Below are 131081 nucleotides of genomic sequence, written 5' to 3' on the forward strand. Positions count from 1 at the left end.
ATGGAATCTTGGTACTGCAACTGCAACTGGAACTGCAGATCGCTAAATTTCGTTCGGTGGCGACAGAGTGCTACTCGATCAGTTAGAACCCCGAAATTTTAGCATCGTGGCACTGCAGGACTGTCGCAAAGGCGAAAAGGTATGCAGGGTCCGTGGCGGCAACGTGCAATTTTACCAGAGCGTCGGAGCGACCAACGAGCTGGGAACGGGCTTCGTAGTGATGGGCAAAATGGAGGATCATAAACATGTATTGTCCACACGAAGGTAGACCCGACGACGAGAAGGAAGCGCTCTATGCGCACCTCTAGGCAACGTACGAGAGCTGCTCACCACGGGACATCAAGATCGTCATCGGGGATATGAACGCCAAGGTCGGCAAGGAAGCAATGTTTAGACACAGAGAATAGACATTCAAGCAAAAGATCCCCACTAGGATAAAACTTATGTCAAATTAGTTGAGAAACTATAGAGATTTTGTCGCTAAAGGCGCATAAAATTCTACAATAAACTCACAACAACTAGCTTCTGGCGCTATTGTCACGCTTATATATACTAGCGCCTGAGGAGCCAAAGGTTATCAGTGTGCAAATCAAAAGAGTCATTTAGTTGGGAAACTATAGTCTCTGTGCTATAGTGGTGGTGACGCTAGCACACGCTATGTCCGAAGGTACTTATTATTTAATTTACATACACTTCAGATTTCTCTTCACAGGATTCACAATCCCCCTTGCAGTGACATGCAGTGAAAAATGAGTATTTTCGAAAATCTGAGAAAAATGGAGAAGCGTCACCTTCATTGAATTAATTGTTTTGACTAATACTAACATCCTGTGAAGAGAAATCTGTGGTGCATGCCGGTTAAATAATAAGTACCTTCGGACATAGCGTGTAGCATATTAGGTGTTTTAATTTGAAATTTTGTCCGAGAATTCCCGAAAAATTTGAAAGAGCCTAAAATTACTCGAGTTCGATTAGTTGTTGAGTTACGCAAAAATTTCTGTTTTATTTGTATGAGAGTCCTTATCTCCCTACCACAGGGGTAAGGGGTCTCAAACTATCATAAAAAAATCCTGCCTCCAAAACCCCCCAAATGCCAAATTTGGTTCCATTTGCTTGATTAGTTCTTGAGTTATGCAGAAATTTGTGTTTCATTTGTCTGGGAGCAGATACCCCTCTTAATGGGGGGAGGGATCTCTAACCATCATAAGAATCTTCCCCGGCCCCAAAAACCCCTATATGCAAATTTTCACGTCGATCAATTCAGTAGTTTTCGATTCTATAAGGAACATACGGCCAGACAGACAGAAATCCATTTTTATAGGTATAGATTTGTATGGGAGCCCCCCCCCCCTCTTAGTGGGGTAAGAGATCTCTAACCATCATAAGAACCTTCCCTGGCACCAAAAACCTTTACATGCAAATTTTCACTCTGATCGGTTCAGTAGTTTCCGATTCTATAAGGAACATACGGGCAGACAGAAACCCATTTTTATAGGTATAGATTACCAACAAATGCATATTTAATTTTTATCGTAGAAGCCACTCAAAAATCAAAGCGCAGCCTTCAGGGTTTAATTGGCTTTGTAAGCGAATATCGTTTGCCAGACAACCAAATAAGTAAAACTGTTTTTAGTAATCAATATAAAATAGATACGATAATAAGAAAACCGCTTAAATAAACAAGAGATAATTTGACAAAACAGATCTTAAAACATTTAAATCAATCAAAAACTGAATTGCTTTCCATCTGGTTCCTCTCTGACGTTACTGTTCTGGGGCAAATTAAGCAGTGTCGTTTGGCCGACTGGCATATAGGCAACACCTCGCGATATCCTCTGCAGCCTCAATTCTTCGCATTTCTACGAAACCGTCATCGCCAATTTAGCCAAAAAAATTCGCTGCTTCAGCATTCCCCTCCGCCGATACGACAGCGGCTTTCTTCTTCTGTTCGGCCTTCTCGATTATGAAACGATCTTGTCAGCTTCCCGTTAGGCAACTTGTTACATTTATATCGCTTGGGTAAATTCATTGCCGAAAGTCAAATGAATAACGGAAATGTGAATTGGCCAGGCTGAAGCCGACTTGCGTGTGTCGAGACGCACAATTAATTGGCTACGAGTAGCGCAGGATTAAGTACAATGGAGAGGAATTCTTGATGCGGCAAGAGCCACCGCGGCTCTCGGCTGGTAAAGAAAGAAGAAAGTTCTGGAAGCCTCCGATAAATTAAATATTTTCAAAATAATAACAAAAATAAGCATGAGATGGAAAAAATGATAAAATTGACCATTGGCGGTCGCGATGCGAGTAAATATAATTGATATAAATAGATAGTTGCATTATTTCCAAAAAATCCTATACTTATTTAACTAAAGTTTATTTAGTGGAAGCTAATTGGAAGCGTTAACCCATTTAAAACCTAGTGAACACACTATTCGTTAGCTAATTCGCGGTTAGCTGATTAGCGGTGCACACCTCTGCAAAATTAAATTAGTAAAACATAAAAAGTCAAATTTAAAACTATACAATTTACGATTCTGCGTTTAGCGCGCAGAACATCGTAGTTATGTGAAATAATTAAGTTCAAGACAATCTCACCGGCACTTACAATATGTTCTCTTGTCCGTTTCATCAGCAGCAGCACATCTATGAATTTGCTGCAGTCCAAAGCAGGTCAAGGTCATCTCCAACAGTAATTAAACAGTCAGCTCTAACCGCTCCAACTCGCGATTTGCACCGAACATCCACCAGCAGTATTTAAAAAGTTTGATGACTCGTGCATCTTGCGTTCGCTTTTGTTCACAAAAATAAACCAGTAACTACTTTAAAAAACTTAAAAAAAACAAACGAGAGCGAACAAGCGTTAAATCAACAACAAATTTTCGCGAAAAAATCTGATTGCGGCAACACTCAATTTTGAGTAGTTTTTGCACAGTGACAATATGCAGTTCTACTCATTTTTTGACAGCCCCATACAACGATTAAAAAATGAGTAGTTTCAACTCAGTCACTGAGTAGCCCTGGCTAAGCGTGTATAAACAAATTCGACATGAAGTAATTTGCGGTTTCGTCACTAACGAGAATGACATTAGCTGCGGCTCGTTTATGTAGGAGTGAGAGGGGAGCGAAGAGTGGAGGAGAGGATCCGGGAGTTTGATATTTGATGTTTTTGATATTATTCCTACTGCAAACAGCCTCAGTGAGGGCCCCAGCTAATGTCAAAAAATCTTTATATGTGTGCGTTGTGGAATACTTCATAAGGCTCTCTACACTCAAAATATTCTGCACATAACTAATGGTAAATTTCCATATGAAATGCTAGATGGTTATCATGTGCCGCATATACACACAATCCGCCTACTGTGTTACCTGACTCTCTGCGCATAGCGTTGTATTCGCGGTATCGTGTTGGTTCGAAAGGTTTCGAAAAATATCGCCCTTGTATCGAAAATATCGTTGATTTTGATCACTAAAAATAACGTACTTAAACGTTATATTGCAAGTGCTAGTAGTACGCAATAATTGTATTGTGAAACTGAATTGTTATTTATGCAACTTTTTACAAGTTAAATGCAATAACAAAAGCACAACTTATAAAAAATCGGTTGTTATCGATATTAGCTGCATATGCGTTATAAACGAATAAAACGCATAGTGACGTTTTATTTCAATAACACGCATATTCGCACACTGAGAAAACTTTTCGTATAGTTTCTATGTGTCCCACACATAGATTTTTGCAATGTGCCTAGTCAATGAACTTTATATGCCACACAGTTATAATTTATGGGTACGCGAAACTTTTGCACATACTATTCATATGCGTATATTTTTTATGTGTATAATTGCACATACTATTCATATCCGTATAATTTCTATGTGTATTTTTAGGCGGATTGTGTTTATATGCGGCACATGATAATCATCTAGAATTTCATATGGAAATTTACCATTAGTTATGTGCAGAATATTTTGAGTGCAGTGAGTCAGGTAAAACAGTAGAAATACACATAGAAATTATACGGATATGAATAGTATGTGCAATTATACACATAAAAAATATACGCATATGAATAGTATGTGCAAAAGTTTCGCGTACCCATAAATTATAACTGTGTAGCATATAAAGTTCATTGACTAGGCACATTGCAAAAATCTATGTGTGGGACACATAGAAACTATACGAAACGTTTTCTCAGTGTAGGCACGTCCTGTCCTAGCATTTGACATCAGGGATACCAGATTTGCAGATTTGTCTGCAAATTGCAGATTTTTGGAACGGTCTTGCAGATCATTATAAATTTGCAGATATTTGCAGTTTTTCTGACTTTTATTGTTTTGGTGCAGATTTTTGTTCGAAGCTCTTTAAACTTTCACAGACTTCCTAAAAAAGTGTGCAGATTTTCGCAGATTATTTTTAAACCAGAAAATTCGAGTAGCCGGAAAACTGCTCGATTGTTTCGGTTTTCGAGCAGTTGCAGACATTTTTTTAAGAAAATATGGCATCTCTGTTTGACATCCACTCGTGGTTTGTTTACTACTTGTTAGGCGAACGCGATATGCATAAATTGGAGTTTAACTTTTTAAAAGCGTATTATCCAGCAGTGTCGCCCTCCAAACTACTCGGAAATCGGAATGGCAGTTTTTGTGCTTTTCTGACTTGCCGTTAAGGGCTTCAGCAATATTCAGTTTCAACATGTTAATCCATGATTCAAGTCCATGTAAACAAACCACTGATAGACGTCAAAGAAGTGAGGTTATGCTCGCCCGTGCAAAACCTTATTCTCCAAATTCTCAAACCCACACGGTTTGTTTATATTTTAAGATTCACTGTACTCGATTGTTCATGTTGGTCTGAATAAGATATTTAATAATTCGAATGGAAAATGATTCAAAAAGCTACTTGCTACTTCAGATAATCTGTTGAATTAGTGTATTGTGTTATTATCGTGTGCATAACAATTGATATTCATACTTATTTGTGGTTGGTTTCAACTTATGTTTTGTTTTTGAGAGAATATTTATTTTGTTATAATTTGAATCCCAGGCCTCGAAGTATGGTATAATAATTTCGAGTCCTGACTGGTAGCAACTGTTAGAGTATCTATCTAGCAATTGTCCTTATACTCTAACGTTTTTCGAATAAAATAAAGTCCATTCTGAATTTAAAATGTTGCACTTAAGCTTTGCATTTTATGTTTGATATACGTACTTGGAGTAAACTTTTGTCATGTTATTATGTGTTCAGAAAATAAATTTTGATGATTTTTCAGAAATATACATTTTGTGGATAGATTCTCGACATGGAACAGTTCTCGCATGATTTAACATTAGCTCTTGAGGAAACTTCCCGATTTGGGGAAAATAGAAATCGGTGGGGATTGCGAAGACGGACACGATCTACTGGAAATCTCCGTAAGTAAAAAATAAAAAAAGATATTTTTTTGAAAAACTTAATATAGAATTAAGTGGTAGTGTGGTATAATCTTAAATATTTTCCTTTAGCAAAAAAAAAAATAGATTCTGCAACTTGTTAATAACTCTGAACGTTGTGCTAGCAGGTTTTCATGTACCTGTAGGTAATTACAATTATAGTTACTATATATAGTAACTATAGTTACAAACTATAACTATAGTCACAATGACATATAGCTATAATGTTTGTCGGTTTTAGACGGAATAAGTTTTCGAATAGGGAAATTCGAGGCATAATAAGCACACGGGGCCAAACGCTGCTATACGTACTACAGTATCTATTTATCAAAAAATGAGTGATCTCTCTTCTTTAAACACGAAGTTATATTAAAAAACCTGATTTAATCCACCTAGTGGTGAAAGGAACCTTTGTTATACGGTCTTACTTGCAGATTGAAATCGAAACGTCTTCGGAAAATATTTCATCTATTAGTTAACGTTGCGTAGTGCGTTGGTTTACATAAAATTTTCGGAAATTGAATAAGTTTACAAAATTTGAATAAAATAGCAGCACTTATAAATTTTGATAGTTCCTTTTCTCATGAAATTGCTGAGTAAGTTGTTACTAATGTGGGTAAGTGCAAGTAAAAGTAAGTTGTAAGAATAAATATTATTCTTTAATATATACATTGTGTAGTAAAGGTCTAGTTGATAGGTTTTTGAAATATGCATAATTTTCAGTAATGCCATTCTATTTGATTCACATCGATATAGTTTTCTTGAATAAATTTTATCAATTTTTATTACCCTCGGTTACTCACGCTGTTGTGTTTTGTACAACACGTGTAGGTTTTTGAATGCCATATTGTTATAAAGTTACAAATCGTTGTAACTTATACTAACTATATTTATACTAACGTATATTCTTCAATAAACTTGTTATGAGCAAAATGTCAGAATTATTCAATGCATTAATACTTTAAATTGTTAGAAAAATAGATCAGCACAAACCGACATCACAGAAACGAAGCAAGCAGCACGTGAGGTGTACCGCAATTGGCCCCAACTGGAATTTTCTCTCGTTTCTTCATATAGAAAAATGGTGTCTGTGTGCAGCAAAACCACAGAGAACAGACATCCATTCAGGAACAAATTTTTCGGGAATTCTTGGATAAAATTTCAAATTAAAATCACCTAATATGCTAGCGACACGACCACTATAGTTTCCCAACTAAATGATTCATTTGATTTGCACACTGACAACCTTTGGCTCCTCTGGCGCTTGTATATATGGACTATATGCGTTATGCCAGCGCCAGAAGCTACCTGTTGTGAGTTTAGTGTAGAATTTCATTCGTCTTTAGCGACACCATCACTATAGTTTCCCAACTAATTTGACATAAGTTTTATCCAAGTGGGGACCTTTCGCTTGGATGTCTGTTCTCTGTGGCAAAACTATCAACAAATGTAAATGTTTAAAATGTATCCGTGTGTTGGTAGTCGAGTAATTCGGGGTCAAAATTAGGGTATTTTTTATAATCCCTGGGCATGGCATAACCTTGAGGATTGCTTTACTGCAACCAGGTCCCAGGGCTGGTCTGTATCTTACACAAATGAAAGATGCACACTAGTAATGCCAAATGTGGTGAAGCCTACCAAAAGTATTTTTGAATCAATTTGATAGAACGTTCAAAATATTAGCAAGACGTTTGAAGATTCGATTTACGAATCTTAATTTATATACATACTTTCTATTGATTCAGGGCTTTTGGGAACGTTAATCACAAAGATATTACCTTTGACTTGGCTTGCCCGAACCGCGAATTTCAATCTATCCAGGGTAGTTGCCCAAGAGGTTTTCGTCTTTTTTTTCCTTCCAGTTTGTTTTCGCTGGAAGACCGAATAAATGTCGACAATCTAAAACGACCTGTATTAAATGTGATTATGCGTAGCTTAACTTTTTTTATTCTATATTAGAGACATTTTTTAATAATCTTACTTTTACTCGCTAGTGACGTTTAAAAGGGTCATTGGTTACAAATAACATTAAATCCAAAGCACGTTCATCGCAAATGTGACGTGCCATTCGAATGTCCTTCTTTTTTGACAACTTTTTTGATGAATGACAACGGGCACGTAAGTTAGCGGCGTCGATTCACTGTCCTTTGTTCCGAGAAGGTTTTCCTAGTGTACTTTCACAGCTAATCACCATTGCTATCCGTTCTATCATTAAATCACCGCTTGCTACATAACAGAAAATATGGCACATACGCTAAAATTTCTGTTTTATTTGTATGAGAGTCCTTATCCTCATACCACAGCACAGTGGTTTAAAATGCGTAAAACGCGAACCTCAGCATTTTCGAAGGGAAAACGTGATAAAAAGCTACACTCTTATTAGCAAAGTTGTTGTATATCATTAAAGCCAACTTTTGACAGGAATAAATTTTTGATTAATCCACCCTAAAGGGAGATAAAAAATTTATTTTTTTAATTATTCGAAAAAACAAAATATGTTCTTCAGCAAACTTGTAGAAAATAAAATTTAGAGAAATTTTGTCGAAGATACTTTGGCTCTATCTCTTTAAACAAACGGTCTACAGCATGTTTTGTATGATCAACACCTCAAAACTAAAAAAATACACTTTACTCGTTTTGATGATATTTTGAAGGCCCACTATGTTCTAGAAAGTTGCTTATATTTTAAAAACACACCATTTTGCTGAAAGTGTCATAATAATATCTTGAAGTTTTATGCAGGTTTTATGACTTTTTTGATGAAAAATAGTGCTTTTTCATTCCACAATATCTCGGAAAGTGGTCAATAGTGGTAGAAAAGATGATAAACAAATGAAAGGGTAACATTTTGCCTTTCACATCCTGGTAAATTCATTAGTATCCCTTAGTTTCTTCGGGGCAAAATCGTCTCTCGAAAATTGTCATTTTCAACATCTTATCGATATTTGTTTATCATGGCATTGCAAGACTGCTCGCTGTATTCACATACTAGTTGCGATAGCTCTTTTTTGAATGAACTCTAGTGAGAGTAGATGAAAAAGAGAGCTAACAATAGTTCTAGGTCTCTTTTTCATCATGAATATTCAAATATATTACAAAAGTGTGTGCACACAAGAGTAAATTGGTTGCATATTACTCTTTCTTGCACAGGAGCAGTAAAATAGACATTTTTCTGTATTGCTTGCTTACTTTTTTACAGTACGTCTTGTTTTTATTCCAGTACATATACCACATAGAACATTATTAACATAGAAATGCCGGAATGCTACTAACTCTTTTCTTATTTCACAGTAGATAATTAAACTGGAGTTATACTAGAAGGAGAGCTATAAAAGATCTGGCGCGAACAAGCAATAAAACCGGCATATTTTCTATTTTATTGCTCCTGTGCAAGAAAGAGAAATATGCAACAAATTTACTCTTGTGTGCACACACTTTTGTAATATATTTGAATATTCATGATGAAAAAGAGACCTAGAACTGTTGTTAGCTCTCTTTTTCATCTACTCTCACTAGAGTTCATTCAAAAAAGAGCTATCGCAACTAGTATGTGAATACAGCGAGCAGTCTTGCAATGCCATGATAAAAAAATATCGATAAGATGTTGAAAATGACAATTTTCGAGAGACGATTTTGCCCCGAAGAAACTAAGGGATACTAATGAATTTACCAGGATGTGAAAGGCAAAATGTTACCCTTTCATATGTTTATCATCTTTTCTACCACTATTGACCACTTTCCGAGATATTGTGGAATGAAAAAGCACTATTTTTCATCAAAAAAGTCATAAAACCTGCATAAAACTTCAAGATATTATTATGACACTTTCAGCAAAATGGTGTGTTTTTAAAATATAAGCAACTTTCTAGAACATAGTGGGCCTTCAAAATATCATCAAAAAGAGTAAAGTGTATTTTTTTAGTTTTAAGGTGTTGATCATACAAAACATGCTGTAGACCGTTTGTTTAAAGAGATAGAGCCAAAGTATCTTCGACAAAATTTCTCTAAATTTTATTTTCTACAAGTTTGCTGAAGAACATATTTTGTTTTTTCGAATAATTAAAAAAATAAATTTTTTATCTCCCTTTAGGGTGGATTAATCAAAAATTTATTCCTGTCAAAAGTTGGCTTTAATGATATACAACAACTTTGCTAATAAGAGTGTAGCTTTTTATCACGTTTTCCCTTCGAAAATGCTGAGGTTCGCGTTTTACGCATTTTAAACCACTGTGCACAGGGGTGAGGGGCTCAAACCATCATAAAACCTCCGCATGCAAAATATGGTTCTATTTGCTTGATTAGTTCTAGAGTTATGAAGAAATTCGTATTTCATTTGTATGGGATCCCCCCCTCTTAGCAGGGGAAGGGATCTCAGTACACCATAAAAAATATTCTTACCTCCAAAAACCCCCACATGTCAAATTTGGTTCCATTTGCTTGATTAATTGTCGAGTTTTGAGGAAATTTGTGTTTCATTTGTATAGGAGCCCCTCCTCTAACGCTCTCCCTAAAATTGCTCTCTTACACCCATAAAATTGCCGTAATTTTATCTATCCAATGACCTATAAATTATTCAGCTTCGTTCAGTAATTTAGTAGTTATTAGCATTTGAAATCTTTCATTCAAACGTTACACTTCTATTTTAGTTTTCACAAAGTGCTACCCAGTCCCAGTATAGTAAACAAAGACGTAGTCCTACGTCAAAACACGAAACTGATCCGAAGCGCGCGCGCGCGCGTGTGTGTGTATGTGTGTGTGTGTGTGTGTGTGTGTGTGTGTGTGTGTGTGTGTGTGTGTGTGTGTGTGTGTGTGTGTGTGTGTGTATGTGTGTGTGTGTATGTGTGTGTGTGTATGTGTGTGTGTGTGTATGTGTGTGTGTGTGTGTGTGTGTGTGTGTGTGTGTGTGTGTGTGTGTGTGTGTGTGTGTGTGTGTTTGTAATGATTTTTTCTATCGCCTGTTTCTCAGAGATGGCTGAACCGAATCGTTCGGTATTACTTTTGTTTGAAAGGTATTATTGTCTAGTAGATTACTATTGAGTTGTTTCGTGATACGACGTTTCGTTTAAAAGTTATAAGCAAAAATGTGAAAAATACGTGACGCGGGTTTCTCCAGAACTGCATGACCGATTTCAACGATCTTAGTATCAAATGAAAGCCCTTATTAAAGCTAAATTGTTCGTAAATTTTTAATTGAAAACAAACAAGTAGTTTAAAATTATGCTTAAAAAACCTGTTTTGACAAGGTAATAATTATCGCCTGTTTCCTAGAGATGGCCAAACCGATTTACGCGCTGTTAGTGATTTTTTTATTGGACGTTTAATTTGAAAGTTATGAGCAACCGTATACACCACACCAAAATTAACAATAATTTATAATGATTTTAACCAAGATAATTTCAATTATTTTAATATCAAACGAGAGGTTTTGACACTATGAATATGCAGTCAAACTCCGTTAATTGGGCTAAGCTTATCACCGATTTTCACAAAAACTTTCATTAATTGAGCTGTGCTGTGATAGGTAACAGATCAATTGGTGTTCATGTCATCTATTGACTTTATTAGATCAGCCCGATTAAGGAAAGTTTTTTTCAAAATCGGCGATAACCTTAGCCCAATTAACGAAATTTGACTATGCAAAATTTCATAAAAATTGGTTTTACCGGTCAAAAGATATTAACCCTCGAACACTCGCGCCAACTTTTGTAACACAGTTACTTGCGCGCAAAATAGCCCTAAACTAAAGAAAACGTGTGCACCAAAGCTTTGACTGGGAAAACTTGGGTTTAGGTTTATCGAACCTTTGGAAGAGTTTCTTGAAATTGAAAGCTCTATCGTCTGGTGGAATTTAAATTTTGATTAATCCCCCTAAAAGTGAAATAATAAAATATTTTTCTTCAGTGTCAATATAACACATTGATGTGTTCTGCAAAGTTATAGAGCATATTATTATAAGAAATTTTGCTACAGACAGTAACCTTCTATCTCTGCAGCGAAGATAGAAAAATCTTATTTATTGTATATGAATTTGTAAAATCAGTTTTTCTATTTTTGCTCTTTTTGTAATTGTTGTATAACTTTTTCATGTACTTCAAAATTGCACAAATAGTAAAAATACACCACTTTGCTGAAAATAGAATACCTGTATGTTTGCTTGTTTAGGAACTGTAGAACTTTGATTACAAAGAATACCCTAATTTTGACTCAGAATTACTCGACCAGCAGACGGATACATTTTAAACATTTTACATTTGCTGATAGTTTTGCTGCATATATTTTCCCAACAATTTAAATTGAATAATTGTGACATTTAGTTCACAAAAAGTTTGTTGAAGAATATACGTTAGTTAAATAACGATTTGTAACTTTATAACAATGTGGCGTTGAAAAACCTACACGTGTTGTATAAAATATAACAGCGTGAGTAACCGAAGGTTAATAAAAATTGATGAAATTTATTCAAGAAAACTTTATTGATGTGAATCAAATAGAATGGCATTACAGGAAATTATGCATAGTTCAAAAACCTATAAACTAGACCTACGCAATGTATATGTTAAAGAATAATATTTCATCTTACAACTCACTTTTACTTGCATTTACCCTCATTAGTAACAACCTGCTCAGCAATTTCATAAGAAAAGGAACTACCAAAATTTATAAGTGCTTCTATTTGGTTCAAATTTTGTAAACTTATTCAATTTCCAAAAATTTCATGTAAACCAAACGTGTCGATATCTATCTCAAATAGCAAGTAAGACCGTATAACGAAGGTTCCTTTCACCACTAGGTGGATTAAATCAGGTTTTTCATTGAAGGTCAATCTAGGGTGGTTCTTTAAAGACAAGTTGTATAAAAATCGATCAAAAAATAGTAAAGATAGGGACAAAAGTGTAACGGCAAGTACACTAATTTTTGAAGTCCCGGCAGGAACGTAAAGGTTAAAGGAAATATACAATATACAATACCTACACAATTGTGTACTTAGGGAAGCACTGACGAGGGAAGGCAAAAATATGAAAATAATTCAAATTTTCAAAATCAATTCAAAGACAAAAATTTTTCAAATTCAATTTCAAAAACAAAATCAATAGTTTTCTTTTTTTTTTCAATATTTTCGATCGATTTCCCGATCAATTAGTGTAAATATCTTGGAAATCTATTGAAAATTGACTGAATTATAAGCCGAAGCGTGAAAACGCGTTTCTACTTTGATGACGTCATTTCCAACAACCAATCACGAAGCGAGAATTCTGGTAAAACATTCGTTCATTATTTTCAATTTTCAATAGTTCAACATCAAGAATCCACACTTTTCTTTATTTGGGTCAATTCTTAGAAGATTTTTCAATCGATTGGTGTAAGAATATTGAAAATCGATTGGAAAACCGCTGAGCTATTAGCGCTCAAAACCTTTCATTTTTCGTGCGCTCGCATTTTTTCAATTTTTTGGAATGACATCCTATCTCAAAACTTGCCGTAAGACGTAATCCTACGTCAAAACTTGCCTAGATGCGGGTGTTAGATTTGTCGACAGTGACTCGAAAATTCATTAATACATTTGTCAATCAATTGAGTTTTCTTAAAGTTTTCAGAAGTATTAAGCGAACAAAGTTTTCTTATCAGATTCACGTCAATGCACTGCATATACTGCCATTATGCACATATCAAGTATGTACACTTTTGATGGAGATATACGCAGATGGAGATATTGTAGTGGGTGACATTAAATATTCGCCATCATTACAAACCATTTCGCCGAATACCATTTTGCGGAACACCAATTCTCGGTTGATCATAACGCGGAATATAGAGTTTCGCGAAAAACCTTACCATTTCACGAAAAATCCTTCCGTAGAAAGTACCATTTCGCAGGGGTGACCCAATTGGAGGAAGGTAATAGAGGTCAGTAAATCTAGGAGAACAAATAAACCTAGATAGAGGTGATCTCTACGAGGAGCTGCCCCGTAGAGGCCGACGGCGGGTCGCCGACAACGACCGCGGCCTGTGGCCGTCTCGCGCTGAATTATCTAATGTTACTATTGATAGTTTTTGGTGATCTTGTTATTGCTCAATGTTTTATGAAAGAGTCTGAAATCGAGTTCGTTCGAGTCGAGTTCGATTAGTTTTTGAGTTACGCAAAAATTTCCGTTTTATTTGTATGAGAGTCCTTATCCCCGTACCACAGGGGTGAGGGGTCTCAAACCATCATTAAAAAAATTCCTGCCTCCAAAACCCCCCACATGCCGAATTTGGTTCCATTTGCTTGATTACTTCTCGAGTTATGAGGAAATTTGTGTTTCATTTGTATGTGTGCCCCCCCCTCCTAAAGTGGTAAGGGGTTCTAATTCATCATAATTCATCATAGAAAAAAAATCATGCTTCCAAAAACAGCCTCATGCCAAATATGGATCCATTTGATTAATTAGTTTTCGAGTTATGATGAAATTTGTATTTCATTTGTATAGGGGCCCCCCCTCCCAAAGTGGGGAGGGGTCTCAATTCACCATACTAAAAAATCTTGTCTCCAAAAACACCCACATGTCAAATTTTGTTCCATTTGCTTGATTGGTTCTCGAGTTATGAGGAAATTTGGAATGCATGGAAGCCCCCCCTCTCAAAAGATAGAGGGGTCATAATTCCCTCCTAAAGAGGAAGGGGTCTCAATTCACCATTGAAAAAAAATTTGCCTGCAAAAACACCCACATGCTAAATTTGGTTCCATTTGCTTGATTTTTTCTGGAGTTAGGAGGAAATTTGTATATCATTTGTATAGGAAGTCCTCCTCCTAAAAAGGTAAGAGGCCCTAATTCATCGTAGAAAAAATTCATGCCTCCAAAAACACCCACATGCCAAATATGGTTCCATTTGATTAATTAGTTCTCGAGTTATAAATAAATTTGTATTCCATTTGTATAGGAGCCCCCCTCCTAAAGTGGGGAGAGGTTTCAATTCACCATAGAAAAAATTCTTGTCTCCAAAAACACCCACATGTCAAATTTTGTTCCATTTGCTTAATTAGCTCTCGAGCTATGAGGAAATTTGTATTTCATTTGTATGGAAGCCCCATCTCTTGAAAGGAAGAGGAGTCAGTATTCCCCTCTTAAAGAGGAGAGGGGTCTCAATTCACCATAGAAAAAAAAATTTCCTGCAAAAACACCCACATGCTAAATTTGTTTCCATTTGCTTGATTAGTTCTCGAGTTATGAGGAAATTTGTATTTCATTGGTATGGGAGCCCCCCATCCTAAAAAGGTAAGGGGTCTCAATTCATCATAGAAAAAATTCATGCCTCCAAAAACACCCACATGCTAAATTTGGTTCCATATGATTAATTAGTTTTCGAGTTATGAGGAAATTTGTATTTTATTTGTATAGGAGCCCCCCCCCCCCTCCTAAAGTGGGGAGGGGTCTCAATTCACCATAAAATAATTCTTGTCTCCAAAAACACCCACATGTAAAATTTTGTTCCATTTGTTTGATTAGTTCTCGAGTTATGCCGAAATTTGTGTTTCATTTGTATGGGAGTCCCCCCTGTTAGTGGGGGGAGGGGTTTCTAACCATCATAAGAACCTTCCCTGGTCCCAAAAACCCCTATATTTAATTTTTCATTCCGATCGGTTCAGTAATTTTCGATTCAATAAGGAACATACGGGCAGACAGACAGAAATCCATTTTTAGGTATAGATTTGTGTGGGAGCCCCCCTCTTAGTGGGAGGAGGGATCTCTAACCATCATAAAAACCTTCCCTGGCACCAAAAACCCCTACATGCAAATTTTCACTCCGATCGGTTCAGTAGTTTTCCATTCTATAAGGAACATAGGGCAGACAGAAATCCATTGTTATAGGCATAGATTTGTATGGGAGCCCCCCCTCTTAGTGGGGGGAGGGGTCTTTTGCCATCGAGAGAACCTTCCCGGGCCCCAAAAACCCTTACACGCAAATTTTTCCGCCGATCAGTTCAGTAGTTTTCGATTCTATAAGGAACATAGGGACAGACAGACAGAAATCCATTTTTATAGGTATAGATTTATATCAGAGGCTTATGCCTGTAACGAAAACCAGGTCTCTGACAGGACGTCATCAGAGGCTTATCGGTAACTAACGCTTTCGTAGCAATGGGTTGTATTCTCAGTCACCTCATCGGTCGACTGCTGGACTGCTCGATTGCTCAGCTGATTGATTAGACTGCTCGACTGGACTGGTTGGTTAGACTGCTCGATTTGATTGCGACTGGACTGCTTAGTTGTATTGCTCGACTGAACTGTTCGATTCGACTGCTCGACTCAACTGCTTGATTGAACAGATCGACTTGACTGCTTGACTGAACAGCTCGATTTAACTGCTCGATTCGACTGATTGACACATTTGCTTGACTTACTACTCGACCCGACTGCTCGACTTAACTGCACGATTGAACTGCTCGACTGAACTGTTCGATTGGACTGCTCGACTGGTGACATGATTCATCTGCTTGACTAGACTGTTCGACTCAACTCTTCGTTTCGACGCTCGACTCTACTGCTCGATTCAACTGCTTGACTCCACTGCCCGACTGGACTGGTCGAATGAACTGCTTGACTCAACTACTCGATTGGACTATTCGAATCGGCTGCTCGACTCAACTGCTCAACCCAATTGCTCGATTCAACTGCTCGACTATACTACTCGATTTGATTGCTCGACTCGAGTGACAGCTTGATTCAACAGCTCGTCTAGACTACTCGACTTAACTGCTCGACTTAGCCACTCAACCCGACTGCTCGACTCAACTGCTCGACTCAACTGCATGACTCAACTGTTCGATTCGATAGCTCGATTAAACTGCTCGACTGGATTGCTCGAATAAACTGCTCGACTCAACTGCTCGATTCATCTGCTCGACTGGACTACTCGACTCAATTGTTCGACTTTACTACTCGACTGAACCGCTTGACCTGACTGCTTGACTAAGCCACAGACAAACAGACATAACACTCGTTTTCCATTATTCGTGCCGATTAAACCGTCATTTCAAATTTGGCCTTAGTTGGGAATGTCTCCGTTTTGGTCAAAGTGGCGCTTTTTGACGAAACAAGGGGAATTCCCCATAAAAAATACTTGCTACTTCGAGGGATACTCATGTTGTTATTTGACATTTGGGAATGTCGATCATAGATGGTGCTAGTGTTCAGGCTAAATGTGAGGAACGATAATTTTTGTGGATGTTTCTTCCAAGAGTTATGTCTGCTTGTCTGTGACTAAGCTATTCGATTCGAGTGCTCGACTCAACTGCTCGACTAGACTACTCGATTCAACTGCTCGACTGGGCTACTCTACTTAACTGCTCGATTAAACTGCTCGACTGAACTGCCCGGTTCAACTGCCCAACTCGGCTGCTCGACTTAAGTGCTCGGGTGAACTGTTTGACTGAACAGCCTGATGTAACTGCTCTACTAGACTGCTCGACTCAACTGCTTGACTTCTGTTTGATACGACAGCTCGACTTAACTGCTCGATTCATTTGCTCGCTTCAACTTCTCGACTTAACTGCTTGACTGGACTACTCGACTCGACTGCTCGACTCGACCGCTCGACTCGACTGCTCGACTCAGCTGCTCAACTGGACTGCTCGACTCAGCTGCTCAATTGGACTACTCGACTCAACTGCTCGAATAAACTATTAGATTGAACTACTCGACTCAACTGCTCGACTTAACTGCTCGACTCGACTGCTCTACTCAACTGCCCAACTCAACTGTTCGACTTAACCGCTTGATCCGACTGTTCGACCGATTCGACTGCTCGACTAGACTACTCGACCGGACTGCTCGACTCGACCACTCGATTAAACTGCTTGACTCGACTGCTCGACTCAACTACTCTGAACTGCTTGCTGAACACCTTGATTTATCTGCTCGACTAGACTGCTCGATTTGACTGCTCGACTTGATTGTTCGACTCGACTGCTCGACCCAGCTGCTTGATTCCAATGCTTGATTCAACTGCTCGACTCGAGTTGCTTGTCGCGATATCATATGGTCGGTGTCAGTCTTGGCATATCACTGAGGCGCAACACCAATATGTAAGTGTATTTCTTACACTGCGGAGATCGATACAGTCGCACCGGCGCGCAAAAAACGAACACTTGCTTAAAGGGATTCGATGCAGCAGAGCATTCACATTCTGTCTCTGCAGAAAAAAACTCAGGTTGTCTGTATGGTGTGCGGTCAATTTGACCGCAAAATTCAAATTGCCATATCTCAGTCAAAACTTAGAAAGGTATTTTAATAGACTGTTTGCGTATTTTTTGTGCCCAGGTGCCACGACCGCGATAACGATTTCTTTATAAACAATTAATTAAGGACGATAAAAAACTTGCAACCCGTTAATATTTTGTTAGATTTTTTTTCTAATTCAGGGTGTCAATCAAATTGTATCGCCGATAGAAGCATGACCTTATGCTGATTTTTGTAAGTTTAAAGTTTTCTCGCGCGCCTATTATTTTTATTATTATTATTTATTTAAAAAATTCATCTAACCTATTTGTGGTCTTAATGATTAAATTATTTATAAAGCTGTATGCTGTAAACTATCTACGCCATAATCGCTCTTTAAAGGCAGCACTCGTCAAATTGAAACCGAATAGATCCGCAACAGAGTTGAAGCTAGATGACATGAAGCAAATCGGGTCGTGTTGTCCATAGGTGGTATAGCGTTGCAGTATGTGCAAAAAAAGTCGTGGTCTGAGTGATCTGACAGGAGCGTATATATTCAAACACTGCAGTATTTCCGGGGAGTCAATTTCGCTGATTAATACTTTTTCGATGAACACAGCTTGGGCAACGAATCTTCTTTGTTCTAGTGTTTGCATACCCAGAAGTTGACAGCGATCACTGTAAGTTGGTAGCTGCAAGGGATCACGCCAAGGTAGGAATCTCAGAGCAAAACGGACGAATTTTCGTTGCACCGATTCTATTCTAGCAATCCAGGTACTCTGGTACGAACACCAAACAACAGAACTGGTTTCGAGTATCGGTCGCACTAAAGAGTAGTATAACGAATTGAGGCACAACGGATCCCGGAACTCATTGGCTATTTTAAAAATAAAACCAAGCTGTCGGTTAGCTTTCGTAATGATTTCACTATAGTGTACTCTAAACGAAAGCGCATCATCTAGAGAAACTCCTAGGTACGTGACTCTACATAGCGGCTGATTGCACATGGTGTAACTGTACATAATGGGCTTTTTATCCAATGAAAGGAGATGACGCAACACTTTTGGATACTGACGGTCAGAAAATTTTGCGAACACCAGTTATGAAAAACGTTAATGAGCTGCTGAAGCTCATCGCAATCCAGGCTATTTCGTACGACTTTGAATATTTTTACGTCATCTGCATAGAGCTTTGGGCAACCATCCGGAAGTAGCAACGATATATCATTGATGAACAACGTAAAAAGCAGTGGTCCTAAGTTGCTACCTTGCGGTACTCCTGAGGTATTTGTAAACTGTGCTGAAAGTTGCAATCCAATTTTCACACAAAGAGTGCGGTTCGTCAGGTAAGATTGGAACCATTCCACAAGAGCAGGCGAGATGCCAAGTTTCTTGAGTTTTGCTAGAAGAATTCCATGATCAACTCGGTCGAAAGCCGCTTTCAGATCGGTGTATACTGCATCTATTTGAGCACCAGCACTCATGTTCAGCAAGCAGGTTGAGCAAAAGTTCACTAAGTTAGTGGCTGTCGAACATTTAGGATAGAACCCGTGTTGCTCCGTCGAGATGTAATGTCTGCATTTGATGAATAGCTCGTCATTCATAATGATTTCAAAAATCTTCGAGCACGCACAAAGTCATGTAATGCCCCTGTAATTCTGCACATCACGTTTATCACCTTTTTTGAATACTGGAAACATAACGGAAAGCTTCCAACTAGTAGGTACGCATTGCCGGAGTGATAGATTAAATAGTAGGCATAACGGACGTATGAATACAGCAGCACATCTTTTCAGCACACATGATGGAATCCCATCGGGACCAGCAGACCAGGAGGATTTTAACTTATCGATTGCAGTTTCAACGTGACGGTCGTGATTTCAGCTAAATTAAAATTAATAACATTACTAAGTAAGTTACGTAGAGCACCGTCGACTTCAGCATTTGAGGCAGTAGTGTTATGGAATGTACGTTGAAAGTTTTCAGCTAAGAGAGTGCATTTTTCTGCTAACGAACTGCCATGACTACCACCAAGAAACATGTCAACCGGTAGCCCCGCTTCTTTACGTTTGGTATTTACGAACGACCAAAACAACCTAGGGCTGCGGCGTCTAAGATTGTTCTGCATTCGAAAGGTGTACTGCTTGTAGAGGTATCGGTTATATTTTCGGTAGATGCTGCTAACACGGTTGAAGTGCCGTTTAGAAATTGGACATCGTCGTTTGCAATATTCTCGCAGAGCTGAGGAGCGCTGTCTTTTTAACAGCCGGATATGCTGATTGGCCCAAGGAGGTTTTCGAGCTGGTCTTCGATAAGGAACAAAACGAGCGATTGCTGACATAACAGCCGAGTTGAAGTATTCCAGAGCTTCGTCAACAGGCGGGGAGGACTCCAGAAAATGCCAATCAATTTGAGAAACGGCAACGTTCAATGACTCAAAATCAGCTCTGCGGAAATCCAAACTCAGAATGTCTGGGATATCCACGAATTGTACCGGCTCTGGTAGACTGACAGAAACGTCAAGCGGTAGCAGTGTTTCACTTGCTTCAAACACTTCACATAAATCAGCGTCATTAACGAGTGCCCAATCGAGCAGGCGACCGTTGCCATTAGTTACATGGTTTATTTGCGTTAGGTTGTGCAGACTTAACCCATCCAATAGCGTGGAACATGCTGCAGATATGTTGGACTGTTGAAAATCAACAGCAGGGGTACCATCATCCATACGTTTCCACACTATGCCGGGCTGATTATAGTCTCCGAGAATAATCGCAAGATCAGTACCGTCTAAGCGTGTAAGAATGGAGCCAATCGAACTAATATGGTTTTCTATAGTGACAAAATCAGATCGACGGTCGGGTGGTAGGTAGATAGCGCCAAAGCTAATGCAGCGAGGTGGGACTGAAATTTTAACCCACAGTTGCTCTAGTGTATCACAAATTGGCGTCGGATCAGCATAGCTGATTAAATCTCTAGAAACAGCAATCAGGACTCCACCGCCACGTGTCTTGCTGCTATTGCGAAGATCACGATCGCAACGGTAAACGGTAAAACGGTTGGGCAGTACTAGAAGCACAGTGCGAGTCAGTGGGTGAAAAGGAGTTAGCAAATATGTACTTGCCATGGAGAATGTTTTGGAAGCCCCGTTCCGCACGCCCACACGTAGGACCGGGACGACTGATAAACGCTGGCAGCGGTGGCACGACTACGGTGGGGGGGTCGGGGGCATCCATGATAGCAACAACAGTGCGTCCCAGTGTCACGTCATTTGATGAGATAAGCGGTCGTCTGAAGAAAGCGGTAGCGTTGGGGGAACACCAGTCGGCAGGCAGGATCAATTAGCCTCCCTGTAACGTCGATGTTCCGCCAATTATGGTCCGCCTACTGCAAGAGTCTGCGCTAGACCCGAAGCCGATAGGTGTCCTAAAGGGACTGGAGAAGTAACCACCATTGGAGTGACCGATGATGAACCGGAGCCGAGGTTAGCACGGGGTTCAACCGATGGAGTACTAGCAGGAGCTGGGTCAATGGGGGGCAGCCATACCACTGAATTCGCCCGAGCATCGTCAAATTCCCTGAATATAATCCCTTGTGGCCAAGCATCAGGGTTCAAGGCCGCAGTTTTGTACGCCATAGAAAAGCCAACTTTAAGCGAAACGAAGTTGAGCGATTGAAGGTCGGTCCCCTTTTTGACCAACGGAACAACACGAATCGCATCCGTAATTTGTAGACCGTCTCGTACAAGTCTTTCTACGACGTCAGAAGTCACGGTGGGGTGGAACCGCGAGAGATACACCCAAAATAACTTAGGCGGGGAGCTAGCCACAAGCTTTTCTTGGTTCTCGACAGGTCTAGTACCGGTAACCGGTTTATTGGGAGTCACCGTGTCACCGCGGCAACGTTTTGAAGGACGTGAAATTTTCGATTTTGGCGCGGACCGATTTTGGCAACAAAAGTATTTGTTTTTGACAACACGACGTATTTCGCTTCCAAAGATATGCTTAAACATCTATCAATTTCCGCATGAATGTTCAAAAAGATCCAAAATGATGATTTCAGTAAGTGCATGAAAAAAAATTGTAGTTGTGGAATGTTATGAAAGGTAATATTCTTATGAACGTAGGACTACGTCTTACCACAGGGTGTCAAAAACTTGCTTGTGTCGGCTTGATGAATGGTTGCAATCGTAAAAAATCATTTATTAACTATTTTTGACCCACTTTTATTAAATTGTTCAATATTAAAAAAGGACTTGCACTTCCAAAAAGATGCTGAAATATTAGTTTTCGCATACATGCTCGAAATGACGAAAAAATGATGCCCCCAGTATATTCTTAAAACAGTTTGTGGTTATAGAGTGTTCAAATAATATTTTTATTGCCGTAGGACTACGTCTTACTCGAATAGCTCTCTGCGGACTATTTAAACATAAAATGGTTACAATCGCAGAAAAATCATTGATTATTGATATTTAGTCAATTTCTAACGCATTTATATTCAATTTTTTCATATCAAAAATGGATGTCGACTTTGGCATAGGCATAGGCGACACGCATTTGTTGTCAAATTGGAAATCGCACTGTATTGTCGTACAAAGTTATTGAATATGTACGGAGCGCACCAAAAAACGGTGGTGAGCACCAGATAGAGAGTTAAAGAAACACGAAGGCTCTGATTTAATCCAAAGAATGTAAGAATCTTTATTATGCCACACATTTCATAAATAAAAATGTAGGGTAAAATAGTCAACAGTGAGACAGCAAGAACAGTGAATCAATGGGAATAGTCTATCCATCCAAGATCCAATCAAGATCTAAAATATTTTCCTGGAACGTTCAATTTCTTAATCTTCATCGCATAATGTATTTTGAGAAAAAATGGTTAATTTTTTAATATATATTTCATCTAAAATCATTTTTGGGAGGCCAAAGTAAAATTTTTTGCAATCATTTCTTGATGATTTTCAATAACAAATCGCCAATTTAATTTTAATTAAAATTTACTACATGGCATCACGTAGTAATGAGAGATAATAATACAAAACAGGCATGGTTCGATCACTTTAACTAAATTTTGATTCATTTGATAGTGCCGTTTCAGCCGAGCAAAATTTGACAAAGTTGTATATGGGACATTTGTAAAACTAGTTATTATCTACAATTTTGCTGAATAAAGTTTTGCTGTATCTTTGGTGCTTACGATGCAGCTATGCTAGTATCTCATTAATGACTAAATGAACGTTGACTTAGTTATAAATAATTTAGCTAATAATCAAAACTACTGACACTTTTTTTTCAACAAGGACAGGTTATATCTTTCAAATGGATTGGAGAGCTCGTTAGTAGCTATCATCAAACAATTTTTAATTTTTTTTGGGAAAAAAGTGTCTTACTGTATATGATAGCTATACCTTTATACCTGTATTATAATTGTTTACAGCTTGTAGGCCCGAAGTGTAAATTGTTAATAATTGTTGTATTTCAAACTGATTTTCAGAAAGAAATTCTTAGAAAATATGCGTAATACCTGCCAACCACTGACTTTTCTGATACCATTAGTGAAGACCCTGAATCGGAAATCAAATTTATGTGACTACTAAAATTGATTGGTATTGCGTTCACATAGAAAAATTCTACTGAACTATTGTTTTATTTTTTATCAAAATCAATATATACAAATAATTGCAATTGCTAATGTTCTCCTATTTTATTGAGTTACCAAAAAATTTCTTAGAAAGTGAAATCTTTGAAAATTTTAATTTAAATCTTATAATTAAATAAGAACAACTCACAAATCGTTCAATCTACTACGCATACTTGGTATGATGATATATAGGTCCAAGAATGACAACAAGCCAGTCGTCGTATATTCGAACCATAGCTAGAGGGAACTGTTAGAAAGTAATTTTTGGAGCATTGAGATCTCGTAGTCTCAACACTAAGCCCAATGATGCCATTGCGGAATGGTAGCTCGATCAATTGAATTATTGTTTGTAGGGTGCTCAAATGATTCAAGTTTGTATAAAAATTTCTAACTACTAACTTCTGAACGAAACTTGTCGTCCGAAAGGCATGTAATAACCTATAATAACCAGAAAGCTAAGCCATCTGTAAAAAAAGATTTGGTTTTAATTAAAAAAAACTATACTTAGATAACTATTAATAATAAAAACTTGAGTCATTAATATGCATTTGATTTAATTTTACAGTACTTTCAATTGCAGTTGGCAGTACTTTCTTTCCAATATGTCATAAAAGTATTTTTAACACTTAAGGAATAACTTGCACCGATATTTTTAACAGTTATAACAGTGTATAATGAAATAAATTACAAATTGCATGCCAAAATTGCAATTCACATAGGTAATACAGGTCGGACTCGGTTATTCGGGTGAAAAAAAATTTAAATGGGTTTTTTGAAATGTGTTTACATTCAGAACGTAATTAACAATATAAAAAAAATTTCATCCGAATCATCGAGTCCGACCTGTAATAATCAAATTAAAGTAATGAAATAAATGGTGCAACAATTATTTTTAGTTTTGAGAACTATAAATGAGACATTCGTTTGTATATTTTTCTCAGCTGAAACATTGGAATGATTTGCTTGTACAACCTTTATACATGCATTGTTAAATTTGATGTGTAGGCTATTCATTTTATGGATCCATAGTTTGTTTCAAATTTGGCTTTCTGCGTATTTAAAATTGTCAAATGTTGCTAGAAAACACGACTGATTTAATAAATGCATCAATAAGGTATACCATTCAACAACGCTTAGAGGACTATCAAATTGCAATTTTTGCTTGCCTGCTTACTTCGCACACTGGTGATTTAAAGCAAAGGTGTGTGTTGAAAGTAGCCAATCCAAACTTCAGTGCACATGCGGGGCGTTAGACAGTGGTATATATGCCATCGCACGCTCTGCTGTCGCTAGGAATGAAAGTGTGTGGTGATTTTTGCGCGCGCCTCTTGCATACACTGAGGGGAATGCCAAGACTGATCGGTGTTAAATCAGACCGAACCAAGTCGCAAAATTTTAAAAAAATGAGTTGATGATAGCAAACGATCAAGAATTTTCTAAGCGACATTATACTCTAATCAGACTACATAAATGTTGCAAACAGCCACAGTTAGATGATGATGCATGCAAACTTTGAATGCGTTTTCTCGAAGTCAGAATTTTGCCACTCGGCTCTGTCTGACTTAACACCGACCGAGGGGGCGCTGTAGCCGCAAGGTTACCGAGTCTGTTTTGACAAGCGAATGATCGTGGGTTCGAATCTTAGTAGAATCAGGCCATTCGATGTCAAAGTGACTTTAGCATGGGTTTATTCTCAGGCCCCTTATCACCCTTCCTTCATGCTGAGTTCTACATTATCCCGAAGACGCCTCTTATGGTTAGTATACTGGTATGAGGACCTATTGAGGTAATGGTTTTGAACCTCATGAGGACTCACCAGTTCTGACTATAACGAGGCGAAACAGGTTTGGTATAGTAGGACATGCATCGAAGCAAGGGTAAAACCCTCATACACATAAGCACGCATAAAAAAAAGCTTATCGTTCACTCAATAACCATAAAGCACAGAAATGCAATGCAGAATACAGCATACACCCGGGCAACATTACAATAGATCAATAATGTTGTGGTCAAAGTGATAAGCCCATACAAAAAAAACACCGACCATATGAATCAGTTTGCGCCAGACAATAGACAATTCAGAGCTCCTCACACAAAAGCTTAGCTTGGCTAAGGTGGTACGGCCAAATAAATAAAAATAACCAATACCAAAATGATCCACATACTTTAGAGTCAACTAACAGCTTGTACTATCAATATCATTGAAGCATGTGCCCCGCAACCCACGGAGGACAGTTCAAGCAGTCCAGCCGATCAGCATGAATTCAATACAAGTCAGAACTCACCCCAGCTGAGCGGAACCAATAATTTATTCCAGAGCGATTCAGATGATAAACATTCACTGGCATTTGCGTTTCGCTCCAGACAAACTCCTTTGACGGGAAATTTTGAATCAGATTCGTTTAATGAAAATTTTAGTCCAGCCAGGTAAATAATTTCAATTTCATTATGTTCCACACTAGTTTATTGTCCATTTTCAGGCCGAATTTGAGACGAAAACGTAAATTCAAACGAATGGCGGTGGGATATGAAGCTTCACTTTCATCGTCGTCGGTTGCTAACAGTTCCATTTTCCCAGCCATTTTAAAAAAAAGAGCATTTAATCATGAAAATTTGAGGTAAGTACCATATCCCTTATTGGTCTGGTTTAAAAATTAGTGGGAAGATTTTAAAACACATATTTTATCACAGTGCATAATACAATTCTCGCGAAACTTTTCAAAACGACCTAAATAACATTGAGAGACTCTCTTTGGTGTCCCTCTCTTCTGATTATTGCAGCGACATAAATGCATTTTAACTAAAGTTTTCTTAACAAACAAGCTAGCTAGCTTGTGACGCCAGCAACCGATTCTTGCAAAGCTGACGTATTAAAGTGCCTTTGCATGGCCGTTATAAGCAAAAGAGGAGAGACCCGAAGAGAATCTCTCATTGTTACTAAGGTCCTTTTGAAAAGTTTCGCGAGAATTGTTTGTAGCAAGTAGCCGAAATTTGTTAAATTTTTTACTCAAAATCTAAGTTTATACACCGTAAGGACCCATGTCATGTGCTTCGGTGGCCTCACATGTGCCGGCCATGTGAGTAAGGCTTGGTGTTTTTATCTGTATGAGTGTGTTTTTATCTGTATGAGTGTGTTATTTTTGTTGATAGGTGTGATAGTATCATTGTAGTACATCCTTGCTGCAATGGCGGCAAGCTGTACAGATCTTGTCAAAACGTAATTGGACTATAATGGGTCTTACTGAAAGGTAGAATTTGTTTGTAGAGGCACTCCCTTTGGTTTATTTTCAACTTCATGATATTACACGTCACAAAAATTTAGGTTTTCTTGCCACAGGAAATGATCCCTAGCCAAAGCATACATTTTTTCACGAAGTTATCCGCTTAAACAAACTTGCATCCGCTAGGAACCATCCCGAGAGTAGGAGCTTTGAAGATAAACTCCCGATAATTGGTTGTAATCGACTTTCGCCATAATCATCATAATTTTCGAAAAATCAATTTTTTGTTTATTTCATGATCGTAGTGTACATATATTTAAGTGTGCATACAGAAAATTTTATGCCAATCTGGCATATTTGTAACGCATATACGTTATACGCATATTTGTAACGATGTGCCAGAGCGATTGAAGAAGGAACGCGAAACTTTGAACGCGCGTCTCTCAAAACCGTGTTTTCAAAGTCGATGAGCAAGATTTCTTGAAAACGGCTGAACCGAATTTATTAATTTATTAAGGATTTATTCTAGAGATTTATCGAAGGTTTTTCCTCACCAATTAACCCTCTAGTGCCCAAATTTTTGATTTGCTTGAAAAAATTTTAAAATGCTCATTTCGTGGCCAGAATAATGGAAAAAATATTCTCTAATTACTAAGTTCAGGAATAGTTTGATTATTTATAGAATTTCGTAATCCGCCAATTGGCGGGGTTTAGCACCTGGACGCAAAAAGGTTGCAAAATCAAATTTTTCAATTTAATTCAGGACCTCGATTTCAGAACATCTATAACAGTGCTAGTATTTATGAAACTAGTTATAATGAGCTTCAACTGAAATTTTTGACCATATGGCCGATTCCAGGTCCCGGACAAGTTCCTTCGAAATCCGTTCCGTACTTGAATCAGAAAAGAAACCCTCCCCGGGCCCGGAACCGGTCATACGGCCTCTGTGAGACATGAGATGATCGCCAATCGCTATTTTGACGAGTGCTGATGTTTTTTGATATGCGACACGACATAATTTACTGATGCTGAAATGTCCCTTTATGGGAAACGGATCCAGGTTTATAATATCCCCCCGGATTCGGATGGCGCGCATCATGGCTCATAACTGCGGCAAAGTAACTGATATGTCCACAGTCGATGCTTACTAAAATCAACAGATTTCAAACAAGTTTTAAATATTTGGTAACCTTATCTAAAAAAGCCATGTCACGGTCGCCCAAGGAACTCCGGAATAACTCCGGGACCATATGACATATGGCTATTATCTATAGATATTATGAAAATAGAAAATATTTCCGGAAAAATTCCCAAATTTGGTGAAAAAATATTGAAAGATAAAAAAGTTACGGCCGCCAGGTGTCGATAACCCAACCAAAAACGCGTCGCTATTCTTGAGAAGTGGATTTTGCGGTCTCCTTTTGTCCAGCGCCTCTATGGTTCAAAGGTACAAGTACCAGCGAACCACATGCCCTGGCGGGTGTTGTGGGTTCGAATCCGGTTATAATCTCAGATTACAGCTTGGTTCGACTCATGCACCTTCCAGCGTTGGACAAAAGGTAGGAGTCAAAATGACTACTTGTCAAGCATAGCTACCAATACCCCCCCCCTTCCTTTCCGCTCTGCCCCTCCTTCAAAAAATTTTCATTTCTTTCCCCTACCGTCCCTTCATCAATTGTAGAACCATCGTTTCAAAAAATATTAATATATATGTATGACCGCATTTCAAGGTCAAGACTAAAAACTTGAGATTAGTAAGCAGTTTGCTTTTGGGGATTCTATTACTCCGAATAGTTCCCAGTCGTATATTCCTCTCGTTCCTCTCGAGTGGAGATATAAAATCAATGGTAATGTCCTATAATAATAATCGAAACATATGATATTTAAAATCCGGCAAAATTTTAGAAAGGCGAAGACCAACATTAGTAGCTGCTCCCAAGTCAGGATTGCCTACACCATAATATGCTTTGAAACTGTAACCTTTGAAAAACCTTTAGAGTCTGATAGAACATGAAACTTAAATCCTCATTTATGTGACTTGTTTGATAAATTGGGTTTTTCATTTTTGTAGTTCACATTTGTTCACTATAATCTTTTATCGACTGGTAATTTATTCAATTTGTTCATTAACACAAACTTATTAAGCGGTATAGATTAAAATTTGCGGTTTTAAAATAGTCTATGATGGATCCCATTTTGAATAATATTGTCTTGCTTATCAAGAATTTGTCGTTAAGCAGTAAAATTCGCCGGGTTTCAATGAATCTGTTTCTTGGTTATAGGGTTATGGTTTTCAAATACCATAAAATGCAAAAATGTTTTGTGATATAGCTATAAAGCGTTATATTGTAGCTCGTCAAAAGGCGCACTGAAAATTAGGTGATAAATCCTGTAAATTCCCCTTCCATATTAATCCCACTGCATGCTTGTGTATTTTTCAAGGCATATAAAAGAAGCTAACAAGGGCTATGACAATAATTTATAGCTTAAACTCGAAAAAAAATCAATAAATACAACGAAAACAACACGTTGTCAAAATACCAAAAAAAGTTGACGGTAATGCCCAACCCCGCCAATTGGCGGGGTCAGTTCCTTGATAAAAATCGGCCAGTTCCTAAACTTTTTATCGCAAATTTCCTTTTTTACCATGAAGTACAACTTATCAGCTACTCACCAATAATTTTTTTGTTCATTTAATCCAAGAAATAAGCAATTTACAACAATTTGAATTTCACTCTGCAGAGCAAAATAATTTTTTTTCAGTTTTCTTGCATTTTTCAAGTTTCGCACGAAATATCTGTTTCAAATTAACGTAATAAAACAAACAAACCACTCGAATAGTTAGATTGGACTATAATGAGAAGGTATGGGTGGATACCAACATAAAACGAATAAGCATAGTAGATTTACAACGATTTTGCTGAAGCCCGCCAATTGGCAGGGTTGGGAACTAGAGGGTTAATATTTCTCATTTTATGGACAATTCAAGAGCGAAATTTATGTCAAAAATCGATTTTTTATGTTTAAGAAACCGCCTTTTCGTCAAAACTCATTATTTTGCCAAATCCTTCGATCAATCTATAGATAATATATTTGATCACCGATTCGTTTTTGGTTTTTCGATTTTCGATGATTCAGTCCAAAGATATCATGCTTACCGCAAGACGCCTTATTTTAGAAGAGGAAATTAACTATAGCAGTTATTTAAATAACTTTTTTCTAAAACAAAATATGTTAAAATACAGCCAAAAGCTACTGTAAGATGTATACAAATTTTCACTTTGATCAGTTTAAGGGTTTTCTCTAGAAAAATCGATTTTTTAAGCGTTCTAACTACATATGCCCCCTTAAAATAATCCGACCAGTTGAAAAATTTTTCGGTCGGGAAAATCATACATAAACCGGGAAAGAGTCGGGAAAAAACCGGGAATTTGAAATTTGAAATGGAGTGGCCACCCTGCTAATAACATACTCGTTATAAAAGTGTTATATATTTGAATGTTATAGACCTAATTTGGGTCATTAACAAGTTGTTATAACTAAAAGTACCGTAAGTGTGTTACTTGGGTAAGCACATAATATTGAATAAGTATCATGTTTCTCTAGGTGAGTGAACCCTGGTTTATATTGTCTGTAAAGTGTGTGCATTCTGTTTTGGGAAAATCGCCGCCCAAGTAGCACAATATAGGCCCATTTAGTTAAAGCAACCGCATTACGACTGAAATTAATCATATTTCGGTTACCGCAACAACTTTGTAACAACCGTGCTAGTAGGGCAAGAGAATACTGCCCATAAATGGAAGACAGTCACATCTGCAAAATCGTGCAACTACGAAAAACGCTGTTGAAGCCACGACCATTTTTTCTTTAATATTGAATCGATTTTGGAAACAAATCGTCATAAAATCACTTGAATGTACATAACAGAATACTTTTACAAACAATTTGTTCACAAGTGACTTAAAATTTATTTCAAAACTTAGAAAAACTGTCGAAGTTACTGATATGCGTTTATTTGTGCTTGAATAAGCAAGAATAAACGCATAACAGTCACAGGCACAGCATGCCTTGATCCTTGCATTGTCGGTGACTCGGCAGTATTTTCAAGACCACGTGTCGTTGTTTTGATAATTCACGTGCTCGTTCAATTCAATTGTTCAAAATGTCCTTTTTGACTCAAATCTCTTCCTGGCCTTTTCTTCTTTTTATTGTAATTTGTTATATTGAGTTTATAGTGAGGTTGCATGGTGGGGTTTGTTTGACGCAGAAGCTGGTCGCTTTCCTGTGTGTCCGGAACACTCCCAGAACGTGTCCGAGTATGACCAATGTAAACCTGGACACAATATGTGACAGCAAATGAACTATTTCAAACTAGTTTTGCAATTTCGAGTACCGACTTAGAGATGTCACATGTTGTATTTTAGTTAAATTCAGAAACTGATCCCCGTAGAGGAATCTGGAACATTCACGGACATGTTTAGATGAGGCCAATGGCGTCTTGAACACTTTATACGACTTCCAATAGTCTAGATTTGCAAATCCGTGTATTTATAGGTGTCACATGATGGGTTTGTTGTGATTCAAGGTTCTTCTATGTTCAGTCCCATATATTTCGGAACTTGTTCCCACTGTAACTTCGGAATCATACATCCGATCCAAATTCTCCTCAATAGTGTTCTTCTAGGCCATAAAATCTTCCGTTTGGTAGTTGCTACAGGCGAATCGGTCCAAGCAATCCCCAAAAACAGATGCTTATTGATATATTTTTACTACTGTGACTGTTATGCGTTTATTTGTAACATGGGACTGACATAGTTTGATATTTTTTTCAACATCTTGGGAACAAACATAACTTTTTTGTTTAAAATATTGAAAGAACAGTTAATTTAAAGATGATTCCCAGGTTTATCTCAAAAGTGGGGAAAAGTCAGATGGGACTGTTATGCATTTATGGGCAGAATACTATTTCCAAACGTTTTGGTGTTCTTTACTAGGCGAGATAAGCCATTTTTCGTCTACTCGGCATAAATAGAAATATCGCTATAAGAAATATGATTTTACCAACTGCGACATCTAACGGGGCAGTTCCGAATTTAACCGATCATTGTCAAATTCGTCTTGTCTAGACACACAACTTTGTCAAAAACAGCAACTTTCTATCTTATCATGGTCATGAGATATCATCATCATAATCTAAATTGACCACGTACGCCACCTAGTGAGACAGTTTAGAACTTTGTTATACATTATTAAATGCGTTTTGTTCGAATAAACAACTTTGTAGAATACAGTAACATTCTATCTCGTCTCAACTGTGAGATATTCAAAAAATAATCAATATGCTCGTTATAAGCGCCAACTATCGTATCAGTTCCGAATTTTGTTGTCAGCAGTCGGATGTATCTCGTCTATAGATAAACAACTTTGCCAAAGTCCTTCTATCTCTTCACAGTCCCGAGATGTTAAAGATTTTAGTACCGAGGTTCTAGAATTATTTGATTTCCCTGGGCATGGCATAACCTTCAGGATTGCTTAACTGCAACCAGGTCCCAGGGCTGTTCTGTATCTTACACAAATGAAAGATGCACACTAGTGATGCCAAATGTGGTGAAGCCTACCAAAAGTATTTTTGAATCAATTTGATAGAACGTTCAAAATAGTAGCAAGACGTTTGAAGATTCGATTTACGAATCTTAATCTATATACAAAATTTCTATTGATTCAGGGCTTTTGGAAAGATTAATCACAAAGATATTACCTTTGACTTCGCTTGCCCGAACCGCGAATTTTAATCTATCCAGGGTAGTTGCCCAAGGGGTTTTCGTCTTTTTTTCTTTCAGTTAATTTAAAACGACCTGAACAAGAAAAGAATCTGGAACAACATGACAACAACAACAATAATATGGACCAATAACTGATTCAGGTGATGTGACGAGCTACAGAGAATCCAGGTAAAGCTAACAAAGAAAAAGGCAAAAGAAAGGTAAGCGAACGCCAGTCTTGGCATTCCCCTCAGTGTATGCAAGAGGCGCGCGCAAAAATCACCACACACTTCCATTCCTAGCGACAGCAGAGCGTGCGATGGCGTATACACCACTGTCTAACGTCCCGCATGTGCACTGAAGTTTGGATTGTCTACTTTTAACACACTCCCTTGCTTTGAATCACCAGTGTGCGGAATAACGAGGGAGAATAACTCTGCTGTGATCGCATCGCAGTGAGCACTTCTGCGAAATAACCAAGCAAGCAAAAACTGCAATTTGATAGTCCTCTAAGCGTTGTTGAATGGTATACCTTATTGATGCATTTAATAAATCAGTCGTGTTTTGTAGCAACATTTGACAATTTTAAATACGCAGAAAACCAAATTTGAAACAAACTATGGATTAATAAAATGAATACCCTACACATCAAATTTAACAATGCATGCATAAAGGTTATACAGTGGACTCTCAGAAAAGTCAATCGATTGGGGAATGGGTCGATTAACTTTTCCGAAATATTAACTTTTCTGAGTAGTCCTAAGAGTCTATGAAAATGATAAATACAAAAGCGAAAAATATATTCTCGGATACACATTTTTAAGTATCTGAAAGTTGTAATGTAAAGAGAGCAAGATATTATGAAATAATACTTAGTTCCTTTCAGTAAATTTAAAATAGTCGGTTATACTAGTTTACTTTTGATTTTTTGTAGTCTACGACAACGTTTTGACAATGTTCGCGCTTATTTTTTGTTCCCTGCTGTTCATTTATTTTGCATTTAAAATTCAATTTGAGCGCTTTTCCAATATGTAATCAAAAATCCCGAAGCAACTATGTGCCCGTAACATTCCTGTATGAATAAACGCTTTAGACAACCAATAAATTCAAACTCTTAGAAAAGTTAAGCCAAAAATTAACTTTTTAGAGTGTTGCATGCGAGTTAATATTCGCTAACTTTTCTGAACAATTAACTTTTTAGAGAGTTAACTTTTCCGAGAGTCCACTGTGCAAGCAAATCATTGATTATTACAGGACGGACTCGATTATTCGGATGAAATTTTTTTTTCACCCGAATAACCGAGTCCTAACTAACAGTTTATGCAATTTGCAATTTATTTCATTATACATTGTTATAACTGTTAAAAATATCAGTTATATAAGTATCGGTACAAGTTATTCCTTAAATGTGAAAAATACTTTTATGACATTTTGGAAAGAAAGTACTGCCAACTGCAACTGAAAGTACTGTAAAATTAAATCAAATGCATATTAATGCATGGGATCTTATAACAATTCTGTGAATAAAAATGACTCAAGTTTTTATTATTAATAGTTATCTAAAAGTATAGTTTTTTTAATTAAAAAAAATTGATTATTTTAGGAGTGCCAAATCTTTTTTTACAGATAGCTTAGCTTTCTGGTTATTATAGGTTATTACATGCCTTTCGGACGACAAGTTTCGTTCAGAAGTTAGTACAGAAATTTTTATTCACACTTGAATCATTTTAGCACCCTACAAACAATAATTCAATTGATCGAGATACCATACCGATTCCATTGGGCTTAGTGTTGAGACTACGAGATCTCAATGCTCCAAAAATTACTTTCTAACAGTCTGGCTTGTTGTCATTCTTGTACGACTTGTACCTATATATCATCATACCAAGTATGCGTAGAAGATTGAACGATTTGTGAGTTGTTCTTATTTAATTATAAGATTTAAATTGAAACTATTTCAAAGATCTCACTTTCTAAGAAATTTTTTGGTAACTCAATAAAATAGGAGAACATTAGCAATTGCAATTATTTGTATATATTGATTTTGATAAAAATAAAATAATAGTTCAATATCCTACATTTTTATTTATGAAATTCGCGGAATAATAAAAATTCTTACATTAGATGGATTAAATCAGAGCCTTCGTGTTTCTTTAACTCTCTATCTGGTGCTCCCCACCGCCTTTTGGTGGGCTCCGTACATATTCAATAACTTTGTACGACAATACAGTGGGATTCAGAATTTGACAACAAATGCGTGTCACCTATGCCTATGCCAAAGTTGACATCCCTTTTTGATATGAAAAAATTGAATATAAATGCGTTAGAAATTGACTAAATATGAATAATCAACGAATTCTCTACGATTGTAACTATTCGAGAGCTATTCGAGTAAGACGTAGTCTTACGGCAATAAAAATATTATTTGAAACACTCTATAACCACAAAATGTTTTCAAGAATATACTGAGGGCATCATTTTTTCGTCATTTCGAACATGTATGCGAAAACTGATAAATATTTCAGCATCTTTTTGGAAGTGCAAACCTATTGAAAAATTTAATAAAAGTGGGTCAAAAATAGTTAATACATAAATGATTTTTTACGATTGCAACCATTTTATACTAAAAAAAATCCGACGAAAGCTATCAAGCCGACGCAAGCAAGTTTTTGACACCCTGTGGTAAGACGTAGTCCTACGTCCATAAGAATATTACCTTTCAAAACATTCCACAACTACAATTGTTTTTTCATGCACTTACTGATGTCATCATTTTGGGTCATTTTGAACATGCATGCGGAAATTGATTGATATTTAAGCATATCTTTGGAAGCGAAATACGTCTTGTAGCCAAAAACGAATATGTAGTTTTGTTGCCAAAATCGGTCCGTGCCAAAATCGAAATTCCACTGTATTTTATAGACGCGCGAGAAAACTTTAAACTTACAAAAATCAGCATAACGTCATGCTTCTATCGGCAATACAATTTGATTCACACTCTGAATTAGAAAAAAAATCTAGCAAAATATTAACGGGTTGCAAGTTTTTTATCGTCCTTAATCTATACCTATAAAGAAGGATTTCTGTCTGTCTGTCTGTCTGTCTGTCTGTCTGTCTGTCTGTCTGTCTGTCTGTCTGTCTGTCTGTCTGTCTGTCTGTCTGTCTGTCTGTCTGTCTGTCTGTCTGTCTGTCTGTCTGTCTGTCTGTCTGTCTGTCTGTCTGTCTGTCTGTCTGTCTGTCTGTCTGTCTGTCTGTCTGTCTGTCTGTCTGTCTGTCTGTCTGTCTGTCTGTCTGTCTGTCTGTCTGTCTGTCTGTCTGTCTGTCTGTCTGTCTGTCTGTCTGTCTGTCTGTCTGTCTGTCTGTCTGTCTGTCTGTCTGTCTGTCTGTCTGTCTGTCTGTCTGTCTGTCTGTCTGTCTGTCTGTCTGTCTGTCTGTCTGTCTGTCTGTCTGTCTGTCTGTCTGTCTGTCTGTCTGTCTGTCTGTCTGTCTGTCTGTCTGTCTGTCTGTCTGTCTGTCTGTCTGTCTGTCTGTCTGTCTGTCTGTCTGTCTGTCTGTCTGTCTGTCTGTCTGTCTGTCTGTCTGTCTGTCTGTCTGTCTGTCTGTCTGTCTGTCTGTCTGTCTGTCTGTCTGTCTGTCTGTCTGTCTGTCTGTCTGTCTGTCTGTCTGTCTGTCTGTCTGTCTGTCTGTCTGTCTGTCTGTCTGTCTGTCTGTCTGTCTGTCTGTCTGTCTGTCTGTCTGTCTGTCTGTCTGTCTGTCTGTCTGTCTGTCTGTCTGTCTGTCTGTCTGTCTGTCTGTCTGTCTGTCTGTCTGTCTGTCTGTCTGTCTGTCTGTCTGTCTGTCTGTCTGTCTGTCTGTCTGTCTGTCTGTCTGTCTGTCTGTCTGTCTGTCTGTCTGTCTGTCTGTCTGTCTGTCTGTCTGTCTGTCTGTCTGTCTGTCTGTCTGTCTGTCTGTCTGTCTGTCTGTCTGTCTGTCTGTCTGTCTGTCTGTCTGTCTGTCTGTCTGTCTGTCTGTCTGTCTGTCTGTCTGTCTGTCTGTCTGTCTGTCTGTCTGTCTGTCTGTCTGTCTGTCTGTCTGTCTGTCTGTCTGTCTGTCTGTCTGTCTGTCTGTCTGTCTGTCTGTCTGTCTGTCTGTCTGTCTGTCTGTCTGTCTGTCTGTCTGTCTGTCTGTCTGTCTGTCTGTCTGTCTGTCTGTCTGTCTGTCTGTCTGTCTGTCTGTCTGTCTGTCTGTCTGTCTGTCTGTCTGTCTGTCTGTCTGTCTGTCTGTCTGTCTGTCTGTCTGTCTGTCTGTCTGTCTGTCTGTCTGTCTGTCTGTCTGTCTGTCTGTCTGTCTGTCTGTCTGTCTGTCTGTCTGTCTGTCTGTCTGTCTGTCTGTCTGTCTGTCTGTCTGTCTGTCTGTCTGTCTGTCTGTCTGTCTGTCTGTCTGTCTGTCTGTCTGTCTGTCTGTCTGTCTGTCTGTCTGTCTGTCTGTCTGTCTGTCTGTCTGTCTGTCTGTCTGTCTGTCTGTCTGTCTGTCTGTCTGTCTGTCTGTCTGTCTGTCTGTCTGTCTGTCTGTCTGTCTGTCTGTCTGTCTGTCTGTCTGTCTGTCTGTCTGTCTGTCTGTCTGTCTGTCTGTCTGTCTGTCTGTCTGTCTGTCTGTCTGTCTGTCTGTCTGTCTGTCTGTCTGTCTGTCTGTCTGTCTGTCTGTCTGTCTGTCTGTCTGTCTGTCTGTCTGTCTGTCTGTCTGTCTGTCTGTCTGTCTGTCTGTCTGTCTGTCTGTCTGTCTGTCTGTCTGTCTGTCTGTCTGTCTGTCTGTCTGTCTGTCTGTCTGTCTGTCTGTCTGTCTGTCTGTCTGTCTGTCTGTCTGTCTGTCTGTCTGTCTGTCTGTCTGTCTGTCTGTCTGTCTGTCTGTCTGTCTGTCTGTCTGTCTGTCTGTCTGTCTGTCTGTCTGTCTGTCTGTCTGTCTGTCTGTCTGTCTGTCTGTCTGTCTGTCTGTCTGTCTGTCTGTCTGTCTGTCTGTCTGTCTGTCTGTCTGTCTGTCTGTCTGTCTGTCTGTCTGTCTGTCTGTCTGTCTGTCTGTCTGTCTGTCTGTCTGTCTGTCTGTCTGTCTGTCTGTCTGTCTGTCTGTCTGTCTGTCTGTCTGTCTGTCTGTCTGTCTGTCTGTCTGTCTGTCTGTCTGTCTGTCTGTCTGTCTGTCTGTCTGTCTGTCTGTCTGTCTGTCTGTCTGTCTGTCTGTCTGTCTGTCTGTCTGTCTGTCTGTCTGTCTGTCTGTCTGTCTGTCTGTCTGTCTGTCTGTCTGTCTGTCTGTCTGTCTGTCTGTCTGTCTGTCTGTCTGTCTGTCTGTCTGTCTGTCTGTCTGTCTGTCTGTCTGTCTGTCTGTCTGTCTGTCTGTCTGTCTGTCTGTCTGTCTGTCTGTCTGTCTGTCTGTCTGTCTGTCTGTCTGTCTGTCTGTCTGTCTGTCTGTCTGTCTGTCTGTCTGTCTGTCTGTCTGTCTGTCTGTCTGTCTGTCTGTCTGTCTGTCTGTCTGTCTGTCTGTCTGTCTGTCTGTCTGTCTGTCTGTCTGTCTGTCTGTCTGTCTGTCTGTCTGTCTGTCTGTCTGTCTGTCTGTCTGTCTGTCTGTCTGTCTGTCTGTCTGTCTGTCTGTCTGTCTGTCTGTCTGTCTGTCTGTCTGTCTGTCTGTCTGTCTGTCTGTCTGTCTGTCTGTCTGTCTGTCTGTCTGTCTGTCTGTCTGTCTGTCTGTCTGTCTGTCTGTCTGTCTGTCTGTCTGTCTGTCTGTCTGTCTGTCTGTCTGTCTGTCTGTCTGTCTGTCTGTCTGTCTGTCTGTCTGTCTGTCTGTCTGTCTGTCTGTCTGTCTGTCTGTCTGTCTGTCTGTCTGTCTGTCTGTCTGTCTGTCTGTCTGTCTGTCTGTCTGTCTGTCTGTCTGTCTGTCTGTCTGTCTGTCTGTCTGTCTGTCTGTCTGTCTGTCTGTCTGTCTGTCTGTCTGTCTGTCTGTCTGTCTGTCTGTCTGTCTGTCTGTCTGTCTGTCTGTCTGTCTGTCTGTCTGTCTGTCTGTCTGTCTGTCTGTCTGTCTGTCTGTCTGTCTGTCTGTCTGTCTGTCTGTCTGTCTGTCTGTCTGTCTGTCTGTCTGTCTGTCTGTCTGTCTGTCTGTCTGTCTGTCTGTCTGTCTGTCTGTCTGTCTGTCTGTCTGTCTGTCTGTCTGTCTGTCTGTCTGTCTGTCTGTCTGTCTGTCTGTCTGTCTGTCTGTCTGTCTGTCTGTCTGTCTGTCTGTCTGTCTGTCTGTCTGTCTGTCTGTCTGTCTGTCTGTCTGTCTGTCTGTCTGTCTGTCTGTCTGTCTGTCTGTCTGTCTGTCTGTCTGTCTGTCTGTCTGTCTGTCTGTCTGTCTGTCTGTCTGTCTGTCTGTCTGTCTGTCTGTCTGTCTGTCTGTCTGTCTGTCTGTCTGTCTGTCTGTCTGTCTGTCTGTCTGTCTGTCTGTCTGTCTGTCTGTCTGTCTGTCTGTCTGTCTGTCTGTCTGTCTGTCTGTCTGTCTGTCTGTCTGTCTGTCTGTCTGTCTGTCTGTCTGTCTGTCTGTCTGTCTGTCTGTCTGTCTGTCTGTCTGTCTGTCTGTCTGTCTGTCTGTCTGTCTGTCTGTCTGTCTGTCTGTCTGTCTGTCTGTCTGTCTGTCTGTCTGTCTGTCTGTCTGTCTGTCTGTCTGTCTGTCTGTCTGTCTGTCTGTCTGTCTGTCTGTCTGTCTGTCTGTCTGTCTGTCTGTCTGTCTGTCTGTCTGTCTGTCTGTCTGTCTGTCTGTCTGTCTGTCTGTCTGTCTGTCTGTCTGTCTGTCTGTCTGTCTGTCTGTCTGTCTGTCTGTCTGTCTGTCTGTCTGTCTGTCTGTCTGTCTGTCTGTCTGTCTGTCTGTCTGTCTGTCTGTCTGTCTGTCTGTCTGTCTGTCTGTCTGTCTGTCTGTCTGTCTGTCTGTCTGTCTGTCTGTCTGTCTGTCTGTCTGTCTGTCTGTCTGTCTGTCTGTCTGTCTGTCTGTCTGTCTGTCTGTCTGTCTGTCTGTCTGTCTGTCTGTCTGTCTGTCTGTCTGTCTGTCTGTCTGTCTGTCTGTCTGTCTGTCTGTCTGTCTGTCTGTCTGTCTGTCTGTCTGTCTGTCTGTCTGTCTGTCTGTCTGTCTGTCTGTCTGTCTGTCTGTCTGTCTGTCTGTCTGTCTGTCTGTCTGTCTGTCTGTCTGTCTGTCTGTCTGTCTGTCTGTCTGTCTGTCTGTCTGTCTGTCTGTCTGTCTGTCTGTCTGTCTGTCTGTCTGTCTGTCTGTCTGTCTGTCTGTCTGTCTGTCTGTCTGTCTGTCTGTCTGTCTGTCTGTCTGTCTGTCTGTCTGTCTGTCTGTCTGTCTGTCTGTCTGTCTGTCTGTCTGTCTGTCTGTCTGTCTGTCTGTCTGTCTGTCTGTCTGTCTGTCTGTCTGTCTGTCTGTCTGTCTGTCTGTCTGTCTGTCTGTCTGTCTGTCTGTCTGTCTGTCTGTCTGTCTGTCTGTCTGTCTGTCTGTCTGTCTGTCTGTCTGTCTGTCTGTCTGTCTGTCTGTCTGTCTGTCTGTCTGTCTGTCTGTCTGTCTGTCTGTCTGTCTGTCTGTCTGTCTGTCTGTCTGTCTGTCTGTCTGTCTGTCTGTCTGTCTGTCTGTCTGTCTGTCTGTCTGTCTGTCTGTCTGTCTGTCTGTCTGTCTGTCTGTCTGTCTGTCTGTCTGTCTGTCTGTCTGTCTGTCTGTCTGTCTGTCTGTCTGTCTGTCTGTCTGTCTGTCTGTCTGTCTGTCTGTCTGTCTGTCTGTCTGTCTGTCTGTCTGTCTGTCTGTCTGTCTGTCTGTCTGTCTGTCTGTCTGTCTGTCTGTCTGTCTGTCTGTCTGTCTGTCTGTCTGTCTGTCTGTCTGTCTGTCTGTCTGTCTGTCTGTCTGTCTGTCTGTCTGTCTGTCTGTCTGTCTGTCTGTCTGTCTGTCTGTCTGTCTGTCTGTCTGTCTGTCTGTCTGTCTGTCTGTCTGTCTGTCTGTCTGTCTGTCTGTCTGTCTGTCTGTCTGTCTGTCTGTCTGTCTGTCTGTCTGTCTGTCTGTCTGTCTGTCTGTCTGTCTGTCTGTCTGTCTGTCTGTCTGTCTGTCTGTCTGTCTGTCTGTCTGTCTGTCTGTCTGTCTGTCTGTCTGTCTGTCTGTCTGTCTGTCTGTCTGTCTGTCTGTCTGTCTGTCTGTCTGTCTGTCTGTCTGTCTGTCTGTCTGTCTGTCTGTTCGAGGGCAAGAAAATTTTCTATGTTGAATTAGGACCCCTTCTCACTTTAAGAGGGGGGGCTCCTGTACAAATGAAATACCAATTTCCTCGTAACTCGAGAACTAATCAAGCAAATGGAACCAAATTTGGCATGTGTGTGTTTTTGAAGACAAAATTTTTTTCTATGATGAATTGGGACCCCTCCCCACTTTAAGAGGGGGGGGACTCCTATACAAACGAAATACAAATTTCCTTATAACTCGAGAGCTAATCCAGCAAATGGAACCAAATTTGGCATGTTGGTGTTTTTGGAGGCAAGAATGTTTTCTATGATGAATAAGAACCTCTCCCCACTTTAGGAGGATGGGCTCCTATACAAACGAAATACAAATTTCCTCATAACTCGAGAACTAATCAAGCAAATAGAACCAAATTTGGCATGTGGGTGTTTTCGGTGACAAGAATTTATTCTATGGTAAATTGAGACCCCTCCCTCTTTATAAGGGGAATTGTAACTCCTCTCCCCTTTAAGAGGGGGGGCTTCCATACAAATTTCCTCATAACTCGAGAACTAATCAAGCAAATGGAACCAACTTTGGCATGTGAAGGTTTTCGAGGGCAAGAAAATTTTCTATGGTGAATTAGGACCCCTCCCCACTCTAAGAGGGGGGGCTCCTGTACAAATGAAATACAAATTTCCTCCTAACTCGAGAACTAATCAAGCAAATAGAACAACATTTGGCATGTGGGTGTTTTTTTGGTGACAAGAATTTATTCTATGGTGAACTGAGACCCCTCCCCTCTTTATAAGAGGAATTATAACTCCTCTCCCCTTTAAGAGGGGGGACTTCCATACAAATTTCCTCATAACTCGAGAACTAATCAAGCAAATGCAACCAAATTTGGCATGTGAAGGTTTTCGAGAGCAAAAAAATTTTCTATGGTGAATTAGGACCCCTCCCCACTTTAAGAGGAGGGGCTCCTGTACAAATGAAACACAAATTTCCTCATAACTCGAGAACTAATCAAGCGAATTGAACCAAATTTGGCATGTGTGTGTTTTTGGAGACAATTTTTTTTCAATGATGAATTGGGACCCCTCCCCACTTTAGGAGGGGGGGTCCTATACAAACGAAATACAAATTTTCTCATGACTCGAGAACTAATCCAGCAAATGGAACCAAATTTGGCGTGTAGGTGTTTTTGGAGGCAAGAATTTTTTCTGTGATGAATTAGGACCTCTTCCTACATTAGGAGGGGGGGCTCCAATACAAATGAAATACAAATTTGCTCATAACTCGAGAACTAATCAAGCAAATAGAACCAAATTCGGCATGTGGAGGTTTTTGGAGGCAAAAATATTTTCTACGGTGAATTAGGATCCTTCCACACTTCAAGAGGGGGGGCTTCTACATAAATGAAATACAAATTTCCTCATAACTCGAGAACTAATCAAGCAAATGGAACCATATTTGGCATGCGGGTGTTTTTGGAGGCAACCATTTTTCCCATGATGAATTGGGACTTCTTACCTTTTTATGAGGGGAGGGGGCTCCCATTCAAACGAAATACAAATTTGCTCATAACTTTAGAACTAATCAAGCAAATGGAACCAAATTTGGCATGTGAGAGTTTTAGATGGCAGAATTTTTCTGTGGTGTATTACGACCCCATTCCCTTTTAAGAGGGTGGGCTCCCATACAAATGAAATACAAATTTCCTTATAATTTGAGTACTAATCAAGCAAATGGAACCAAATTTAGCATGTAGGAGATTTTTGAGTCTTGAATTTATTTTATGATAGTTAGAGACCTCTCACCCCTGTGGTAGGGGGATATGGACTCTCATACAAATAAAACAGAAATTTTTGCGAAACTCAAAAACTAATCCAACTCGAGAAATTCGAGACTTCCATATAACATTAATCAATAACAAGACCACAAAAACTATCTATAGTAACACTAGATCATTCAGGACGAGCCGGTCGCGAGTGTTGCCGGTGACCCGCCGTCGGAAGCGCCGCCTACTGAGGGGCTTGCAAAACTCGAGAAGTGACAAAGATCATCCAAGATTCATGATTTATGTACAACACAGGTTAATTTGTGGCAATACGAAGTTTGTCGGGTCAGCTAGTTGTTTATAAAGACATGGTTATCGCGGTCATGGCACCTGGGTACAAAAAATATGCAAACAGTCTATTAAAATACCTTTCTAAGTTTTGACTGAGATATGGCAATTTGAATTTTGCGGTCAAATTGACCGCACACCATACAGACAACCTGAATTTTTTCTGCAGAGACAGAATGTGAATGCTCTGCTGCATCGAAAACGAAGCACCAGTGAAAGCTCTGCAGAGTAGTGCACGCCAGTGCGATTTGTGGTGAGAGAACATACGGGCTCTTGAGTGGCGTATTTGTTGGGTGTGTGATTCTAAATTGCACCGCTGTTGTTTCACGCATACACAGCTATACACTTTGTTTGCTAATCCCTTTAAGCAAGCGTTCGTTTTTTGCGCACCGGTGCGACTGTATCGATCTCCGCAGTGTAAGAAATACACTCACATATTGGTGTTGCACCTCAGTGATATGCCAAGACGCAGTGATATTCAAAACTTATGAAGTTTTCTAATAGGTTTAAATATTACTAAGTTTATTATTATTTCTATAGCGAAAAACATAACATAATTGCATATAAAATGAAAACTTGCCTAGATGCGGGTGTTACATTGGTCGACAGTGACTCAAAAATTCATTAATACATTTGTCAATCAATTGAGTTTTCTTAAAGTTTTAAGTATTAAGCGAACAAAGTTTTCTTATCAGATTCACGTCAATGCACTGCATATACTAGACTAATCTCAAGTTTTTAGTCTTGACCTTGAAATGCGATCATACATATATATTAATATTTTTTTTTGAAACGATGGTTCTGCAATTGATGAAGGGACGGTAGGGGAAAGAAATGAAAATTTTCTGGTGAAGGAGGGAAAGAGCGGAAAGGAAGGGGGGGGGTATTGGTAGCTATGCTTGACAAGTAGTCATTTTGACTCCTATCTCCTACCTTTTGTCCAATGCTGGAAGGTGCATGAGTCGAACCAAGCTGTAATCTGAGATTATAACCGGATTCGAACCCACAACACCCGCCAGGGCATGTGGTTCGCTGGTACTTGTACCTTTGAACCATAGAGGCGCTGGACAAAAGGAGACCGCAAAATCCACTTTTCAAGAATAGCGACGCGTTTGGTTGGGTTATCGACACATATTGTGCCGCTTCCTACATCAATTGTAGATTACCACCGAGCGAGAAGTTTTAATCTAACTACTTTTTACTTTCAGGACGACGACACTATGCCGGCCCTTACGACTTGCAAGGTACTGCACGTGACGTTGTTCGTCTGTCAGCGTGTGTTAGCCGCGTTTCTCGGCGCGGGTTTTCGAGGGAAGGTCCCGTTCCTATGTAATAGACTAATCTCAAGTTTTTAGTCTTGACCTTGAAATGCGGTCATACATATATATCTTTTTTTTTTTTTTGAAACTATGGTTCTACAATTGATGAAGGGACGGTAGGGGAAAGAAATGAAAATTTTTTGGTGAAGGAGGGGAAGAGCGGAAAGGAAGGGGGGGAGTATTAGTAGCTATGCTTGACAAATAGTCATTTTGACTCCTACCTTTTGTCCAATGCTGGCGCTGACAAACGAACAACGCGACGTGCAGTACCTTGCAAGTCGTAAGGGCCGGCATAGTGTCGTCGTCCTGAAAGTAAAAAGTAGTTAGATTAAAACTTCTCGCTCGGTGGTAATCTGCAATTGATGTAGGAAGCGGCACAATATGTGTCGATAACCCAACCAAACGCGTCGCTATTCTTGAGAAGTGGATTTTGCGGTCTCCTTTTATCCAGCGCCTCTATGGTTCAAAGGTACAAGTACCAACGAGCCACATGCCCTGGCGGGTGTTGTGGGTTTGAATCCGGTTATAATCTCAGATTATAGCTTGGTTCGACTCATGCACCTTCCAGTATTGGACAAAAGGTAGGAGTCTAAATGACTACTTGTCAAGCATAGCTACCAATATCCCCCCCCTTCCTTTCCGCTCTTCCCCTCCTTCACCAAAAAATTTTCATTTCTTTCCCCTACCGTCCCTTCATCAATTGTAGAACCATCGTTTCAACTGCATATACTGCCATTATGCACATATCAAGTATGTACACTGTTGATGGAGATATGCGCATGATGTTAGTAAAACAATATTTTAGTGGGTGACATTATCTCTAAAGACTCAAAAAGACAAAGACAGAGTTTAAAAATTCTTAAATCCTATAAAGAATCTTTAAATCGATAAAGCATTACCAAATTCAAATTTGTTTCCCGACCTGTTTCTTAGCTAAGACGGGAGAACCACTCGACGTGACGTACCTATTCATCTGACCTTATGGGGGCATAGTACTTTTTCAACTTAAAAAAATTGAAATTTTTTTTAATGATTATTTCGAAAGATTAACATTTTGACCATATGTGTTTCAAGTCATTTCAATGAATTCCAAAAATTGACAAAGTTACAGCTATTTGTACCGCGCATGTCTGGAGCGATTACACGGCGAATAAAAAGTTCAACGTCGTTTTTCTCGAAACCAGGTTTTGAAAGTCGGTACCATAAATATCTCAAGAACGGCTCAAGCAATTCTCATGATTCTTTTTTTGTTTAAAAACCAACAAAATTATCTAGTGTTTGACCCATCCTTTTTTTGATATTACTATTTTTGTATTTTTTAGAAATGTTTAAAGTCAATTTTTTCGACTACAAACCTTATTTTTATGTTTGAATGTCCGCCATTTTGTTATACGTTCGAATTTTAAAAAAAGGATGGGTCAAACACGAGATAATTTAATATACTTTCATGTCGTTCTGGAATTTTGCAATTCTTATAAGACCCCCAGCGCCAATCCATGGTACCGCAAATCATGTTTTTTTCGAACGATCATATTCAAGGAGCCGTAGGGGAAAGGGGAAGGGGTTCACATATGCAAACAAAATTGTAAATATTAGTATAAAGTGCAATGTTTGGAATGCAAAAAACCCAAATCGATTCGCTTTTCGCGTTATCGAGAATAAAATATTTGAAATTAGGCAAAAAATATGGTGTAAAAAGTACTATGCCCCCTTATCACTCGTCTTCAGACTCATATTCAGCCACAATGAACAACCACATCGCACTACAGTCAATTTGTTTTATTTTGAAAACCTGTCTAAAGATAGTACTGGTCAACCAGTGTTCAACCGGCCAACATAGGCTAGTCCGCCTGGAGTACTGTTGCAAGATAGAAGCTAAAATTTATTATTCTTTTGGGTTGAGCCTTGAAAATCATACTGCCAGGCAGCTCCAACTCAACACCCCACAAAAAAAAAATCAGAGGGGTTGTGTACAAGACACGACCGCATATATAGGTGACGCAGGACTACGTAACACTTTTTGTAGTGATAGTAGCATGTATTCATGCTTGTAATCATTTGATTCTTCATGTATACATGCTATATGCAACATATATACATGCTACATGCGTATGTAACATTTATCAAAGTAGTAACATTGCATACGTTCAATTCTCACAAGATTGTGCATTTGAATACAATTTAATAAAATCAAGAACACATTGCTTTCCTGCTACCTTACTGAAATTAAAGATTGTTTTTATTACCCATGGTTCCCCACGTTGAAGGGATTTTACCAATTCAATCCTATTTTATCAACAGCACATCTTTTCACTACACTTCTAGTGAAACGGCAAGCATGCGTATTCATACAGAGTAATATTATAACCGAACACTACAGCTGTAGCACATTTTTCCAACACAGATATCAAATTCGCCTAGGTTTAATCGTCTCGCAGTAAAGAATTTGCGATTTGATGGGACAACGAACTTGTGTCATTTTTTCTGGCACACTTCCCTAACACAGACATCAAATTGAACTAGATTTAATGGCGTTCGTAAGAAATTTGTTGGCACGAGGGGGCTTTGTCACTCTTTCTGGCGTATTTCCCAAGCAAGGACATCAAAATGGTCTAGGTTAAACCGCAGTGTTAAGAAATCTTGTTGAAATGAGGAGACTTTGTCACTTGTTTTGGCTTACTTCCCAAGCACAGATATCACATTGGTATAGGTTTAGATCATCGCGAAGAATCTTCCAACCAATCACGAAACGAGAATTCTGGTAAAACATAGGTTCATTATTTTCAATTTTTCAATAGTTCAACATCAAGAATTCATACTTTTCTTCATTTGGGTCAATTCTTAGAAGATTTTCCGATCGACTGGTGTAAGAATATTGAAAATCGATCGGAAAACCGCAGAGTTATTAGCGCTCAAAACCTTTCATTTTTCGTGACGCTCGCATTTTTCGATTTTTTGGAATGACACCCTATCTCAAAACTTGCCGTAAGACGTAGTCCTACGTCAAAAGAGATTCTAGAATCATTTAATTTGTTTGCCATTTGCACCATCTAGCGAATGAGTCCTCAAGCTTTATTGTTCGTTTCCGGATGTGTCTTAAGATATCATCATTTTATATTTGTATTGTTTTGCGAATAGAATAGAAACTATAAGCAACAAATAACCAGACGCATTGTGTGTATACATGCAGTTTGACGAGCAATGTTATGAAAAAACGGGAGTATTGTATAAAGCATGATGAACATTTCAGTTAAAGTCACGCGAGAGCTTAACACAAAATTCGCTGGTATTCTTTACCCAACTTAATGTTGCTATAACTTCCGTTAGATTTCTGTAATGCATGACGAAAAAGCCACAATCTTAGTCTTTTGTATGGCACTACTGACTTACTACGAGCAAGAGATAAAAGAAAGAATACGAGAATCCCCCTGCCGCATGAAATAGATGCACTCTGAAAAATCGATTCGTTCATTTACCGGAATAATTTTGGAATCTGGTTTACAGTCGGCATGCATTTCGTCTTATGTTTAAAAACAAAGTAAATAAAACTTTCCAGCTATTTAGATGGTATGACCTATATGAGTAAAAATCGCTGATACGCAAAATTTAAGTGAAATGTTCGGTAGATGAAAACTGCGCATGTTTTTATGCCAGTTGTACATACATATTTTTCATAGTGTATGTTGAGTGTCTTAGATTAATAGATTAAAACTGCATAAAAGCCGGAATATGGCTAAAGTTAACATGTTTGGACAAATTTACTTGGATAGCCTGTAGGCTGTAGACACATTACACGATCGCTACATTTTAAAATTAGCTCAGTAATAATAATCAGATTGATCACCAATATTCTTTTTTTCTGTCACACATATTGTTGAAAAGGTATGAAACGGGTTCAGCATAACTCGATAGTTCAGAGTTTTATTATCGTTTGTGATCCTGACATTACGCCATTTAAAGTGGTCCAAAACTAAAAGAAACGTGCGCATTTAAATTTTGAGTAGAAAAACTTGATTTTATGTTTGTGGACTTTGCAAGAGTTTCTTGAAATTCAAAGTTCTATCGTTTGGTGGACTTTGGTGGTTTGGTTCAACTTTTGATTAATCCCCCTAAAAGTTAAACAAATAGTTTATCTTTCGCAATTTTCATATTGCACATGGATGTGTTCTGCAAAATTTTAGAGCATAAATGGATTTTCCCATATAAATTTACACAAATTTCAAGCAAATTTTGCGCATATCGGATCGCTCATGCCATCAAAACAGACTAGCGCTGGAAAATTCAGAGGGGTTGTGTACAAGACACGACCGTATATATAGGTGACGCAGGACTACGTAAGTCTCTTTGTAGAGATAGTGGCATGCTTGTAATCATTCGATTCTTCATGTATACATGCTATATGCAACATATATACATGCTACATGCGTTGTATGTAACATTTATCAAAGTAGTAGCATTGCATACGTTCAATTCTCAAAAGATTGTGCATTTGAAAACAATTTAACAAAATCAAGAACACAAACTATTGCTTTCCTGCTACCTTTACTGAAATTAAAGATTGTTTTTATTATCCATGGTTTCCCACGTTGAAGGGATTTGACGAATTCAATCCTATTTTATCAACAGCACATCTTTCCACTACACTTCTAATGAAACGGCAAGCATGCGTATTGATACAGAGTCGTATTATAACCGAACACTACAGCTGTAGCACATTTTTCCAACAGATATCAAGTTCGCCGAGGTTTAATCGTCTCGCAGTAAAGAATTTGCGATCTGTTGGGACAACGAGCTTGTGTCATTTTTTCTGGCACACTTCCCTAACACAGACATCAAATTGGACTAGGTTTAATCGCGTTCTTAAGAAATCTGTTGGCGCGAGAGGGCTTTGTTACTCTCTCTGGCGTACTTCCCAAGCAAGGACATCAAAATGGTCTAGGTTGAACCGCGGTGTTAAGAAATCTTGTTGAAATGGGGGAACTCTGTCACTTGTTTTGGCTTATTTCCCAAGCACAGATATCAAATTGGTATAGGTTTAGATCATCGTAAAGAATCTTCCAAACAGTCACGAAGCGAGAATTCTGGTAAAACATAGGTTCATTATTTTCAATTTTTCAATAGTTCAACATCAAGAATCCATACTTTTCTTCATTTGGGTCAATTCTTAGAAGATTTTCCGATCGATTGGTGTAAGAATATTGAAAATCGATCGAAAAACCGCTGAACTATTAGCGCTCAAAACCTTTCATTTTTCGTGACGCTCGCATTGTTCGATTTTTTGGAATGACACCCTATCACAAAACTTGCCGTAAGACGTAGTCCTACGTCAAAACCATTATTTTTGCCATTCTCAAGTATGTTTATAGCGCTGTTTTTGTACTGTTTCTTTGATCTCATCTCGTTTTCTTAACTCTCTAGCGGACAACATCATAAAAACGATGCGATCAAACCAATGACTATTTTTTCATGACAGTATTCAACAAAAGTCCCAGTTTTGATTTTCATGCAAAAACAATTATCTAAAGGAGGGCCAACTAAAAAAAAGCCCAACTTCTCTTTCTAATATTTTATATCTAGTTTTTTTGTTGTTCGATTATAGTCACTTTAACCAGCTTGGGTCATTCGTCACTTCTGCGGGGTTGGGATTTGAACCCGGGTCCTCGGCGTGAGAGGCGTGAATACTAACCACTACGCCGGGACTGGCCCGACTAATATCTAAAGCTCTACCCAGTTATTTTTGCAATTCAGATATATTACAATTTTGAAATCAAGCATGTAAATTAGTCACAGAAAATTGTTGAGGTCAAACATTTTATTCTAGATGTTCATTTTCATCGAAAGTAAAAAAGAAATATTCACGCAATATTTTTTTTAGAAATTTTCTTGAATTCGTTTCTTGAATTTTAAAAGATGATAACTCTAACGCATAGTCATAGTGTTGTGACATTAAGCTCCCCGTCCCCGACATAAAAAATGAAGGTACTTTCAGTTACACATTTGGCTCTATCTCCGCTGATTTTCAATCGATTTTTATGCAACTAGTCTTAAAAGAACCACATTACATTGGCCTTTAATAAAAGTATTAGGGTCCATGCCTAGTGGCACGGGCGCAGGCTTGAAGTAGGACTACGAATGTAGAGCAATTCGTCTCCCAATGCCAAAACCGGCGATTTTTGTACGAATTTCATATAATAGATTCCCCAGTTGCGCAGTAACGGGAGGTTTACTTGCGCTGTTGTATTTTGTACAACCCCTGTGAACCGTTGACTTTATCTCGGTATATCTCGGGAATCTAGCAATAAATAAAATTACTGTTTTCAGTAAGGTTGATCCGCAGACAAATGGTGGAAAAAGTTCCATAAGTTTTTCACCAAGTGGCATTAATATTCGAGAGAATTCTGTTACGTTTTAGCATGCCTATAAAACGGAGTTGACGCGAGTAACGAAAGGTAAAGGATTGTGTTCTTACATGTGAGAAATTCATAATTTCAACTCTTCAGCTAATTTAAATAGTGGACCTGCAAAGGTCCGTTTGTTATTCTCGAATTCTCAAATTTCTGACTCGTGGTGTCCATTGTCTATTTTCGTCCATCAGATAGGTTATTGGTGTGTGGATTAATAGTGGGAATACTGTTTATGAGACAAACGCTACTGGTAGGATCTGTAATCAAGATAGACTTTTATATTTTTTTTTGAAACGATGGTTCTACAATTGATGAAGGGACGGTAGGGGAAAGAAATGAAAATTTTTGGTGAAGGAGGGGGAAGAGCGGAAAGGAAGGAGTGGGGGGGGGGTATTGGTAGCTATGCTTGACAAGTAGTCATTTTGACTCCTACCTTTTGTCCAATGCTGGAAGGTGCATGAGTCGAACCAAGCTGTAATCTGAGATTATAACCGGATTCGAACCCACAACACCCTCCAGGGCATGTGGTTCGCTGGTACTTGTACCTTTGAACCATAGAGGCGCTGGACAAAAGGAGACCGCAAAATCCACTTCTCAAGGATAGCTACGCGTGTTGGTTGTGTTATCGACACATATTGTGCCGCTTCCTGCATCAATTGCAGATTACCACCGAGCGAGAAGTTTTAATCTATCGCTCAAGACTAAAATCCTGAGATTAGTCTATAGACTTTTATGTTTATGATGGTATGAGTCGCAAGCTAGCTGCCTGCCGATGTGTCTCCAACGAAAGCCGGCGACCGACTGATCACGCACACCGAGACAAAGCAAACAATGTTTCAAATACAACCTTTAAAATTGCCACCGCCCACCGATGTGTCTCGAAAAAAACTGGTTGTCCCATGCGTCGCAAGCTAGCTGCTGCTGGCTGATGTTTCGCCAACGAACGTCGGCGACCGACTGATGACGCATACCGAGGCAAAGGCAAACAATGTTTCAAATACAACCTTTAAAATTGCCAATTTGCCACCGATGTGTCTCGAAAACTGGCTGTCCGATACGTCGCAAGCTAGCTGCTGATTGGTGTTTCGCCAACGAAAGCCGGCAACCAACTGATGACGCACACCGAGGCAAAGGCAAACAAAGTTTCAATCAGGGATGCCACATATAATTCTGTGTTTTTTGTTGAAAAAATCTGACAATCTGTACGGCGAGGAAAAATATCTGTGCAAAAATCTGTCCAATGCAAAACAATGAGAGTGAAAGAGATAGAGAGTCATTTTGCTGGCTATTTTCGTCTCTTTCACTCTCATGTAAAAGCTCAAAAACCTGTTTAATCTGTGTAATTTGGCGAAAATCTGTATTCTGTGCATACAGATTCTGTACAGGCGATTTCTTTCAAATATCTGTTAAACACAGAATAATCTGTGCATGTGGCAACCCTTCAAATACAACCTTTAAAATTGCCAATTTGCCACCGATGTGTCTCGAAAACTGGCTGTCCGATGCGTCGCAAGCTAGCTGCTGCTGGCTGATGTTTCGCCAACGAAAGTCGGCGACCGACTGATGACGCACACCGAGGCAAAGGCAAACAAAGTTTCAAATACAACCTTTAAAATTGCCACCGATGTGTAGCTGTCCGATGCGTCGCAAGCTAGCTGCTGCTGGCTGATGTTTCGCCAACGAACGTCGGCGACCGACTGATGACACACACCGAGGCAAAGGCAAACAATGTTTCAAATACAACCTTTAAAATTGCCAATTTGCCACCGATGTGTCTCGAAAACTGACTGTTCGATGCGTCGCAAGCTGGCTGCTGCTGGCTGATGTTTCGCCAACGAAAGCCGGGGACCGAAGAAGGTAAGGAAAGGAAGTTTAACTCATAGCTCATCTCGTATATATTTCTGTCATCCGTGCTAGGGAAGCACTGACGTGGGAAGGCAAAAAATGCAAATAATGAAATATTAAATATTCGACTCATATTTTCTCAATTAATAAACGTCTGTTAGGGAAACATGTAATCTACTGTGTTGTAATGGATTTTTTGAAAAATTTCCAATCGATTGATACCAATATCTCTAGAATCTGTTGACGGATGACTGAGTTATAAGCGTGCAAACCATAACCACTTTTCGTTACATGTTCCCTTTTCGTTTTTCTAAAGTGCACCCCAATATAGAAATCAAAGAAATAGTCCTACTTCAAAAAAAAATATGCTGGTAAATTATGGTTCCATTTTCCCGGAAATATTCCAGATCGCGGTGGGATTTTTTTTGACGTCATAAGTAGCAGATGAAATAAAACCAAGTAGAAATCTGCTTAATTGACTGCGCAAAAGTTATCCATTTTATTTGTAGTCACTAATAATGACTTTTATACTATCCTGCAGAGCGCTGGTTTACGCCCCACACTTCGGAACATCCGTTGTCGCTTCTACCGAAACTCAAAAGTGGTCATTTGGAATTCACTTCGAAAATATGGCAAATAGGGTATCAAAAGACAGGATTTTTCAACGTGAGCTCTTTAGTGGACATTTGGATATATTTTAAGCCGATCTGGACATTCCGGAACATCCGGCATCGGTTCTACCGGAATTCAAAAGTGGTCATTTGAAATTCTCTTCGAAAATATGGAAAATGGGGTATCAAATTACAAGATTTTTCAATACGAGCTCTTTAGTGGAAATTTGGATGTATTCTGAGCCGATCTGAACATTCCGGAACTTCCGGTCTCGGTTCTACGGGAACTCAAAAGTGGTCATTTGGAATTCTCTTCGAAAATATGGCAAATGGGGTATCAAATGACAGGATTTTTCAACGTGAGCTCTTTAGTGGACGTTTGGATGTATTTTCAGCCTCTGTCAATCGATGAAGACTAAATTGCCAACACCTTTAGCTGTAATCCACCCCCTGACCATCACTCCACACCCGCCGTGTTTAACCGTTGCTTTCAGATTTTTTACATTTAGTTCATCGTTTGACTTTATGTATGGGTAGACGACGACCATCTGAATCAAAGATGTTAAATTTGAGCTCATCTGCAAAAATAATACCTTATTGGGAAGAAATTTATCATCTTTGGCTCAGATGGTCGTCGTTTTGTATGAGAAAAGCCAAACGATGAACTAAATGTAAAAAATCTGAAAGCAACGGTTAAACACGGCGGGGGTGGAGTGATGGTAAAGGGGTGGATTACGATTAAAGGTGTTAGCAATTTAGTCTTCACCGATGGCATAATCCATAATGGATCAAAATATCTATTAAGACATTTTAAAGTGCCAAGTGGCAACAAAATGGGATTTAGTCAGAGGTTCAAGTTTTACCGAGACAATGACCCAAAGCACAAAGCACTTAAGAAACACACATGGTTACTTTACAACTGCTCAAAAATTATTGATATTCAACCACAATATCTCCAGACATCAATCCCATTGAAAACCTTTTGGAATATTTCGACAAAAAAGTTAGAAACCATTAAATTTCTAACAAAAACGATCTTAGAAAGCACTTGATGGACGAATGAAATCAAATTCCCACCGAATACACGAAAAAACTCGTAGACAGCATTTCAAAACGACTAAAGGCGATTGCAATGACCAAGGGATACCATACTAAATGCTCATCTTTGAAATTAAGCCACATCTGCGAAAGAAAAACTGTTAATTCAAAGCCCGTACGAATATGAATTTGAGTGGATAAATTATAAATTTTTTTTTTTTTTTTTTCAGATAAATAAAAACCATTTTTCCAAAACCAGATCAGATATCATACTTTAAAATTAACATCTGACACTATGATTTTACCTAGGGTAAAGAACCGATTTTAAGCAGTCTTAGCGGGTCACTGATTGTTTTACCTTATTACAAGCGATGGGTTGACTAAGTGGGGGATATTAGCATACCAATCTTCTTGCTATCTCTAGTTCTTCAAGTTGTTACCATTGAAAGACACTATTGTTGAGCTAAAATTTTGATTTTTCGCTTTAAAAGTTGGAGCAATGGAACTAATTTTGATCAGACCGAACATATTTTCACCCTCAAGGTGCTTTTTTAAGCAGTCGTAGAAGAACGAAATCTGCATGTTGCCGTACGAATACGGATTTGTATCACTGTATCCAAATATCAAGAAATCGGTTCTGAATACATTTTTCATATTGTCAATTCAAAACGAAATTCAAATGTGGCTTTTAAGCTTTATTTGTTAAACGGTTAATTTATAATTTTCTACATATATCCATTCAAATCTGCAAAAATTATCCTTTGTCTTTATATATATTTCTAGAAATCACTTAACTATAATAAAACTAAATAAGGTAAATAAAGTAAATTAAATGACACTTACAAATAATTACGCAAGCTAGGAAAGAAAATATTGTACGCAGTACGTTCTTATGAATTTTACAGTTAAATAAGGATTTTGAGGATTTTTGACTGATATTTTAAAATATAGTCAACTTAATTTTAATGTTCCTGAGAAATAAAAAATAATTATTGTTGCAGTAGAAAGACCAGGTCACACCGCTAGGTTGATTAATTCGTTTTTTTTTCACTTTACGCCATTTACGCTTTAATCTTCAAGGTTTCTACGCAAAAACCAGCCCAACGTAGTTCTAGGCCAAGATACACGGGTGTATCTGGAACACTTCGGTTTCTTTAATGATTATCGTCCAAAAGCCATAGGGAAGAAAGGACAGGTTTCTGTAGGAAAGTGTAATGTTTAAAACGCAAAAAAAACTTCTTTCACGTTATTGAGAAAAAAAATTGACATGAGGCAAATAAAGTGCTTTGTTCCTTGAGTAGCAGATGAAAAGGAATTAGTCCATTTTTATGTTTTTAATAGTTTACGGATATATATAAATTTGAATATGAACAATAAATCCAATTAATCTCATATATACTTTTAGGGCAAATTTGATTTTCTGTGGAAAGAGGAAACGAAGTCATCGCGACCGATACGTCGACTATGAAACGTACAAACAACACTCGAATAGTGTGCCCAGACAGCGAGATTTATTTGCGCCAAAATCATTATCATATCTTGAATGCAAAGGGCGCAATAGGGCAGCTTCGTTTACTTCTGGTGTTTCATTTAACAAAAATATCATATCTAAAATTGAGAAAATGTCTCAAGAGCGAAATTTGAAGCTATGCTTTCAATTTTCTACTCCTTTTAACAAAAGAATCGATTTACCAGATGGATCAGAGGAATCAAATAGCAAACAAGAAGTACTTTACAATACCATTAGCAATATATCCAGCACTAGTAATGTACCTACAGAAACAACTATTGTGCAAAATTCATTGAATTTGGCTGAAAGTTGTCGAACTCATAAGGGTTCAACAGCTAGTGTTAGAAAATCCACAGGATTTGAATCGATGAACACTTGCCTCACACGACCAATCAGTAACAAGCATAATACGAAATCACACAAAGTTAAACATAGTCGTCGACAAGAACAAATGCAATCACCTTATGACGATCGAATGAATTGCCCCAATATGAGCGAATTGTTAAGCTCCAGTTCTTTAAGCTCAAGTGATTCTGAAGCTATTAATACCAATGAGTCAGATCATGAAGGAGATGATGAGCTTACAGATTGGCCAGGTAACGAAGGGATGATAAACTTCACATCTAAAAATGACTTCAAAAGGTTAAACAAAACAAGGGTTATGAAACCATCTCTTCCGCAAATTAAGCAGCAAGACGATATCCAAGATGATGATACCCTCATGTCTACCGATGATACCGTTATTAAACCACTAAACTTTGAAGTTACTACTCTAGGAACTGCGCATAATAACCTCAATAGTCCAAAATGTTCGCCAGGATCATCCGAGGACTTACCCCTAAATAAATCAACATCAACATTTTCAATTCAGCATATGGACGCTAGTAGTAGCAGTTGCCAAGCATGGCTTGTAAAAAAGAATGTCCAAGATGAAGTAGCGAGCACATTTTTCACACCACCTAATATTTACACAGAGATCAGAGAAATACGAGCAGGATGTCGGAGGATACGAGATGAGCGACCAGGTTTCTCTATCATCTCTAGCGCTAATGAACTTCTTTCGAGGTACTTGAATAATCATCTTTTTTGTTATTTCACTATTTCTAATTTCAATAAAAAAGCACCGAATTCGTTAAAATTTAACCGGAATCTCAACAGTCAAACGTTCGGTAAATTGTTCATTATATTGTGCTTTGCAGCAATTTTACGAGTTCATATTTTAATATGGACAAATTCATGTTTTAATAATAATTATCCTGTACTTACCAAATACATTGAAAATATGCTTGTCAAGCAAGAAATGGGGCAATAAGGAGGCAATAACAAAAAAAACTGATGGTTCAAATTCAAGCATGTGTGGGACACGCAGGAAATTACCACGCTAATAATTTTCGCGATGGCATGATGGCAATTGTACATCCTAATAGGGTTGCCAATTGTTGCCCCCCACCCAATTGTTGCCCATTTCTCGGTTTTGAATAACATCTGAAAATATCTATATTACTAGCTGACCCGACAAACTTCGTATTGCCACAAATTAACCTGTGTTGTACATAAATCATTAATCTTGGATGATCTTTGTCACAATCTCGAGTTTTGCAAGCCCCCCAGTGGGCGGCGCTTCCGACGGCGGGTCACCGGCAACACTCGCGACCGTCTCGTCCTGAATGATCTAGTGTTACTATAGATAGTTTTTGTGGTCTTGTATTGACTAATGTTTTATGGAAGAGTTTCGAATTTCTCGAGTTCGATTAGTTTTTGAGTTTCGCAAAAATTTCTGTTTTATTTGTATGAGAGTCCATATCCCCCTACCACAGGGGTGAGAGGTCTCTAACTATCGTAAAATAAATTCAAGACTCCAAAATCTCCCACATGCCAAATTTGGTTCCATTTGCTTAATTAGTTCTCAAGTTATAAGGAAATTTAAATTTCATTTGTATGGGAGCTCCCCTCTTAAAAGGGGAAGGGGTCGTAATTCACCATAGAAAAAATTTCTGCCATCTAAAACTCCCACATGCCAAATTTGGTTCCATTTGATTGATTAGTTCTCGAGATAAGAGGAAATTTGCATTTCACTTGTATGGAAGCCCACCCTCTTAAAGGGGAGATGGGCCATAACTTGCTTTCTAAAGAAGAGAGGGGTCTCAATTCACCATAGAAAAAAATCTTGCGTCCAAAACCACTTACATGTCAAATTTGGTTCCATTTGCTTGATTAGTTCTCGAGTTATGAGGAAATTTGTTTTTCATTTGTATAGGAGCCCCCCCCCCCCTCTTAAAGTGGGGAAATCCATAGAAAATATACCATAGAAAATATTCTTGCCTACAAAACACCCACATGATAAATTTGGTTCCATTTGCTTGATTAGTTCTAGAGTTATGAGGAAATTTGTATTTCGTTTGTATGAGAGCCCCCCCTCTTAAAACGGTAAGGGGTCCTAATTCATCATAGAAAAAATGGTTGCCTCCAAAAACACCCACATGCCAAATATGGTTCCATTTGCTTGATTAGTTCTCGATTTATGAGGAAATTTGTATTTCATTTGTGTAGAAGCACCCCCTCTTAAAGTTGGGAGGGGTAATAATTCACCATAGAAAATATTTTTGCATCCAGAAACCTCCACAATCCAAATTTGGTTCTATTTGCTTGATTAGTTCTCGAGTTATGAGGAAATTTGAATTTCATTTGTATAGGAGCCCCCCCCTCCTGAAGTGGGTAGGGGTCCCAATTCATCATAGAAAAAATTTTTGTCTACAAAAACACCCACGTGCCAAATTTGGTTCCATTTGCTTGATTAGTTCTCGAGTTATGAGGAAATTTGTATTTCGTTTGTGTAGGAGCCCCCCCCTCTTAAAGTGGGGAGGGGTTCTAATTCACCATAGAAAATATTCATGCCCTAGAAAACTTTCACATGCCAAATTTGGTTCCATTTGCTTGATTAATTCTCGAGTTATGAGGAAATTTGCATTTCATTTGTATAGGAGCCCCCTTCCTAAAGTGAGGAGGGGTCCTAATTCATCATAGAAAAAAATTTTGTCTCCAAAAACACCCACGTGCCAAATTTTGTTCCATTTGCTTGATTAGTTCTCGAGTTATGAGGAAATTTGTATTTAGTTTGAATAGGAGCCCCCCTCTCAAAGTGGGGAGGGGTCCTTATTCACCATAGAAAAAATTTTTGTCTTCAAAAACACCCATATGCCAAATTTGGTTCCATTTGCTTAATTACTTCTCGAGTTATGAGGAAAATTGTGTTTCTTTGGTACAGGAGCCCCCCCTCTTAAAGTGGTGAGGGGTCCTAATTTACTATAGAAAATATTCTTGCCCTCGAAAACCTTCAAATGCCAAATTTGGTTCCATTTGCTTGATTAGTTCTCGAGTTATGAGGAAATTTGTATGGAAACCCCCCCTTTTAAAGAGGAGAGGAGTTATAATTCCCCTTATAAAGAGGGGACGGGTCTCAATTTACCATAGAATAAATTCTTGTCACCGAAAACACCCACATGCCAAATTTTGTTCTATTTGCTTGATTAGTTGTCGAGTTATACAGAAATTTGTGTTTCATTTGTATGGGAGCCCCCCCTCTTAGTGGGGGGAGGGGTTTCTAACCATCACTAAAACCTTTCCTGGCCCCAAAAAACCTCTACATGCATATTTTCATGCCGATTGGTTTAGTAGTTTTCGATTCTATAAGGAACATACGGACAGACAGACAGACAGAAATCCTTCTTTATAGGTATAGACTAGCTGACCCGACAAACTTCGTATTGCCACAAATTAACCTGTGTTGTACATAAATCATGAATCTCGGATGATCTTTGTCACAATCTCGAGTTTTGCAAGCCCCCCAGTGGAAGGCGCTTCCGACGGCGGGTCACCGGCAACACTCGCGACCGTCTCGTCCTGAATGATCTAGTGTTACTATAGATAGTTTTTGTGGTCTTGTATTGACTAATGTTTTATGGAAGAGTCTCGAATTTCTCGAGTTCGATTAGTTTTTGAGTTTCGCAAAAATTTCTGTTTTATTTGTATGAGAGTCCATATCCCCCTACCACAGGAGTGAGAGGTCTCTAACTATCGTAAAATAAATTCAAGACTCCAAAATCTCCCACATGCCAAATTTGGTTCCATTTGATTGATTAGTTCCCGAGATAAGAGGAAATTTGCATTTCATTTGTATGGAAGCCCACCCTCTTAAAGAGGAGATGGGCCATAACTCGCTTTCTAAAGAAGAGAGGGGTCTCAATTCACCATAGAAAAAAATCTTGCGTCCAAAACCACTTAAATGTCAAATTTGGTTCCATTTGCTTGATTAGTTCTCGAGTTATGAGGAAATTTGTTTTTCATTTGTATAGGAGTCCCCCCCCCCTCTTAAAGTGGGGAAATCCATAGAAAATATACCATAGAAAATATACCATAGAAAATATTCTTGCCTACAAAAACACCCACATGATAAATTTGGTTCCATTTGCTTGATTAGTTCTAGAGTTATGAGGAAATTTGTATTTCGTTTGTATAGGAGCCCCCCCTCTTAAAGTGGGGAGGGGTCCTTATTCACCATAGAAAATATTCTTGCCCTCAAAAACTTTCACATGCCAAATTTTGTTCCATTTGCTTGATTAGTTCTTCAGTTATGAGGAAATTTGTATTTCATTTGTATAGGATCCCCCCCTCCTAAAACGGGGAGGGGTCCCAATTCATCATAGAAAAAATTTTTGTCTCCAAAAACACCCACATGCCAAATTTGGTTCCATTTGCTTAATTACTTCTCGAGTTATGAGGAAAATTGTGTTTCTTTGGTACAGGAGCCCCCCCTCTTAAAGTGAGGAGGGGTCCTAATGTACTATAGAAAATATTCTTGCCCTAGAAAACTTTCACCTGCCAAATTTGGTTTCATTTGCTTGATTAGTTCTCGAGTTATAAGGAAATTTGTATGGAAGCCCCCCCTTTTAAAGAGGAGAGGAATTATAATTCCCCTTATAAAGAGGGGAGGGGTCTCAATTTACCATAGAATAAATTCTTGTCACCGAAAACACCCACATGCCAAATTTTGTTCTATTTGCTTGATTAGTTGTCGAGTTATACAGAAATTTGTGTTTCATTTGTATGGGAGCCCCCCCTCTTAGTGGGGGGAGGGGTTTCTAACCATCACTAAAACCTTTCCTGGCCCCAAAAAACCTCTAGATGCATACTTTCATGCCGATTGGTTCAGTAGTTTTCGATTCTATAAGGAACATACAGACAGACAGACAGAAATCCTTCTTTATAGGTATAGATTGTAATGGTCAAAACACAAATACCTATATGTCAAAACCTTCAAATATGTGTAAACATAATTGTTAGCAAACAAATATTTAGCATAGAAAAATTACCTCAAAAAATCTGACTTAGTAGAGCCAATATTCACCGAACGCTTACAGTTTGATTTAAAAACCACTCATGGAATTTAAGCTTTTGGATCTCAACAAAAAGCAAATTTACCCCATATTACTTTCTATGCCTTTCAAAATACCCGCATTCATAATGTTTGATTAAATAAATAACTATATGTTCCTATTGTTGTGTTTTAATCCATATTGGTTAATAATTGGAAAAAGTCATTTCTTGCACACCATCCACAAATGCCGCTATGCTATGCCATACCTTACCAATCTTACTTGATCTAACTCTTATTGAAATTTTACCACTATTTGGATGTCTGATTGAAACAATACACAATACTATAACAATATCATCGATTTCTCTGGAGACTAAATCCACAAAGGCCTAATGATATTACCGGCGTGTAATAATTTTCGTGATTGGAAAGTAATTTTCGTATACGTAATCCACAATCGGTTAGCGGAACAATGTGTGCGGAAGTTTATCAGAAATTCTTGAGAATCGAAAATTATAACGTAGAACAATTCCTCAGCCTTTATTAAAAGAAGAGTAGAAAGTTATGTTGTGGCTAAAATAACTTGAAAGTCGAGGTTTCCATTACACGCTCGAATGCAAAACAAAAAATCACAAAACTTTGCTTTCGAAAAACAAAACCGTATATTACGTTTAAATTTAAACAAGTAAAGACACCGGAAAAGAATTATAAATTAATTCTAATGAATACATAAAATAATTCAATGCAATAATTTGTACCAAGTAAAACATTGTTTGGTGATGATTGAAATCAAAAATGGTAACAGTACAGTACTTATAAATGGTAAATCTGTTTCCAAGCAGTTCTTCTTTATCTATCAAGTTTCTGTACTTGGTATTTCTCCTAATTTCTTTTTTTTCTTTGCGGTACAACAATTGGGTTGAACGTATACAATATTAGGCAAATGACGTTAAACTAGTGAGCAACAATTGGGTTTGTATGTTGTTAGAGAAAAACTTAAATTGCAAAATATATGGAATATTTCAGGCTATGAAAACATACCAAATGTTTTACTGAAAGGTCATTTTGTTTATAAGACAAATTTTGATAAGAACAACGTTATACTTTCACTTTCGTATCTTCGTGCAGCGTAAGAACTATTGAACTAATAATGTAATGTATATATTGGACACTATCACTTGTTGTTCTTACAAAATAAAATAAGCATTTACCTTCTACCTGTTATGGACATCTACCTGTTATGGACGAAAAAGGACGATGGGGGTGGGGAGGGGCTTCTTAAATGCCGAAAAGTTACCGAACGTCCTTTGTGAACGACGCCTAGCACGATTACTTAACTAACCCCTCTAAGGTCTACATCATTTTTAGCACCGCAAAATTCTCTAAAACGACCGTAACTTTTTTATCTTTCCATATTATCAATATTTTCTATTTTCATAATATCTACAGATAATGGCCATATGTCATATGGCCCAGAGTTATTCCGGAGTTCCTTGGGGGACCGTGACATGGCTTTTTTAGATAAAGTTGCCAAATATATAAAATCTGTTTGAAATCTGTTGATTTTTGTAAACATATCATGGACTGTAGACATATCAATTACTTTGTCGCAGTTACGAGCCATGATCCGCATCCGCGACATTTCAGCATCAGTAAAGTATGTCGTGTCGCATATCAAAAAACATCAGCATTAGACAAAATAGCGGTTAGTGATCATTTCATATCTCTCAGAGGCCATATGGCCGGCTCCGGGCCCGGGGTGGATTTCTTTTCTGATTCAAGCACGGAACGGATTTCGAAGGAACTTGTCCGGGACTTGGAACCCGCGTGCATCGCCTCGCGTCTTATTGAGAGCAAATTGGAGGTACGCTATGTAACGCTAACGCTATGTAACTCTATGAGGTGCAACTACGTTACTTTTGCTCGTCTTGAATGCAATCTGGTATGATTTGTTTGAGTCTTTGTTTAATGTGGGCGATTATTACCACGAAAATACATATCGCGCCCCTCTTATATATATAGATATGTCCCGAGTTGAATTTTTTTGATCTTTAGTAGTAACTTTGTTTAGACAAGTGGCCAAACTAAGGGGCCACTGTACCGGGTCTCGTAATGTGGCTACCATCTTAGCTTTAGTACTGAGACCGCGCGTTTCTCAATTCACCTGCCCACTCTGAATCAGACCCTGTTGCGAGTCGCTCCTAATCTAAATTGGAGGAGCTCACTAGGATGAGGAAACGTCGAGCTATCAAGAACCGCTCAGCTTCCGCATGCGTACCACCTCAACTAGCAGTATACGACCTTAGATTTCACCGTGTTCGGTTACCCGATCTGCAAAAAGTTGAGCAGCCGCGATTTTTTAAAAAGGTATGCACAATGTGCCATAAATAATATCGAAAATGACTCAACCAGAACCACTAGTTTATTATGACCATTAAAATGCAAGATCATAGCGTCCTGGTTAAAAGCTTATGTCGAAAGCTATGTAAGAAAAATGATAATTAAAGTATTATAATATTCCAACATTTTAATTTTTATTTGATAAACGGCGTAATTTTATTTTTCAGGTTTCTTCAAAACGACCAACAGCAAGTTTTAACTTTATTTGACATTAATGCCACTGAATACGATAAGTTATATGGTCTGTCGAAATTATACTCGCTTACTATGCAGGTCGAAAATGGGTGTGTGATTTTGAACAAAACCAGGTGAGTGATGCCATTGAACATATAATCTACTTATCTAATTTTATAAAATTGCAGTAATACTATGCAATCGATAAGGATAGATCAAACTAAACTTCCCAAAACTTTTTGCGATTTTAAACGGAGGTGTTACGGAGACTCAGTGGATGTTGATTTCAATAATCTACCGAATTAATGAGTGTGATATTCTGGCGCTTATTTCTATGTTCAATTATTTTAAAACAGACTTACGCGATTAATTATTCCCGTTTCCACAGTATCATTTATGACCAAAATGAGCTCCCCATCTGTACAGTGCTAAATAATTTTAAACTAGATGTAGGTACCTCTTTATTCGTCAAGGTTTGACACCTCAGATCGATTAAAAAATAATAGATCATTAAAACAGTCCAACCCAGCAATAACATTTTTTCTTCAAAAAAGCTCAAAAAGCAATAAGATATTTTAATCAAGCGTTTTAAGCATTTTTACTTTTTTTTGTGTGTGTGGATATTATCACTACGACCAGCATTTTTCATCTATTGTGATCTTATCCAGGTGTTGTTCCGCACTTCGTTGTTATTGCAGTATCGCTATAGAGTGAGCGAACTGCTTATTATCCGTGTTTGAAGTGTCGGTGTGTTTTCACCCCTTTTTCCCTCTACGCTTCTTACTACTTTTCAACCAATCTATCTCTAGAGCCAGGAAGTGCGGAGAAGAGTTACAATTTGTCCTTGGACAAGAGGCTTCATTCGCACCTCGAGCAAGTATCAGTCTTATAACCAGTCCTGGCTAAAGGCTTCATGGTCGGTAAAGCAGAGTTCAGCACAGAGTGAGGGTGTGTATGTATGGCTTTCATTGTTAGTCAATCTGTTGGCGACTTTTGGAACGAACGCAACTAAGCAGCTAGAAGAGCGTTTTCCATACACAGTGTTTCTTATATAGCTACTAGTCGCGTGAGAAAAAAGAGCATGCTTCGGAAGGGGAAATTTCTCCCCTTCTGACTAAAGCCTCTCAGTATCGGTTAAAGACGACAGTTTGAAGACGGGAAGTATTGTAATAGTAGAAAAGGTCAGATTGTGATTTATTCAAAGTTTACATAATAATTTTTATTTATTTATTTGCTTGGTAAACTACAATAGTGAAGTCTAGGATCCGGATGGCGCGTACCATGGCTCGTAACTGTAGCAAAGTAACTAATACCACAACAAATGATTTGTTTAAAAAAATCTATATGTTTCAAAAAGATTTAAAAAAATTGACAAAATTAGCTGAAAAAAGCCATGTCTTGGTCCCATAAGGAACACCGAAATAACTCCGGGAGCATGTGATATGGCCACGATCTGTAGGAATTAACCTACGCTGGTGATATAGATATCGATAATCGAGTTCCGAGTTGGAAATGCGGCCACCGAATAATGTAAGTAAGTAAGTAATCATATACAGTCAACTTTCGTTTATTGAGCTATCTTTAAGTGGGCTACGTTTTAATCGGGCTTCCGTTAATTGGGCTATAGCCCATCTAAAACGAAGTCAAACGTCATTTTTGAGTGTATTTTTTCTTCCGTGGGACTCTTGAATGCAATATTTCAAATGCAGAAAATTATTTATATAGAAAATATTAAAATTAATTAAATGGAACACAGTTGCATCATATCGTTATCTGATCATTTTTAAGGTTGACCGTGCCATTCATTAGCATCACGGCGAAACAGTTAAAAATGCCAATATATGTTAACATTGTCGTATGAAGTTCTACTTTTTACTTGTAAAATAATCTAGAAATAAATTTTAATAACGAAAAGATTAAGTTTAACTTTGATTCCGTGTTTAAGAAGGGTATATACGCAAGTAACCACAAGCATTAACGCATAACCCCATAGCCCATATTGGCTGTAGCTCGGCATCGCTAATACCAGACAGCGGTATATCAGCAATTCGCATGGTAAAAACTTTTGTATAAACATTGCTAATGCGTTTAAGCATTATCGTAAATTAGCATTATTAAAAACACTATTTGCGTATATAATGTTACAATATGTTGCTTACAAGCTTTAGGACAAATCTTTAAAACGTACCGTAAATGTTAATAAAATGCTTATACCTGACTTCGTTTTTACTTGTTTACGGCCACTACTCATGCTCCGTTTCACCTAACTGCCGCTGTCTTTTTTTAACCAATTGAATTCTGAAATGGACTACGAACGACGATTTAAGTACGACTAATTATAACCCACGCATCTACAGCATCTGTGGTTGAGATGTCAAAAGCGCCAGCAAATGAATGATGCAGGGATACACGCACCCAGGTTCGAATTTAATTAAAAGAAACATTTGAAATGCGAAATAAAATGTGTTTCATTTATCGTAAATAATGGAACGCAAAGCTTGAGAAACTGTGTTAGAAACTGCGGACTTGAAAAATAAATATGAAAATATATTTATTTTTGTCTTTTGACATGCCGGGCAAAATGATGTTTTTATATTTTTTCACAAACAAGCTAAAAATAACGATATCGATAATGCAGGCGAAACGATGTTTAATAGGTTAACCAACTTGATTTGGACCCCTACATGAATTGGACCCTTTCAACATATTTAGCCACATTTTTAACTAGGGTCTTTTTCTAATTCCCGTCGTAATAAGGAAAGCCATTCTAATTTTCATCATTTCCTGGATGGATTTAGTGAATACTCCAAAAGTTCTTGTACTGATTTGACTAAAACACACTTACCTTTCGATCCGTGAACTTTGAAATCACTGAAAAGCGACTATTAAAGCATATTATTGAAATTACGCAACTGACTTTATTGCTAAAATTCGTCGTACCGTTTTAAAATCCGTCCAACAAAATTTTTCATCGTCCGAACTAAAAATCACAACAATGTTTACGAAGCTAACGCGCATGTATTTGTGTAGGACGGCATGACAAATGTTATTCTATAAACTTTCTGCAGGTCAGGCAAGTTTTTCTGCCTGTAGAATAACGACAATGCCTTGCGCGAGTTATTTTCATTTATGAATGACGGAAATTAAAACGATTAGTCGACATTGTCTTCTTCGTCGCACGAAAAAACGTAGGAAATTTGGCTGGTAGGACTTCTTTAATGATAAAAAGCATTTAAATAGATCTCAGCTCACTTTGATTGATTGCGTATGATAGACAACTAACTAAAATATTAGGGAATAACTAGTTTTGCATTGTGTGTCATAAAAATGCTGATATTTTTAATAATTTGTGTTGGATAGGACGGGAATAGGCAATTACGGCGATGTAGCAACATACCCTAGTAACTCAAAATTCGATTAGTTTGATATCGTAAGGGGCCGTGCACTAATTACGTAAGGCATTATGGGGGGAGGGGGGGTTCCGCGAAATCTTACAAAATCTTATTTGGGGGGGAGGGGGGCTTAATCATTTCTTACGTAAGATTTTCTCACACGAAAAAATTATGAAAAAGTCACATTTTTAATGGCAACTTATGTTATTTGTTACAAAAATTTTTAAATTGATGAGGTAAGTTGTGAAGTGTCGAAATCTTTCATGCTGCAAGGAAATGCATAGCAACCTGCTGAGTATTTTAGCCTTGTCCACTCAAGGAAATAGCAGTTGGCCTACTTGTTCCAGAGTCTCTGATGTCATCGGTTTATGCTATTATTTATAATTTATAATTTATTCGTATAATTCATAGGACAATTTGGGTCTAAATGAATACTTAAAAGTTACTTAATTGTTAGTATTTACATTGTCAAGTGCACGAATACGTTAGCGGTAAATGCGTGATAGTTCGTCAAAAATAAAAAGGTCAGCAAAGCAGTTGAATTGTCTGATCATGGAAGCGATGGGAGAGTTGGCAGCATATTGCGTTGAATAGGAGTCTTCCTGTAGAATCATTCTGGGTCGTAAGACTCTTGAAGATGCGTAGAGTCCGATTTGCGATAGGATGTCCGGTGCATCATATTCGCCAGTTAAAAGCTTGCAGCCAAACAACGATTGCGAAACCTCTCTACGTCGACTTAGCGTGCTTAAACCCAACAGACGACAGCGGTCTTCGTACGGTGTTAAGTTTTGCTGATCTCTCCACGGAAGGTGACGAAGTGCATGTCGCACAAATTTTCGCTGTACGTTTTCCAGTCTGGCGGACCAGACAAACTCGTGCGGGTTCCAAACGATGCTCGCAAATTCCAGCGTTGACCGTACATTAGAGCAATAGAGAGCTTTGAAGCAGATCGGGTCATTGAATTCACCAGCAATCTTAAATATGAACCCAAGACTACGATTGGACTTGTCAACGATGGCAGAAATGTGGGACTTCATGGTGAGTTTCTCGTCAAGTAATACTCCAAGGTCCTTCACCTGTTCTACCCTATTCAATTTTGATCCGGAAATTTCGTAATCGAACTCTATTGCCCTTCTAGTGCGATGAAAACTGATGACGCAACATTTCTCCACACTCAATAACAATTGATTCCTTACGCACCAGTCACTTAACATGTCCAGAAGCTTCTGCAACATTCTGCAGTCCTCGATTCTTCTGACTTCAAGATAGATCTTCAGATCATCAGCGAAGAAAAGCCTTCCATCTTCATTGAGTAGTAACGCTGCATCATTTATGTAGATACAGAATAGCGATGGTCCCAAATTGCTACCCTGTGGCACACCAGAACCATTTGTAAACGCGGCAGGCCGGCAGTTGCCAAGTTGTACGAAGAGTTGCCTATCCGTAAGGTAAGTTTCCAACCATCTGCACAATCTTGTGGTACACCCAAGTTTCTCCAACTTGCTTAAAAGAATAGTATGATTAACGGTATTAAAAGCGGCCTTCAAATCAGTATAAACTGTATCCTGCTTTGGCGCTCATACTATTTATGCAGAACTATGTGAAATTCACCAAATTCGTTTGCCCGACAGATTGCCCGGGATCATTCCAACATATTTCGTTGCAATTTCCTATCTCAATCCCGCAAGGCAGCCGCAATCCCTTATGATATCACGAGAAATATTTTTGTTTAAAAGTAGCTTACACAATTAATGTATAGCTGTACCAATGGAACAAATGCTTGATAAGCTACTATACAACAAAAATGTTTCTTGGGATATACTGTTCTTCTGTTCCCAAATATCTTGCCTACCGTATGTGGCCAGAGTGGGGTCAGTATTTTGCTTCAAAGGAAACCGCGGTCATTACAGATCTGTACATTAGACGCAACGCTGTGCCAATTCCAACATAAGACCATGTCGCGTGTCATCTAGAAGAGGCAAAGAAGTTTTTTGTATACTACTTGATGAGGACACGTTTTCAGACGATTTAGATTGGATCAATGCGAATTAAGTGAACGCTAGTGAGTTTCTGAGCATACACCAACATTTATTGACAACCTCAATGCTGAAATACGTTCTGTTCGTGAGGGGGCCATTAAGGGATTTACAATAGATAATTGATATTATTTGTTTTTTTTTATGAATTTGTTTGAACTTTGGTTTTTATGAACTTGTTTGAACTTTGTTGACTGTTTCAATATTCTTTCAATGTCTATCTTTTTAAATAAAACTTGAATTTTGATGTTTCAAAAAATCTTACTAAGAATTTGTACGGGGGGGGAGGGGGGATTGGCCAAAATCTTATATAGGGGGAGGGGGGGTTCAAAAATGAGGAAAAAGGCCTTACGTAATTATTGCACGGTCCCTAATAATATTCTTTGGATTCTTTTCTAAGCCTGAATGCCTTCGGATCACTTTAAATTACCTGTATTTAGCTAAAATTTACAATCATAAAGTGTATTGCGACATACCGCTCACAATCCGACGTAGGTGAAGAGGAAACGATGTTTGCAACACATTTTCGATTTGGTTTTAATAGCTAAATCCAATGAATTTGTATTGATGAAATCAGTTAGTTTTATTCTGGAAGACGTATTTTACGTGGTTTCGAAGGTTTCTTCTCAAGATTTTAATTAAAAACCACAAAAAAATAGTGTCCAAATTGCATCGTGAAAATTTTCTTACCATCAGATTTTAGACACCCCTGTATTTTGATTTCTGGCAGCAGTTTGTTTACCTATTAAGATTCAGTGGAAAAGCAAAATTGAATGTACCCGTCTATCTACATATTTCTCCGATTTGTGATTGAATTGGTAAGCATTTTAAGTAAAAAGAACATTTATAACAATTCGTTATTTAAAATATCTTGTTTATCAGGGAATACATTATGCAAAATACAACAAAATCATGTAGAGTGCCCGCTCGGAGGAGGCAATTAATGAACGCTGGCAGGAAATCAGTAACGGCGTTGCAATTAAAACAGCATGTCGCCAGTTCGGTATTTCCAGATCGACGATCCAGTTTCGGCTAAGCAATCAATACAAAAACCAGTCAAGACCTGGAACTGATCCAGTACTTGATCATGCTGACGAACTTGAGCTTGTTGTATGGGTGAAGAAAATGGCTCTGAAGGGATGCCCTGTCATTAAATACCGTATCATGAACGGAATGATTCGCAAATCGAGACTGATAGTGAGCTGCAAATTATAGCTCTAACTCCCCTGAAAACGTTTCCAGTAATTCAATCGGAGGCATTTCTCGACGAACCGGATACCAAGAATACAATAATTTGCACTTCACTTACATTAAATTTTGAATATTTTATCCTCCTGCCTGATGATATTTGCTAACGTTTCAACCATATTAAATCGTATATTTTAATTTCATGTCCAATATAATCAATAAACATGAAGACTGTTATGTTACATGTGAAACTGTTATGTTACATGATAAACGGAAGGTTTTTATTTATAGTAATCAAATTGTGCTGAAAAGTCTTCCAAACAAGCATAATTCAAGTTCAAGTTCAAACAAACATAAGCGTAAGTCAATAACGACTTTATATGGTTTAAATCCGTATTTAATTATGCTTGTTTGGAAGACTTTTCAGCACAATTTGATTATATTATATGATTATATATTCAAATTTACGATCGCATCCCATGATAAATTTCTAATATTAAATGAATTTAAATACTAAAAGTAGACTGGACTATCATCCTGATTGAATAATTCTTAGAGTGTCCAAAATATATTCATTGATATTTGCCGTGTCCAAAATACATTTTGGACACTGTCTAAAATAAAATGAGAGGGTCCAAAATATGAAAACTACATAGTAAATAAAAATGTCTATAATAGCACATTTTTATCGACAAATAGATGACCCAACAACACTTTGCCATTTAGGTAAGTTGTTCTAAAAGAGAGTTTTGCATGAATTGCATAACAATAGAAGGTAATATATATTTTATTCCAATAAATGTAAAATTACTTCCTCTAGGGGTCCATTACGGAATGGTGCTTTAGCAATTGCTGTTATAGTGCAGCTTTAATTTGACAGTAGTGGGGCCCTTTTCCACTTTATTACGGCATTAATTGTACATGTAAGAAAATAATACATTATATGATATATTTTGTAGTGCACTATAAAGCATTACAATTGAATTGATATAAAGCTTCATGGTTACTTGGGTATTTTTATAAACCTTTCGTCGACGATTTCGTCAAAAACAATCGATGTATCCCTCGGTTTCGACAGCTCAGCCCAATTAACGAAAGTCTTTCACTAAGTGGGATAAGAGTTTAGTGCAATTAGCGGATGTTGGCTGTATCTATAGCACTTTGCCAGGGGCTTGCGATGGATGCCATGCTTCTGTCGCCAACATCTCAGCACATGCGGAAAAGAAACAGCAAGTCACTGCATACGTTTCATTCGACAATGTTGGCAACAAATTTATCTGTCAGGCGGGCGCTTTTGCTGCAATAGCGCCCTTCGTTAAGTCGACTGTCAAACACCGTTCGTTAAGATAGGGATAGTACCCCGCTGCACTTTGCCTCATACTGAGCGACGATGAGATAGACTAGCTTATCAGGAACTGCGCTGCGCTTTAGTCTGCCCCAGACGTTTTTGTGATTTAGTCGGTCGAATACTTTTTCGAAATCAACAAGTACTAGAAGACACCCGTGGATTTCGATGACTTGCTCTAATATTATACTGAGCGTGGTGATCTGATTCAAAGATGATTGGTCGGCAGGGAATCCAGGTTGCTAGTGCTACTACCGGAGACGGAGAGTAGTGTCAATTTTTTCCTGGATCTGATTAAGCCTTTCAGGTTCCCTTCCATGGGTAGGTGACAAACAGACATAACTCTTGGAAGAAAAATCAACAAAAAATATCGTACCTCACATTTAGCCTGAACACTAGCACCATCTATGATCGACATTCCCAAATATCAAATAGCAACATGAGTATCCTCCGAGGTAGCAAGTATTTTTTTGGGGAATTCCCCTTCTTTCGTCAAAAAGCGCCACTTTGACCAAAACGGAGACATTCCCAACTAAGCCCAAATTTGAAATGACGGTTTAATCGGTACGATGAATGGAAAACGAGTGTAATGTCTGTTTGTCTGTGCCTAAAGCTTAGTTCCGCATGTAGAATGTAATATAGTTTAAGTTGGATATATGTGCAGTAAGTAGTATTGCATAATTTACCTTTACGTGTAGCATGTGTCTCGTAAAGCGGAATTGAACGGATCTGGGGTTACATTGCGATTCTCGTTTCGAGTGATTTTGGTTCGTTTCGCCCATTCGTTTAGCGTGGTCGAAACAAACCAAAATTAATCGAAACGAGAATCGCAATGTCACCCCTGATTTTAAATCAAGTCCTTTTAGGCCGAAGCACCGGGAGGGCTTACTCAGTTCCCTAGATGAAATGCTGGTATGCACAGAAATTTCTCTAGAAAACTGAAACCAAATCCTACTCACCATTCCACTATGGTCGAAAAAGCAAAAATTCCAGACAAAAATCAATATCTCGAAAACCATTGGCTCTACATATTTCATGTATTCAGAAGATTTTGTTTAGAAAAAAAGACCTATCTTTTGGTATAATCAGTCATTAGGGTGGTTCACTTTTACTCGTTATTCAGAAACTTTGCTGAAGTAACCAAATTTGTATCTCATCTGTGTATCTCTATACAACGATTTTTCTAGATTAAGTCAGGGTAAATCTTGAAAAAGCAGTTTTTTTGCTTTAACTTTTTTATTTGAAACTCAATTTGGAAACTTAGTTCGGATAACTTTTAGAGCGTAAAATGATGCATATTTCAAATCTTCTAGATAGTTGCTATCTATTATCTGAAGGAAGATATAGAAGTTTTCGATTCAAAATATTATAGTTTTCCACGGCGCCTCACACTTCCGTTGGCACATATTTTCGAAAATGGAATGAATGGTTTAAAAGTACGTACCTGGATCAACAAAATTCATGTAATGACATTTTTCCACACTTCTCCTGTTCTGATAAAAACGCATTTGAAAAGTGAGTATTTTTCCATATTCAGCCCGCTGTTGTCCAACGGTTCACCAATATCTACGATCCGCAGGGCCTGGGCAAAAATTGGGTTCAAATTCTGTTATAATTGACTCCCATTATAACTTGTTTTGTGCTATGTACCCGTAAGCGTTGCTTCTAGGGCCATCCCTTACCTGTTTTTTCGCTCTGCAGACACTATAAGCACGTTTGTTTCATTACTTTCTTCCACCGTCCCCTCCATCTATTGTAAAAAACTACAAGGTATACAGCCCTAAGGGTTGTACGAAAGGGTGACGTAGGACTGTGTCATATAATACTCATTATATTGATAACATGTTTTAATCGATGAAGTATAACTATGTCTGATCATTAAATCAAAGACTAATGTAAACTGCATTTCTGGCATATGCATATTTGACAGGGTGTCGATTATTCAGCGAAAATAAAATTCCCTGACTTTTCCAGGTTTTTCCAGGTATATTTCAAAAAAATTCAGACGCAAAATATCTCGTTAATTTCCCTTTTTAAAGTATTCATTTGGCTTAATTGGTTGTTTACTCTTAAATTATTATTTTCTAATAAGTTCGTTTTTCCTTTTCATCCTTTAATGCGAAATTCCTATGTGCAAAATTAAAACTAATTCGAACTTAATTAATGCACATCGAAATTAAAGAATTGAGCTAAATAAAAATTGCAAGATGTCTTTTCGGAAAAATGAAAGTAGTCTGCTGGTTTATCCAATTGCCAAAAGGTGGTGGGATAAGCCGTTTTGTCTATTTGATCACATGTAATGAATAGGTAAATCCGTTTTAAACATTTAACTATGCAAAACAATAAATATAGAAGTTGTTGTTGAAGAAGTTGATTAGAAGAAACTTTCTGACCCCAAGCCCGATTTGTCTGAGCAGCTATTTCGATTTGTTGGGAAAATTTACGGAAATAATTGTTCGTCAGGAATTTAAAAACTTTTGATGACAAATGACATAACGATGAATCGAGCAACGCAGCATCGTTGCATTATTTGCTTTTATTCGACCTAGGTACTTGCAGCCAACTTTTGATATTCAGGAAAGTTTCGGGTTTGCGACTCTATCGACTCTCTGCTCGCAGTCGAGTTTCAAAGATATGACTGATTTGTTGTCAGAATGTTGAGGCTGAGATGGTCTTTCATTCGAATATGCTTAAAGCGTGGGTTTTCACTAGTGTTCGACATGAGAATAAAAATTAAATTCCGGGTTCTGACTCGTTCAGGTTGAATATCGTAGCTAATTTTTACTGATCTTGGTACAGTTTGATTAGTCCTCGTTCCAATTACAGTCCGATCTCGGTCCGGAAGTTTGGAATTATCTAGAGCAGCGGTTCCCAAATGGGGGACCGCTGATCTAGAGGCAAAATTTGCTTGTTTTAAATGCTGGTTTTTTCTAAATATAAATGAATATTTGTTCTCCACGCATCGAAGAGTGTTTTAACAATCTTGCTGAATTGACCGCAGTGAAAACAGAAAAAGGATTCTTCCAACAAAGTATGCGGTTTGCGTGTCAACATCCACCAATCTGGTATGAACTTTTTATGTACATCTGTGCAAAAGAAGTAAATTTTTATACACAACTTTTGATCTAAATATTCCATTAATATCGAGGAATCCAAAAAATATTAATAATAATCAATTAGATTGTTAGCCCTTCGCTTTAAATCCAAAACCGATCAAATCGATCCAACCGTTGATTTGTACACAGCAGAATAGCAGAATGCAAGTAAAAATAACATGTCATATTCTATTTGATTTGGGCACACGCAAAGACCTTAAATAAAAAGGTGCCGGATACTTGAAGGCGATGCCATAACTTTTCCGGTATATTTTCTTCCCATGCCAAAAATCCCTGACTTCAAATGAAATTCCCTGACATTCCCTGACTTTTCCAGGTTGAAACGAATTTCCCTGACATTTCCAGGTTTTCCCTGATTTTCCAGGTAATCGACACCCTGATTTGAGTATTTGTGAGTATCATTGTTTGAGTGTTTATTTGTAAAAGAAGAGCGAAATATTCTGATTTAATTCTTCATTGAATCAATGGTGGTTTTGAAAAAAACCGTTTGAAATTGTTTGGTGCCTACTGCTGAATTTGCTGCCCGTCAGTCGATTTGCTTCCATTTGCTGTTGGTTTGCGAAAATAACCGTCAAAATGCCATTGGGTGCCTCGAATTGTCATCGAAAATGACATTAGATGGCGCAAAGGTCCTTGGATTTGCCTCCAATAGCCGCCAAAAATGCTATCGTTACCTCCCGATTGCTATCGTTGTTGGCTCCGATCGCTGGTGTTTGCCGCCAAATGCCGTTGCTTTCGCCACCAATAGCCGTCGATGGTAAATACTGACCGTCCGTCAGTGCGATTGTGCGATGAATGAGCAGACGGCGAACCAAGAGTACCATTTTATAGTCACTGGCACTGCCGCTGCTGCTTGTAAGCTAGTGAGGTGGTGGGGGAAACCAGATCAATTGCTGCTGCTGCTCGAATGATTATCCGACGCTGAATGAGCAAGCATTTTCCATGGAACGTTGAAACGTTAACCATTTAGAAAAGTGAAGAAAAATTTTTCATTCTTCAATTACTATAGTTCTTATCATTCTTCAATTACTATAGTTCTTATAAGAACTGTTTAAGACCACAACGGCCTACTGCTGAATTTGCTGCCCGTCAGTCGATTTGCTTCCATTTGCTGTTGGTTTGCGAAAATAACCGCCAAAATGCCATTGGGTGCCTCGAATTGTCATCGAAAATGACATTAGATGCCGCAAAGGTCCTTGGATTTGCCTCCAATAGCCGCCAAAAATGCTATCGTTACCTCCCGATTGCTATCGTTGTTGGCTCCGATCGCTGGTGTTTGCCGCCAAATGCCGTTGCTTTCGCCACCAACAGCCGTCGATGGTAAATACTGACCGTCCGTCAGTGCGATTGTGCGATGAATGAGCAGACGGCGAACCAAGAGTACCATTTTATAGTCACTGGCACTGCCGCTGCTGCTTGTAAGCTAGTGTAGGTGGTGGGGGAAACCATATCGGCTGCTGCTGCTGCTCGAATGATTATCCGACGCTGAATGAGCAAGCATTTTCCATGGAACGTTGAAACGTTAACCATTTAGAAAAGTGAAGAAAAATCTTTTCATTCTTCAATTACTATAGTTCTTATAAGAACTGTTTAAGACCACAACGGCCTACTGCTGAATTTGCTGCCCGTCAGTCGATTTGCTTCCATTTGCTGTTGGTTTGCGAAAATAACCGCCAAAATGCCATTGGGTGCCTCGAATTGTCATCGAAAATGACACTAGATGCCGCAAAGGTCCTTGGATTTGCCTCCAATAGCCGCCAAAAATGCTATCGTTACCTCCCGATTGCTATCGTTGTTGGCTCCGATCGCTGGTGTTTGCCGCCAAATGCCGTTGCTTTCGCCACCAATAGCCGTCGATGGTAAATACTGACCGTCCGTCAGTGCGATTGTGCGATGAATGAGCAGACGGCGAACCAAGAGCACCATTTTATAGTCACTGGCACTGCCGCTGCTGCTTGTAAGCTAGTGTAGGTGGTGGGGGAAACCATATCGGCTGCTGCTGCTTAAATGATTGTCCGACACTGATTGAGCAAGCTATCGAACAATTTCGCATGTCTGCGATGGGGATAATGCAAAATGTAATGTTAAGTGCATCGTGTGGGATTCACGTTGGCCATTGCCCTCTGATTCCGCTTGTCTTTGGGACCGGTGTTGCCGTCAATAGCCATCGATGTTGCCGATTGGATTGGAAAAGGGGTGTGGCTTACAAAGTGGTCTCAAGGTTATCATTTGGATCCAAATCCTTTGGTGTATCTAATTGTCGTCCGTGCCTGTGAAGCTAGGCGATAACAAGGGAAATGTATAGAAAAATTCGACCTTGAATCTTTACACACATTTTCACTATTTAGCGTATAAAAAATTATTATTAGTATGTTACTATAAAATTGCTGGACATTTTATCTATCCAACGACATATTAACTGTTATGTTTCGTTCAGTAGTATAGTAGCTATTAGCGTTTGAAATATTTCATTCAAACGTTACACTTCTATTTCTCGTTTTTACAAAGTGCTACCCAGTCCCAGTATAGTAAACAAAGACGTAGTCCTACGTCAAAAAACTACCGTTACAAATATCGCAGGTAAGTTAGAAAACGACGCTTTAAAACCTTTTTATTAAAAAATAATATTGGCGGTACTTTTAAAGGAATGGACAAACGCGAATTGTTTTATTTGTGAAAAAATATGCAAGGAAACTCCGTCGAAAAAATCCGAAAAGTATATGATGAAGTTTTCAAAGCATACAGTGTCGCAAAGAAGGACATGCCGGTGGAATCGAAAAAAAGTTCAATCGTAAGGAATAGAACAAAACAAGCTATAACGGGAGTCAATTATAACAGAATTCGAACCCAACTTTTCGCCAGGCCCTGCGGATCGTAGATATTGGTGAACCGTTGGACCACATCGGGCTGAATATGGAAAAATACTCACTTTTCAAATGCGTTTTTCTCAGAACAAGAGAAGTGTGGAAAAATGTCATTACATGAATTTTGTAGATCCAGGCACGTACTTTTAAACCATTCATTCCGTTTTCGAAAATATGTGCCAACGGAAGTGTGAGACGCCGTGGAAAACTGTAATATTTTGTATCGAAAACTTCTATATCTTCCTTCGGACAATAGATAGCAACTATCTAGAAGTTTTAAAAAATGCATCATTTTATGCTCTAAAAGTCATCCATACACAGTTTTCAAATTGGTTTTCAAATAAAAAAGTTGGAGCAAAAAAACTGCTTTTTCAAGATCCACCCTAGCTTAATCTAGAACATTCGTTGTATAGTGATACACAGATGAGATACAAATTTGGTTTCTTCAGCAAAGTTTTTGCAAAATAAATTATTTACAACTTTGTAGTAGAAAGTAATGCTCTATATTGCAAGACAAAAAAGTTACAATTTTTATAACGAGTAAAAGTGAACCACCCTAATGACTGATTATACCAAAAGATAGGTCTTTTTTTCTAAACAAAATCTTATGAATACATGAAATATGTAGAGCCAATGGTTTTCGAGATATTGATTTTTGTCTGGAATGTTTGCTTTTTCGACCATAGTGCATTCATGAGATTTTGACTTACTCATGAAAATTTAAATTTATCGCTAGTTAGAACGAACGAGTGTTCAAAAATAATGTGATGTCTTTGGTCTAGGGCAGCGGTTCCCAACCTTTTTTTGGTTCGCGTACCCCCTGACGGATTTCCCTATACTATTCTGAAGCGAACTAAAGTTTTGGCGTACCCCTGGGGGTTCGCGAACCCCCATTTGGGAACCGCTGGTCTAGGGGATTGCCATAGAATTTGTGGCTGTTATGCGATTATGGACAGCACAGCACTGAAAAATATACACATACGTGCATGTATACATGTGTATATACACGCATGTATGAGTGTGCATGGGTGTATAAGTATGAATAAATGAATTACCTACGAATGGCCGAAACACAAATGGCCGAATCACGAATGGCCGAAACACCAATTGCCGAAATAAATGGCATAATATACCTAATGGCCGAATCACAAAAGGCCGAAACACGAATGACCGAACTTCATACATAGGAAACATTTGCTGCTGACACGGTAAATAGGTCTCGCATTTGCGCTTAGGGGAAGAACTTTCAATCATCTATACTCTATAGTACTTCGTTGTGTTGCTTATTTTGTTTTTTTTTTTATTCTTAAAGTTAGTAGTTAATGTCGCATCTGTTATTAGAATTTTCCGCCATCTTATTCGGAGCGTAGAAAGGCAACACGCCTGTACGCCACAACAATCGTTATAGTAATGGGTGATGTCACATCGATAAATCGAAATATCGATGTTCCAGCATCGATTTTCCGATGTTTCGATTCGATGTAAGCTTAAAGAAAAATCGGCCACATCGATGTTATTTTTTCGATTCAAATCGATGCACAGTGGTTTAAAATGCGTAAAACGCGAACCTCAGCATTTTCGAAGGGAAAACGTGATAAAAAGCTACACTCTTATTAGCAAAGTTGTTGTATATCATTAAAGCCAACTTTTGACAGGAATAAATTTTTGATTAATCCACCCTAAAGGGAGATAAAAAATTTATTTTTTTAATTATTCGAAAAAACAAAATATGTTCTTCAGCAAACTTGTAGAAAATAAAATTTAGAGAAATTTTGTCGAAGATACTTTGGCTCTATCTCTTTAAACAAACGGTCTACAGCATGTTTTGTATGATCAACACCTTAAAACTAAAGAAATACACTTTACTCTTTTTGATGATATTTTGAAGGCCCACTATGTTCTAGAAAGTTGCTTATATTTTAAAAACACACCATTTTGCTGAAAGTGTCATAATAATATCTTGAAGTTTTATGCAGGTTTTATGACTTTTTTGATGAAAAATAGTGCTTTTTCATTCCACAATATCTCGGAAAGTGGTCAATAGTGGTAGAAAAGATGATAAACATATGAAAGGGTAACATTTTGCCTTTCACATCCTGGTAAATTCATTAGTATCCCTTAGTTTCTTCGGGGCAAAATCGTCTCTCGAAAATTGTCATTTTCAACATCTTATCGATATTTTTTTATCATGGCATTGCAAGACTGCTCGCTGTATTCACATACTAGTTGCGATAGCTCTTTTTTGAATGAACTCTAGTGAGAGTAGATGAAAAAGAGAGCTAACAACAGTTCTAGGTCTCTTTTTCATCATGAATATTCAAATATATTACAAAAGTGTGTGCACACAAGAGTAAATTTGTTGCATATTTCTCTTTCTTGCACAGGAGCAATAAAATAGAAAATATGCCGGTTTTATTGCTTGTTCGCGCCAGATCTTTTATAGCTCTCCTTCTAGTATAACTCCAGTTTAATTATCTACTGTGAAATAAGAAAAGAGTTAGTAGCATTCCGGCATTTCTATGTTTATAATGTTCTATGTGGTATATGTACTGGAATAAAAACAAGACGTACTGTAAAAAAGTAAGCAAGCAATACAGAAAAATGTCTATTTTACTGCTCCTGTGCAAGAAAGAGTAATATGCAACCAATTTACTCTTGTGTGCACACACTTTTGTAATATATTTGAATATTCATGATGAAAAAGAGACCTAGAACTATTGTTAGCTCTCTTTTTCATCTACTCTCACTAGAGTTCACTCAAAAAAGAGCTATCGCAACTAGTATGTGAATACAGCGAGCAGTCTTGCAATGCCATGATAAAAAAATATCGATAAGATGTTGAAAATGACAATTTTCGAGAGACGATTTTGCCCCGAAGAAACTAAGGGATACTAATGAATTTACCAGGATGTGAAAGGCAAAATGTTACCCTTTCATATGTTTATCATCTTTTCTACCACTATTGACCACTTTCCGAGATATTGTGGAATGAAAAAGCACTATTTTTCATCAAAAAAGTCATAAAACCTGCATAAAACTTCAAGATATTATTATGACACTTTCAGCAAAATGGTGTGTTTTTAAAATATAAGCAACTTTCTAGAACATAGTGGGCCTTCAAAATATCATCAAAACGAGTAAAGTGTATTTTTTTAGTTTTGAGGTGTTGATCATACAAAACATGCTGTAGACCGTTTGTTTAAAGAGATAGAGCCAAAGTATCTTCGACAAAATTTCTCTAAATTTTATTTTCTACAAGTTTGCTGAAGAACATATTTTGTTTTTTCGAATAATTAAAAAAATAAATTTTTTATCTCCCTTTAGGGTGGATTAATCAAAAATTTATTCCTGTCAAAAGTTGGCTTTAATGATATACAACAACTTTGCTAATAAGAGTGTAGCTTTTTATCACGTTTTCCCTTCGAAAATGCTGAGGTTCGCGTTTTACGCATTTTAAACCACTGTGCGATGTCCCGAAAAAATTAATCCGCTGAAATCTGGACAATTCAGTTTGGATCCAAAAGAATGAAAATTTAGGACTAGTAAGGGCATCTTCTACGGTGACCCAAATCCTTAGTTTGGTCCAAATTTTTAGACCAAGCAGAAAAACGTTTCCGCAAACTAATTTTATTTGGGGCGAACCAACCAACGATTGAAAGCCCCATTAAATAGTAAATAAATAAATCTAATTTTATACCAGAGCGATGTTGTACATTTTTTACAACTCGTATAACTTTTGGTCTATTTCTGACTCGATTTGGAACAGCGCGAAGGTTGTTTTAAATCTTGGAGGTACGGGGGAGTGACATTCGACGGAAAAAAACAACAATAAAAGTTGTCAAGTTTATAAAGCCATTTCTTCAGCAGATTGATGGTGAAATACATTAATCAATTTATCTTGACCTAAAATTGCTTCGATTTTATCGTTTGAAGTTGAATATGCATCATTTCTCATATCTAGCATAAACAGACGAAAAGGCGAAATCGATCCATTCTTTGGTTTATTTACAACATGCACCCTTTTGTCGATTCGCAACAGGAAATATTTACATCACCGCTGCGAATTGATCTGAATTGAACCATTTCGCCAGTTCTATTTTCGTTCGTTGGTGCAAATGTTGCATAACTCTGATCTAAATATAAACCACCGTAGAAGATGCCCTAAGGACCCAAGTAACAATTTGGGTTTTATTACCCTCTTATGATTGCATTTAAGACCAAAATTGGTTCTGAAAACCGCCATAAGATTATCATAAAACTCACATTGTTGCTTGGGGATAATTTATAAAAACCAAATGTTTATGCAAGTAATATTTCCTTCTTCTCAAACTTCTCAGAGCTGCTAAAGAGTTTCATAGGACTTGCCGTTCTTGATTACAAATAGTCCAAAGTTAAGTGCTGGAGAGAAATGTGTCTCTTTTTACCTTTGTTTACAGTTAATTTTAGAAAGGCAATTTAATTTCTTTAAAGTCAGAAAAATCAGGATTTTTCTCAATATCAGCAAAAAACAAAGGTTTGTTTGCATATCAGCAGACGCGCAAAAAAGTCGGAATAATGCTAAATAATTAGGAGCATCTGCCGTTCGGTTTTCTTCATTTGCCAACATCGAATATCGATTCAATTAGCATCGATGTTTCACACTCGATTTAATCGATGTGCCGATGTTTTTGAGACTATTGACATCGATTCAAAAACATCGATTATTTTTGTTTCGATGCCCAATACTAAATCGTTAACAGAATGTCTCTTCGGTATTTTTTCCTTTCGATTTACCCCTGCAGAACTCACAACAAGCAAATGCGATCGCAAGCTTCGGGTAATTTTCGGTATGTTCTCTTCCTTTATATCCTCTACACATATACATATATACACGTCACAATCTAGGCTCTGGAAGTTACCTCCGAAAATGTTACCGAATACTTTTATATTATGTGTGAGAGAGAAGAGAAAGAGAAATATGATTACTTTTCCTTACTCACACTCTGGCAGTTTCTTAAGAAGTGTGCCAGGAAAAAGCAATCAGGTTCAGTTCAACACCGGGAAGTCAACATAGAATCAGTGTTACCAGGTCGATTGCTCATTTTCCCGCTGCCCAGAGGTCGATTTCCCGCTGAAATCCCGCTGTTTAGAGTCAATTTCCCGCTAGAAATCCCGCTGAATCAAAAGTCATATTATTCTTTCGTTTCTGGTACAGAATAAAAAAAATATTCATTTCAGTAAGGCTTGCATTTAAATTAAAATGATCTACTGAAATTGAGAAATTGCAATTGAACATTATGCAAATTTACTGCATTCATGTTGATGAAGTTTTTGGCTTCAGGAAACAGAAAAAGAAATATCTTGTTATCCCTCATATAATGACAGTTTACTACGATATTTCGCAAGACTTATAAGATTAAAGAGTCTAAGAACACAGGCGAAAATTTCGAAAGAAGCTTTTAGCACAAATTCTTTTTCTGTGTCTAGCTATGATAAAAATCATGCAAAATTTCAGCAACGCTGGCAAATGGTTATAGTTTTTGGTGACAAAAGAAGATATGTTTCAATCTTCATAAGCACCCAGAAATCAAAAATATCTGTAAAGCGCATCGGCTCTTTGTTCTCGCTTATATTTTGTTTTAGCATCGATTTGTTTTGGTTTTGTTATCATACAAATATCTATAAGGGTAAACGGGGTAACAACGCCCGCCGGGGTAAAACCGCCCACCATGGTTTTACAGGGCCTTGCTCAAATTGGTGTTAAATGTTGATGACAGTCATATTACTGAATGCGTACGCAATATTTTACAATACCTTGTACAGCAATATCGTATAAACTATCGGAGAAATAAATAAAAATAGATTTTTCGTTATAATCGTTTCGTTTTTTATAACTTTGTTCCCGCAGAACTTAGGGTTTATTTTATTCAAAACGTTAAAACTTTCAGTAAATCCAACCCACATCGCTTCTCTGATCCTGTCTTCATCCGACAGTACCTAAATTAGGTAACTGTTCATGCAGTTTTGTTGAAATAAATAGTGAAATGTGTTAATGGGTCATTTGGGGGTAAAACCGCCCACAACGAACGGCGCAAGACCGTCGTGTATAATGCTAGTGCGATAAGGAGATTTTTAAAATAATTGCATAGTTTGGACCAAAGGATCTCAGATTTACATAAAACAATATAAATGTGCTTAGTTTATAGCTGGTGGACTGTTTGGAAAAATCTAAATCGCCAATTTTCCCTGCGGGCGCTATGGACATTTTCTTGTTTTCTCGGATATAGCTTTTTTTTAATAATTCCTCCCTCTTGGGACAAATAACATAGAATAAACATATTTTTTATGAAAATATAGCAAATTATCTTAGCAATGGAAAAGTAATATATATCTGCTTTATCAATCAGAACAATTTGAAATGTCAAAAAACGACCTACCGGATCAACTGCAGGAACTTTAATACCCATATTGTTATATTTTATCTTAGATCCTCTCTAGTCCTTAAAGATTGACTCCAGGATGCCTAACCCGACCCATCTTGTTGTCTAAGGAAACTACACGGTATCAATTTCAAGACTGTCGGTACCTATATTACTGATATTCTTCCAATACGAGTGGTTGCCGGACACTCTTTCGAACTTGCGAATCTCGGGGAACTATGTATTGTATGATAGCAAGCTGATTCAATTTGTTTAAATTAGATAAATTCATGAATCCAATGCCACCAGTTTCATTCAAATCGGTTGAATATTGTTAAAGTTATATGCTATGGCGGTTTTACCCCGTTAGTGGGCGTGTTTCACCCCGCATGGAAAAAATACTCTATTTTTTGGACGCGTCTCCAAATCGCAATAAAAAATAGAAAATCATTACAGATATTTATGTTTTTATTTTTTATATGTAGGTAATAGATCAATTGTTCATTTAAAGCAGATAAATTAGAAATTGAACTACAACTTTTGACGTAGGACTACGTCTTACGGCAAGTTTTGAAATAGGGTGTCATTCCAAAAAATCGAAAAATGCGAGCGTCACGAAAAATGAAAGGTTTTGAGCGCCAATAGCTCAGCGGTTTTCCGATCGATTTTCAATATTCTTACACCAATCGATTGGAAAATCTTCTAAGAATTGGTCCAAATGAAGAAAAGTATGGATTCTTGATGTTGAGCTATTGAAAAATTGAAAATAATGAACCTATGTTTTACCAGAATTCTCGCTTCGTGATTGGTTGGAAGATTCTTTACGATGATCTAAACCTATACCAATTTGATATCTGTGCTTGGGAAGTAAGCCAAAACAAGTGACCAAGTTTCCTCATTTCGACAAGATTTCTTAACACCGCGGTTCAACCTAGACCATTTTGATGTCCTTGCTTGGGAATTACGCCAGAGAGAGTAACAAAGCCCTCTCGTGCCAACAGATTTCTTACGAACGCGATTAAACCTAGTCCAATTTGATGTCTGTGTTAGTGAAGTGTGCCAGAAAAAATGACACAAGTTCGTTGTCCCAACAGATCGCAAATTCTTTACTGCGAGACGATTAAACCTCGGCGAACTTGATATCTGTGTTGGAAAAATGTGCTACAGCTGTACTGTTCGGTTATAATACGACTCTGTATGAATACGCATGCTTGCTATTTCATTGGAAGTGTAGTGAAAAGATGTGCTATTGATAAAATAGGATTGAATTGGTAAAGTCCCTTCAACGTGGGAAACCATGGATAATAAAAATCTTTAATTTCTGTAAGGTAGCAGGAAAGCAATAGTTTGTGTTCTTGATTTTGTTAAATTGTTATTACATGCACTTTGAAATAACTCTAAAAGCTTTCGAGGATTGAACGTATGCAATATTATATTATTTAGACTACCCCGATTTACACGATTATCACAGTCGAATCTTGCACACGATTTCGCTCAAAGAAAACGAAGTGAAAAAGAAAGGGGAAGAAGGAAAAAGAAGTCAAACTCATTAGTAGATCAAACTAAAAGCCACTCTAGTATCAGATTAACAGTGCAAAATGCGGTACGTTGCATTAAATGATTATCACAGTAGTCTAAATAGTCATAAAAGGAGCAATACTACTTTGATAAATGTTACATACAACGCATGTAGCATGTATATATGTTGCATACAGCATATATACATGAAGAAACGAATGATTACAAGCATGGATACATGCTACTATCACTACCAAGAGGCTTACGTAGTCCTGCGTCACCTATATATGCGGTCGTGTCTTGTGCACAACCCCTCTGATTTTTTTTATACAGGTGGTTTTGCTTAGGCGGGCGGTTTTGCCCCGCTTACCCTTACCTATAAAGAAGGATTTCTGTTTGTCTGTCTGTCTGTCTGTCTGTCCGTATGTTCCTTATAGAATCGAAAACTACTGAACCAATCGGCATGAAAATATGCATGTAGAGGTTTTTTGGGGCCAGGAAAGGTTTTAGTGATGGTTAGGAACCCCTCCCCCCACTAAGAGGGGGGACTCCCATACAAATGAAACACAAATTTCTGCATAACTCGACAACTAATCAAGCAAATAGAACAAAATTTGGCATGTGGGTGTTTTCGGTGACAAGAATTTATTCTATGGTAAATTGAGACCCCTCCCCTCTTTATAAGGGGAATTATAACTCCTCTCCTCTTTAAAAGGGGGGGCTTCCATACACATTTCCTCACACCTCGAGAACTAATCAAGCAAATGGAACCAAATTTGCCATATGAAGATTTTCGAGGGCAAGAATATTTTCTATAGTAAATTAGGACTCCTCCCCACTTTAAGAGGGGGGGCTCCTGTACCAAAGAAACACAATTTTCCTCATAACTCGAGAAGTGATTAAGCAAATGGAACCAAATTTGGCATGTGGGTGTTTTTGGAGACAAAAATTTTGTCTATGATGAATTGGGACCCCTACCCGTTTTAGGAGGGGGGGATCCTATACACATGAAATACAAATTTCCTCATAACTGAAGAACTAATCAAGCAAATGGAACAAAATTTGGCATGTGAAAGTTTTCGAGGGCAAGAATATTTTCTATGGCAAATAAAGACCCCTTCCCACTTTCAGAGGGGGGGGCTCCTATACAAACGAAATACAAATTTGCTCATAACTCGAGAACTAATCAAGCAAATAGAACCAAATTTGGCACGTGGGTGTTTTTGGAGACAAAAATTTTTTTTATGATGAATTGGGACCCCTACCCACTTTAGGAGGGGGGGCTCCTATACAAATGAAAAACAAATTTCCTCATAACTCGAGAACTAATCAAGCAAATGGAACCAAATTTGACATGTGGGAGATTTTGGAGTCTTGAATTTATTTTACGATAGTTAGAGACCTCCCACCCCTGTGGTAGGGGGATACGGACTCTCATACAAATAAAACAGAAATTTTTGCGAAACTCAAAAACTATTCGAACTCGAGAAATTCGAGACTCTTCCATAAAACATTAGCCAATACAAGACCACAAAAACTATCTATAGTAACACTAGATCATTCAGGACGAGACGGTCGCGAGTGTTGCCGGTGACCCGCTGTCGGAAGCGCCGCCCACTGGGGGGCTTGCAAAACTCGAGATTGTGACAAAGATCATCCGAGATTCAAGATTTATGTACAACACAGGTTAATTTGTGGCAATACGAAGTTTGTCGGGTCAGCTAGTTGTGGTATATACCAAACTATGGGCCCTGTTCTGTAAGTCACGCCGAGTGTAACATGTAAGTCACACGCGACCCAATTTTGTTGACTAACTCGACTGAGTCTATCCCCAAAAAGCTAGTGACTAAACGGTTAGCAAATGACGCCTGAGCTAGCTTTGTTTTGGTCGTGCATTGAGCCGCTATATTGCCCGTTCTTCTTGCACTCGACACTCGATAGTGACTGAGTCGAGCCGAGTTGCTCGACGTGACTTGCAGAATACGGCTCTATGATGTATATAGATACATAAGTGTTGTTTTGTTTCCAATTCATGAATAAGTAGGATTTTACCATCGGCAACGAATTAGTTTGTGGAAAAATTAGGAATACGAAAAACGAATTGGTTTGGTGGTCTTCTTATTCAGTAAATTCTAATGAGTATTTGTCAGAACTCATCCCATTCTAGGCAAAAACCACGGAGTTTTCTAATCCACAGAATATGCTGAACAATCTGGCAATGCATGAGCAGACATTAGAATCTCAATAAACGAAGTGTTTTGCTATCAACCTCTCTTTCAGCACTATTGTTGCCTTCCGAATATCGCTAAATCGAGATCCCGCTAAAATCCCGCTGAGTTGTTTAAGAAAACCGCTAGATTCCCGCTAGCCGCTGTTTGGTTATTAAGTTCCGCTGTCCGACTTGAAATCCCGCTAAATCTAGCGGAAAAACCGCTGATCTGGCAACGCTGCATAGAATTATTTCTGTCTCGCTTTAGATATAGCAAGATAATATCGTTAAATCAATGCGATATTTCCTTAGGTGCGGAATACATGTTTCGTTTTTTTTTTATTACACTGGAAGATATTTCGTTTAGGTTTACCTCTATTCACTACAGTTAACTGCTTGCCAATTCATGTTTTTATTGAATAGTTATTTAGGCATTCAGAAAAAATTCAGCCTTCTGTGACTGTTGTTGAAATTCGGCCATTTGTGTTTCGGCCATTCGGTACCAGCCCGAATGAATATGTATGATGAGTCGGAATTTTCTCTTGTACCTATGCTGCCAAACTGCAATTCAGTGTGACAAATTTTTTTTTTTTTTTTTTTTTTTTTCAATATACTTTGCAAGTGACCTAGTGTACGTTGTTAGTCGCACCTAGTACATCATTAATACACATATGACATCATCCTAACACCCCCAAAATTTCAAGTTATTGCAAAAAACCCGATTTAATCCACCTAGTGGTGAAAGGAACCTTTGTTATACGGTCTTATTTGCTATTTGAGATAGAAATCGACACGTCTTCGGAACATAATTCATCTATTGGTTATCGTTGCGTAGTGCGTTGGTATACATAAAATTTTAAAAATTGAATAAGTTTACAAAATTTGAACAAAATAGGAACACTTTTAAATTTTGATAGATCCTTTTTTCATGAAATTGCTGAGTAAGGATAAGTAAGTTGTTATTAATCTGAGTAAGTGCAAATAAAAGTAAGTTGTAAGAGGAAATCTTATTCTTTAACATATACATTGTCTAGTAAAGGTCTAGTTTATAGGTTTTTGAACTATGCATAGTTTCCTGTAATGCCATTCTATTTGAATCACATCAATAGAGTTTTCTTGAATAATTTTCATCAATTTTTATTAACCTTCGGTTACTCACGCTGTTTTATCTTGTACAACACGTGTAGGTTTTTCAACGCCATATTGTTATAAAGTTACAAATCGTTGTTTAACTAACGTATATTCTTCAACTAACTTATTGTGAGCAAAATGTCATAGTTATTCAATGCATTAATAAATTAAATTGTTGGGAAAATGTATGCAGCAAAACTATCAGCCAATGTAAAATGTTTAAAATGTATCCGTCTGCTGGTCGAGTAATTCGGAGTCAAAATTAGGGTATAATCAAAGTTCTACAGTTCCTAAACAAGCAAACATACAGGTATACTATTTTCAGCAAAGTTGTGAATTTTTACTATTTGTACAATTTTGTAGTATATGAAAAAGTCATGCAACAATTACAAAAAGAGCAAAAATAAAAAAACTGATTTTACATATTCATATACAATAAATAAGATTTTTCTATCTTCGCTGCAGAGATAGAAGGTTACTGTCTTTAGAAAAATTTCTTGTAATAATATGCTCTATAGCTTTGCAGAACACATCAATGTGTTATATTGATACTGAAGAAAAATATTTTTTTATTTCACTTTTAGGGGGATTAATCAAAATTTAAATTCTACCGGACGATAGAGCTTTCAATTTCAAGAAACTCTTCCAAAGGTTCGATGAACCTAAAACCAAGTTTTCCCAGTCCAAACTCTAGTGCACACGTTTTCTTTGGTTTGGGGCTATTTTGCGCGCGAGTAACCGTGTTATAAAAGTTGGCGCGAGTTCTCGAGGGTTAATATCTTTTGACCGGTAAAACCAATTCTTATGAAATTTTGCATATATATTCGTAGTGTCAAAACCCCTCGTTTGATATTAAAATTAGGTAAATTATCTTGGTTAAAATCATTATAAATTAATGATAATTTTGGTGTGGTGTATACGGTTGCTCATAACTTTCAAATTAAACGTCCAATCAAAAAATCATTCAATAGTGATCTATTAGGATATATTATCTTTCAAATGAGACTAATAGCGCATAAACCGGTTTCGGTTTGGCCATCTCTAAGAAACAGGCGATAATTATTACCTTGTCAAAACAGGTTTTTTAAGCATAACTTTTAAATTACTTGTTCGTTTTCAATTAAAAATTCCTGAACAATTTAGCTTTAATAAGAGCTTTCATTTGATACTAAGATCGTTGAAATCGGTCATGTAGTTCCGGAGAAACCCGTGTCACGTATTTTTCACATTTTTCCTTATAATTTTTAAACGAAACGTCGTATCACGAAACAACTCAATAGTGATCTACTAGACAATAATACACACACACACACACACACACACACACACACCACGGAGGATACAAACGATCTGTCAAGGAACCAATTCGGCTTCCGAAAAGGCAAATCTACGGTGGATGCCATCTTGTCTGTCACTAAGACAGCCGAGGTGGCAATCCAGCTCAAGAGGACAGGTATTCGTTATTGCGCAGTTGTCACGCTTGACGTGAGAAATGCGTTTAATAGCGCTAGCTGGGACTCCATAGCCAGCTCGCTTCGGAACGTCCAAGTGCCGGTGTCGCTGTACAGAATTCTGGAAAATTATTTCCAGAATCGTGTGCTATGCTACAACACGGAGGAGGGTCAGAAATGCGTTCCAATCATGTCAGGGGTTCCGCAAGGTTCCATACTGGGCCCGGTGTTGAGGAACTCCGGCTTTCCGGACGATATCACCTTGGAAGTCTACGGTGAATCTATCAGAGAGGTAGAGTTGACGGCTGCCCACTCTATAAGCATTGTTGAAGATTGGATGCGATCCAGGAAACTGGACCTAGCGCATCATAAAACGGAGGTTATCGTGGTGAACAACCGCAAGTCGGTGCAGCAAGCAAATATCGGCGTCGGGGACTGCACTATTTCGTCAACGCGATCCGTAAAACTCCTTGGAGTCATGGTCGACGACAAGCTCAAGTTCGGGAGCCACGTCGACTATGCCTGCAAGAAGGCTTCCACAGCTATTTCGGCATTGTCTCGTATGATGCCTAATAGCTCTGCGGTATATGGCAGCAAGCGAAGGCTTTTAGCCAACGTGGTCCAGTCCATAATCAGGTATGGCGGGCCGGTGTGGTCATCGCCGTTAGGTACCAAAAGCTATCTAGCCAAGCTGGAAAGCACCTATCGTCTCATGTGCTTAAGAGTGGCGAGTGCGTACCGCACAGTTTCACATGACGCAATCTGCGTCTTAGCGGGTATGATGCCTATTGGTATCATCATCAGCGAGGACGTAGAGTGCTTCAACCAACGTGGAACTAGAGGCATATGGAATACCACAAGATCGGCCTCGATGATCACATGGCAGCGGGCATGGTCTGATTCCACAAAAGGCCGGTGGACACATAGACTTATCCCGGAACTATCCGGATGGGTCAATAGGCGCCATGGCGAAGTCAACTTCCACCTGACACAGATTCTGTCAGGGCATGGTTGTTTTAGACAGTATCTGCACAAGTTTGGGCATGCGAAGTCCCCCGAGTGTCCCGAATGCGCGGACGTTGAGGAAACTGCAGAACATGCTTTCTTCATACGCCCTCGTTTCGCGGGCGTGAGAAGCAACATGATGGCAGTTAGCGGACAGGACACTACTCTGGATAACTTAGTCCAAAGGATGTGTTCTAGCTCGGACGTCTGGGGTGCGGTCAATGCGGCTGCTACCCAGATCGTACTTGAGCTACAAAACCGCTGGAAAGCCGATCAACGGCGAATAAACAGTCTAACTACCATAGTCCAGTAGTTATCTAAGAGCGTGCGTTAAGCACAATAGCCCCTCCCTGAAGTAATACCGATAAGGTGGTTCCAGGGGGGATTGAGGCTGGAGACTCGAGTAGGGTTTTAGTGGGTCTGGATCCTCACGCCCCAATAGGGGGGTCGGGATACCAAACCCCACTCCCTGAGTTGTCTTCTCAGGTGTCTGATAGCAGATTTCCCTACTCGTTAAAAAAACACTCACACACACACACACACACACATTGCTCAAATCGTCGAACCCTATCGATTGGTATATGTGACTTGGCCCTCGGGGCCTCGGATCAATTTAATGTTTTGAAGTAGGACTACTTCTTTGATTTCTATATTGGGGTGCACTTTAGAAAAACGAAAAGGGAACATGTAACGAAAAGTGGTTATGGTTTGCACGCTTATAACTCAGTCATCCGTCAACAGATTCTAGAGATATTGGTATCAATCGATTGGAAATTTTTCAAAAAATCCATAACAATACAATAGATTCCATGTTTCCCAAACAGACGTTTAATAATTGAGAAAATATTAGACGTATATTCATTATTTCATTATTTTCATGTTTTTGCCTTCCCACGCCAATGCTTCCCTAGCACAGATGACAGAAATATATACGAGATGAGCTATGGGTTAAGCTGACCTTTGATTGTATTTAATTTACGCTCTATAGAATCCGCTCGAAAATTGTTGAGCTTCAGTGGGTGCTGCTTGCTCGGAGTAAGGCATCGAAGACATTCAAATTCACCAAGCAAGACGCCAACAAACCGAAGAAGTAACCGACTCGCCCGCCAGCGAACGGTATGGTTTTTGCTGCTATACAATACCCAGTAAAATCAATGGATCCTCGCTGCAAGGCGTTAGAAGTAAATCGCCGCTAGCCACAATTGTGACGTTCCAAGGTTGGACACATTTGTGAAAAAGGTTTTGAAATTAGCTGTCGGAAAGCTGGTCCAAACAAAAAGAACAGGCGCTTTCGATTTGTTCAAGGTTGATAAAACGGACGAAAACAATATCTTTGCTAACTGCCGCAAAGGCGGCTCAGATTAAAGCTGTACTACTGGTGGAGTAAATATGCGGGTGCCCCCGAACAAAAATCTACTAAGCCAATGAAAACCGTAGCAAAGGCACCGAAAGCCCCAGTCAAACGAAGTCGTTCCAGCGGAGAAGGTGCCCGAAAAAAACTGTTGTCTAGATGTAAATTTCCTTGATTTGCATTACTAATATCTGGTAGAAAACAATCAGTTCTTTTAAGAACTACTGAATAAAAGTATACGAAGCAGTTAAATTGATTTTTCTCACATTTTAAAGTGATGTTGGCAGTTTAGTATGAGCGTTCGAAGTATGAGCCCGTCAGAAATTACATGTTTAAACTGTATTATGACAAACCTTCCGAAGAATATTTCTGAACAAAATTGTTCATATACCTACACATGCAAAATAATACGAATTTAAGATTCTTTCTAAAAGCACGAAACGAGTAAGCCACATTATCTGGTAAAAGAAAACTGCGCCACTTCGTAATTCGAGACTAAGCGTTTAGTGAGAAAATCTAATTGCATCTTCATTTATATATTAGGCCCTAAAAAGGGCTAATTGTTGTATAGTTACAGAAGCCTGACCAGATACATTTACTATAGGCCGGTATACTTTGGTACCTTCCGAGACGGCGTGCTTGGCAAACTCACCCGGCACAACCACACACAACTGTGAATGCACGTGCACCTGCCATGCCCGTTGCCGTGCCATCCCTGTCGGCAATAAATGAAAGAAAATAGCGTTGCTCTCCTAGTGGCGTGGCTTCTTCTTCTTTTTCCTATCGCGCTTTGCGGCCTTTCCACCGGTTTTCGGTGGCATGAAGACGATGCTTCATATTAGGTTGCTCTGCAGAAACTGGTTTTCATTAAGGAAGCACCGGACACCGGTTTTGTTCAAACAATGTACGGAGTACGGTTTCGTTGTACCGCCTTTCTTTCGTGTCTATGATTCTCTGCCCTACGTTGATCCGCCTTTGTTACAACTTGCTGCCGTTTGCTCTGGTATATAATCAGAAGAAAGCCGGCGAACGGCATCATTTTCGCATTGGCATCGGTTCAGTACGGTACAGAGCAGACAGCAGAGAGTTGCGGTTATATCTCCCTCACTGGACTCGGCAAACTGGTAAAACGCAGCGCAGCGGCAGCCGATCATTGTTTGGTGTAGAGTGCGCCGAACGCGTTGGTACAGGAGCATTGATCTATAATCAGCTGTATTAGAATATTTGGTTGTGGGAGCGGAAGAGCTTGAATCAATGGAAAATGCTCTGTTCGGTAACCATTGTCACCATTGCCCTGGGAGGTGTTGTTTCAAACATTCAAGCCATTCTGCTGGCCGGATTTTCAACCACATAATTTACCACAACCCGTCCTTTTTAGGACGAACGAATTTGTTTATGAAGAGATGAAAATTTTCTGTATACTAAATTTCTTTAATTAAATTTCCAAATGTCGCTGATTCTTTAAATCATGAAGAATTAAATATGTGGTGACTCACCATGCGGTCTTCTAACTCATGACGTTGCTTTAATTTTATTTTTGCTAAAAATTTTTGCCTTCCCAAGTAACCAGTAAGCACTAAGCACTAGCCCTTGGATAACATTGTATAAGCATACAGAACTATGATTAAAAGCATATTTTTCTTTATATACTTCTGTAGAACTCACATAATGCTAAAAAGGCGAAATAGCGGGTTGTTAAAATGCTACGCCACAAGCATTCAATAAGCATTATCAGTGTTTGTTTGAGGCTTAAACGAAACGTCATTTTGTCTACATTATCGACGTATCGAAAAAGTATCGATGGCATATCGTTTGCTTGTTATGGTAAATAAAAATAGATTCGGTCGGGATTTAAAAAAAATCAGAGGGGCTGTGTTCAAGACACGACCGCATATATAGGTGACGCAGGACTACGTAAGTCTCTTTGTAGTGATAGTAGCTTGTATTCATGCTTGTAATAGGGTGTTTGCAGAGTGCATATGTATTGGAGAGCTGTTGGGCAGGCAAAAGTGACAGCTCCATGTAAATTGTATGAGCTGAAAAGGGCAAGATTTTTTAAATAATTTAATTTCTTCATTTAAAACAGATTTGCGTTATATGTATAGCAAGGTAATAATCTGTTTACTAAATAACAAATCTATTTTCAACAAACAAGCTAAAACGCGGTAGAATTGATCAAAAATGTAACTATTAACTAGGGTAGTGGGATAAAACTGACCAAATATCTATAACCAGTGATTGCTTTCGGTCAAGAAAACAATAAATTATACTAAAATCACTGGTACATTCAGTTGTTTCGAACTTGGCCTATGCGGCATGCTGGAACCGAAAGTCGTATTTTTGGGTCACCGATTTAATGCTAATTCACTGAAATATTAGTTGCTAAATGTGAACATATATATCGGGATACATTTCTTGGTTGATTTAAACATCAATTGTTTCGAATGTATAAATAGTTTTAGAAAAAATGATCATTTTATCCAACGCGTTTTTGCTGCATCGAATAGGAAAAGATGCAATGTGTGCCTAAAGGTACCAGTACACTGTTTGCTTTATCGTCAAATTTTCTTCTTGTCAGAATTTGGGCAAATTTTGGTATTTGACAGACATATTTGTCTTGCCCAGTACACTGTTTGTCAAATTTGATGTCAAAAATTCGATCTGAGACGTTACCCGTGTTACAAAATCAAATAAATTTTGACATATTTTGTGGGGCCAGTACACTGTTTGCAAAACAGCATGAAATTCGTGAGATTATCAAATACATTCGGCCCGAAAATGTTTGCGCCAGCAGATTTCTGTGCAGATCAAACAGAGCAAATACGCAAAAAAAAGTACGCTCGCAAAGTGAGGCAGTTCATTTAACAGGAAGCTGAAAGCCATTTTAATTTTTTTAAACACGTTTTAATACAGGCATTATTATTAATTCAAAATAATTAATACAAATTACTGCGGTATGAAAAAATTCAATTTATATACACTGAAGTCGCTTTTTACGAGATTTTTTACGCGACTATTTTCACGCGGTTTTCGGAATTTACGCGGTTTTGATTTACGCGGGACGTATCCTTCGCGTAAATAGCGACTTGAGTGTAAATTCAATTTCTACATTTAGTGATGTCCGATAATTTCTCGATTAATCGATTACAGCATGGAATAATCGAATAATTTGTAATCGAATACTACCGACACGAGTAATTCATTAAGCGAATAGTTTAAATAAGATTAAAAAAATGAGAATAATCCCCATTAATCGTTCATAATCGAAAGATTAGTCGAATAATTTAACGAAATATTCGAATATTTATAGTCGAATACTACTAGCTAGTGTTCGACATCGGAACGAAAATTGAAGTCCGGGTTCCGGTCCGGTCCGTTTAAAAGGCGGCACGAACTTTGTTATTCCGACTATAAAGACTAATGATCCGGTCCGATTTGGCTCTGTTCAGGTTCCGGAACCGGAACAGAGCCAAATCGGACCGGAATAAAGTCGGAATAAGAAAATTCGTGCCGATTTTTACCGGACCGGAACCCGGACCTCAATTTTCGTTCCGACGTCGAACACTACTACTAGCACGAATACTGAACTAATCGACCAGTGCCTACTCGATCGATTAATCGGCAATCGAATAATTAAAAATTTCGGACATCACTAATATCAATACCAATGTCAGCCGTGTCGCTGATATTGGTATTGGAATATCAGCCGAATTGACCATTTTACGAACCATAACAACATTGCTGATATTGATTTTGCTTCACAGCTGCCAGAAATACAGATATTTGTGCATGCATAAATTTGGGACCCTACCGTTTTCTCCGGAGTATTTAATTTTCTCAATCTAATCTTTTAAATAATTGCTTATTGCTATTTAATGTGGTTTTAACCAATTGGTCATTCACCAATTCTTTTAAATAACATAAATAGTTTAGGGACTACTTTAAAATTCAGGAACATTAGTAGCGTCAGAAATCACAGCAACTGAAATAATTGATGGGTCCCAAATTTATGTATGCACAAATATCTGTATTTGTGGCAGCTCTGTTTTGCTTTCCCGTGGGGCATCTGCGGATTGTCAAAGTACCAGCACAGCACAGGGAAAGCGCAACATCGATATCAACAAGTCAGCATGTCGCTTTGTCACGTAAAATGCTCTTTACATAAAGGCATTGCTTGGTATATAATAAGTTCGGCACCAACTTTTCAAAAGGTCGTAAGCAGATGCCAGATATATCCAACAAACATTTCTGTTGAATAACAGTTAATCAAGCGCTTATTACCCGGTAATCTATACCCCTACTATTCAAGAAAAATGAATACTGCGGAAAAATAATGTCCCAAATTTATGCATGCACATAAATTTGGGACATTATTTTTCCGCAGTATTTCATTTTTGCAGTCTTATTTTTGCTATAATGTACATAGTTTATGAAGTACTATTACGTATTATAGAGATTGCTGACATTTACCGCACGCACAGTTCGCCGCGTATACGTATACGCGGTTTGTTTGCATCTCCAAATTTTTTTTCGCTACGAAAAATTTTTCACAATGCACACAAACCACTGTATTAGTCGCACATTAGCAATCCTGATACCGTCCGTTATTATGTCAGATGGTGTAAAAAGCTGGATAGCGCATCACTGTGCGATTACAGCGCACTACTTGTGACACACAAAACCAGAATAAAATTGAATGTCACACAGCTATCCACCTATTCGCGTGCGTAAAGACGGCTATTGGATACAACTTTCGGAAAACGTTAGCATGCTTTTGGCAGCTTTATTCACGTTAAGTTAATATTTCCAGCCTTAATTGTCGTTGTAGAACTTTCAAGCATACGTGAGCGAATTTCCCAAAAGCAAATAAACATTGTCGAAAAACGTACCCACTAGCCGCCATTAAGCGCGCGAAAAGGTGGATATGCATACAATTATTGTTCATATTTTCTAGTAAATTATCCATGTTAACAGAAACAGAATGTAGCCTTTCGATCCTGAAATGATCGTTTACATGCTGACTATTTACTAGATTTACTAGAATAATGTTTCACATATGTAGTATTATATACGTGGTAGTGCCTAATTTTAGAGGGTATTTAAGGTGAAATTAGTCGTCATCGATTCTGCCAATTTCAAAAGCAGTTTTTTTGTTTGAAACAAAAATTCTGTTAATGAAAATATATTCGCTGTGTTCAGATTGGCAAGAAGAAGGCAGTATTTATATTTTTACCACCAGACCCCAGCAATTAGGTCCAAAAACTGCTTTCGAAATTGGGCTCTCCGACGAAAAGTTAATGACTGCTATTTTCCCGTTAAACAAATCATGTTCGAAAAACAGGTATATTAAATGATCTCCTCATTATTCATAATCTTTTTAACTTTTCACTATTGATTTAATAATGTCCTGATTTATTCCAGTGTCATTTCCTTTGCAAAACTTCCTTTCTGCACGATTTTTCCTGTACCAAATTCTATTTTGACAGCAGTTCAAATAATAAACATTGTGAGCTTTTTTGATAAGTTTCAAGCAAACAAACCGGCGAACAGCGCAAAATGTTGCGAAAACAAATTTAATTTGATTGGCATATTACACTGTTTTACAAACCGCCAAATTTTATTGGAAAAGCTCGGCGACATTTTGAAAAATAAAATTTGTTCGAATATTTGGTTGGGTCAGTACACGGGTTTTCAAATTTATTTGATGAAATAGATCAAATATTGGATGATTCAGCAAACAGTGTACTAGTACCTTAACAGACGTCTTGCATGTGTGTGTAGCAAAAGCTCTATCATTCGATTCTTCATGTATACATGCTATATGCACCATATATACAGTCAACCAAAAAAGTATTCGGACAGCAGCGCATAAAATTTTCTTTTAGAAATTTTGCACAGTATTTTTGCAAAGAATGGCAACACATATTTTTTAAAACAATGTTTAACTAAAGCATATTTATATGCACAACAAAAATTCGGGGAAAAGCTTTCCGTTTTGAAGATAGGGTACATACAGTTTGAATTCCTCAAAAATGCAGCCAAAAAAGTATTCGGACAGTTAACTATTAGTTGAAACAAATGTCCTTTCTCGCTCAACTACTACCTTGTAGGACCATTTATATTCTTGATAACCTGTTTTAATCTGTTTGGGATAAAATTAACAATTTTTCAAATATCCCTCTGTGAATTGCTGACCATTTTTTTACAAGAACTCGGTTTAAGTCATTGTGATAAGAAATCGAATGATTTCTCATTTAGAAATGAGATTATCTAAAAAGATGTTAAAAAGGGTTCAAATCTAGACTGAATGCTGATGTTTCGGTAGCTCTAGGACAATTATATGGTGCCTACCGCTTACAATTATCGACAGTATGTTTAGATTCAACATTCCGGTACAATATGTATGTACCACACAATTACAATTTTGCTTTAATTTCACCTAAAATTATTCAGATAGTTGAGTTTACATTTAGTTCTATCCAAAAGTATATATCTTTGGTGCCTCGGAGCTTTCCAAGCACCCCAACAAGGTATGACATCAACAACCCTTATGCAAGAATAACTAAAAGAGACGGGTTACAAGTGAAAAATCACTCGTCAGCAAGTAAACAAGCAATGTGGTTAGTGCCATACCTTGTTGGGATGCTTGGAAAGCTCCGAGGTAGCAAAGATATATATTTTTGGATAGAACTAAGTGTAAACTCAATTATCTGAACAATTTCAGGTGAAATTAAAGCAAAATTGTAATTGTGCGGTACATACATATTGTACCGGGATGTTGAAACTAAACATACTGTCGATAATTGTAAGCGGTAGGCACCATACAATTGTCCTAGAGCTATCGAAACATCAGCATTCAGTCTAGATTTGAACCCTTTTGAACATCTTTTTAGATAATTTTATTTCTAAATAAGAAATCATTCGATTTCTTATCACAATGACTTAAATCAAGCTCTTGTAAAAAAATGGTCAGCAATTCACAGAGGGATATTTGAAAAATTGTTAATTTTATCCCAAACAGATTAAAACAGGTCATCAAGATTGTAAATGGTCCTACGAGGTAGTAGATGAGCGAGAAAGGACATTTGTTTCAACTAATAGTTAACTGTCCGAATACTTTTTTGGCTGCATTTTTGAGGAATTCAAACTATATGTACCCTATCTTCAAAACGGAAAGCTTTTCCCCGAATTTTTGTTGTGCATCTAAATATGCTTTAGTTAAACATTGTTTTAAAAAATATGTGTTACCATTCTTTGCAAAAATACTGTGCAAAATTACTAAAAGAAAATTTTATGCGCTGCTGTCCGAATACTTTTTTGGTTGACTGTACATGCTACATGCGTTGTATGTAACGTTTATCAAAGTAGTAACATTGCATACGTTCAATTCTCAAAAGATTGTGCATTTGAAAACAATTTAACAAAATCAAGAACACAAACTATTGTTTTCCTGCTACCTAACTGAAATTAAAGATTGTTTTTATCACCCATGGTTCCCCACGTTGAAGGGATTTTACCAATTCAATTCTATTTTATCAACAGCACATCTTTTCACTACACTTCTAATGAAACGGGAAGCATGCGTATTCATACAGAGTCATATTACAACCGAACACTACAGCTGTAGCACATTTTTCCAACACAGATATCAAATTCGCCGAGGTTTAATCGTCTCGCAGTAAAGAATTTGCGATCTGTTGGGACGACGAATTTGTGTCATTTTTTCTGGCACACTTCCCTAACACAGACATCAAATTGGACTAGGTTTAATCGCGTTCGTAAGAAATCTTTTGACACGAGGGGGCTTTGTCACTCTTTCTGGCGTACTTCCCAAGCAAGGACATCAAAATGGTCTAGGTTTAACCGCGCTGTTAAGAAATCTTGTTGAAATAAGGGAACTTCGTCACTTGTTTTGGCTTACTTCCCAAGCACAGATATCAAATTGGTATAGGTTTAGATCATCGTAAAGAATCTTCCAACCAATCACGAAACGAGAATTCTGGTAACACATAGGTTCATTATTTTCAATTTCAAATAGTTCTACATCAAGAATCCATACTTTTCTTCATTTGGGTCAATTCTTAGAAGATTTTCCGATCGATTGGTGTAAGAATATTGAAAATCGATCGGAAAACCGCTGAGCTATTAGCGCTCAAAACCTTTCATTTTTCGTGACGCTCGCATTTTTCGATTTTTTGGAATGACACCCTATCTCAAAACTTGCCGTAAGACGTAGTCCTACGTCAAAATAAAAAAGCAAGCGATTTTTTGTGAACCATCTCAAGGGGAGCAGGAGTATACAGAACCATTTTTGGAAATGCTGAATAATCTTACCACCTAGACAGGGCTCGAACCGGGAGTTAGTCATGCAACCTCATTCGTTTCCTTGCACCTTTGATATCTAAACCACAGCGGATGTGATTGAGTGAGGTGAAATTAGTCGTATTAGTCGTATTTAAATCTTGGTGATATTCCCTCTCATATCATAGCTACTTGTCCTGCATTACCAATAGGATAGAAAAAGACGGCAACCGTCAGATGGAAGAGGGCACAAATAGTGGCCGCAGAATAGCAAAATAAGAAGTCAAGCACAAGCCGTTCATCAACACTTACGGCTTGTTTTAATGCAATTGACTAAATGCATTATATTGTTACGTTATATGCGCATATATTGCTTCCTTTAATGCTGATATACGTTAATGCTTCTATGCATCAACAATGTTAATATACGTTTTATAAGCATTAAGATTGCTAATATACAAAAGTTTGGCACTTGGGATGCAGAATTATTTCCAATATACGGTTTTAGATTAATGCTTATGGTTACTTGGGTTCTCACGCCAGTGCTTCCCTAACACGGATGACAGAAATATATAGGAGAAGAGCTATGGATTAAATTCCCTTTGAATCAAAGGGATCAAAGTTTGATTGTATTTAATTTACGCTCTATAGAATCCGCTCGAAAATCGTTGAGCTTCAGCTGCTTCCCCGGAATAAGGCAACAAAGACATCCAAATTCACTAAGCGAGACTCCAATAAACCGAAGAGTCAACGGATCCTCGTTGCAATCCGTCTAGAAGTATATCGCCGCCAGCTACAATTGTGACGTTTCAAGGTTGGACACATTCGTGAAAAAGGCTTTGAAGTTAGTTTTCAACAAGAGAAAGCTGATCCAAACAAAGAACTGGCGCTTCCGGTTCCTTCGCCTACCAAACTTGCTAGCGAGAAGCAAGATTACTAAGTCAAAGAAGACCATAACAAAGGCACCGAAAACTCCAAAGCCAAAAGAAGTTGTTTTAACGGAGAATGCGGTTCGAAAAAAGCTGCTGCCAAGCAGTAAATTTCTTCGATTTGTATTATTAACAGCTGGTAGAAAACAATCAGTTCTTTTAAGAACTACTGAATAAGTATATGAAGCAGTTGAATTGATTTTGTGAACGGCATCATTTTCGCGTTGTTTAGGTTACAAATAATAATGAGAGTTACGATTTTATCTCCCTGTCCGGATCCGGACGCGGCAAAGGTGGTAAAACTCGGCAGCAGCCAATTATTGTTTGGTGTGGAGTGGAAATTACGCCGACCGTGTTGGATTCGAAACATCGATCTATTATTGTCAATTGCAAGGAAAATTGTCCAATCAATAAGTACGCAATCGTTCATAAAAGTGCTATTTTAGCTTAAATCGTTTCGGTCTCTTCGGCGCACTTATTGCTTGGCAGATAACGATAAAGTGCGCCGAAGATCGAAACGATTTAATGCAAAATAGAACTTTATGAGCGATATCTCGCACTTTGGGTGGTACAATTTTACTTGCAATTGACAATAAGCTGCTATAATAGAATATTAAATTAGCTAGAAAACCCAAATTTTGTCCGCGGAAGCAGAAGGGTTTAAATGGGTGGGAATAGTGATGTCCGAAATTTTCAATTATTCGATTACCGATTAATCGGTGAGCCTTGTCTGCACTAATCGATTAATTAAACTATTCGATTAATTCAACTACTCGTGCTGGCATTATTCGATTAAAAATTATTCGAATATTCCTTGTGTTATTCGATTAGTTGAATTAATCGAACGATTAACGGACATCACTAAGCCCGCCTGAAGGACGAAAGTTGACAGTGTCCATTGTCCACGAGTCAGAAATTTGAGAATTAGAGATTAACAAACGGACCTTTTCAGGTCCACCATATAAATTAGCTGAAGAGTTGAAATTATGAATTTCTCACATGTAAGAACACAATTTTTTAATGCGCAACTTGAGCATCTATATATGAAATTCATACAAAAATCACCGGCTTTAGCATTGGGAGACGAATTGCGCTACATTCGTAGCCCTACTTCAAGCCTGCGCCCGTGCCACTAGGCATGGACCTTTGTACTTTTTCATATCCAGTTGCCACCCTGAGTTTCTAGATACATAACTGCGCCGTGCAAACTTATCTTGCGTGATGATTTGTGTGCTAGAAGGGCGCGTCAAAATCCTCTCCGACCTTATATGACTTGGGCTGGTTACCACATCCCTCATCCAGTCTTCGATTCATTCGATACCCTGATGCTCCTTCCCCTTTACGATAATGATGGTATATGGCAATGTAATAAAATATGTGTTATATGAATATACATTATATGAAGATATATAGACAAAAACAGAACAGAACTGCTGGTAGAGTTCTTCGAATGGAAAAGAGTTGCATCATTTGAATTTACATGAGTGTTTCCACTGTTAATTTAATTTTTTCTTCTGGTATCCATGAGCACTATTTAAACTTTCTTCGGCCCGCGTTTTCTTTGTACAGTAGGAGGTGCTTGCTCCATGAGAAGGTCGTGTTGAGTATAGAGCTAACACCATCTATAACCCGAAACTAAGATAATTGCATAGACTAACCTTTTTTTCATAATATTGCAAATTGCATCAAAAATGCGAAATGCAAGAAACTTGCAGATATTTTGCAAGCAAAATCCCAGTAGCGAACCGTCAATTATTCATGTCAATTTATTGGGATTGACACTCGCAATAAGTTAACATAAATATTTGACAGCTCACTGCTGGGATTTTACTTGTAAACTGTTCACAAGATTTTTGCATTTCGCGTTTTCAATGCAATTTGCAATATCACTGCCGGACAGTGGGAGATAGATAGGTTATACACACACACACACACACACACACACACACACACACACACACACACACACACACACACACACACACACACACACACACACACACACACACACACACACACACACACACACACACACACACACACACACACACACACACACACACACACACACACACACACACACACACACACACACACACACACACACACACACACACACACACACACACACACACACACACACACACACACACACACACACAAATTTTTTATAGTTAACTTTAACAATCCAAATTATTTACATAATGTTTAAAATTGTGTATGAGCAGCACTAATCTATACTATTTATTATTTAGATTAGTTAGTTTAGTTTATTTGCTCACAAAAAATTAAGATGTCTTATGTTCACGATTCGACTAGATAAGGTGTTATGTAACAGAAACTAAAGGGAAAATTAACAATAAATAACAAAAATATAAAAATTAACTTCTAATCAAAATGGTTTAGACACGCCTTCTTAAACCCTATTCTTGATTTGATTGTTGAAAGCTTTACCGGTAGTTGGTTCCAAAAGACAATCCCTCTAATAAATAATGAATTTTGGTAATTTAATGTCCTGCATCGTTGTAGCTGGTATTTCTTTCCCCTATTGCTTATCATCGATATTAGTTTAGAATACAAATACAATGGTAATTACTTATGTATAATCCCCTGTAATATCGTCACTGATTTGTATTTAACAAAACTATTAAATGAACAACCAATTAGTTTATGCTGTAGGTGAGTCACACTTGAATATCAATTTAAGTTGAAAATAAATCTGACACAGCAATTAAGAGCAACTTCAAGTCTATTGAAAGCGTATAACGATATTTGGCTCAGCACAAAATCCAGATTACTTTGGAGAACTATACCAAGACTACTGTGTTACCTGACTCACTGCGCATAGCGTTGTATTCGCGGTATCGTGTTGGTTCGAAAGGTTTCGAAAAATATCGCCCTTGTATCGAAAATATCGTTGATTTTGATCACTAAAAATAACGTACTTAAACGTTATATTGCAAGTGCTAGTAGTACGCAATAATTGTATTGTGAAACTGAATTGTTATTTATGCAACTTTTTACAAGTTAAATGCAATAACAAAAGCACAACTTATGAAAAATCGGTTGTTATCGATATTAGCTGCATATGCGTTATAAACGAATAAAACGCATGGTGACGTTTTATTTCAATAACACGCATATTCGCAGTGAGTCAGGTAAAACAGTAGATTAAAGTGACCAGATTTTTTTGACGCAGGACTACGCCTTACGGCAAGTTTTGAGATAGGGTGTCATTCCAAAAAATCGAAAAATGCGAGCGTCACGAAAAATGAAAGGTTTTGAGCGCTAGTAGCTCAGCAGTTTTCCGATCGATTTTCAATATTCTTACACCAATCGATCGGAAAATCTTCTAAGAATTGACCCAAATGAAGAAAAGTATGGATTCTTGATGTTGAACTATTGAAAAATTGAAAATAATGAACCTATGTTTTACCAGAATTCTCGCTTCGTGATTGGTTGGAAGATTCTTTAGGATGATCTAAACCTATAGCAATTTGATATCTGTGCTTGGGAAGTAAGCCAAAACAAGTGACCAAACTTCCTCATTTCAAAAAGATTTCTTAACACCGCGGTTCAACCTAGACCATTTTGATGTCCTTGCTTGGGAAGTACGCCAGAGAGAGTAACAAAACCCCCTCGTGCCAACAGATTTCTTACGAACGCGATTAAACCTAGTCCAATTTGATGTCTGTGTTAGGGAAGTGTGGCAGAAAAAACGACAGAAGTTCGTCGTCCCAACAGATCGCAAATTCTTTACTGCGAGACGATTAAACCTACTGTGTTACCTGACTCACTGCGCATAGCGTTGTATTCGCGGTATCGTGTTGGTTCGAAAGGTTTCGAAAAATATCGCCCTTGTATCGAAAATATCGTTGATTTTGATCACTAAAAATAACGTACTTAAACGTTATATTGCAAGTGCTAGTAGTACGCAATAATTGTATTGTGAAACTGAATTGTTATTTATGCAACTTTTTACAAGTTAAATGCAATAACAAAAGCACAACTTATGAAAAATCGGTTGTTATCGATATTAGCTGCATATGCGTTATAAACGAATAAAACGCATGGTGACGTTTTATTTCAATAACACGCATATTCGCAGTGAGTCAGGTAAAACAGTAGGCGAACTTGATATCTGTGTTGGAAAAATGTGCTACAGCTGTACTTTTCGATTATAATACGACTCTGTATGAATACGCATGCTTACCGTTTCATTAGAAGTGTAGTGAAAAGATGTGCTGTTGATAAAATAGGATTGAATTGGTAAAATCTCTTCAACCAACGTGGGAAACCATGGATAATAAAAGCAATCTTTAATTTCAGTAAGGTAGCAGGAAAGCAATAGTTTGTGTTCTTGATTTTGTTAAATTGTTTTCAAATGCACAATCTTTTGAGGATTGAACGTATGCTATGTTACTACTTTGATAAATGTTACATACAACGCATGTGGCATGTATATATGTTGCATATAGCATGTATACATGAAGAATCGAATGATTACAAGCATGAATAAATGCCACTATCACTACAAAGAGACTTACGTAGTCCTGCGTCACCTATTTATGTGGTCGTGTCTTGTACACAACCCCTCTGATTTTTTTTTTGATAAATGCGGGACATATTGGATGGCTTATTTGCTAAATCAGTTCGGTAGTAAAGATGGGATCATTTAGAAATTGGGCACTTCATTTTGGCTCCCAGTGGCCGTGGATGCTAGCTTTTGGTAGCGTTGTATTATTTGTAAACAGTTATGGCCGGTATATTTTGACGTAGGACTACGTCTTACGGCAAGTTTTGAGACCGGGTGTCATTCCAAAAAATCGAAAAATGCGAGCGTCACGAAAAATGAAAGGTTTTGAGCGCTAATAGCTCAGCGGTTTTCCGATCAGTTTTCAATATTTTTGAACCAATCGATCGGAAAATCTTCTAAGAATTGACCCAAATGAAGAAAAGTATGGATTCTTGAAGTTGAACTATTGAAAAATTTAAAATAATGAACCTATGTTTTACCAGAATTCTTGCTTCGTGATTGGTTGTTGGAAATAACGTCATCAAAGTAGAAATGCGTTTTCACGCTTCGGCTTATAATTCAGTCAATTTTCAATAAATTTAAAAAAAGATATTTACACCAATTAATCGGAAAATCGATTTGAAAAATATTAAAAATATAAAACTATTAAAAATATATAAACTAACTATATAATATTAAAAACTATTGATTTTCAAGGCGCATCATTGAAAAATTGAAAATAACTGTAACTCAGTCGTACTAGAAATTGTCGCTTTGTGATTGGTTGGAATAATTTTCAATTTTTATCGAACAAGTCTTGGTACAATTCAGGAATCAACGAGAATCAACGATGGAAAGTTCCATTTAATTCTACTATAACAAAGTTACAAGAGAATTTACTACAAAAGCTCAAATTAATGGACAAAGTAGGCAAATCCCCTTTTAAAAAAAAACAAGAGAATTAAATGGAATGCTACCCTTTCTCGTTGATTGCTAATTGGCTTGAAAACTCCTTATTGAGATGTACCACCAACGGCAACACGAGCGGTGACGCTGTCGTGCACGTCTGCAGCGTGTGTTGGAGCTGGAGCACTCGTTCCACTGCCGTGATGGAATATCTGGCTGCTGAAGTTCTGGAATTGGCAGGAAATATGCTGCTCGCGACAACAAAACGCCCAGAATTATCGTCACTTGCAACTGGCCATCCGCAACAATGCAGAGTTGAACAAATTGCTGCCCAGTGTCACCACTGCTCAGAGAAGTGTCTTTCCGAACATCCAAGCTGTTTTGTTGCTGCCCAAGAAGACGGAAAAGAATGCTTAAATTTCCAACATATCACGTCGACAAATTTTTCGCTTCTTATCAAATAATTTTAACCGATCACCTCTCGCGCTTCTGTCCGCTTGTTGCTGCTGGTTGAGTTGGCCCTCTCGGAAGGTACCAAAGCAACCAACAAATATACCAGCTCCAAGTAAAGGTATTCGATCAAGCCTCAAAATGCATAAACCATGGGTTTAATAAAATGAAATAGTTTTAGTAACATCTTTTGCATCTATATAAGAATTGATTCGTTCTTCGAAGAACGGTTTTCGGTAATTGATGAAACCTAGGAAACTTGGAACTTAGGGCTTTTCAGTCGGTTTTCTTTAGCAACACAAATTTATCCATCACCAATGCTACAGTAATAATACGTAGCGTAATTTTGCTTTGGTAGCAAAAGGCGAACGGCTCACTGGTAATTTTGCTTTTTTGTTCAGACTGAAGTTGAAATGCTCCATTTTATTTAACGTATATGATAGAATGAAGAACCATGAAAAATAGGCGGGACCGATTCTTGTCGCTTGCTCTAGTACATAACACGAGGTAAGCCGGTGAACAGCATTATTTAAACGCTAGCTGAGCTACTGCCAACATCTTATTGTCTGGACGCGACAAAAGAAGAAGTACCAAGGGCAAACGAAGGTCACGCTCGACTTGTGCACGTCTGCAGTTCACGGTCGGTCGTGTTCATCGGCTGCTGAGGAAAGGAAAGTATACTGAGCGTGTTGGAGCTGGAGCACTCGTTTCGCTGCCGTGATGCAATATCTGGCTGCTGAAGTTCTGGAATGGGCAGGAAATATGCTGCTCGTGACAACGAAACGACCAGAAGCATCCCACGTCACTTGCAGCTGGCCACTTGGAGTGGTATTCCCAAGAAACAATTTGGGTTTTATTACACTCTAATGATGGCATTTAATACCAAAATAGGCCTTGAAACCCACCATAAAAGAACAATAAAACTCACATTGTAGCTTGGGATTGCATCGTGACTCAAGACCATACACGAACGGCTTCGTCGATAGCATAGCTGCTGAGGCTTTCCGGTGGTCCGTTGCAACAAGCCGTGCCTGGTTTGCGGTAATCGGTATTCCAATTTACCGAACAGAGAATTACGTTAAGTGCATTAGTGCAAGTTTATTGCAAGCTGGAGTTATGATTATCAAATAATCGGTCCTTTTAAGGGCCACACAACGATTGTAGAGCTTATTATATTTGTTGCCCAGTTAATACCATAATAATACCACAGGCAACGAGGGAAAAGTTGAATTTTTCGGTGTTGCGGACAACCAACAAATAACGGAAATAAGTTTTCTGGTCACGGGCGACATTTTTTGCGACTTTCAAAACGTCTGCAGGTTGTAAATGCTTTATTATCAGTGTTCTTCTTTTGTAAGCCGCAGAAAAGTTGCGCAAAATTTTCAACTTATTGAAAACTCGCGTGTACCGTCTACCGATTATCAGGGGAAAAGCACTATTTATTTATTTACTGTTTTCTTTAGTGTGACTTGGTTTCGTTTTAATAAAATAGATTCAATCAATTCATGGATATAACTCCAAAATCGGTTGAGGATTGAATGTATACAATGTACAATGCTACAAAGAGACTTACGAAGTCCTACGTCACCTATGCGGTCGTGTCTTGTGCACAACCCCTCTGATTTTTTTCGCAGCTTTAAGGTAACATGGCTTCGAGATATTCGTCATGTAGGAGAAGAAAGAAAAGTAATTATGTGCGGTCACCAGCAGGATTGTCCGCAAGGCGCAGGCCAGCCGTTGGAGTTGAACTCTTGATCGTCAACTGCGGTTGAGGGTCATTCAGAAAGCTAAGGCTGATCTCAGCATCACGGCTTGTGCTTTGGCGAAAAAACTGAATACTAACCGCTGTACTGTACGGTGAATCCGTCTCGGAATGGCTACAAGTGTTACCGAGCAAATGGGGATCCCAACAAAAGCCTCAAACAATAAACAAAGGCTAGAATCCGGTCTCGTGGGCCGTGCGGCCAGGTGGTGCCGAAATGCGATGCATGGGTCTGACCTGATGATGAATAAGTTTCAGAGAAGGCCGATTTCAGCCAAAACCCAGGGGTTGAATTCTTCATGCTCTGGCTCGCGGTAGGGTTTGTAGCAGTTTCGAGATTGGTTTTTAGGATCGCTTCGTAATAAAAGTTCGTAATGACTTGGCACGGAATCTGTTTCATTGGCATCCGTGTGAAAACCAGTACTTTATGACGGATCAGAATTCGGAGATACACAGGGCTAGATGCCTTCAAGTCTTCACGCTACAATGGACAATGGACTTCTGTTCATCTCAAAAGAGCTGAGTGCATCAAATTGTCCCCGGGTTCGTCTAGTATTGAAATATTGGGGGATAATGAAACAAAAGCTCAAGATGAAGAGAACAGTCACCAGCGACATTGGTCAGATGAGGAACTCGAGGTGCCGGCTGGGCGGGCCGTGACTGGGGAGGGTGTGCACCGGCTGATGAGCGGTGTCAGCAATAGTTTTTTTCATGCAATGTAACATAATTTCCTATGTTTCATCTTTAGAAACTTTTTCGATTAAAAAATTAATCAATGCGGGACATTTTCCGGGACACTTAGTAATCCGGGACAAGCCATCCAAATCCGGGACGTCTGGTCAGCCTAGGCTAGATTTCCTTGTATTGTATTTGAGAATCATTGAGCACAACACATAGTTTTTGTATAGTTTGTTTACGTCTTGATAAGCGGTTCACAGGAAAGAGCTTTCAAAACTACGGGGTGAAGTGGCTGGCAAATTCATACATTTTCGATGTCCCACGCATAGGTACCAAAATGTTAATTTTGACAGGAACCAAAAAATTTGCTGGGAATTCCCCTTTACCGAGGACCATTTGAAAGTTGCTCTCTTCACTCCTACATGAGAAAGAGATAGCAACACACCATGCCCTTGGTTCCAAAGAACGGCTCCTGAAAAAGAACGACGGTTGGGTTCTTCAAACCTACCCGAAGGTTGCCGAAAGTGGCACGAAGCTTAGTTCGTGAATCGCAATTTCCCACCCCATCGACATCTGCATATCGAACTACAGTGAACGTCAGCGTCAGCATGTCATGGTCTCAAAATTTGACAGCGGGCTCAAGTCAGACTGCTGGCAGTTGAGTGAAACGCAGTGCTGACATGCTATCCCATTTTCGCACACACGAGATGTTGGCGGCGAAAACATGGTTGCCTGCCGATGGGATGCAATTTACCGAACTGTTAACTTGGACTTGGACAGACAAGGGACCGAACTGTTAATTTGGGGTGGACAGACGAACCATGAACCATGAGCGCTCATTTGAATCGGTTCGTGGTAGCCAAGGGGTCTCCAACAGCAATGATTACTAGGCACCTTTGAAAAAAGTTACTTTTGATTACTTTACTGATGATTACCTCTGATTACCAGTAATCACTCTCTTGTGATTACTATAAATTATCCATGATTGCCAATGATTACTTAAGATTATCATTGATTACTCTACTGATTACCGTTGATTACCTAAGTATTCGAAAATGATTACAAAAGTAATCTCTGATAACTACGCATGTAAATGAAGGGTTCAGAGCCGCTCACACAAAAGACCCCTTTTGCCCACCTCTAAGGTGAATACTGCATCTACACCCTTAAATGATTCTACCCGTAAATAGGTTGGATTTAGTTAACCTTCCGTTACTCGCGCTGTTGTATTTTGTACAACACTTGTAGATATTTGAATGACTTTTTGTTTCAAAGTAACAGATCGATGTCAAACCAATGTGTATTCTTCAATAAACTTATTATGAACAAAATGACATAATTATTCAATACATTACTGCTTTAAATATTCAGAAAAATAGATCAGCATCAACCAAAATCGCAGAAACGATGCAAGCGACGTGTGAGGGGTACCGCAAATGGTCTCGACTGGAATTTTCTCTCGTTTCTTCATAAGGGAAAATAGTTTCTGTATGCAGCAAAACTATTTAGTAGTGAATGATCATTCCGAAGGTGTGCAAAAGTTCAAAATTTCGTTACTGCACGGCGCTAGTGGAATGTGTTGCATCTACGGAATCTGTTTATTCGCAAGGTCTTGCTTTCAGAAAATGTTTTAGTGGACCAAAAACGCTAGGCAGATGAACGAAAGTTTTGAATTTTCACTTTTAAATAATCACTATGTATTATTACTGTGCAAAAAACTTTCTAAGCATTCCTGCCCAAGCGAATCAAAACACCCCATCAGCCCTACTTTCTAAGGTGCCAACAGCAGAAATGATATCATACTATGTTTTATGTAAAAAACCATCTTAGAAAATATGATAACTACTAAAAAAATCTATTCAATAGAATACTACATCATTCAGGAATGATAAAATGATTTTTCCTAATGCAACAACCTGTATATAGCTGCAATTGTAGGATGTACAATTTACAGCGCATTTGAACACCGTCTGGTGACAAACTTATAAAATATTATCCCCCAAAGGAAAGGTATTGACCTACTGATTAACTTTGCTGAAGACAGTAGTTTTCTATATAGCCCGGATTTCGAGATATTCCGAGATAAAAATTGTTGTACAAAATACAACGCGCGAGTATCCGTGTTACAAAAGTTGGCGCGAGTAACGAAGGTTAAAGCTAATAGGTTGAAACTCAGATTTTGGGTAGTATTTCAACCAAAAAATGGGTATAGTAGGAACTTGAAAGTGCGTTATTTGTCACAGAGAATAATTAAATTATCGGTAGCAAGTAGCCAAAACGGGTAGAATTTAAGAGTGTATGCAAATGTGTTGGGAGATCATTAACGTATAAAGCGAAAAATGTTAGACCTAACACAGAGCCCTGTGGCACACCTGAACCAATAGATAGCGGTGCAGACAAGTGATTCAAATAAAAAACCGATTGCAGTCTATATGATAAGTACGATTTTATTAACGAAACCGCGTTTCCGCTAAAATCATATACTGTCTGACCATAACTTAGAGCACAGCACCCAGTACGAAATGGTATCAAAAGCTTTAGTATCTAAAAGTATGAGTATTACAGTACCCCCAGAATCAAGGATATATCCCACATCCTCACAAATTTTTAGCTTGGCAGTTTTAGTACTATGACCTGGTCGGTACCCAGACTGACACGGTGACAACAGATTATTGCGCTGTATGTAGTTACAGATTTGAACTTTAATAATCGTCCCAAATGTTTTAGATAGAGAACACAATATGCTTACAGGACGGAGATTTTCTAACGTATTGATATTTGATTTCTTTTTAATGGGAATAATCTTCGATTGTTTCCAGGCTTGAGGATAAATAGATGTTCGAACTATTTGGTTGAATATGTATAAAATTGGTTTTAGCACCAGGGGTAAAATGGATTCAATAAATTTAAGCGGAATTCCATCCAAGCCTTCTGCATTCGATTTAATGTCATGTATGGCAATTACGACATGATAGAACTCAATTTCAGTAAAATTAAACGACTCTGATGCAGCTGACTCACTCGAATTCAAATGGTCCGGGTGAAAAGTTTTCGTATTGGCATCGAAATTGCAACCAACAACACATGATTTACAGTAGAGATTTGTAGAACGCGGATTTCTATAGCGCGGGTACCATGATATTTCTATAACGCGGTTTTCCGCGTATAACAAATACACGTAGCATATGGATATTGAGTTAATTGGGGCTAAACTCGAATTTTGAGCGATTATGAACAGATACGACCGTGGTGTCTTTTAAGAAGTTGTAGGACACATAACAGTAACAGTGATATACGGAAACCACAAAGTTACGGGTTGGCCTGCTGGAGGTTCCGGAATATCCGTCGAAATTTTCGTATTGGTAAAGTTGGTTAAAATTGGTGAAATATTTTTGAAGTAACTAAAGTCGGGTAATTGATACGAATTAAAAAAAAGTAATAAATAAACGACCTTAGAAAGTCATAAGGTGGTCCTCCGGAAAATTCAGAACCTATCGTAAATATTTTGAGTGTAATTTGACTACACTAGAAGTATATTACGACTATTTGTGATTCTATTTGGCCATTAGATGGTTTACCGGGAGAAAATTCAAAGCTTACCTGAAATTGGTCACTGGAAATGCAAATGTTTTTAATTTGTAACAGATCAAAATGAAACGGAATATCAGCAATCCTCAACTTAATAGGCCGCTCACGACTCGACATGGCCGCCAAAACGTTCACTGGAAAATTAGGATTAGTCGTCAAAGTGAACAATAAGTGAAAATTCATGTTGAAGTCCCTGTTACAATTTGAAAAAGGTTTGATATAAACCATTTCGGATTTAGAAACAGAAATGATGCGAATACTGCAAATGTTCGCTGACAAATAAACGAGGTTATTTCGCAAGTTTGTTGAAATTACCAATTTTGCTAGTCTAATTTGATAGATGTGGTATAGTAAACTGAACTACCGGTAACATTTACTATACTCTCAAATCTAACAGCAAATATATATCTTTTGTATAAGCTCTTCACCAGGTATTGTGCTCTTCTGGGAAAATTTTAACAGAAATCTAACCATCGTAGTTAGCCATGGCCATTTCGTAATCCGCGTTGACGGTATTTAATATTTTTATGGGTTTTGCCTGAGGATAAGTGAGAGAGGTGTTATTGCTTTTGTTTTCACCTTTTCCTGGATAATTCAGAATGGGGCTTCTTGTAAGAGCGTACAGGCTACGAAAACTTTGTTGCTTTCGTCAACGCGATAAGCAGTTCGATGCCCTTGATCATCAAATTTAATATCGGATCTTTTGATGCATTTCATAATGGCCATGTTGAGTCATAAACCGCTGAATTTAAAGTCCTATTTCACATTGTTCAATTCGAGGTTGAATGAACATAATTGTGAACTCAAAGAACAATTTTCGCTCGTTGACCACTTTTACGGATGTTCCGTATTTGTCGGAGAATCGTATGTTGGCTTCTCAATAGCATGGATTGTTTACTTTACTTATTTTACGCCAAATAATAAGCCACAGGACTTTAAAAAGAATTTGGAAGCTATGAAGACTTCACAGAAATGAAAATTTACTGGATGTCCCGGAAGCTCTGGAAGACCAAGAGGCGATTTTTTCTCACCAAGCATCTGTAAGATGGAAAAATATATACTTGACATCTTTCCCAAAGGAACCATGGTCGTGTTGATTCAAAATTTCGTAAAATTCAGGTATAGCCCCAATTAACTCAATTTTCATATGCTACGTGTACTTGTATAACGCGCTTCTTATAACGCGGTCCCAATTACCCGCGTTATACAAATATCGACTGTACTTTTAATCCCTAGATCTTTGAGCTTCCTCCAGAGTTGCTTGGAGGTTGAATTTTGAGCAAAAAATTGTTGAAATAACTTTTCTTGGCACAATTAATCATACTTGTAACCTTGTTCCTAAAACGCTTGTATCTACCACGATCTGAATCTTCTTTAGAATACATATTTCCATTTGTCAAAGGCAAGATCTCTATCAATTATAGCGTTAGATATTTCCGCACTAAACCATTGATAAGACCTTGACTTTTTCCGCACTGTTCTAAGAGGAACACAGGATTCAAGCAGCTTTTTGATATGCAGGTTGAAAACATCTACAAGAATATCCGGATTGTCCGTATAAAATCCTTCCCAATCAATTTGGTTGAACATGGAAATCAACAACGAAATATTCATGTGGTTGTAATCGCGGTAGCATATTTCTCCCTCAGTGTGGGAAATATCCAGATCCACTGATGCAAAAATCATACATGATCAGACATAAACGGCTCACTAATTTAATTAAAGCGCAAGATTGAATCAGGATCATTTGTAAGAGAGAGGTCTATTTGAGAAGACCCCATCCAATGAAAATGCGTGGAGTAACTTCCTGCACTAGACAAAGATAAACTTTGCATGCATTCAAGCAATTCTTTGGCCCTATTGGAATTAGCATTCAACAAATTAGTGTTAAAATCACCAACAACATTTTATCATACTGAAATTTGAAATCAGAAAAAATATCGTATAATAGTTGAGAGCAGTCAGTGTCAAGTGGGTTGTAGAAAAAACCCATAAGCATTTTATTTCTATTTCATTTCAGTTCAAGTATTATGAACTCAGTGCATGAATTAAAAGCTGCATCATCATAGATTATACGTGAAATACAACAAAAGTTTAATAATTTTTATAAATGATGGTCATCTTGCCCCGCAGGTTGGTAAAATTCCGAAAAATCGATGAATTTTTGCACGTGAATATTTGATATGCGTTATAACTTTTGGCATCAAATATTTAGGTATAGAGGTTATAGAAAAGACTGTAAAAGATAACTTACCGAGGGTTTTGAGCCCTTTGGTGTAGATTTCTTCGGATATATTGAAAGTAAGCTTAAGGTGGGTATCTTGCCCCGTCCTACCCTAATTTTAATAAATACGACGGTTTTAATTCGTAACATCCAGCAAAAGTACAGTAGTATATTTCCGATGTATTAAGCCAAAATTCAATATAAAATTATTTATAAAATTCGTGTTCTGTTTCATCTTTCTTTATGTTGTTTTTATACCCTTTCTCGAAATCTTTCGCAAGGACAATATATCTAAAAGATAACTTTATATAGTTTCTAATTTTCATTAGTACAACAAATTTACCAACCTGTTTTCTCTAACAGCGTGCATACCGGCTTCTTGGCAGATAGCATTAATGTCAGCTCCCGATATTTTGTCTGGTCGTGCAACATAATCCTCAAGGTCTACGTCTTCAGACAAGTTCATTTTAGCGGTGATAGTTGAAAATATCAATCGTTTCTGACGCCGGTCAGGTAAAGGAAATTCAATTTTTCTATCTAAGCGACCTGGACGAAGCAAAGCAGGATCTAATGTATCCGCACGATTTGTAGCCATAATAACCTTTACGTTGGTAGTCTGATCAAACCCGTCCATCTGGTTCAGTAGCTCCAACAAAATACGCTGTACTTCTCTATCGGCTCCAGTTTGCGCATCAAAGCGTTTCGTAGCGATGGCATCGATTTCATCAATGAAAATTATCGCCGGGGAATTTTCCTTAGCCAAACGAAACACGTCACGCACCATGCGAGGCCCTTCGCCCAAATATTTTTGAACAAATTCTGAACCTACAACCCTACGACATAAAGATTACATTATGTTAACGCAAACGCAATGCAGGTTTAGTTTTTTTTTTCTTGAAAAATGATATCTGGAAGCTTTTGGATTCCACTTTCACCATTAATTATTTTTGAAGTACATGCTGTTCTAGCCCTTTACCGATGACTTATAGTTCCTATAGGTTTAGGAGTAGCAGGGGCATATCACAATAATATTTCAAACCAATGGACATTGGACACTATCTAAAATTAATGTAGGTATGCGAAATATAGGTTACGTAGGACATTTCAACAACGTTAAGCAGTAAGAAATACATCACTTTAGGAAAATCCTAATCAAACTAATTCTCAGTGACGTTTAGCTTATTACCTTGAGAATTCAACCCATATCCAATAAACGAGCTCGATTCTCTTTACGTCCCCTCTCCTATGGCAATCACGCGGCATAAATGCATTTCAAAAGTAGAATCAATACGTATATCAAAATATTGTATTCCGGTTGAAGCGAAATTTTTGATCGGATGCGGGTCCGATCGGTATGTAATAGAGACAACCCAATGTTTATTATTAAGCCAATAATGCCTGCGACTGTTTCATGCAAAACAGATCCAATCCAAAGGCATTTGCATCAAAAGGATAAGCGTATATGAGAGGAGGCACGAAGAAAATCTTTCATTTACACATTCGACAGTTTGTTATATTGCTCGAGGAATATAACCTATATAAAAACTGTAAAAACCGACGTAAGAGTCTGTAGACTTTATGTAGCCAGCGGAATTGTTCTACTGCATAGCTAAGCTGATTGTTTACTAAAAGTTAAAAATCAAAAAGATTAGGGATACGTACCTGATAAATGCTGCTGTAGTATGATGAGCAACTGCTTTAGCTAACATAGTTTTGCCACATCCTGGAGGTCCATACATGAGAACACCCCTTGGAGGATCGATACCAATTTGCTTATAGAGCTCAAAATGTGTAAGTGGCAATTCAACAGCTTCTCTTATTTCTTGTTTCTGCATGTCCATTCCACCAATATCTGAATATTGGACATCAGGTTTTTCATCTGCTTGCAACATTGATATCGAGCTATCGGCTTCAGGCGGTAAAACGTCAACTAAAGCATTGCTGTGTTTATGCAATGCTACACTTGCAGAAGGTTTCAGTAATTCGCGATCAATTGTGGAAAGAATACGAACAAAATAATTAGATCCCGTAGTTGATCCCACAATACCATTATTTTGATCAACTGCCTCTAAAAACTGTCCGATAACCAGAGGAACAGACTGAATACGCTTAACTTCTTCTTGCGCATGGAGGTACTCCTTTTTCAAATTTCTTTGTTCATCTTTGATATATTCCTCTTGCACCTCAAGAAACTCGAGCATTTTCTGTAGTTTCTAAAAAGGATATTTCAATTTGTTAGCAATGTGTTAAGCTTAAATGTTACGAGTTTACCTTATATTTTGTGTACAAGTCCTCTAAGTCTAACTCATCTATTGTAGCATCTTTTGTAGGACGAACATCAGATTCATCCTGACAAAAAAAGAATACAAATTTATATATGATTACAAATTTATATATGATTACAAATTTATATATGATTACAAATTTATATATGATCGCAAATTTATATATTTATCTACCTTGTCGACTGCCAAGAACTCAATATCTGCCATTTGGATGAATAATCTAGTAATACTCCACAAAACGTTAACACAATTTAGTGACTTGCAAGTTGCAACAATTCAAGCGGAATGACGGGCCACGGGAATGGAATGACTGAATGAGTTATGAAGTATCCATTTTACGCACTATAATTGCGGATGCTATAAATTGTGTTCGTAATATGCGAACAATCTTTTTGACTAGAGTGACTATATACAGAGTGGCGACAAGTCTCGCGTCACTTTTGATTTCGTCCAATGTAACAATTCCACCATATTGAGAAAAACGAGATCGAAGTTCTTCGAATTGAACTTTAAATTGTTTCAAAATGAAATAATTTTCAGTCATTCACTCAACGTGGTTGATGAATAATAACATTCAATATTTAACGGAGATTTTAAAAATCTAATTAAAACTAAGCAGTTTTGGTTTATTATGGAAAAAGTTACATTGGACTGTTTACCATCTCATGCTGTACTTTGGACGGTTTTATTTTTCCAGGCTATTGCACATAAATTAAGCGAGATCACCGTAAAATACGTGCGTTGCCGTGCTACGCTATTTTCGAGGTTATTTTTCAATATTAGACCGCTTGTTTCACTTAAAATGCATAAATAATGCGAAAAAAAAACTTTCTCTTGCTAAACGTCCAATGTACAGATTGGGTTTGTTTTGATTTTTTTTGCACTTTGGACATCAGATGAGAACGACCGAAGTAACAGTCAGTCATTCGTAATTCGAATGTGCACATTGGACATTTTGATAATGCTAATTTTTTCACCTCAAAATAATTCTATTTGGGCAGGTGTTTTTGTATAACATAGAGTTTTAAAAAAGCAATAATTTGTTGTGATAAACCGGATTTGTTTACATTTGTTACATTGGACGAAATGAAAAGTGACGCGAGAAGTCATCCCAAATGTATGCAATGCGGTTTTTCCAAGGTTTTTCTTTCTCTTTCCTGCATACGCGTTGGATAGGTCATCTGCTCGATTGTAATGACACTGACAGATAATTATCATTCCAATTTTGACATTGTCGCCACTCTGTATATAGTCACTCTATTTTTGACTAGAGTGACTTAGAGAGCCTTAGAGAGTCGCCATCTTAAACCGAAATTTCCAATCGAACAGAATCAGTTGTCAAAAGTAAGTCCAATTGAACAGGAGACTTGTCAAAACACCGATTAGAGAGCCTTAAAAAGAGTAACGACTAGAAAGCCTGTTAAAGATAGAGAGACGCCATCTCAAATCAAGAACATTTTTTGAGATTTTTCTAAATTTCTAGCAGCTTTTTAGGGTAAGCGTACCAGTAGGGGCGTATTTAGTAGTAAAATTTCAAATTTATGGTCGAAATACAGTGATATCAGAACAAATATACATGTGCAGCGTCAGTGCCCAGTACGGGTAACATTGACAAACGGTAGCATTGACGGTTAACATTGACCGAAGCTTCCGCGACAGCGAAAGTTTTACCTTTCGGTGCGGTTTTGTAAAGTTTACCCAGTAAACCATTTGGTTTGTATCCAGCTTTTTACGCGCTATAATGGAGGACGCTATCCAGCTTTTTACGCGCTATAATGGTGGCCGCTATAAATTGTGTTCATAATATGCGAACAAACTTTTTGACAACTCTGCATACATCAAATCTGGCACTCTTCTCTTGCAACACTACCGTGCTCTTTCTTTCGTTTACGTCAAAGAAGGAAAGCAAAACTGTGCGAAATGTAAACAAAACTAGAGAGCCTTAGAGAGTCGCCATCTGAAACAAATAATCTAGCAACAATGCAGTTGCGTATATCAGTGTTGCCCCACGCACAGATTATTCTGTGATCAACAGGCATTTGGAATAAATAACTGTTTTAAAATCTTGATATGTAATTCCTTTTTAAGATAATTTTACTACAGTTAATGGTCGTACCGTAAATAGTTATGCTGCTGTTGTCTGTTATTGCTTATTCTTTTGAGAACCAGTGATTTAAATTAAAGATTTTGAGTTTCATGATGCTACATATAATAATAACATAGTCAAGGAACCTTTATTTAAAGCTTTTATTTCGAATAATTCATAAATAGCTGCTAAAAATTTAGAAAAATCTGCTCAAAAAATATTCTCAGTTTGAGATGGCGCCTCTCCATCTTTAACAGGTTCTCTAGTCGTTATTCTTTTGAAGGCTCTCTAATCGGTGTTTTGACAAGTCTCCTGTTCAATTGGACTTACTTTTGACAACTGATTCTGCTCGGTTGGAAATTTCGGTTTAAGAAGGCGACTCTCTAAGGCTCTCTAATCATATCCTGTTGCAATCCACATGAAATTAAGGCGGAACCGAAAGTGGCTAACGTTATTGTATTAGTGCGACAAACACTGTACTGTACATCTCATGTGTTCGTTAAAAACCTAAATGTTTATTTGTAATTGGTTTATTGGTAATATATGTCAAATAGCAGAGCTTGCAAACATAAACAGCTGATCCGCAGCCAACCGCACTGACTACAAACCTCCCGAAAAAGGGTTTGTTTTCTTTATCAAGGCATTCCGATTCAATCAAAATTAACAGCAGCAACTGAATAATGCGTATTATCACTAGGATGTTTAATTAATCCGCTTGCATCGGATTGCGTTTTTGATTCCTGCGTTTGCGTTTTGTTTGTTTACTTCACTCTAAGCTCATCGATGCGGCGAAAGTTGAAAGCTCTTTAAAAGCTCATTGATGTGACGAAAGTTTGATACTGTGTTGCTGCTTTTTCGGAAATCGCTAGTTCAATGACTATGCGTAACTATGCGTAACCAAATATCTATTAACTAATTCCAAATTATACATTGGTCACTTTTATGAACACGTAATGATCGATATGTTCAGTTAAATTTATTTTCCATTAGCAATTATGTTTTGCTGAGCGTTTATTGATACATAGCAGATCGATAAATTGAATTACAAGTTTTAGGAAATTATAACAGCGCTGGAAGCACTGATTACGTGGCGAAAGCGTGCTCTGCCAATACAGATGCATTTTTAAGGCGCAAAACAATACATGCTTCGAATGGTAGCCATTTATCCAGCCATCTTTGAGCCACTTTCGGTTTCCCCTTAAGGTGTAAGTTTTTATGAATATTTCACTGGTTTTACATGTTTAATCAAAGGGTAACTCTTATGAAATGTCATTCTATTTGAAATTCACGTGGCTTTCACGATGAGTTGATGTGAATTGATGTTGAGTTGATGTGATCATCTCAGTGTTTTACTCATGGTTTTACCATTGAATATGATTCATGTGTTATCCTTATGAAACTGTAGTGCTTAGCACCAGGAGAATATCTATGTGATCTGCACATTGATCGCACGTGTATCCAGCTTTTTACGCGCTATCCAGCTTTTTACGCGCTATAATGGCGGACGCTATAAATTCTGTTCGTAATATGTGAACAATCTTTTTGACAACTCTGCATACATCAAAACTGGGCACTCTTCTCCTGTACGGCAGTGTTGCTCTTTCTTTCGTTTACGCAAAAGAAGGAAGGCAATAGTTTTGTTTACATTTCGCACAGTTTTGCTTTCCTTCTTTGACGTAAACGAAAGAAAGAGCACGGTAGTGTTGCAAGAGAAGAGTGTCAGATTTGATGTATGCAGAGTTGTCAAAAAGATTGTTCGCATATTACGAACACAATTTATAGCGGCCATCATTATAGCGCGTAAAAAGCTGGATAATGGCGGACGCTATAAATTGTGTTCGTAATATGCGAACAATCTTTTTGACAACTCTGCATACATCAAAACTGGGCACTCTTCTCCTGTACGACAGTGTTGCTCTTTCTTTCGTTTACGCAAAATAAGGAGAGCAATAGTTTTGTTTACATTTCGCACATTTTTGCTTTCCTTATTTGGCGTAAACGAAAGAAAGAGCACGGTAGTGTTGCAAGAGAAAAGTGCCAGATTTGATGTATGCAGAGTTGTCAAAAAGATTGTTCGCATATTACGAACACAATTTATAGCGTCCACCATTATAGCGCGTAAAAAGCTGGATAGTTTTTTCGGTGATATAACAATAAGCAACTAGAGAGCCTTAGAGAGTCGCCATTTTAAACCGAAAATTCCAATGAAGTAATTTGCGATTTCGTCACTAACGAGAATGACATTAGCTGCAGCTCGTTTATGTTAGAGTGACTATATACAGAGTGGCGCCAAGTCATCCCAAATGTATGCAATGCGGTTTATCTTAGGTTTTTCTTTCTCTTTCCTGCATACGCGTTGGATAGGTTGTCTGCTCGATTGGAATGACACTGACAGATAATTATCATTCCAATTTTGACATTGTCGCCACTCTGTATATAGTCACTCTAGTTTATGTAGGAGTGAGTTATGGGTAGCGAAGAGTGGAGGAGAGGATCCGGGAGTTTGATATTTGATGTTTTTGATATTATTCCTACTGCAAACAGCCTCAGCGAGGGCCCCAGCTAATGTCAAAAAATCTTTATATGTGTGCGTGGTGGAATACTTCATCGAACAGAATCAGTTGTCAAAAGCAAATCCAATCGAACAGGAGACTTGTCAAAACACCGATTAGAGAGCCCTAAAAAGAGTAACGACTAGAGAGCCTGTTAAAGATAGAGAGACGCAATCTCAAATCAAGAACATTTTTTGAGATTTTTTTGAATTTTTAGCAGCTTTTTATGTATAGGCGAATTCGAGCAAAACTAATAGCAACCGTTCGCTACCTGGTTGTGATTATTGGAACTACAAAAAAAGTGCAATTCCCAAAATGCTTGCTGGCACCTATATGTAGCTCAACTTTCAAAGTAATATTTTACTGAATTAACAACAGTGGGAATGATGAAAATGGATAATAAAGGTTAGAAAATGCATTTCCTTTCATTTGATATATATTGTTTCTGATTCGGGAGATTATTAGAGCTTCGCAAGTGTATTTACGTTTACGAACTGATAGGTTATATGTTTGGTTCTTTGCGCAGATGATGCTAATCACGAAAATAAATCCGTTAACATTTAAAAACACATTGGAATACATTGAAGACTAAAAATAATTGGTGATTCCCTATGCAGGATATGTAAATTTTACAGCTGATTCTATGTACTTTTGTTTCATCCGGAACAAAATCAAACATTAACATTTTTCTGCCATGTAGTTAATTAATTCGAATACTATCACTTACCTTAGCGTAGATAAACAAATTTCTTCCAATATTTCACTATCTAACATCCTGGCAATTGAAAAGGTTCATCAGAAACTGTATTTTATTTCAGCTTTTTTCAAAAATGTATGGAGTTTGACAGCGATTTTACTTTTCATCACTTTTTTTATGCAGCGCCTCCAAGCGGGCGATAGCTTGTCAAAAACGCCTATTATTCAAAATAAAAGCTTCAGAGAAAAATTCCTCTAGTATGTTGTTTTTATATATAGCATCGAGAAACTCGAAATCTTTAATTTAAATCGCTGGTACTCAAAAGAATTAGCAATAACAGACAACAGCAGCTTAACTATTTACGGTACGACCAATAACTGTGGTAAAATTATCATGAAAAGGAATTACATATCCAGATTTTATAAAAGTAATTTATTTCAAATATTTGTTGATCACAGAATAATCTGTGCGTGAGGCAACACTGAAGGCCCAAACACAATGCATACGGATTTTACTACGTTGCGGCAATTTGACAGTTTTTCCATGGGTTTTCTGTCAAATATCCGCAACGTAGTAAAATCCGTATGCATTGTGTCTGGGCCTTGACAGACACAACTGCATTGTTGCTATAGATAATTTGTTTCAGATGGCGACTCTCTAATACCAGAGACAGACATACAATTGTACCAGCGTTGTACCTGTACAATTGTATGTCTGTCACCGTGTACAACGATAGAATCACGCAAGCAAAGTGGTACAACGGTGGTTTCTGTACCTACCTCTTTCACCGTTGTACGAAGCTACAACTGCTCGATTTTTACTGCGCGCAGCGCCAATGACAGGTAGTTGTGATAACAAAAACTAAGCAGAATTTTAAATTAATTATTATTTTGCAAGATTTTGGCAAAGATTTAACGCTAAACGCTCGGCATCTTGAAATTTGTGTTTACATTTCGAGAATAGGAACAAAAAACAACGCTTAGACCATGCAATTATAGATTATCGGTGATGAGCACAGCCACGTACAACGTACAGTAGTATGTCTGTCACCCTTCCGTTGTACATGTACAACGCTGTACACGTACAACGCTGGTACAATTGTATGTCTGTCTAGGGTATAAGGCTCTCTATAAGCAACATACACTCACGCTTCATAGCATCGCTGAATATACGAATATCGTGAGCAACGCAAAAGTGCGAATTACTACCTTCTGCTGCTTGTTAAAGCCACTAACACTACTTTAAACTATTCCCTTTTCGTGGTAATATTATTTTGAATACTTTCCGGCGTCCCTGGGCATTCTATATCTGATAAATCGAACACACTCAATGTTTAATATTCAATTTTTGAACGAATTCTGATGTTCACATTGAGGTTCTTTTGGTGATAAAATTCAAAGCTGATGCGTGCATTATCGGCGAGGCAGGCGAATAGTGTATGTTCATGAGGGATGTTCATCGATTCAAATGATCACTTTTTCGTGAATTCTCCAACCACTGGACCCATGGTTTGTATAAAACTGAATTCGTAATAGAAGTAAAATAAAGTAGTTAAGAAACATTTTCTGAATTCAGACATAAGTATTATCGAAATTTTTTATTTTTTCATCTTAATTAACATCGAACTGCTGTTAGTATTTATAAACTCAAATTTGTCGGTTGTCACGCGTTCATTTTTGACATCTAAAAATATTAATCCTTTAATAATTTCGAGTTGGGTTAATAAGAATCCAGGATAAAAACCTGGGGTGACATTGCGATTCTCGTTTCGATTGATTTTGGTTCGTTTCGCTCATTCATTTAACGTGGTCGAAACGAACCGAAATCACTCGAAACGAGAATCACAATGTCACCCCTGTTCTTCATATCAAATTAACAAATCAAATTACGTGATCAAAATCCAGGTATAATGCGACCCTTTTTAACTAGCTTTTGTTTCTTTTTGTTTTTCTTTTTTTCTGCTCGGGATTTAATGTTTTCCATTCGTTGTTTCTGTTTGGTGGTTTTCATATGTTCAACTTTTTGAGTTCGTTGTGCCCATTCCTGTTTGGACTTCATGACTTGCTTCTTCCTTTTTTGTATATTAGCAGAAAGTAATCCGATATCGTCTTTCATCTAAAGGAAAATTTGATTAAATTATGAAAGTAAAACAGTTGAGTGCAAAGCAATATATGCAATATATTGATAAACATTGGTTTTTTGGATTATAATGAAAAAATGTGTAGAAGACACCAGGATGATGACACATAATCATACTTTTATGAGCGTTAGTTAAAATCCTACGGATCTAGAACAGGACATGACTATTTCCGAATTTCTACTGTATTGTGTGTTCTGTTTTGCTGTCGTTTATAATCAAAATTTAATTTTAATAATGAAATGCGAAACGTGATTTATGTCGCATAATTTGCGGCGTATCTCGGAGCTGTTGCTCAACAAACGAAGTGATACTGAAAATAATTTGCAAAGACAACAATGATACAGAGCGTATAAAGAATTTTCGTTAGGGATGGCGACCATTATGAAAAGAAGATTAAGAAGTCAGGTGACACGTCCTGTCCTAGCTCCTAGATACAGACTAAAATGGCGGGGGCTGAGTCTCAAGGCCAACGCCGAAGAGTTCTATAGTCGCCGAAACACTGACACACTACTGAGAATTAAAATAATTGAATTGTGGGAAACTCTCCGATTCTAGTTATTCTAGGGATAGATTCGTAAACGCCAGGGAATACAATACAAATAAAAGCAGCTGTTTTTACCTTTTGGCCTAGCGTTTTAGCAATAGCCCGGTCCCATGCTTTCTTATTTTTCGCTTCTGAGTATGTTGAACTGTCTCCTTTTGATTTAAGCGCATTTAAGCTTTTCTTTTCTTCTAATGCTTTACGCAAAAGTTTTTTAGTGTCAGTTTCAGTGCCTTTTTTAACAACATCATTCTCATCGATCTGGACTTTTGAGAACAATAACTTTTTCATTGAATTGTAAAATGGTTCAACCTTCTCGATTTTCTTGGTTGTTTCAATTTTTGCTGTGGGTTGAATATGTGCAGAGAGCTGAACTTTTTTTTTTCGGTCTTTTTTCAACTTCTCTCTGCTTATATTTTTAACGCTGCTCGACTTTCGCTTTCGTTGTAGATACTTGCTTTTTATTTTGTTTTGCATCACCTTTAGTCGGGTTTCATGTTCCGCTTTTTCTTCTGGTTCATATTTCTTACCTTCTTCTAAGAGATAATCGCTGCATACAAAATCATCTAAAACAATATGTATCGATAATACTAATTACTATTACCATTATTCCACGTGCTACCAACCAGATTTTGAACTAGGGACTTGAAATGCATCTAGTAAATACACATATCTATCACTCACAAGCTGCAGTTTTTCCTTTAGTATGTATTTCTCGTGTGCTTTCATATTTTGCAAGAAAATTGAAAATAAAGTAGTAAACAATACACGACTTATTAGTTAGAATCTTCGGTTTAGAAAGACGATTGATATTGATGCGGTGTCTGAATCCAAAATAAAATAAATACGAGAACGCCGAGAACGAGATACGACAAGACGGACAGGCAGAGATGCCATATTTTCTAAAAAAATGTCTGCAACTGCTCGAAAACCGCAAAAATCGAGCAGTTTTCCGGCTACTCGAATTTTCTGGTTTAAAAATAATCTGCGAAAATCTGCACACTTTTTTAGGAAGTCTGTGAAAGTTTAAAGAGCTTCGAACAAAAATCTGCACCAAAACAATAAAAGTCAGAAAAACTGCAAATATCTGCAAATTTATAATGATCTGCAAGACCGCAAGACCGCTCCAAAAATCTGGAATTTGCAGACAAATCTGCAAGTCTGGTATCCCTGCGGACAGGACATATCCAGCTTTCCACGAGCGATAATGGCGGATATTGAGCACAAGTGGGCACAATTTTTTGACATGCATTGGAGGAGCGTCGAGTTCGCCCTGACGGAATTACTATGGATACATTTATAATTGTTTGTTGTTCGAGTGTAATAATGTAAACATTGTTTGATTTTGCAGATCAGCTGAAGTGGAACATAACTAAACGGATTCAAACTTTTATAGTGGTTTGCGGCCATAATTTACTGAAGGCACTGGCTCAGAATACTTTTTCACAATCGTGCGAATTAAACATTCGAAACATTACACATTAACGCAAACATTAACTTCATGTTGGTCGCGCCGTTGTCAAGTTTACTCTCGAACAGCGTCTCGACTTGATAAGAAACTTTCCGTTGCGTATTTGGACATTTTCCCCGAAATGTCCGAAAACTGCGAAGCCACAATCCATAAAACTTCTTGTCCGTACAATTATGTTCCTCTTTAGCTGATCTGCAAAATTGAACAATGTTTACATTTTTACATTCGAACAACAAACAATCATGAATGTATCCATAGTAACTGCGTCAGGGCGAACTCGACGCTCCTCCAATGCATGTCAAAAGATTGTGCCCACTTGTGCTCAATATCCGCCATTATCGCTCGTGGAAAGCTGGATAGCTATTCGCTATGTAAGCACAAATCGATCTCTTGTACTCTCATGGAACTGCCATATAGAAAGTTTGTGAAGATTTGGTGCAAAGTTGTGTCTATCCTTTTCAATCTTTGACAAACCTGTGCACAGACTTCACAAATAGAACAAACTTGGGAAGGTGGCAGCACCGTTTCGCGCAGCGAATACATAGCGATTCTTATCGACAATATCGAATCGAAACTTATAAGACATCGATACTTTCGTTGCATTTTTTGCAAGGGTTGCCACAAGGCAGAGCTGCCATCACAAATACAGATATTTGTGCATGCATAAATTTGGAACCCATCAGTTGCTATGATTTTTGGCTCCATACACACTTAAATTTTATTCAGGTGTTCAGTAATTTATTTTACGGATTTTATTGTTAATTACAAGGAAAATTGTCCAATCAATAAGTGCGCAATCGCTCATAAAAGTGCTATTTTAGCTTAAATCGTGTCGGTCTCTTCGGCGCACTTATTGCTTGGAAGATAACGAAAAAGTGCGCCGAAGACACCGAAACGATTTAAGCTAAAATAGCACTTTTATGAGCGACCCAAGCAACCAAAAGTTCGAATATTACTTGACAAGTAAACTCAAAAGTTCACAATTAGTTCAATTTCAGTTCCGTAGACCTTCCTTGCTGGTTAGTAGTGTATATAAAGTGTACGTAGAACTAAATGCTTTAAGAAGTGCTGTGAGTACTTTATAGATACTTCAAAGCTATTACTGTGTTACCTGACTCACTGCGCATAGCGTTGTATTCGCGGTATCGTGTTGGTTCGAAAGGTTTCGAAAAATATCGCCCTTGTATCGAAAATATCGTTGATTTTGATCACTAAAAATAACGTACTTAAACATTATATTGCTAAGTGCTACTGTTTTACCTGACTCACTGCGAATATGCGTATTATTGAAATAAAACGTAACCATACGTTTTATTCGTTTATAACGCATATTTAGTTAATATCGATAACAAACGATTTTTAATAAGTTGTGCTTTTGTTACTGCATTTAATTTGTAAAAAGTTGCATAAATAACAATTCAGTTTCACAATACAATTATTGCGTACTACTGGCACATGAAATATAATGTTTAAGTACGTTATTTTTAGTGATCAAAATTAACGATATTTTCGATACAAGGGCGATATTTTTCGAAAACTTTCGAACCAACACGATCCCGCGAATACAACGCATTTCGCAGTAAGTCAGGTAACACAGTAGTTACATAGAAATCGAAAAGACCGCACTTTTTGGTTTTTGTATAGAAAAAGACGAAGGATATTATCCAGTTTTCTAAAAATTCCTCACAAAATTCCGTGTCTGACGGACTGACAAATTTCGAATTATCTTTTGACGGTGGCACGGTTAATATCTAGATTAAGTTTAGTTTGGTTTGTAGGCTTCAGCGTGGTATTTAAACCAGCCTACTGCGTGCAAACTGGCTGATTAAAAGCAAAGTCTTGAGGTTAAACATCCTTTCTAATATTTGACCCATCTTTATCGACAGACTTCACAGCCAGCTATTAGAGTACAAGACAGTTACGGGGCTATTGCAACAATCCTACTGACTGTATCTACTGTTTTACCTGACTCACTGCGAATATGCGTATTATTGAAATAAAACGTAACCATACGTTTTATTCGTTTATAACGCATATGCAGGCAATATCGATAACAAACGATTTTTTATAAGTTGTGCTTTTGTTATAGCATTTAATTTGTAAAATGTTGCAAAAATAACAATTCGGTTTCACAATACAATTATTGCGTACTACTCGCACTTGAAATATAACGTTTAAGTACGTTATTTTTAATGATCAAAATTAACGATATTTTCGATACAAAGGCGATATTTTTCGAAACCTTTCGAACCAACACGATCCCGCAAACACAACGCATATTCGCAGTGAGTCAGGTAACACAGTAGGAGCACCGCCTAGTTGAGATTTGAACATACGACTACTGGGGTCTTAGATCAGCATCGTACCTCGAAACCAACGAACTGGCTGATTACGTGTGGTTAATTTAGAAAGTAAGCGCTTGCCACTATAATAAATTTGTGCGATCAATGTGCAGATCACATAGATATTCTCCTGGTGCTAATCACTACAGTTCCATAAGAATATCACATGAATCATATTCAATGGTAAAACCATGAGTAAAACACTTTGAGATGATCTGATATTCACATCAACTCATCGTGAAAGCCACGTGAATTTCAAATAGAATGACATTTCATAAGAGTTACCCTTTGATTATACGTGTAAAACCAGTGAAATATTAATAAAAACTTACTCCTTAATTTCATGTGGGTTGCAACAGGATATGATCTAATGGTAAAACACGTGGATTTGCAATGTAAAAGTAGTGACTACCATGTTGATTGAAGGTTTGTTGGAGAAACATGGTTATTTAACGTGTTTTACATATGAAATATTTCATTTCACGTTAAATCGGAGGGAAACGCTTTTGATACCCGAATGATTGACATATGAAACAAGATTATCAATATTTGCACGTTGAAATTCATGTGTAAGATCTTTTGGTAACGCCGTGTCTATTTTTATCAGTGTAGGACCATCCCATCGACAGGCAACCATGTTTTCGCTGCCAACATCTCGTGTGTGCGAAAATGAAATAGCATTTCAGCACTGCGTTTCACTCAACTGCCAGCAGTCTGATTTGGGCCCGTTGTCAAATTTTGAGCCCACCAGGACCAAGCAAGGGGTTTCCAACAGCAGTGATTACTACGCACCTTCGAAAAAAGTTACTTTTGATTACTTTACTGATTACCTCTGATTACCAGTAATCAATCTCTTATGATTACTAAAAATTAGTCATGATTACCAATGATTACTTAAGATTATCATTGATTACTATACTGATTACCTTTGATTACCTAATTAATTCATAAATGATTACAAAAGTAATCTCTGGTTACTACGCACTGATACGCTTTGCTGGAAACCCCTTGGGACCAAGTAGCTGGCAGGCAGCCATGTTTTCGATGCCAACATGTTAGCGTTAGCGTAAACGAGAAATCATATCGCCACTCTTCACACAAGTTAGCTCTTCAGCTAACCCTGGCTCTAGAGAGCCTTGGAGAGTCGCCATCTTAAACCGAAAATTCCAATTCCAATCGAACAGAATCAGTTGTCAAAAGTAAGTCCAATCGAACAGGAGACTTGTCAAAACACCGATTAGAGAGCCTTAAAAAGAGTAACGACTAGAGAGCCTGTTAAAGATAGAGAGACGCCATCTCCAATCAAGAACATTTTTTGAGTAGATCTTTCTAAATTTTTAGCAGCTTTTTATGAATTATTAAAA

General features: G+C 38.0%; 3 protein-coding genes across 5 annotated transcripts; 1 reads left to right on the forward strand and 2 right to left on the reverse strand.

The window, feature by feature from the left end:
• The first annotated feature begins 4622 nt into the window (after positions 1-4622).
• On the forward strand, positions 4623-63803 carry LOC128742386 (uncharacterized). Of its 3 annotated transcripts, none has more exons than XM_053838732.1 (7): positions 4623-4804; positions 5271-5412; positions 25477-25696; positions 25750-25887; positions 55193-56362; positions 63239-63379; positions 63434-63803. In XM_053838732.1, the coding sequence occupies exons 2-7, from the start codon at positions 5301-5303 to the stop codon at positions 63549-63551; spliced, it is 1899 nt and encodes a 632-aa protein (XP_053694707.1). In that variant the 5' UTR covers positions 4623-4804; positions 5271-5300; the 3' UTR covers positions 63552-63803. The 3 variants fall into 3 exon arrangements, with proteins under 3 accessions (XP_053694707.1, XP_053694705.1, XP_053694706.1); XM_053838730.1 differs by lacking the exon at positions 4623-4804 and adding an exon at positions 4874-4981; XM_053838731.1 differs by lacking the exon at positions 4623-4804 and adding an exon at positions 5037-5214.
• A 51945-nt stretch (positions 63804-115748) lies between these two features.
• On the reverse strand, positions 115749-118182 carry LOC128741614 (26S proteasome regulatory subunit 6B). The gene is made up of 5 exons (XM_053837561.1): positions 118063-118182; positions 117875-117952; positions 117266-117816; positions 115951-116436; positions 115749-115894 (listed from the first exon to the last, which is right to left on the reverse strand). Exons 1-5 carry the CDS (start codon positions 118093-118095, stop codon positions 115810-115812), a joined length of 1233 nt encoding a protein of 410 aa, XP_053693536.1. The 5' UTR covers positions 118096-118182; the 3' UTR covers positions 115749-115809.
• Positions 118183-124803: 6621 nt separating this feature from the next.
• On the reverse strand, positions 124804-126737 carry LOC128743221 (surfeit locus protein 6 homolog). Its single transcript, XM_053839756.1, has 3 exons — positions 126531-126737; positions 125983-126470; positions 124804-125338 (listed from the first exon to the last, which is right to left on the reverse strand). Exons 1-3 carry the CDS (start codon positions 126631-126633, stop codon positions 125117-125119), a joined length of 813 nt encoding a protein of 270 aa, XP_053695731.1. The 5' UTR covers positions 126634-126737; the 3' UTR covers positions 124804-125116.
• Between the last annotated feature and the right edge of the window lie 4344 nt (positions 126738-131081).

This window comes from Sabethes cyaneus, chromosome 3 (assembly GCF_943734655.1).
Source record: "Sabethes cyaneus chromosome 3, idSabCyanKW18_F2, whole genome shotgun sequence".
NCBI lineage: Eukaryota > Metazoa > Arthropoda > Insecta > Diptera > Culicidae > Sabethes > Sabethes cyaneus.

Bases quoted from the DNA above. Each gene is read 5' to 3' on its own strand.
- LOC128742386 (XM_053838732.1), top strand. From the start codon at position 5,301: ATGGAACAGTTCTCGCATGATTTAACATTAGCTCTTGAGGAAACTTCC. The intron at 5,413-25,476 runs GTAAGTAAAAAA...ATATCATTGAAG, and splicing joins ACGATCTACTGGAAATCTCC to CATGTGCCCCGCAACCCACG. The intron at 63,380-63,433 runs GTGAGTGATGCC...ATAAAATTGCAG, and splicing joins GTGATTTTGAACAAAACCAG to TAATACTATGCAATCGATAA.
- LOC128741614 (XM_053837561.1), bottom strand. From the start codon at position 118,095: ATGGCAGATATTGAGTTCTTGGCAGTCGACAAG. The intron at 117,817-117,874 runs GTAAACTCGTAA...TATCCTTTTTAG, and splicing joins ACTTGTACACAAAATATAAG to AAACTACAGAAAATGCTCGA. The intron at 115,895-115,950 runs GTTGGTAAATTT...GTTATCTTTTAG, and splicing joins CACGCTGTTAGAGAAAACAG to ATATATTGTCCTTGCGAAAG.
- LOC128743221 (XM_053839756.1), bottom strand. From the start codon at position 126,633: ATGAAAGCACACGAGAAATACATACTAAAGGAAAAACTGCAGCTTGTG. The intron at 126,471-126,530 runs GTTGGTAGCACG...ATATTGTTTTAG, and splicing joins AGTCCCTAGTTCAAAATCTG to ATGATTTTGTATGCAGCGAT. The intron at 125,339-125,982 runs GTAAAAACAGCT...ATTTTCCTTTAG, and splicing joins CTAAAACGCTAGGCCAAAAG to ATGAAAGACGATATCGGATT.